General features: G+C 40.6%; 5 protein-coding genes across 6 annotated transcripts in view; 2 read left to right on the top strand and 3 right to left on the bottom strand.

Moving 5' to 3' along the window:
* cttnbp2 (cortactin binding protein 2) overlaps nucleotides 1-18614 on the bottom strand; it is a 41555-nt gene extending 22941 nt beyond the window's left edge. Inside the window, exons 1-2 of the mRNA XM_030785180.1 lie at nucleotides 18534-18614; nucleotides 12381-12488 (exon numbers count right to left, since the gene is read on the bottom strand). Of these exons, the coding sequence (XP_030641040.1) occupies nucleotides 12381-12488; nucleotides 18534-18614 (189 nt within the window). The remainder of the gene's footprint in view (nucleotides 1-12380; nucleotides 12489-18533) is intronic.
* Nucleotides 18615-33200: 14586 nt separating this feature from the next.
* frs2b (fibroblast growth factor receptor substrate 2b) lies at nucleotides 33201-39968 on the top strand. Its single transcript, XM_030783058.1, has 7 exons — nucleotides 33201-33233; nucleotides 34562-34629; nucleotides 34840-34931; nucleotides 36829-37015; nucleotides 37794-37952; nucleotides 38201-38370; nucleotides 38955-39968. The coding sequence occupies exons 3-7, from the start codon at nucleotides 34866-34868 to the stop codon at nucleotides 39966-39968; spliced, it is 1596 nt and encodes a 531-aa protein (XP_030638918.1). The 5' UTR covers nucleotides 33201-33233; nucleotides 34562-34629; nucleotides 34840-34865.
* Nucleotides 39969-41401: 1433 nt separating this feature from the next.
* Nucleotides 41402-56114, bottom strand: nup160 (nucleoporin 160). The gene is made up of 35 exons (XM_030777481.1): nucleotides 56024-56114; nucleotides 55109-55217; nucleotides 54748-54958; nucleotides 54259-54484; nucleotides 54052-54127; nucleotides 53411-53525; nucleotides 52662-52901; nucleotides 52083-52180; nucleotides 51435-51519; nucleotides 51223-51291; nucleotides 51027-51110; nucleotides 50735-50905; nucleotides 50444-50543; nucleotides 49965-50130; nucleotides 49602-49738; nucleotides 49125-49285; nucleotides 48840-48976; nucleotides 48647-48717; nucleotides 48374-48533; nucleotides 47794-47863; nucleotides 47518-47616; nucleotides 47217-47333; nucleotides 47023-47118; nucleotides 46766-46860; nucleotides 46104-46200; nucleotides 45150-45255; nucleotides 44739-44899; nucleotides 44479-44539; nucleotides 44262-44372; nucleotides 43679-43802; nucleotides 43466-43567; nucleotides 42649-42790; nucleotides 42435-42560; nucleotides 42192-42287; nucleotides 41402-41782 (listed from the first exon to the last, which is right to left on the bottom strand). Exons 1-35 carry the CDS (start codon nucleotides 56112-56114, stop codon nucleotides 41705-41707), a joined length of 4188 nt encoding a protein of 1395 aa, XP_030633341.1. The 3' UTR covers nucleotides 41402-41704.
* Nucleotides 56115-59732: 3618 nt separating this feature from the next.
* On the top strand, nucleotides 59733-139841 carry plekha7a (pleckstrin homology domain containing, family A member 7a). Its single transcript, XM_030772698.1, has 27 exons — nucleotides 59733-59860; nucleotides 59969-60045; nucleotides 60203-60260; nucleotides 102965-103048; nucleotides 110982-111093; nucleotides 113538-113642; nucleotides 114142-114214; nucleotides 115569-115669; nucleotides 121250-121425; nucleotides 124635-125129; nucleotides 125439-125943; nucleotides 126349-126432; nucleotides 127919-127972; nucleotides 129108-129176; nucleotides 130037-130117; nucleotides 130570-130719; nucleotides 131358-131459; nucleotides 131735-131843; nucleotides 132276-132451; nucleotides 133223-133411; nucleotides 133806-133893; nucleotides 134245-134321; nucleotides 134567-134785; nucleotides 137442-137654; nucleotides 137918-138051; nucleotides 138457-138599; nucleotides 138996-139841. The coding sequence occupies exons 1-27, from the start codon at nucleotides 59778-59780 to the stop codon at nucleotides 139019-139021; spliced, it is 3783 nt and encodes a 1260-aa protein (XP_030628558.1). The 5' UTR covers nucleotides 59733-59777; the 3' UTR covers nucleotides 139022-139841.
* Nucleotides 139842-140785: 944 nt separating this feature from the next.
* On the bottom strand, nucleotides 140786-143966 carry c1h11orf58 (chromosome 1 C11orf58 homolog). 2 transcript variants are annotated; one of them, XM_030784769.1, is made up of 5 exons: nucleotides 143882-143966; nucleotides 143366-143449; nucleotides 142576-142636; nucleotides 142017-142126; nucleotides 140786-141334 (listed from the first exon to the last, which is right to left on the bottom strand). In XM_030784769.1, the coding sequence occupies exons 1-5, from the start codon at nucleotides 143930-143932 to the stop codon at nucleotides 141131-141133; spliced, it is 510 nt and encodes a 169-aa protein (XP_030640629.1). In that variant the 5' UTR covers nucleotides 143933-143966; the 3' UTR covers nucleotides 140786-141130. The 2 variants fall into 2 exon arrangements, with proteins under 2 accessions (XP_030640629.1, XP_030640637.1); XM_030784777.1 differs by lacking the exon at nucleotides 143366-143449.
* Nucleotides 143967-144179: the final 213 nt, after the last annotated feature.

The following is a 144179-nucleotide window of genomic DNA, read 5'->3' as shown; positions in this document are numbered from 1 at the left end:
TTTGGTATTAATAGCTTTAACCTTTGCAGGCACGCGCTCGACGGGTAAGGGGGTTCAGGACACGCTGCCAAACAAAGTGGGAGAGACAGAGAGAGACACAGAAGAGATCAGGTGGAAAGAGGAGAGAGGAGGAAGAAATGGGGATCAAGTGGATAAGGGGAAGACAGAGAGAATAAGAGAAAGAAAGAAAGAAAGAAAGAAAGAAAATGACAATTGTGAAAGACATGACTGTACAGAGGAGACCTCAGAAGTGCATACTCTAGAGCTGAGCTGCTAATAACCTCTACGTATAATTAAAATTCCATTAATGCCAAACTTATGAATATTTGAAAACGGAATCCAGGGCAAAATGTCACTGTTATTGTCATGCATTAATAATGCCACAATTAGGCAACACCTGATTCCCTTAACAGCCATAAAGCACCGTTCAGTAAATTCTCTCACACAAATGGAGAATGTTATCTGGAAATGAAATGATAACATTCAACTCTGTTCTAACACAGCTGCAGGTGAGGACTTCCTACATACCTGACCTATTAACATATTCTGACATCAGTGCCTTTGTACTTTCAATATTTCTATTCATAGCATTTTGTTTTATTCCCCTGTAGATGAGATGCATAACAAAAACAATCCATTTAAGCCGAGATGCAATTCAGGCAGACATTGTGATGGAATAGAAGAGGACTGGATGGATGAAAGTTGATCAAAAGCCATCAGCAGTTATTTGGCTACTGCCGCTGTCTGTGCCTAGGTAGCATGACTGTGAGTGATTCAAGGAATGAGTAAGCTAATGTGTCTTTAGAAGCATAAATAAAGGAGAACAGCAAAAATGTTCAAAGATTTAGCCACAGCCCTGGGAGTCGACACTTGAGTTAAACTCCCAGAAACTGAACATTGGCTCCCCTTGAGATGCTTCATCGCACATATTAAGTGTGACCCAGATGGCCAAATCCTGATAAAAAGTCTCAAGCGATTAAAGGAGAGGAAGTAGAACCATATAAGGCAAAATCCCTGTAGAACTCTCCTGGTTCCATGCCAGTTTCATTGTCTGTGCTGTAAATATTGCAAATATAAAAATCAAAAAGTTCAATCGTCGCTGTGCTCAGCAATCATCAAAGTGTTTAAAATCTGCCTACTGCTTGACGAAGGCTCCCACTGTAATTCTGGGCAGTTTGTTATGTGATGTTTTTGTTTGCTTCGATTCTATCTCTTTCTGTGTGATATCACTGTTCTTTCCTTTATTTTATCTTCCACTGTGGCTGGGAGAAGTTCCAGAAACTTCAGATTCATCAAGGCCAATAGGATACAAGTGGGCTAGGACGATTTCCTCTAAATGTCAGGCCAACAGTGAGTTTGCCATGAGACTGTTGCAGCTGGAGGCACTGTGAGAGACAGCCTCACAGCCTTTATACGAAGCCCTCTGTGTCTTTGAAAGTCCCCAAAAATACACTGAGGGTACTTTGGACCCAGTCGACTGACTGGGGAAGGTTAACCCATGAGTGAGGCTTTTGTGTGTGAGGGTGTGTCCACGATCCTTCACAAGGAGCCTTTCAATTAGATGGACACAGTGCATTCTTTGTGGGCCAAGGACTTCCGCAGAGCCTCTCGTGTCTCTGCACTCAGATGCAAGGTCATTAAACGCATCAGATCAGGCTAATAAAAGGAAGGAGAAACTAGATCTGTTTAAATAGTATAAAGAAGCACTGGAATATCTTCTACATCACAGATGAAAACCACACAATGTTCAATACATTTAGGACTAAATGACAGAACCACTTCAATTAAACTCAGTATCTTTAATTTTTTAGTAATGACTACCCATCATCTACACTACTAAAGAAACCTATTACTGTGGTAAGTGCATTCTATCAATCCAATGATGGATTGCATCCCACTTACATTCAATATACTGTGCACTCGAGAGGTACAGTGGTAAATTTGAAGAGACTCTTACTTACGATAAGGAGGTGTGTTGGTTTTCGATATACATTCCCGATCACATGGCTGTAAGAGGGTATGACTGAGCATGGGGATATTATACTGGACAATGTGTGGCTGTAGGGAGAAACTGAATACGTCCAAGGGATATTACTGAAGGCTATGGAGAATACTAAGCAGATTCCCATCCAGCTTTCAAGTCTCAGCAACAGAATATTCAATGGAAAGCTTTCAACATTCAACACTACTCACTCGATCCCTCTCTCACTCATTAAATTAAAGGTATCTTTATATTCTCACAGGCTAAAAAAGTCGAAGGTAAACCTCAAGCAGAAGGTTTGAGACATGCTGAACATAAAAGAAAGGGGACATGAGGGTTTTCTGGTTTTCTGGTACACATATCTAGGGCAGGGGAAGCTTAAGCAAGTATTATGGCAAGGCTAGGCTGGAGGGGGAACAGAGGGTCCTGGATTGGCTCCTGGGCCCTGAGGGGGTATGGAGAGGAAGGCACACCATTCCCAGAGAAAATCCCTTTGCTCCACCCCCACCAGCAATGACAGCCCCACTGCCATCTGTCACTTATTCCTCCTCCATCACAACCAACACATCAAACATCTCAGAAGCACCTACTGAGTGCCATTGTTGATGACTGATGAGAGTGGCTGCAACAAACTAAAATTTAAAATAATATCACTTCTAGACAGGAGGACTACAAATGAAAAAAAAAAAACAAAACAAAAAAAACAAAACAAAAAAAACCTCTAAGCTTCTACAGTTACCAGAGACAGAACTGAAATGAATGAAATAATGAATGAAAACAATCTCTAACTCAGCAGTGTGAGGGACTGACTGTGATATCCACATATGGACTGTTACTGTATGTGAAATTTTGACCTGTATAGTGTCACACACAACCATACACCTTCTCACACACACACACACACACACACACACACACACACACACACACACACACACACACACACACACACACACACACATTCATGTTTGATGTTTCCAGGGGGAAGAGAAGTGAATCTGCCTCCTGACTGGCTACACGAACAGAGGGAGACTGTACTATCACTAACCGCTTATAGGTAATGACATAGTGTGTGTTCCACACTAAAAATCAATTAACACACATACACACAAACACACGCACACAAACACATGCAACCACACAACTACATGTTGTATCACGAGAGTCCAGCAGGCATCAGATAAAAATAGCTTTGGCTTTTCCTCAACTTTTCATTGGTAAGAAGGACACATCCCTGAAGTCATCCATAACGTATCCCAATGAGAGGATGTGCCCACACTCACAGCAGCTGCCTAAAGCGACAGAGTCAGCACCGTCATCCGCAGCAAGAGCCGCTTGTTTTGAGTGCTTACAACCCAAGATACGTCAGAGCAGATGCCATTATTCCAGGAACTATTTTATAAAAAGTCTACGTCAAATTTGAACGCGTTAGATAACATATTTTCATCTTAACAGAACATGGAAAAACATCGTAGACTGAACTAGCGCTGTATTGGCTAAGGAAGGGCAGTAAAAGAACGACACTGCTATCATTTATGAACATTGTCTGTTATGCGCTCCTTTCATGGGGATGGGGATTTGTTCTTCAGTAAACAAAATTTTGTACTGTGTAACACTGTAAATATGGTTACCAGTAGTCATTAGTTTATGACTGAAATCACCTGTCAAAGTTAGCTAGCTGGCTAACTTTGCTAGTTGTGGGCTCCATAACATTTCTATTAGCTCTTACAATATGTATTCAAATGTTAATTTGAACATCTAAACAGAAGTCATAAAACAATCTATCTACCAATATCTTTAAAAGTCCCACAGTCAGAAGGGCATGATATCTTATTACTAGTTCAAATAGTTCTTTCATTATGCACTGATCCCTTTAAGGCCAGTGCCTAACACACAACTCAAATAATCGATTATTCATTCATCAACCACTGCTGCTAATTAATGGACAACTAAAAATACACTTGTACACATCCCTACTTGTAACCACTCTGATAGGTTCAAATAAGACGTTACATAAGCACATGTCAACCGTGGAGCTACACATTAGAGAAGCACATCAAATCTTTTCTGTCTTTTTTTTTTTTTGTCTTTGCCAGCTAGGCAATGTAAGAGCAATGCTGCTTTGACATTAGAGCGATGATTCGAAAAGGGCCCCCGCAAGGAACTCTTATATAAACAGGTCATAGCGTCAGCTGACTAAGTCTCTCTTGAGTTTTCTCTTGTGAGCAACTACCGGAGCATAAGCAACATACCGCAGGACGAGTAAAAAGAAGAAAATAAAGAGATAAAAGGGTTTTTCTGAAAATAAAATCATCTCAAATCGATTTAAAAAGGTAACTTCTGTACTTCACTCAGAGAAAAGTGAGATAGGTATTGGAGTGGGATGTGAAAATAAAGTTAGCCGTTGCGTGCGATAATGACCTTCGTGTTTCGAAAGTGCCTGCTAGGCATATTTGTGTGTATCTTTATGGCTCCCCTTATATGTAAACAGATGAATACACACACACACACACACACACACACACACACACACTCTTGCTACATCCATGACATTATTTTACGTTGCGAAGCTGTTCATTTCAGAGGAGTTAACTTCAAAGGCATGAGAGGGAGAGAAAGAGAGAGGGAGAGAAAGTGAGAGAAAGAGACAGAGGCTTGGAAAATCAGACAACAAAGCACAGACAATGGCAACGACTTGCAAGACTTCTGCTTCAGAGACAGACTGGCATAAAACCTATTTGAACGGTGCTTGTAGAGAGAGCCGGTCCATTCCAAATCTAATCCACATATGCCCCAAGCATGAACATCACCTGTGACTACTGGGAGAGTATAAGGTACTTAAAACTCAATGGTTTTACAAGACAGCCCATATACTCTTCATTATTCAGCAAGCCAAGAATAGGAGGCTTTCTCATACTAACTGACTGGCAGGCAACTTGAAAAGGGATTCAGTGCCCCCCACCCCCTCCCCCCACCCCCACAGTCATAACTGCAGGCAATACTGACCTGCTAAAACTGGCTCGAGCTCTGTCTAATGATGCTAGTGGCCTATTTTAACAATGCTCTCAAATGAACTACATTCCAATGCCTAACTACACACAACAGAACAATCTATAAAATCCACTGGTCATGGGCTAGACATAGGAACTCAAAAACATATCCAAAAACTCACAAACGACATCATTCAGAAGGTACTTCAGACATATAATAGAAAACTCCAGTATAACCCCAAAGCAGAGACAAGGAACGGTGAAGTCATCCATGGTAGAACAAGAAATTAAAAGATCGTTTTTCTTTCCTCTATGCCATCACGTAAAGCTGGAGAAGACTCCATCCGCTGGTTCATCAGTAAACCTAAAATTAAGAGATGCTTCAAATTTGTATTAAACCACTAAATATTGTTTGGGTTACGTGAGGCGTCACTCTACTGGTAGAAGACATGTTGGCAAACATTTGATACACTTTCCCACCCTATACTTCTATATAAAAGCATATTCAGAGATTCTTCGAAAATGAAAGGAAAACCGCTCAGGAAATGACAAGAAGGACTAATGAAATCTAACCATTCCACAAAGGGGAGTGCTGGCAGTAGACTACAGTGATAAAATATATGACTGGAGTGTGCAGTGACCGGTATGCTCAGCCTCTCAATGACAAACAGCCTGGCCGCTGCAACACTGCAACACTGACATTTAATGAACTCCAGTCCAAACACAGCCACTTGCTTTCAATCTACTTTGGAGGAGAAGATGGAGGCTCCAGAGCTTGAGTTTCTCTTATGCCAGCCAAATGAAGGGGGGACATTTTCCTAAAACCACTGGCTCTGCTCAACAGCGTTTGGCCTTCCTTTATGTGTGCCGTTAACAGAGATTGTGTTTTCGGGTTGGTTATCGCAGTCATCTTCAGGAATGTAAGGTCAGTAGTCTTCTCTCCAGACTTAAACAGTTACCATTGCAGTAACACACTGTTCATATCCCGTCCGAGAGCTGTGTGTGTTTTCAGTTTCCTCTCAGAAATGCTGATACCATTATGTAGTTATTATGTATTACATAGGATTTTAAAGGAGGCAATCGCGTCTGCATGTTGCACTGTGAAACATCACGAGTCAGACATTTGTAAACACTTGACCAGTCACATAGCCCTCTAACTGTCACTCATTCACACAGTGCTGGGCTCTCATTGGACGATAGCATGGGATAAGTGACAGCGGACGGTTAGCTGTTCAGAAAGGGAAGGTGCTTGCACCCCAGTGGTGAATTTGCCCAGGCCTGTTGTCTCTTTAAGACCTGCCAGAAAAATTTCCTCCAAACCACTGAGCTAGAATTCCCCTCGCGTTAAGACAAATTCACAACGACACCCTGACTTGTCTCTAACTCTGCCCCTTCACCACAGACCACCCTGCCTACACAAACCGAGTCGCTCTGAGGTCAACATCTCCCTTCCCAACACCTCCTTTCTTATGACAGTGCCCTCTCTCTGTTCCAAAACATGCACCACAGAGTGAAAACCCACTTTACCAACCACAATCTGTATCCTAGACTCAAGTGAAACCGCTGATGACTGGGCAAACCCAGCATCCCTGTCTAGAAAGATTTCTGTATAATTAACATACAGACCAAGATGAATAATAATCATTTAAATAATGGGTGAATAACTTTGAGCAGATTTTCCCTGAATGAGACTTGCATGTTTGCAAATGCTCACAGGATTTGCAATTCTGAATGGTCCTTTTCTAAATCTTCATATCACCGGGAATCAAACTCACGGCAAAAGCAAAGTGAGGCTGTCATCCGGCTGTAGCCGGGTTTCACTGCAGATTTCACGGATAAATCACTCTTATTATTATTGCTCTCTTCTTTTTTTATGTGGCATTTAGGAGAGAAATAAAATATGTATGCGTGGGTCGCGTGGTATCTCAGCCCTTATGGCTGGGCTGTGGCGGACGGGAGCTCGTTAGTTTAGCTACATCCATCAGCGGAGGGGTAAGCTGTGAAATGTGAGGGCAATTAGGGTAATGTCAGCTTGGCAAGAGGACCAGGACTTTAGGTATCTGGCCTTCCTCTGCTTCATAACAGAAGCCTCTATACTGGTGAGGACTGGGAAGGAACGGGGCATGCCTTCTATAACAGGGAGCAGAACGGGCCTCAGTGGCCTGTTGTGAAAGCCAAGCAGCTGGGATAAAACTACCTCTGTGAGTTCACTCAACAACAAAGAGCCATCATGCAACGAATGGAGAGAGTAGACTGCTCTTTAAGGACGTTATCCCCAGAGACCATCCTTTTTTATCTCTTTAGTTTTTCAGAATTTCACACCAAGAGCACCAATTAGTCTGAGGGATAACATTATGGATTTCATTTTCAAGTCTTTGCTGACAGTTGAGTGCTGAGACATTTCATTCCCGAAAAAGATGTCCTCTTTTGTCCTCATCACACTGAAGAGGAGTTTGATCATTTCCTATGATACAAATCAAGAGACAGAGGCAGATTTCGATTTTCTGGGATGGAGAAACAGGGATGGCTCTGAGGAAGAGGAGGATGTAATCAAATCAGGTCATTCTCTCATAAAAACACAACCACAAGAAGAGCGAGTGGCACCATACGAATATTCTCATGGCACCATTTGGTTTCCACTGCCACAGCTTTGTGTAAGGCTGGAGAACTAAGAGATTTAAAGAGCGTTTCCACATCGTTAGCCTGGTGTCCTTCATACAGAGCTTAATCTAAGAGAAGCTGTCATGCCTGCCAGGGGCAAGGCTTCAGATGGATATGTGCCAGCTTTAACAGCACTTGAACAAGGCCCTCCCAACCTGACAACACACTCACATGGCCAACTGTCAACATAGGGACTTTCCCCTGTCCCTTCCCTTTTTAATAGAGCCTGTGTGAACTATATCTGTCTAGGTGGCGCGCGCACACACACACACGCGCGCGCACACACACACACACACACACACACACGTGTCCCTGGTGGGCTGGGTGTTTCTGTGTTCCAGCCCCAGGGTAGCTGTCTCTCTACTCAAGAAGATGCAGAGTCACTGATGTAGAACCATGGTGCTATACGCAGACCACAGTGGGAGAAGGGGGAGGGGTGGGATGAGATGGAATGAGAAGAGAGAAGGAGAAAGAGTTCACACTCAGATTTCCACATTAGCTCAGTTCCAAAATGCCCTGCTGTCAGATTGCCCATCAGCTCTCATCACAGCCTGGACTGATAACACACACACACACACTTCTCCCAGCCGTTCCACTTATCCCAGTACCTGTCGTTAACACAACCACAGAATACGATTTACAGTGTATGTATGGTGCGTCTTCATATGACTATAACATTATATATGTGTAACACACATATAGACCTTACTACGATACATGTGTATGTGTAAACATTCACAAGCCCTGACACATGCACTGTGAGAGGGCACAAATTCATAAGCAGCGTTGAGAAACGGGATATTCCTGTGTCTGTTTGCCTGGCTTATGGTTTGGCTCTGGGGATCCCCCCACCCCCCAGTACTGGGCTCACGTGGAATCTCTTGTGAACAGGTTTGTAACAAACAATGTTACAGAGCTTAATAAAGCACGCAACAAGTTTGTGCATCCTCCAAACCCGATGCTACATGAAGAGAGAGAGAGAGAATAACTACTACTGCTCTGACCTGCTCTCTATTTGCTTCAAATCCTCAGTCATTTCAAACAATTCTGATGTCATTGGGAAAAAATATCTTTTAAAAACATCTGGCAAGCGCCACAGGTGGACAGCAGCAGCACGAGAAAAGGTACAGCGTGTATTTGTAAGCGAACAGGTCCACAACATACTGCACGTCCAAGAGGAGAGAAAAACTCCTACTGTTACACACAGCTCAGCAATGAGGCCTGGAATTTCAAAGAACACAAGTGCCAGCATTGTACAAACTTCAGTTCCACACATCATGAGTAGATAACCGATGTCTGAAACTGACGCTTTTATTGATTATGTTGATACACACTCTTTAGTATCGGGAAACAGGAGTATGACTGAATGATTACTATTTGTTTGGGTGAAAGCCACACGTGTTCTCAGACAGCTCCTGAATATCGCCTTCCACTGTCCTCCATCAAAGGCAGTTGGGATATGTATATACAGCAAAGACAAGCACAAGATGACGAGCCAATGGCTGGTGAGCGAGAGTGCCCAGATTACTATAGTCCCTGAAATGCAAGCGAAGGTGTTCATTTGTGAAATTATAAGATTTTCTATATATATATATATATTATTGTTATGCCACTGTGAATACTGCACAGCTGATGCCTGAAAATGTGCATGCTGGCCAGACATTTAAGTCATCATAGTTCTGAAACCAAGCCTTGAGAGATTGCATAATTCCACATCTGAAGCGTTGGCCCTTCCATTCTTACAGTCACAAGCATTTACTGAGAGGCTTAAGCATGCCCTGCCATTCTTCCAAAAAACGAGTTGGTCACAGCTTGTACAGGTTTTTTTAAAAGCAATACCATGTACATCTGTTCCATTCCTGCATTCCTGGTCCCTCCCCGAATCCACGCAAACACACACACACAAATAAATATTAAATCCTGCCAGTTTCAATACGTACTGGGGAATTCCTGTTCACATCCCTCCCCTGAATGTTATAAACATGAAACAATTAGAATTCTTATTTGATTTGCCCGTGTCAATTCATAACACTCTCGGAAAGAAAAGGTGTTGCTGTGGTAACAGGGGAAGGAAGCTGGTTCTCTGACGGGACTGTAATACGACCAGCACCCCTAACGTACCTTCTGTTGCCAAGCAAAAAGCAGGATGGGATTGGCTCTCTTCCAAAAGATGGCTGTAAATGATTGGTAACCAAAACAAACTAGGAAAAATCTATCACAGGGAAAACTGTACTGGTAACTTGCATCCTTCAAAAAAAAAAAAAAAAAAAATCACAACTAAACTAGAAACAACATGAAACAATTCTCGGAAATTGAGAGAGATACTGAGACTTTTGAGTTTTAAAGTGACCTATTTTGCTAGAAAAGCACAACATGCTTTTTTAAAAAAAAAAAAAAATCCCATGACTGTACTGGAGTGGTCACCGCTCCTCCGCGCAGTCCAGCAGGGAGAAGACTCCGTGACCGAAGGGAAGCATGAAAGACTTGGAGGCCTGTGACTGAGCACCCATTTGGCTAATCTGCTTAATTTCCTCCATTCTCTCCAAAGAAAAACAACACGTTGGCTCAGTGCACTTTTCAAGCCACGCTAATTAATCGTGGCCACAAAAGCCTCTTAATAATGCAAACTGAAGGCAACATTAACCACAACAGTTCAACTCTGCCTTGATATTCGGGTTTTCTGAGTTTCGACAATTCAATACTGTATCAAAACGGTGGCTGCACGGGAGACTGCGGCATGCCACTCGTCCAGTGAGCGTGCTCTGAGCATGTGGTTTTACTCAGTTAGAGGTGTCTGTCCCTGTCTGCCCCATGATCAGGATTAACACCATGTTGCCCTAAGAACAAATGATATGTGTACAGGACAGCCACTGTGCCACTGTGATTATGGAGAGACGAGAGAGGGAGAGGGAGAGAGAGAGAGAGGGGAGGATATCCGTCAGTAGGAATCCAGCTGGGAAACCCTGGGAGCCAAGGAAAATGCATAAAAAATGTTTTGGAGAAAAGAGGGAAGAGGGGGAAGTGAAAGAGAGGGTGCAAGAGAATGTAACACAATGGTGGTCATCTTGCAAACATACTAGGAGAAAGAGAGAGAGAGAGAAAGAGGGAGAGAGAGAGAGGCAAAATGTTGCCATGCCAATAATGTGAAATATAGCACAACCAACTAGGAATCCACTACTAGCTAAAGAGCATAGCCTAAAGCCTGACAAGGGCCTGCATTTCCCACAGAAAGTACAACCAACCCACAGGGTACAAGAGATTTTCTGACTTTCAGTAGTCCAGCAGGAGCAGACCCTGTGACGCTGTGAACAAATGAATCAAACGTCCACTCACTATATACATGTGAAACAGGAAGCCTGGCACAGCACGCAACTTATCACACCAATCATTATTCCCAATGTCATTTGATCGTTTTTTGTTTTGTTTTATTTTTGGCTATGGGATTATTTTTGGCTACCGGTGAGTGATATGTCGCAGTTTACTGCTGATGATGGCAGCTTTATGCTTCACCTAAAGCAACTGGAAAATAAAAGTAATTTGCTCTGCTCGAGATGATCAAAATATAGCATCCCAACGCTAGGCAACCAGTGCACCATTTACACACTGCAGGACATGGAAAGATTTGTTACTGAAAATGGGTACCACCCTGTTTTCATTGATCTATCGTTCACTGCAATAGATGAAAAATGGCTGATGCAGTGTTGCTTCTAGAAAATTCTGCTGGATTTATTTTATTTTATTTAATATTATATTATTTTATCTTTTATCAGCAATGGTGAAAAGGTTTGGACAGGATAAGACGTGGTGGAAAGCGGTTTCAAAAACCGGGGGGGGGTTCTCAATGACTCAATGGCATCTGTTTCACATTAGTGTGTAAAGGACACTTTTAAAATTTCACTCTGTTTGGCTATTTTACACCCTGCAAAGACCTAGAATGGGAGTATACAGACAGCGTAGAGGCTGAGGCTTAAATCTGGGAGGTTCCAGCCATTTTGGCTCCCATCCAGTGTTTGTTTTTTTCCACTCTGAATTGCTCCTCTTTTTCTTCACTCAGCCCTTCATCTTCCTCTGCCTCTCCTTCGTTATTCTGCCCTGAGCTCACCTCCAGCTGGGCTCTCTGCCTTGCTACTTCATCACTGCCCTGTCATCCCTCTTCCTTCTTTATTTAAAGGAGGCCATATATTTTTAGGGGAAAAATAACACACGTTTAAGACTGTAATCAGGTCTCATAAGTGATTTGCCTTCTAGGTATTCCTTGAACATCTTCTTTCCCCTGTATTAAAATAACATCACCAAAAAAAACACCTCATTTAAAAATGAAGGGCACTTCAATTTATTACTCTCAAGACAAATCATCAAGCTAGCTATGACTTTATTAAAACAAGGCAGTTAGTCAGTTATCACGTTAACACACCAAAAAGTTGTCAGACAGCACTGAAGATTAAGTCAGAACCCATGAGGCTAATGGGAATTGACACAGGAATTGACACAGGCTCTAACTGACAGTCCAGTAAACAGTCAATAAACAGCATGTCATGTTAACAGGTGGAACAGACCAACTCTTTCAGAACAGTCAGTTTAGGACCGAGCTTAAGACCGACCACTCAGCAAGCACACACACAACTCAACACACGAGCCCAATCTTTGGACAACAAGGCTAGACGTGGCTTTAAGATGTTGTCCAGGAGAAGGTAGTTTGGTAGTTGTGTAGCAGTTAATGTAAGTGTAAATGTAGTTCACTGACTTACCCGAAGAGCTTCTATGACAAGGTCTCGAGCCTCCAGCTCTCCCTCCATGATGCTGAGCAGGGTGAGTAGCTCTGGCCTGCTCAGGTTATCCATATTCAGCTCACATTTCTGCAATACACGCAAAGGAGGAATGTCACGGATCAACAGATGGTAAACGACGGTGCATATTCCTCTCCATTCAAACAGCTCAATAGATTTTTTGGTATCAGAGTTGCAGTGTAGGTACAGTGATCACAGAGAACCATGTTACTGGGTTTCTATGGCAGCACTAGTCAAATGCATCAGAAAACCAACACCTAGACCAAGTTCTGACCTAATCCTTTGGTGATGTGGTACTTATATTTCACTGGCTGGTACCCTAATGAGTCGAAGTGGGCATTTAATTTCTCACCACTGTCATGAGCATTTGAGTTTGTTAAACATTTCGTCCACTGCTCTCTTGATTATAGTGAAATATTACTGCAGCCTACAAATTAAGTCTGTTGTTGAAATGATCACAAAGGGAAGAAGTGATCTTTCTTCGTAATAAAAGAAAAACTGTCTGCTGCTGATCACAATGTTCAAATGGTCTTTACACAGGCTAGAGATCTCCGAAGTCTGCAAATCAGAGCGACATTTTGCAACATGTCGAGAAAGGGCAAAAAAAAAGTGATGAACATTTTGGAAATAAAAGATCATCATTTGCATCATGTGACACAAACCAAACCCACCATGAGATGGCTCTAAGCCCAGATACACTGGATCAAAGCATACCTAGGGGCCACCATTACTTTCAATTACACTTAATGGGTTCATTAAACTCTCATTTCTTCTGAAATACTCAAACATCTGCAATTAAACTACACAAACAAACCACTGTCTCTTTTACTTTGATCAACCAGAAATCTTCTTTTGCTTTATTCAATACCCAAAGACCGAGCAAGTGTAACATATCTGTCTTAGAGAAGAGCAAGACAAGAGAGTCAACTCATGATTCTGTGTACAATGTTCAGTTTAAGCACAGCAGAGACATGCAGATGTGTTTCACCAAGTGTAAAGGAGTTTTCATCAGAATGTGTTTACATTAGTTAATGCACTTCACTCTAACAGAAATTCACCACTATTTCATAAAAGGGGCAGCATCATTTTAGAGCAGTACAATTAGAAATTTGTAAATAAGAATTAGAATGAGGGAATCATAAATTTGAAAAATATGAAATACTTTTTTGAGAAAAACAAATGAGATTTCAGACAAATTATCTACATAATCCCCAAAAATATAAACCCTAAAACAATTGACAGATATCTGACTGAGATTGCTTTGAATTCCACTGTCAGTCACAGAAATACTTACTGGACAAGAAATTTTTTCCTTTTTTTTTCTTAAAACATGACATTTTCAAAATTACAGACATAAAATCGTTCATCTTATAATGATGCAAGAAATCAATTCAAGTGGGCAACCATGAATGTGAAAATAACATACGTCTGTTTGGTTTCAGCTGAACCTTTTTTTTTTCATGCCTAAAGTGAAAAAACACTTTAAAGAAGGAGTTGTACTGCAATTGTTTCCCTTGCTGGTATGCAACACAGTATTGCTGCCTTTTGTTCAGTAAAGATTTTCCTCATCTCTAGTACATTTGGAATTTTTTGAAAAACACCAGTTTTCTCTTTTAGTGCACGGCAATCTCACTTGCATATCAGCCAGTCTTGGTGAGTCAGGGAGCCAAAGAAGGATAAGTACAGGCACTTTGATGTCATGGGTATCTTAGACAAAAAAAACCCCCAAAAAAACAGATAAGCAAGTCTGCATATGCCTACGGTATTCCATGATGAACGATAGTGATGATCTTTTTCCTTTCCCTCACCACTGTTCCTTTTCCCAAAACCAAGAGGTTCAAAAGTACAAGCACTGGGGAGATTGACATATTTGTTATCTTGTCATTTCACTTCAATGAGTCCCTCAGATGAGCGTTAGTGAAAAGATCAACTGGCTTCTCATGACAACTCTTCGCCTGTCTTCCAGTAGGTAGCAGTAACACCTGCCCAACTGGTTCTCAGTGTGCCCATGCATTTCATTCCCACACTGCCTTCCAGAGCTAGCAACCAGAAGCTCGTAAAAGAAAAAAAAAAGTTTTGTGTCGCCTGGTTCATTTATCGTTCTATCGAGTGTAGTCAAAATCCTTTCTCTAATGAGCACTGAGTGCACAGTCTCTTTAAATGGGACTCTAAAAAAGCCTTTCCCAGATAAAGTAGAGTCAGTATATGATATCTGGAGAGTTGGCCCTGCAGAAACATTTCAGGTCTCGTTTATCTGGTTTAGTTGCAATATATCATCTGAAATTGCCTTCCCTTATGCGTTTTTTTTTTTTTTAAGTCGCCATGACTTCATCAATGCTTTGCTTGCCATCTGACGAGACAAGGAATCACTGTCAAACATGGGCTGAATCTTGAGGAATCTGTCTTCAGTATTGTTCACGGCAACTGCCACATACACTGGGGGCTAAGCACAGATCCTGCACACCAGCATTACATCATCCACATTTGTGTTATCGTCAAGAGAGGAGAATGGGAACAAACTTGCCTGGAGTACCACGGTCAGGAAATAATGGATTTCCCTTGGATTTGTTTGAATCTGGTCTCCAAAGGCCTGGGTGAAGCAGAGGTCAGTTTGTTCGCTTACTTGCTCAATTATTTCATAAGTAAAATACCACCCATGTCGATGAGAACAGGAAAGACTCGCTTGTGGCACTAGAATTTGTGGATGTCAGTTCTTCTTCCAAATTCTGTTCTGTACTGGGGCCCCTCTGGGATCAGTAGCTTGAGCAGAGAGGTAATCTCTACCATGTCTAAAGGAGTACTACTACAAGCCAATTTTTGGCAGGTAGAGCAGTTTGGGGTATCAGCTGTTACTGAGGTACACAACATGTGGAAAACATTGCCCTGATCTGCTTGTCTATGGACAAGGCCAAAATCATCACCATCATCACCAGTTCAATTCTCAGATGCTGCAGGATTCTAAAGCTGCACTCTCATCTTGTCTCCACCAAAACAACCTCAAAAATCCAAAAATCCTAACCATACTATTATGGTTTTAAATATCCAAATCACAAAATTTAAGAAATGCTAAATATAGGCACAACACTGCTGTATGTGAAAACTGGAACAGTATACAGAAATTGGTGAATGTCACTGACAGTATTTGCCACATTCTATTATTTTGTGTTGCTCTGAGCAGACTAAAAACAGAGTAGAGCTGTTATCCTTTGGTTACTCAGATCCTGCCATGAACCGAATGTTCTCAGACAGTTTTCAACTTTCCCTCTCCATCAGACTAAGGAAACATCAAGTGTCCCAAAAAAGCTGCAGTAACTTGTGAAGAATTAAGCTAATAGCACGATAACAAGGAACTAAAAAACAAATAGTAAAGCAATTCTCTTCTTTGTACTCAAAATAAAAAGTTTCATCCCCTACTGAGATCTTCTCCACCTTGAGTATATTTTTATTAACATTTATTTTCAAAGACAGAAGGGACATTGGAGAACTGCATGAAGCACACTTGATTTTCTACCATTCTTCTCTTTCCAGACTTGGGATTCTGTTACCAGGGCTTCGAGTTAAGGTATGGGAATGGTAGCTTGTCTATCTGCATTCCACACTCTGTATGACAAAAGCAGGCCTTTATTTTAAGATGAAAAAGCCTCTAATCTGTACCCTTTTAGCAGTGGGAATGACTAAGTCCACAGTGAGATTTTCTCTAAATATCCCCCAACAAAAATCATTTCTTCTCCAAATATACGCTCAGTCACTATCTAAAATTCACACTTTTCGGTTTTAAGATCTGGCAGTCATAAGCTGCCTAACATAAATGCAAATGATTTAAACTTCACTAAGACAGCCATTTTCAACACAGCTAGAGCTACGAGCTCTAAAGCTAGCTAGCGCTACTCTTCCTATGAGCAGCTGCATTCTCCAAAATCATACAGAAATATGGACTAAATACAGGGTCCTGACTGAATCTATACATACAAAAAGAAACAAAAAATATTTGCTTACAGCTACTGACTATGGCGCCCATTTTCAAAAGAACCAGAAAATTAGCATGTGTCAGTTCAAAGCATTACAATGTAACCGTTTCATTACGAATTGGAACACATCTTGAGAAGCGGGTTTGGCACCTCTGTAGCAGAATCACAGTAGCTTTTAGAACATTAGGTTTTAATGAACTCCTGTGAATCAAGACTATTACACTCAGTGTTGCATAACTTGTACATTCTGTAGTCTCTCAAGAACACCCATTTTCACTCCTTCAATTACCCACTTTTAAGCTCCCTACAAGAATAAAATCACCAGATTTTATATTAATGCCATATTCTAATCACCACCATTAGATTTGAAATGCCGTATATATGTTTTTAAACATGCTGAAAGGGAGAGTTCTGATGTTTTATCTGAGAATTTTAACAGGGGTTAATCAAGAAATGATGACAATCAGACCATTTTACCATAGATTTCAGCGAATGAGCATTTGTGACAAGGGGGTAACATACCAAATACCAAAACAATGATCCTCTCTTAAACTAGAGGACCTTGTGCCTCTTGACTGTTCTTCTAAAGAGAGAGAAACTTGTCAATTGAGATTTAACAAAAGAAGGACTTGCCAAGGTCTGACAAAGGCACTAGTTACATGCTCGCAAGCATTCTGCACACCCTTGCGAGTCCTTGAGAGGAGGTGACCAGGGTAGACCGGTAAGACAGAGATATATGGCTGAACCAAAGCGGCCAATGGGGCTGCGATGCAGCCAGAGCACCTGTTCAACTCAACGCTAAATGTAAACTAGCCGTGAGCTGTTAGAGCTGCTCAGATTGGCTGGGTGACACGGTACTCTGAACTATGCCAGCTGAGTCACTGAAATTCAGACCAATTTAGAAACGTCTCCGGTGAACACGTTCCCTCGCCTCTCTCTCTTTTTCTGTCTTCTTTCTCCGAGCCGTTTCAGAGACTCACGATATTCTTACATCTTGACAGAGACAAATCCACCACAAAATTAAAAAAAAAAAAGGTTAGCCTCCGAAACCTCTGGAAAAGTAACTGACATGGTTGTATCAAGAACCTAAAACAGACAACCCAATACACAGCCAACATACTGTAAAGTATAGGTAAAGGACTGCAGAGAGGAACTGCCCATCATTGTAGGTCAATATAGCATAGCTTTCTGGTGAAAATGAAACCTTATCAGTTAGGCTAAGCAAGAGGAGAGTCATTGATTAGGTGGTTTGTCTGCACATGAAGGGGAGGCAGGAAGCGTCACACACAACCCCTTCGCAGAGAGGACTGGTTAATTTACTCAGAAGGGTTATGAGTATGGCACATATGTTGAAACTTGTGAGCAGCAGGTGTAAGAAATCCCAGCAAGATGTGGGTAAACAAGGGGAGAAGAATCCATTAAGAGGAACAAACAAGTACTTTCACTGAACCCTATGGCAGGTTCATTACATCTTTATTGCAGACACTTAAACTATACCTTCAATAACCAGACCCTGATCAGCAAGATTGTTTTAAATAAGGTGACTGAATGTCTGTTACCACTTATAAAAACAAATGGCGGTGGTAAACGTTGTTTTTTAATTTTTTTTTTTTTTAAGTGAAATGACATTTCCAATGCAACAAGCAAACCTCAAAGACTAGGGACGATAAAATACCCTACCATATTTGCCAAATTTTATACTAAGCTACAGTACACTGATACGGCCTAACAAATGATTTAAAAACGGCATACTACGACATAACAAATATATGCCGGAAAATAGAGAAAATGTAGAAACTGGTTTAGCACCTCCATAACAGAATCACAATAGCTATAAGCAAAGGACAGCTGCTTTGTGCTGAAAATCATTATGCTTGCCTGAAAATAATAACGAGTTCAAATGTTTTTATGTGTTCGGTACATTAGTCTCTGATGCATAACTTTGATTTACTGTGATTTACAGCAAGCGAAACCGTAAACCCAGATCACTGAGAGCATAAAATAACAACCGATTGGGATAGAGCTTGAAAAGATGACTGGCGACCGCGGCAAAAAATGACGCGCAGTGCCTTTATGCGTCCATTTGCTGTCGTAGCATACATAGTATAAACCAGATAGAAAATAATTCGTTTTAAAAATGTCTCACCGCTTCGACACTTCCATGAACTGCGGTTACCAGTGTTTGTATCGGAGGAGGCTGCTCCCCGCCCGTTCCCTCCGACGCCATCTTCCTACTGTAGCGGTCTGTAGAAGTGAGAGCACCACACAGAACATAAAACAACGCATTCGGCACTGTGTTAACTATTGCATTGCTGAATGTGAATCGTACAGGATTAGACTCTCAGTGTAGAATATCATATGGCCGAAAAATATAATTAAACGTTGATATTGTTGACCGCGCAGAATTTGGATCGTGGCTTGGTTAGTTAACACACTGAATGTAGGCGTAGACCTAAGCGAATTCCAGCTGCAAACCCCCGTGCGTTTCAAACCTGAAAGGAGGTGCACGCTTTCTGAAGAGTGACATGAACATTTGCCAGTGTATGTCGATCCTATTTCTGCCCTTGCGTCGCCACTTAACCTCTCTCTTGCCAGTATATTTAGACCTCTGCCTAAAATCAATGAAATATTATCTGCCGAAAAGAGGAAAATGTCTGACCATATCTAAGTAAGTTTAAATCATTATCTGTGACAGCAACGGCCACGTCAAATGGCCCTCATTGACGTTTAGCTCACTAGTGCCCTAATTATGAGTATGACAGTGACACACACGTATATGTCGTGGGTAAGCATTATATCGTATCGCCTATGTCAAGATGTGTGTTAAAGGTGATGAGCCGCTGTTCACACATCCTCAGTTACAGGTATAGACCACGCAATGCGTCCCCGCTGGTATGTCAGAAATGACAACTGACTATTCTACTCCCCGATACGTTGCAGGAATTTACCAGATTGTAACACTCCACGTTGAGATGCGCCTGTGGTTCTAATAAAGAGAATGGAGATTTCATCTCTAGCTCATTTGTAATTCTCTAAGCAAGTGTGTTGAAGAAGACGTTTCCGTTTAATGTTAGTAAAACGCTCGTTCCAGCCTCACGATTTTTAGGCGTATCTACCCGAGTCTTAGACATTTCAATGTCGTCAAGTAGATCAAAGTTATTGAATGTATAACAACCTTGACATTAAAAATAATAAACAGTACGATTAAGAGTACCTTTCCCACTACAAAGACCAGTTTTCCAGCTGAGAAAAGAAGTTAGCCACAAATGAACTGTGAACTGAGCAGTACTTTGAAAGGGATTAAAGTTGGTGACAAAATAAATTGCACAGCCTGGTTATGAATACTCCTCTAAGACCTATGCTGAATGTGAAAATAGCGTGGGATTTAGTTTACTAGGCAGCCAACCACTGTCAGAGCTACATGCAACTGCAATAATACTTGAATGACATCCAAAACAGCAATAGTACCTCATTTGAAATAGCACTCATATTATTTTGCACCCCGAACAGTGATATTTTTAGAAAACTGAAGGGAAAGCACTGCTCTCTCACTCTCCGGGTCCTGCGTGTGACAGAGAGAAAACTGTGGGGAACCACTGCTCTCTCACTTTCCTTGTCTTAATTGAGTCATTGCCAGATCCAGCTAATTGTGTTTGGAGTCATTTGCCAACCTCCGCCACAGCCAAAACTATTGAGAGGGCTCAATAGGAGACTGATGGTCCGGTGTGACACAAATTACATTATGTCTGCATGAATCTGTTTGCTCACGTCAAAGCTAATATAACACAAGCTGGACTTCATTTCAGCTGCAACCAGGTTTATGTAATACAGTACAGTGACAGGTCTCACAATTATTGGTTTATCAGTTAACCTTAGCTCACAAATTATTTTTATTTCATTCACTGTGCCTCTAGAACATACCTTTAGGAAACACAGTGAGAAAAACTATATTGATGTCTGTAATATTTCTGTTCCTTATTCCCAAAATTACTGGTTCTCATCATTACTGTGAATTAGTTCTGATACATGTTGCTAAATTGATCATTCAACTACATTTTTGCAGTAGCTTAGTGTTAGGTCAAATCAATTCCAATTTTGTAAACTATATTTTCAGTGGCTACTACTTTTTTTTCCTTTGCCAATGCCACTGCAGCTGTGACAAGATATGTTTTACTTTATCATGGTGTGTTCACCATTGTGATACGTCATATGCACAAAGATCTGAAGTGTCACATCTACCAGGGCAACTGATGTGGGTTTGACATCATGTTTCAATCCCTCTTAGAAAATTAGTTTTAAAGTGATCAGAACAAATTATATTTCTCTTAAGGGCGGCTTTAATGTAGCTGCTTTTCTTGTATTGTGACATGACTGGTAACTTGGTAAATTATCTGCTCAGAGTAGCCTCCCAGACCCTGGTTTTCCCTGGGTCAGGAGGGCTTCCTGTTAATCTGAATCAAAACTTTGTTCCCTTCCCATAAAAAAAAAAAAGGAAAACGACTGATGCTGCTGCATAGTAGAGATGATAGGCTGCAGTCACTAAGTCAGTGTGTGTGAGCAGAGCTGTGTGTGTCTGACAGTGATGAATGTGGTCCAGTCGCAGGCTTGCTGCTTCTCTACGTGTGCCTTTCCCCTCCGCCCCCTGTGGGACTTGGCTCATAGTGACTTGGCCATTGTTGGGTCATTTTGAACCACAATGACTCCCTGTTGGTGTCTGGCGGAAACATGCAAACGACCATCACTAGTGCCTCTGTGCTCCTTAGCTGAGCCTTCTCTCCATAGCCAGACAGTTTTGGGTAAAAACGGCTTTCAGATGCAGTGTCTTGGCAGCGGCATCAGATGAGGTAGCATAGACGTCCAAGATAGTGACTAGAGCCAGTGAGGAAGACCAATGAGTTTTTTGGCTAACTGGACGTGTGGTATCACATTGATGAATTGTAGAAACTCCCACCTTAACTTCCACCTTTCTGAATGGTGTCGTAACAACAACAAATCAGGGAAAAATTTCTTGCTAAGTTATCCTGACTCCTTTCTTTCTCCCTAATTTTTGAGCTCTCAATCTTTTATTTTTGTCTCTGTTTTCCTTCTACCTCTCTGTTGATCACCACAGTGCCATTATCACACTTCTGTGTCAGAATGTCATAGTTATGGGGAATGACTCAGAGGGGTTGGCTCTGCCTCACCATGGGAAATAACAACAGGTGTTTTGTAAAGGTCATTTTAAGTATTTTACATTTTATTAAATCCTAGTGGAGACTGGAGACTAAGTTGGGGGTTAAGATCAAATGAGTTTTTTAAAATAGAAGAAAAAATACATTCTGAGTATTCTTATTGATTTTTACAACTTTTATGAAAGGATTAATAAATCTGTTAACACAATATCTGATTTTATTACTCAGAAACTGTCAAGAGATGCAACCTTTCATTAAGGTATGATTAATGAATAATTAATCACAAAATAATTAACTATTCATTAATCATTTTTTCATGCATTTTCCATAAATTCAAGCAAGTGAATGTTAACCAGTAAAGTTGCGTCTAAAATATATAAGTGTTAATGAATTCCCTTTTAAGCTCTTCATTGATTGGACTTAATATTTTTTCACTTATATGTGTTTGCAAAGAATTTGTGCTAAGGTAGTAGGTAGGAATACATTATAAAAGAAGTCAGAGTTACGGATTTGTCCGCCTTCGCTTTCTTTTTCAATTTAGCTTTTATTTTTCCAGCAAGCATCACCTCTGCAGTGGTGGTCACCCAGGGGTCTTTTGGAAAGCAGTTTCTCTTAGATTGTTCTCTGACATTTCATGGTTCACAGCACAGATTATTTCATTTGAAATGTTCATTTCACATTAGAATTCAAGGTCTTTTCATACAAAGTGAGACACTATTAAAAAGTTTGAAAGTATGTCATATAGTCCTTTTTAAAACAAATGTTCTATGTTTGGCACAACATACTGCAATCTGCTTTTGTGCTGTCTCTCAGCCATATGGTTCGGGGATGAATCCAGAAGAGGACAACAAAAGGAGGGTATACAGTGTTTTAGTAAACAGCAGTTATACTGTAATTGCTCAGCCCACTTCATTGCTGATGGCAGTTGTGTTTCCTCCTAATTCTATTAACTTGTGCAAAGGACAAATGCAACATTTTTTTAAGAGAAAAGGCCATGAAATCTTTTCACGCACAGAGTTGTTATCACAGAGTTTTTTCCAAGAAAAACTTTAGAAGCACAAAGCCCTGGAGCATTCATGAACAGACTCTTCAGGAGGAATCTACAGACTTGACTGGCTCCATTTTTTGCATGTATGCATTAGTCAAATGTTGTCAGTGTACATGCAATGTTGACTTCACAGTTAGCCTTGAATACATAGTCATTTCTGTAAAGATCTGTGCGAGATAAACATCACAGGTAATGAGTTACTAATTTAAAAAGAATACACCATGTATGCATGTATGTCTTTTTTTTTTTTTTTTAAAAATGTTTTGTTTTGCTTTGTTTCTCCAAACGATGCGAGTCAATTTGATTGTTGTTCCTAAAGATTCCTAAAGGCAAAAGAATTGAACAGAAATTAAATTTGTTTGAAAGATCTACCTCTAAAAGTCCATCTTAATCATAACAAACTGCAGAGGGCTCTTCCTTGGCTTTGTGTCTCACTGGGATATAAAAGTGTGGAAACAGACGTGTAAAATCCGTCTGTCATCTTCTCTCTGATGTTGTGATGGATGGATGGCAAAGTGGCAAAGTGGAAAAACACAAGGGCAACAGCTGCAGGATTACAAATCTTGGCTGCATCTTGGGGTCAGCAAGTCTCTAAATTCTGTGAGTGGATGTCAAATGCCTGTCATGAGGCTGTTTGGAGATAATTATGATGCCATAAAAAGCCATTCACTGAAACAACAAACAAATGAAATAACCTGGAGTTTGCTAAAAGACTCATGGACTGGAACAAGGTGCTTCAGTCAGATGAGACAAAAGCAGAGTTCTCAGGCAATGATACTGCTGTCATATTTTGCAGCAAAAGGATATTTCTGCAGAAAAGGACCATAAACTTAATGTAAATTAAGATGCTTGATCTTTGATATGTGTTTGTTTCACTTGCACTGGTCCTGGGAAAATTGTTAATGCCATCACAAACTTTACCAAGAATCAATACATTTTAGCCAAAACTGTAATCCTTTTGTTTCCATAGTTACCATGGTATAAAAAAAAAAATCAATGAGATTATTCTATAGACAGGGATAGCAGTCTATTGGTATGATTGGTAAGATAAAGACCAGGTTGGATCTAGTTTAAGAAATGTTGGATTTCCTCATATCATCTGTTTCAAGGTCAGAAAGAACAAAGAAGAGCCGGAGTGAGCCTCGGTACAAATGGAAAATCAAATATAGTAAAATTATCCCAATGTGTTTCTGAAATGTTACTGCATTTATCCATTTATTCATTTACCTCTGGTGTCATAATACATCATTTTCTGTGCATGCAATTCTTGAAGGGAGTGATAATATACACAAGCATCGTTAGACACATATTTAGATTGTCATTTCTTTTTGATGAATGCTCGCATGAGAAGTGATCAGGTTTCACTGACTCAATTTTTCTGTGTAGCCCAAGGACTCTGAAGTTATGCTCTTTCTCTTTTTTCTTCCCTCTGTTTCAAATATGATCACAAGTGGAGTGTTATGAGAATGTCCAGTGAGTTTTCACCAAAAGAGAAACAATATGCCATATCACAGTCATCAGGAAGTAATTTTAGTCTTAAATTAATGAAATGATGCTGCAGCCCCACAATAGTCTACATGGTGTTCTGAAGATACATGGCTTGTTTAAAATGGTGAGCATACCAAAAATAATTGCAATGAAAAAATTAGTGCAATTTGGGACATGTTGGCTTGTTTTCAGTGATCTCAGGGTTTCTTAAATGTCACTCATATTCATCATACTATACACATATTCATGTGCAAGTCAAAACTGCAAGTGTATATAGCTACTAGAGGACTTATTATTTTCTAAACTGTTCTCAGACAGACAGAGAGTTCATATCCAGGGTAGGTACATCTTGCACACATACATATACACACGCAACTCAGCTGCTCATAGCACTCATTTGATTTCTCTCTTTCTCTCCCCCCTCTCTTTCTCTCTCTCTCTATCTATCTATCTCTGTCTCACTCTCTGTTCTTTGTCTCCTATATACAGTGTACTGCAGTCATTCTGAGGGTATGGAAAACATATGACTAACCACACAGGGTTGCTAGTTAGGGTCTGTACTGTACTGTATCTTGTACTGTTATATCATTTAACAGGGCAATTGACAGGACAAAGAGTTCATTCATCTGTTCTATTGTTTTACTGCATAATGTGTCTTATGTGTACTCCACTCAAAAAACCTCTGACTGTGAACAGTTGCTTTAAAAATCTTTGTGTTGCACTCTCTTTCTCTCTTTATATGTTATATTAAACTTTTAAATTCTTAAGTATATAAGTGTTATGCTTCATTGTCCAGGTTTAAGTAGGTTTTCCTAACATCTAGGTTTAAGAACAAGGGTGAAATCAATGCAAAAGGTAAAAGTGACTCAGAAAAAGATTGGAATAGAATTTGTACGGACTGTTTGGGCTTTTCCAGCATTAGCACAGACTTGCCCCATGGTTTCAGTTTTCTTTAAAATAGAGAGTCTCTGTGATTTTCTTGTGCCCAGACATTTAGAAAAGCTGAGAATTCTCTTGTTTAATAATGATAACTATTTCAGAAGGAACACTGCTGTTTCTAGAAGTCTAAATTTGTGCCTTTGGATCCATTTGTGTTTTTCTCAAGGAAAAGAGGAACTGCTCATCTGTGAGCAATAAAACTGAGTCTTCAGCATCTGACAGTGTATTAAATAGACAGAGGCAGTGAAAGGATGCAATCATGGGGGGAGTGTTTAGAAGACACTCTGTTCTTTCTGTTCTATCAGAAAACAAATCTAGCAGGAAACCAACCCAGTAGAAATCTTGATGAAAACTGTATCGCAATCTTTGTGCGTCGAGGTGAATGTTGGAAGATGTTGAATGCAGTGGAGAACTCAAGGGTCTTCCCTTCATCAAGTTTCCCTCAAACAATTTGAGAAGGGTCATGATGTCATCTTCAAACCCTCCTATTAGTTCTATAGGCAATCTGTTTGAGACCAGTCTATGCCCTCTGCAGTCATTTGTCATTGTAAGTTTACAAGTATATTTATCCATAGAGTCATTTACTTAAGTTAAATCTACTTAATTTAATTGTGGAAAGTTTCTCCACGAAAATAAATCATGTTCATTCAAAGTTAAGTAATTTTGTTGATCTAACAAAATTAAAACAGATTAAATGAATGTAATTTACTGTGGTAACTTCAATTTAAGCCAGCAGAAAACTTCTATTTTCAAAGATCACAGAATAAATGGACACACATTTGAAAAGTTTTCACACAGCAGAATGAGGTACATCACACACATAAGTGGCATAAGTACACAGTGGCAAAAGGCATAAGTAGCTCATTCAATAAACATATAAATATAAACCGAATGACAGATACTTTGTCATTTAAATGGAAAAAACACCTGAAAAACCACAACAAACCTGGCGTTATAGGCATGCACTAACAATTGAAAACCAAGTCTCAGCTGCACTAGCTGTAAGCTGCCTTACCGGAATGATCTCTTACCGTTTTTTTCCATCCAGTGTTTTTCGCACGGTTGCTGCACCTGCAATCTCTCAGTGGTAGGGCCCTCCTTGAGACTCAGATAAACATAATTTATTCTAGTACATTTTACATGACTGGTTTTAGTTGGTTGGTTGAACTACTGGCTTCTTTACGCTCTTTTGACTATAACATTTCAAAAAATTCATGGAAATTCATGAATTCAAGTTATTTCAACTTGATTTATTTGCTTTAAATATATAAACATCAGTTTTAATTTTTTTGAGTGTAGAGTGACTCAGTAAAACATACAACCCCACCAGGGTTTTGAATTTTGTCTTAGACGCTGCCATGAGTTATGAGATTAGTTCTTTTTTTTAAGTAAATACTTGAAAACAATGTATATTTTATGAATATGGTGAATACATTACAGTTTGCATATGTGGTATGTGGGGTACGGTTTTGCTCTTGGATGATCTTGAGTATGAGTACCTCTCAGGACTATAAAAAACTCATCAACCTGCGGAGCTGACAAGTGTACACTTACTCTGAAACATCTTCTCACATTACGAGCTATGCTTGGAGGAGAATGGAATCAGCTCAGTCCTTCATTTATGTCCTCATGCAACTGACTGGCCGTGACATGAAGCATAGGTACCTGGGTGTCAAACGCACTGACAGTTAGTAACAGTAACCGTGTCAAAAACATGTAAACATGCTTTAAGACAGTTTGCTTAGTGAGTGGATTTAATTGGTTAAATCAACAAAGTCACTTATTCAAAGTCTGTGTTGATATGTATTTAGGCTTAGGCTCATATATATGACACAAAACTCTTCACAGCTTCACAGTGTCTGAAGACAACTGCATTCTGGGGGCTACTGTATCTGGCTACAACCTATGCATGTACATTGTTGCAGACAGAGATCAGTTAACTAACCTGTGAGAGAACATGATAGAATTGTAGTCATAGGTAATGGGTTGATTTAGTACGCTGATCTTGTTTGCATTATGCTTTGTGTGCCACTGGATGCTTCTGTAACTGTCGACCATGAAGCATTATCAATGGAAGGCATAACTCAAAGTCTCTGCACAGAAGATTCTCCTTCAGCAATTACAATGAAGTCATAATGATCTCAGCTACTCACTCATCATTATTACCATCATAGTTCTTTAAGGATACAGCTAATGGGGAGATGGCAACATCTGCAGGCTCTCAATTACATCTGCACAAAAATAAATATATATTTTTAACAAACAAACCCATTGATCTAATAAAACCGGTCAAGCATAATAATGTGAAGTTCAAACTGATGTCTGAAAGACCATCAAAGGTATAAAACCGGAAGACACATCCACAGAAAAACCAAAAAATCACATTGTTACAGGAAGGAAGCGAAAGGAATGGAAAGGGAGATACAGAGGAAAATGAGAAGAATGAACAGAAGCAGTCAGAGAAAGAGATGAATTTTGTTGGATAATCTTATCCTATCACTGCTCATCTGTTTGTGGTTGAAGCTCAGAGTGTATCGAGTATGCTGTGGAAGGGCATACCCCAAATAGCTCACAACCATGATGTGGTCATTACGACCAGTATAGTAGTAGGACCTACAACAAACCACTGTGACGCCAAGGCATAGTCAATGAGTTCCCAGTTATGAGAGGTGATAAGGTCAAACAGTGGTTGAAATGTCAAACACTAGTCTAATATTTCAATGTTAAGTGCTGGTCTAATATTTTACCGTTTTCTTTAAGCTAAGCATACAAACCCTTGGATGCTACACTTTAATGATTTTCCTCTTAACACAGACATAAAATGTTTTTCATATTGGCGATATCAACATTTTGTTAAGTCAGATGATAATCCATATGTGAGTATGCTGTGTTTTGGCAGATATTAATTTTGATATGAGTAGCCACTAAGAGATTATGTAGATGTAGATGTATTCTGTTTACTTGGTTCTTGAGGACAAAACACGTACAGGTAGAGCTAAAATTCTGCTGCTAAGGCTTGGTGATGGACAGCTTGTAAGAGGCTAACAGACCAGAGATGGTCAACATTAAACAGAAAATGAATGAGGCTTGGCTTTTTTTCCCATATCCTGTCAGTACAGGACTGTAACGATACACAATCCAAACCTGCAATGTGATAATCATGCCAAGCGTAATCAACATTAAGAGAGTACTGACTGTATTGGAAGTCTATAAGAGACATGGAGACTTTACTCACAGAGGACTTTTCCCTCATGCAGGCACAGTGTGTGCTGGAGTCAGTGGTTCTGACTTAGGGGTCAGTGGCTCTGACTCATAGATGATGTCATCGGTGAGGTTAGGACACTACATTTATAAGATATCCTTATGACCACTACAACAATCACATTAAGACGTAAAGCCTAAAGGAAATATAGGGTTTTTATTTATCTTTCTTGAAAGAGTAGGGAAACATCATTCAGCTTTTGAAAATGAAGGCAATGAAAACAACACCCTTTGAAATGCTTCAGTTCTTCTGTGGGAGTTGAGCAATCAAACAGTGTTTTTTTTTAACTCACATAAGTTCAGCTCATTCATGAAAAAACAGTTGAAATGACTCTATTTGTATGACACACTAAATGACAAAATGACTGTTGTTTTGAACATTGTATACAAGACAGAGATGAGCAAAAGACAAAAATGATATTACCAGAACAACAAAGAAAGAGCATTGTATAACATTATTGTGTCAACAAGTTCAGATATTGTTTCCATGAGTGAGGCTCTTCTCTGTCTTGGTAAAGGTTACACACAGTAGCTTTGTATTACATAATAAAATGGAATCCACCTGTACGCAGTGCAGGTGTCTGCCATGAGTCATTAAATACACCTGTCTCTGGAATGGCATTGATTGGAACAGATCCCAACAAAATGTACATTAGCAGTCTCAAAGGAATCCTATCAAAGCAAATCTGTGATAGGTTTACTGCCTGAGGGGACTGAAGACTAAGCTTTCATCATGCAATTATTCTTTAAATATGTATGAATATTTATAAGTGAACTACTATAACACAAATATAAACTGGTGTAAGATTTACGGCTATTCTACAAATTTATGTAATATCTGTCATAGTATATTGTCATCCCTTGGCCTGTTTCACAGTGCTGGCCACCAGACTATATATCTGTCTGCTGGAGCTCCATGTGATAGTCTAACTTTGATTTTCGTGTGTCAGTGTGTACAGACAGTGTTGTGTCTCCTATGTATGTGTGTGTATGGAGATGACATTATTGTTATTCTGCTGTTAGTTGGACCTCAGAAGTTTTGAGGGAGAGGCAAGATCAGATTTAACTTATTTTCCGTTATTTAAATATTTAAGCATTATTTTCATGTAGTCTGTTTCTATGCACTTCGGGATTTCCCTTTGTTGATGGAAGTTTTTTTTTTTCCATTCAGCCTGTACCTGGTAAAATAAAACTGCAAATCTTTGCAGTCACTCCTGTCTCTGTGCCCTTCTCTTGGCTTATTCATTACATCCAGCCAAAAGCCTCATCCTTAAACTATTTGAAAATCTGTGACATAGATTGAAAACAACTGTTCAACAACAGTTTTCATTCATTTCATTTCAGTTTGATGAAGCTTAAGCAATTTTGGATTTGACATTTATTCCCCGTATAGCCAAATCTGAGTAACGTGTGGTCAGTTATGATGAATGACATAAATGAGGTATTGATTGCATGTTTCTAGCTTGAGCACACATCCCTTCACATCTCACTTCCTCTATGTGTTATCACAGCTGCAGCTCCACACTCCTTGCTGTGTGATAGGCATTCCTGGACCAAGAAATGGTCTTGTGTTGGCTTGTTTGCTGGGCTCAATATGAAATTATTTAAACTGATTCAGCACAAAAGCTGTCCCCACATCTAACCTTTCTGGTTTTCATTTACTCAAGAAGAATCTTCCAATATGTATCAAAGTAAAATAAATGAAAAAGTACCATCACTATTTTTGGCGTGAAAAAGATTTGACATGAGTTGAACTGAAGGTGAAAAGAAGTGAGCTTGTCTATGGATTTGTTAGGACCTCAGACAAAGACAAAGACAGTCAATTTCAGTCCAGGGAAGAGCAGAAGCACTAAAAGAAAGCTGGACAAATAAAGTAATTCCTTAAAAAAATTCAGTGATACCAAACCTGGCAAACATAGCATTCATAGGCTAACAGATCACATAGATGCTGTAAAACTTCAGATGCAGATTTTATTTTTTTTTCCAAACTACAGATTTTTAAAACACTGTAAAACACTGCTGATAATTCACACCAATTTAGGTCATTTTTGTACAAGGAAGTGGAAAAATATTCTCCTCTAGAATGCATTCATTCTTTCCTGTGTTAGGCAGTCGTTTACAGAAATCCTGTTGCTGCTTTTTTGGGAGAAAACAACAACAAAGTTCTGCAGCAGCTAGATTTAACAGATACATTATTTAAGACTATGTGGTTTCATTGTTCAGTCAATATTTTGGATCGAGTCATACAATTTTTCAAACCATTACTCAAAGTGCATGACTGAGCAAAGCTGACTCGCCCAACTATACATCAGCAAACACATTCACACAGCCAGCCCAACCAGCTATGCAGAATCTGTGGTAACACTTGTCTTACTTACGGCCAGCTACTGCCCAAGCACTTGACATTTCAAGACAAAGTGTCCCAAAGCATCCTAGCCAGACCACCTCTATGGAAATGTCCCATTCATGCTTCAGTACTGAGCTCCCTGGAAGATTAGGCCACAACGTTTACAAGCACATTTATGTGGCCTTTAAAACTGTAATTCATTTCCATCAGGCTTGTGCAACAGCTGGGCGTTTGTGTGTATGACATTTAAGCATCTTTGGTAACCTAAATATTTTCGCCCTCTTTTGTGACCCAGGTGACGTTAATAACACATCAAGAAGTTTCTGAAGTGAGTCTAACGAGCCATGTTATGAAGACAAAGTTGAAGCTATATCTGAACTGAAGAAAGAGGATTTCATCGAAGAGGATGGCTGTAGATGATCACAGTAAGGACTAGGGAACTTCCTTGGAATTGTCTGGTACTGAAAACAGTTCACCTCAAAGTGCTTTTCCAATGTAAACTCCTATTTCACCTCCCCATATGGCACATACCCACAGGTAGATTCAGTGCAGGCTGTAAGACGATATGCCTTAGAACACATATACTTTATGAGCACGTGCATTCTGCGTACTGGTCTTCTCTCCTGCAAAAAAGATTTTTACGAGACCATCGTACAATTTAAATACCTTTGGTGGAGCACTAATAAGAAGTATTACAGAAATATAAATAAACTCTGACATAAACATAACTTTTATCCCATAAACTATACTTTAACAACTCACACTTATCTAAGTGTTGTTTTATTTTCTGTAAGACAGGAAGCAAATTAATCTTATCCACTCATTTGTCAGTAAGATCCCAAAAAACATAAGGCATGATTGGACTTGAACTTAAATAACCTTAGCTGAAGTGCTTACCGTGGGGACTCAGCATGGCCCCTGATTTATGCTAGTTAACCTTATATCTGGAAATAAAACACAGTAACTCATTACTTTTGAGAATGTTATCAGCATGCAGAAATAGATTTAGACCCTTAAATCTCTGCATTTCCTCTTAAAGAGATAACAAAATAAAAAAAAAAAAAAAAGAAAAATCATTTTATCTGTTTGCACTACAGCCTTTGGACCTGAAATGAAACCAGCCCACGGGGAATTTCATTTTGCCTCTAGGTAAGAAAGTGATATGGAATGGTAAAATCTAAAATCTAATCTAAAATTTAAAATCTCATATTGTTTGAAATGACCAGAGTTTTTGTGTGTACATCTGTGCAGTGCATGAAACAACTATCTTTGCACCTTCCAAATCAAAAAGAGTGAGACACCTCCATTTGGCCATATTCCTTGCTTAGAAAAATTAGACAGTACAACAGATAAGTCCGTCAAAAAAATCAAGGGGGCACCTCTCTCTTTTGGGTGACCAAGACCTTGTAGTCAATAAAGTATGCTGAGGGAAATGCAAGCTTGGCTTGACCAATGAGCTCAGAGTATCTGTTAAGCCTTCACATCACTTCTACAAGATTCAGGACTGTGCTGGTCTTTGGGCACATGACTGTAAGTGGTATCTTTAGATTATGGGCACTGCAACCAACATCTCCACGTAGAGTGCTGTGATGGCACAAAGAGCAGATTTACCACAAGAGGGGGCAGTTGGCCTTAATAAAACGTCTATACTACAGATCCCCACATAAATTCACAGATCAAACTCTAAGTGTCAGACAATTCAAATGTAGTAGACAACACCAGTTGACAGTATAAATTATGAATCAATTAATTTTAAATACACTAACGTGAAATACATTTTAATACTTTATTTTGTTACATTACTTTTAACTGAAAAAAAAAATATTGTAAATGTGTCAGAGAGCATTCAGAACATTTTAGAACAATTCAGAACATTTAAAGTCCTCACACGTAAAAAGTATATATTGTGATGCATTTTGCAAATCTTCTGCTTGATGTGTCTTTCTTGATGTGCTGTATTCTTCCACTAATTTTGCAGATCGATTATTTACAAAAAATTGCAGATTGTTTCAAACTGTTTGCAACCTACCCTCTTCTTTGTCGTCCCTAAATGAGAACCTATCGTTGCACCCAGACGGCGCCTGCGTGGTCATTGATACATTCGAGATTTAGTTAGCAGTTGCTAACCAGCTAGTAGCTAATGCAAAGCCTTTAACAATAACGTAAAATAGTTGCAAAAATATGGTTTCTCTGCTCTTCGAGAAAGCCTACGTAGTGTTATGACCTAATGTCTTCAGTTGAGAGAGTTCTCCTGACGAAAAGTGCATTTTATCGAAACGCTCAATGTTAGCCGCCTCAAAAGAGCAGTGATTGTTTTGGCGCTTTGGCAACGCTAACAGAGACGCCGACGCTGGACAACATTTTCAGGAATAGCCAATGCTAGCTGGTGGTGGTATGGTCTCGTAGCCTAACTAACCTAAGCTAGCTCTTAGCTAAACGAGGTTAGCTTAAAAAAAGCTAACTGGTTCATCGCTTTAGCTGTTGCTAGCTACACCCAGCGCGGATGAGATTGAGAGGATAGCCACTCAAGCTTTGATCACTTAATGCAACTTTTGGGATAACTAAAGACACAATTTTCAAATATTGCCTTTGGTAAGTAACACTGAGTAATAGATACATTAATATTTCTTAATGTTAGTTGCTGTTCGCCTTAGGCTTTGGCTAAATTTGGTGATGGGTGATTTGTACTAGAATGCTAACTTAGGCTCATACCACAAAGTGAGCTAAGTAAGTTAGTTGAGATATTGAGGCATTCTTAGCGTTAGCTTGCGGTTGCACAAATTTTCCCCGTTATTGAGTTAAGGTATAGTCAGCAAGGCTACAAGGTACGATCTTGCTAACAAGCTGTCTTGTTAGCGTCACCAGTCATAGAATAGCATGTGAAGTTGTGAACCAACCATTATCTTAGCTGCTAACTGGTTGAACAAACATAAGTTTCAATGCGTTAGCAAAACTTTCATCTATTTTTGTCTAGGTTAGTGATACGTTAATTTAGCATATCAGTGTTTGCTCCACTTGCATCTGGTTCACTATGCTGGGTTTCATCAAAGTGGAGCTATTGCTTTGTAAATTTTGCTGAAGTATTGGTGGGAGTTTCCAAGAAATTCCTAATCTTGAACAGACACACATTTAGTGCGTTCTGCGAGGTCTGCGTTACATTGATTAAAAAGGTTTTCTGTTGTCTTTTTCAGTTTATCAACTGGTATTAACGTGTTTTTTCACCAAAACGTGTTCGTTTCAATATATCTGGTAAAGTTAGGATAATTTCTTGGCTGAGGGAGCATTTCCCACAGAAGTAATCCAACGTAGTCCAGAAGCCATTATGCAGCTAGTTAGCCACACTCCTCCCTCGATAGTGTGAATAACAAGTTACGTTTTGCTTTGTTTGACTCACTTTGCATTTCATTTTAGTAATGCTGCTGTATCGCTATTTCCATAGAGAGAGAGATTATTTTTTTAAATAAATAACAGTAAGATTTCAGTCTAAATGTCTAGCGTGAAATTTACTGAGTATGTCTCGTGTAATGAATAATCCCAAACATGTTGGTTGGTACTTAAATGCATATCACATAAATACTTTGAAGTGATTTATGATTTACTTGACATGGCCGCGTAGTCCGTTCTACACGCAATGGCAAAACCTGACCGTTAAATGATTGGTTATAGCCTAATCATGAATGCGGGAAGGAGGGGTGCGCTATGAAAACATTCGAGGAATTCTTCATATTCCTAGCTATTAAGGCGATTAAGATAAGTTATTTCGTTCTCATGGCATGCATGTTTAGATACCTAAAACAAATTGTGTTGAGAAAATATCTGAACAAAATTACTCAATTGACGATAACAGCGAAGTGCCAAGCTTTGAAAAAGAAGCGGCACCCCGATTCATTCCCTGTATTCACTCCCTGTCTCCCCAATAGTGCATATACAGAATGACTGCTGCTCTGGTGCTAGGGAATCAACCAGGAACCCTGATGGCTGGATCTTGGTAAGAATTCTGTACTTCTACTGACAAATGGTCATGAAAAATAACATTCATCACCCACTGAACTGTGAGAATGCATCTGATTTTAGCTGAATTTGTTGAAAGCTTCAAGTGAGTTCATACTTTTTTTTTGCAGTGCTAGGTTTCTAGATGTTGAGTATATGAGGTAAATATTTATTTTGTAATGACTGAAACCTGTGTTATCACTTTTAGGTACCACATGGTCGTCTGAAGAAGCCATGGGAAGCTGTTGTAGCTGTCAAGATAGAGAGTCCATCCCTGACAATCACCAGAATAAATTTAAGGTAGGCCCATCTCCTGACCTTCTTTCATGGACGTTTCTGTGTCATTAAATTTCAGACTAATTAGAAGTCATTTCTTTGGGTCTGTGCCAGCTTCAGCTGTAGAATATTGCTGTACACAGAGAGTTTCACCATTGAAATATTTACATTTTTTGATCATATTAGGAAATTTGGAAATTGATCATTATTGAATGCAATCAATAGATCAAGGGGACTTTATTTCACAAATGCCACTTGGAAAAATATGCTTCACAATTACTTATTCAATAAAAATCAGTAAACTCCTGTCTTAAGTGGCAGGTGAGCCCCCCCTGGCAGAAATAACTTCATCTAAATGTTTCTTGTATCTGTCTGTCAGCTCCTTATGTTTACTGGAAGGAATTTAGGCCCATTCTTCCATTTTTCAACTGCTTCAACTACAAGATGTCTGCAGGGCGTATTTTTCCCCATCTATACCTTGCTTCAAGTACCCTCACAGCATTTCTGCTGAATTTAGATTCCAGCTTTCACTCGGCCATTCCAAAACTCCCCAGTTTTTAATATTAGCAGTCTGCAAATTTGTAAAAGTGTTGTGGATAAGCTGCCTTTGGTAAGATTCATGTGAGGTTCAGCCTCAGCTTCTTGCTGAATTATCTCACATTTTGCTCAAGTGTTGCCTGGTACCATGTGGAATTTAGGGTTGATTCAACAAGAGGCCCTTAAGCAGCAAAGCAGCCCGAAACCATAATGGACCCCCCCCCCCCCTTTCAGTCTGTATGACACAGTCCTGTTTTGGCGCTTGCCAAACATGACATCTGGAATTGCAGCTAAATAGTTCCACCTTTGATTTGCTTTCCCAGAATCACATTGTTCTGGATGTCTTGTTCTATACCACAGTAATCTAGAGCAAACTTCACTCTTTTAGTTCTGCTCTTTCTTTAGAACGGAGGCCTCTCCCTTCTTGACCTCTCATGGAAACCATGTTTGTGCAGCCTCTCTCTTGACAGTTGACTCTTGCACATTGACATGGATTTCACAAAGAGATCTGCTTTGATGTCAAGCTGGCAATCCTCTTTGAGCATCATTTGGTCAATGCGTGGGATGTTGTGCCCTTGATAGATTGCCAGCTATCTGGAATTTCCTCCATTTGTAAATAACATGTCATACTGTGGAGTGATTGATTAGAAATTCTCGGATTGTTTTGTAAACCCCTCCCGTACACGTGGGTGTCAACAGTCTTTCTTTTGAGGGCCTTGGAGAGCTCTGTTGATTTTGGCGTAATGTCTTACCACACACTTGTGTGGATAAGGCCAGACCACACCAAGTTTCTGTTATGCAGTGCTGAGCCTGCCAAGAAACTCTCTCTCTCTGTGTCTCTCTCTCTCTGTGCTAATCTTTGGTATCTGTAGAGTTACACCTGATATTAATAGTAGTTGTTTTAGAAGGTGACACACCTGGGGATGGGGCTCATTTTCCCAACCAATGACATTGCATTTCTTTTGACTGTAATTCACTTAAGTGTTTTTGTTTTTTTTGTTTTTTTTAATACATCTTTGTGAAATTAGGTTACCTTAATCTGTTAGCAGCAGTCAAATGAATACTGTCTGTTCTTATGGCCAAATATGTTCAAACCGAGCTTGGACGGGGGAGCTGTAGATTATGAAATAGAATGGAGACTCGTGACCCCTCACAGGTAATGTCCTTAAACACAGTGGTCTCTGACCATGTGTTGAAGAGAAAAAGTTACCATGTCTGCTATGTAAAGTGTACTGAGTTGTTCAGGCTCTATTGAGCTGTTGGGCCATATGTAGTGACAGCAGCCCAGCCCTTGCGGTGTGGAGCCTACTGCTGAATAGTCTACCCTCTAATGACCCCTGTGACTGTGTTAAGAGAGGTGGTGATGTTGGCTGTTGTGTTTAAGGTGGTAAACGTGGATGATGATGGGAACGAGCTGGGAGCAGGCATCATGGAGCTGACTGAAGAGGAGCTGGTCCTTCGCACTCGCAAGTGTGAAGCTGTGAAGTGGCCTTACCTTTGTCTGCGTCGCTATGGCTACGACTCCAACCTTTTCTCCTTTGAGAGCGGCAGACGCTGTCAGACAGGACAAGGTACTACAACTCGTGGCTGTTCAGACACTCAGTGATGAGCAGGATCCTCATTACGCTAAAATGTTCTTATCACTGGCTTTACTGCCTTGTGCTTTCTGCTGGACACACAGAAGTGATTAGTTGTAATTATTTTCTAGGTTTGTACTTACCAGTATACACATCACTTTACCATGACACCTTTGTCGGATTGTGAGAATCCTTGATTATTGGTGGCCTTAGTTTCAACTGAACTCATTTGAAAAGACATCACATAATTCAAACTGAATCATTTCTCCTCACAAAGCCCAATGGAAATGAACATATATCGTATAAAAATACTCCCTACTTTTGCTGCCTTACATATTTACGTACACTTCCTTTCAGCATCTGAAGGTTTGATGTTATTGTCCGGTTTTTAATTTAAGATTGTTAACTTCAAACCCATGCTTTCATAAGGATGGGCCGACAGGGCTCGAGTGCTATCTCCGGTAAGTAAGTGAGGCTTGCTGTGTTCCCCAACACATAGATACAGTACTGCAGCCCTTACAGTATTAGCATCTGCAAATGCTGTTGTCTGTGTCTGTGTGGATCCGAATGGTGCTGCAGTACTACAGTTTGACGTCGTGTAGGACTTCTCTTTTGTGCGCGTCTTTATTATGGATGGACCGTTTGTGTTGAGACCTTGTTATTGTTCTAGGGTGACTTTCAGCCCTTGTTGTGGTTAGTGTGTTCCTGTAGCCGTTAAAGTGTGTTAAGCAGCTCAGTGAACGACCTGGCTGATTGGTTATTTGCACCGCAGGTATCTTTGCCTTCAAGTGCGCACGGGCAGAGGAGATCTTCAACATGCTGCAGGACATCATGCACAACAACAGCATCAGTGTGGTGGAGGAGCCCGTGTTTGAGCCTAACCCGAGCCAGAATGAACCAGAGCCTTCTGTCACGCCTCGCACTCCTACCAGTAAGACCACATCCTCTTCTTTTCTCCTTTAGGATCGCTTTCACTTCCAGTATCACTTTCAGGACCAACTTGTGTTAGGTTAAATGGTATATGATATTCAGATTGGGGCCTATTTATGCAGACAGACAACAGTTATTAATCTGATCATGAAGGTTTCATTGTGTTGACTGAACAAGACATACACTGGGACAGGATATGGCACTGTTTTAACTGTCATTATTCCCACCCCCTCCCCTCTCTTTCTTTAGCTCCAGGCAGTACTCTCCCTGCATTACCCAATGGTAGCCTGAGGTATCCATCATTGGGTGATGCTTCATCCCATCCTTCTAGTAGGCACCCCTCTGTTGGCAGCACCCGACTGCCCTCTGTTGGGGAGGAGTCTACGCACCCACTCCTGGTTGGTGATGAGACTTTACGGGTAAGTGTGCCCTTTGCTGTGTTGTTATTCTACAGCATGAGTAAATGTCTGACAGTGGGGTGAGATTCATTGAGATGATGGACAGTGACCTTTCTTATATGGAACATGCAAATGTAATGGGTTTGCTGTTGTCAGTGGAAGAGACAATGCAAATGCAGCAAAAAAGGAGGTGGTTACGCTCTTCTTCTGTATGCTTTTTTTGTTATTGTTGCAATGGTAGACACAGAGATACAAAACGCTGAAATAATTTGAGCTTTTGCCAGAGAAGTGCCAGAGTGAGAGCCTTGTTTTGCTCAGGGAGTGCAGTTGGTAGAGGCAAAGTGTTCTTACTGACACATCTCTCCCCCCTTCCTCGCAGACAGTTTTATGACTTCGTTTTTAAGACCCTCGAGTTTTTTTGTCCTTTCCATTATATTTCTTTGCAGTCAAGAGAAGTGGAGAATGTTCGTGTTTTCCCGTTAGAAAATAACTTTTTGAGGGGGGGGGTAACACATGTGTTTTCATTGTTCACATGTGTTTAGTCCATATTTGATCCTTCACTGTCCTCTCTCTCTCTCTCTCTCTCTCTCTCTCTCTCTCTCTAGGGCCATACTTATGTGAATACCACGGGTTTGCTAGACGACCAGCCCAGCCCCAGCAGTGTGGAGCCTACCGCTGAGCCGCGTCTCCCTGAGGGGGAGGAGAAGGCTTTGCAGGAACCCCCAGAGCCTGGACCTCGGGTGCAGCTGGAGCCCCAGTGCGTGCGCTTCGTGCTGGGCCCCACCCCCGTACAGAGGCAGCTCATGGCCAAGGAGAGGCAGCGCTTGCAGGAGGCCAGCGGAACGGGACAATCAAGCACCGCATGCGAGGGGGCGACCGGCGCGGCCCAGAGCCATAACGGCAGCTCGGCCGCTCCGCCCAAACCCGGTAACACAGACTCTTCGTCCTCGTCTGATGAGAGCAGCAGACCGGAGGAGGCTCCCGCCAGAGAGCCGGCTGCCCAGGAGAACTTCAACGGCATGCTGCCGCCTTCTCGCCGCCGGACACGCCCACCTCCCCTCAGCGCGGATGCCAACGTCAACAACTCGGCCCAGAGGAGGACGGCCCTGCTCGATTACGAGAACCTCCCAGCCCTGCCGCCCCTCAAAGAGGACCCCAAGGCGGGTTCGGAGGATGACGAGGACTTGGAGCTGAAGACGCCGTCTCTCAACGGCTACCACAACCACCGGCAGTACAGCCCCGACCCCACACACTACTATATCAACACGGAGAATGTAACCGCCCCTCTTAGCGCCAACAAGCTGGACTCGGCCCGCTGGCGGGACCGCTCGGCCCCCACGGTGTTCAACTTCGACTTCCGCCGGCCTGGCCCCGACACCCAGTCCAGGCAGCTAAACTATATCGAAGTGGAGACGGAACGGGGCTCGGATTCCAGCAACCCGCACACCCCCAAGACCCCGACCTCGCCCCTGCCGCAGACGCCCACTCGCAGGACCGAGCTGTACGCCGTCATCGACGTGGAACGCACGGCGGCCATGTCCATTCTGCAGAAAGCACTGCCGCGGTACGACGGTACCTCCAGGAAGACACGCCACAACAGCGTGGACTTACCAATGTGAGAGCCCCCTTCCTCCTCCTCCTCATGGTACAGGTTTAAAACCTTTAGAGAAAAAAAAAAGACTCTTCACAACAGAGGGGTGCGCTTTGTTTGTTTGTTTTTTTTGTTTTTTTTTTAAACGATTGCAAAACTTTATCAGAGGACCTTAAAACTCCTCACTCGGTTGAGTGAGAGTCACTCTTGCCCTGTGCTTACCTGTGAAAAGGTTTCAGGAACACAGAGGTGCTCACCGTGTACCATTATTTTATTCCTATGGTAATATAATACTACTTTTCTTACACTCATTTTCCAGTGCCTGTGTATTTTGGTTTTATTATGTTAATAACAAGGTTGGACTACATTCCTTGTCCATTTCATATGGTACAAATCAGTATTACTGATCAAAACATTCATGTTTTTTTTTCCTTATTGAAATGACACTTCAAGTTGTAATATCAGTATGTACGAATGACACGGTACACTACAGTTGCAATTTTCTGACTGCATACAGTAGATTTCACTACTTGGCACAATAAATGTCTATTTTGTTTGATTCATATTTGTCTAAGGGGCATAACTTCACCGTTTAGTTTTTCATTCTCAGAACAGCCTAACTGGGTGAGTTTTGATGCACGACAAATGAGTATCATGTGACAATACAGCTTGAAAAGTTTACTTTGTCAGCCACTGATCCTGACTTTGGAGGGATAGGGGCTTTATGGATAACATGAACACAGTGGTGCAATACTCTGCAGCTCTAGATGGTTTGTTGAGATTGACTCGGTAAGAATGTAATTTCTAAATTTGCCTGTGAAAATCTGATTTTTTTGTGGAGGGTGGGACAGTATGCCTTTTTTCCCTTCTGTTGGGAAAGATTTTAAAGCAGATTGTAAAAAATAATCCTACAAGCACAAAGTAGCACAAGTGTCTTACTCCAGAGAGGACTCTTAGGTTCATTTATAATTAAAGATTACCAAGTCATGTACCAAAAAACAAGGACCTGCAAGCTCCATATGTAACACAGCTGTAGGCAAAAGTTTATACAATGACACAAATGGATTTCACGAACGTTGGTTGTTGTGCACAGAATACTACCTCCTAAATATGCCTGTCACACATTTGATTTCAGGCTCTGTTTACTTGGTGGTTAGCTATTTGAACAGGCCTTTTCACAGTAAGCTCTCACATAAAACACTGCACAAACACAGATTCTTTTCCAACTCATTGTCTGGATTTGATTTCTCGTCAAGAAGCCTGTTGCCGCTTGTCTGAATGTGATTTTTGTGGTCACTGACAAGATGATTCTCACAACTGACTCACCGTTTTACAGAAATCAAAACACCTTTATTGCATTCCAAATTACAACAAACCTGATTGTTTGGTTTTACTGGCAGAATACGAAAAACCCACAAAGATATGAAATATCACAATTTTGCTCTATATAAAAATACATAACCCCCACTTAAGTGGAAAATAGCCAAGTCATTCATATCGACAAACAACAAACTGTACAATCGAGTGCTTAATGATTCAAAATTTAAGACGTTAAAGAATCCTTCTCTCCTGCACTCCTGATCCCTGGTCAGTTTTCCAACATGGAGGTGATACATCCTGAGGCATGTGACTGACTTCCAGCCAACTTCATACAAACGTGTCTGTTGGGCCAAGCCAAACTTTTTCCGCTTTCCTTTTTGCCCAGGGGTGAGGGAGCTGGTTAGGAGCACCATGTTGAGAGGCAGTTGTGTGGGAGAGGTGGAGTCAGCGGGCCAGGAGACCAGTGCTCTGTGCCACCACTCTGTGGTAGTCTTCCAGCTTAGTCTTCAGCTTCTCGTACAACTGAGGCAAAGGAAATGAAGGCCATGTGTCATGAAAACAAATACTAAATCAGCTAACCATGAGAGGCACCGTTTTTTACAATCATTTATGAAATTATACAAATACAGCCACGCACTGATTAATGATAAAACCCCTGAAACAGGCAAACCGTTTATGACAATGTAGACCAATAAGAAAATGTATTTAATAAAAGGGTTTTTGAAGTTGGGAGTGGATTTGTCAGCTGGAAAGCTAAAAGGAAAAGGACAGGACCGACAGAACAGTCTCATCGGGTTGCACTCCTACTGCAACCTGATTCAGGTTATTTGTTTAAATGAGAAGCTTGCTATGTGCAACACCCCCGATCCAAAAGACTTCTTAGACTATTTAAGATGACTGTGAAAAGGGATATGCGAGATCATTCACTCACCTTGGTACTGGACTGGCTTTCTCCGAGACTAATCAAGAGCTGGTCGATAGAGGTATACGGCAGCCATACAAGGGGAGCTGTAGCTGACAGCGGCCTCTGTGGCACACACACACACACACAGAATCATGAGGAATATGTTAAGGTCCTACCAAAACAGTGCTACTATTGAGCATTTCTGTTTTTCCACTTTTTTGAAAATTCACAGGTGATCCTGACACAGTCAGGTCATGTAAAATAACGTGCCTCTATGCCAAAGTTCTGGAGTCCCTTTCCGAGAAGTGCATCCACCAATTCCAGCACTAACTCTGCTGCAGCTTCCAACTGGTCGTAGTTCAGGTACAGGCGAAGTAGAGCAGCAGCATCAACCATCTGAGGAAGTAAATTTCAGGTTATTAGCCATGTGAATGGAGAGAAACAAATACTGCCCCATGTGGAGCTGAAGCAGAGCATGTCTGACCTTGTAGGCGTTAACCAGCCAATCGGGTAACGGCACTCCGTGTGACAGCAGCTTGTTGATGACACAACGATGGTGCTGAGCATTCTGGGAAGGATATTTCTCCAGGTATAAAGCTAAGAGTCGCCATGCCTCGTCTGTTGCGCTGCAGGAGGGAAGACGGGATGTCATTTATGGTCAATGATTCAGAATTAAAGGAGGTCAAGTTATTATAGCGCCATCACAAGGCAGAATGGCCTAAAAAGTTTGACTGTCTCCCTCTAGTGGTTAAAATGTGGTTGTCCACTTTGATGATATTTCTTCTTCAAACATTAACTATTCTAAGCAATTGGAACATGCTGTGACAGACATATTTTTCTTTTCATACATTAAACACAGCATGGGCCAGAGAGCTAACTTGATAAACAGCGTGTGTCGAGATTTCAAAATCCAATTGTTTCTGTATGCCAAAGTTGTAGGGCTGACTTAAGCATCGACTTAATGAATGCGAGAGCTCTACAGATTACTCATACATGCCTCTTTAAAGTCTGGACATTTCAACAGTTTCTTTCTCTCTCGCTATTTTTTTTTTTTTACCCCAAAGCTTTGCCCCCCCCCCCCCACATTCCTCCCTATTTGGATCATCTTTTTGTAACCAGTAAGAGGGGTTTTTGCGGCGAGACCAGAGGAAGAACAACAGTAAACACTGAAAAAATGATGAGACACAAGGGAATCTTTGGTGTTAGCCCCCACAAACAAGCAGCCTGTCTCTGTGCTTCTGAAGACTGCTACAGTCCTGTGGTTTTCCATCAAAAACGGAAAATGGAGAGACGTTACAAACCTTGACTCTTTCGTTGTAATAATATGCGACAACTGATTGGCTGCCAACCAATTCCAGGCCTCATTTTGACATTGCTCTCCTCCGTACTGGAGTTTGATGCACCTGAGGAGCAAATATTCCATACGCACATGCTTCTTGTAAATCCGTTCAACATTTGATGCCATAAATACATTTTTCAATTACACAAATGATGTCTGACTGCTTGTTACATACTTGAAAGTGAGTCCTTCAAAGACAGGCGTCAGAGGGAGTTTGAAGGTTTGACAGAGCGATACAGCTGTGTCAAATAGACCTGCCTGAACCAGCAAAGCCACCATTTCCACAGCAGATGCATTCCCTACAAGTCAGAGACACTCGATTACTGACAATCAACTTATCCAACAACAGAACGTTCACATTTTATTCAAACATCCAGTATTCTTTGAATGTTTTTAAACATTATTCAAAGATAAAATATTTCACGTTTCAAATCATCTGCATCTGTTTGTATCAGTCCTTGTCCTGGATTTTTCTTTTTGTATTTCTCACCAAAAATGTCATTTTCAATCTCAGTAAAAATTGCACAAAGAACTAAATTGATTTACCATGGCGTAAACAGTTGTTGCTATGTCTACAGTGGATTCCAAAACAATTTTTTTCTTTTTTATTTAAAAAACAGAGACTCATCAGGGGGGCTTTCTGCTGGATGTGTGGGGTTTGTCAGCTGTTGATACTGAACTTGTTTTTCTTTTTTAGACTAAATGAAACAGTTAGCAGGCGGGAGGCGTAACTGTCAGAACTAAATGTGTGAGGGTACCTGCGATGGCCGCAGAGGGGGGGTCTTCCTGCGCCAGGGTGAGACGACTGCGTGACAGGATGTATTCCTTCTCCAGGTCCTTCAGCTCCAAGATCTCAATCTGTCTGCCACCTACTGAAAAGACATTACACACGTCTAAATCAAACTCCTGTGTTTAACTCAAACTTAACATCAACTAACCAGACTCCTTTCAAACTGACATCTGTGAAAGGATTACCTGGCCCAGCGGCAAACTCTCCGTCGTAATTTCTCTTTGGTGATGCGCCTGGCCTCTCGTACTGACGGACAGAAACAGTTTTCCCTTCATCATTTATTCAGTATATACTGATGGATCAAAGTGGCTGTGAAGAGCTCAGTCAAGATGCTAAGATAATCAAAGCACATCATATACTTATACCTCTGTGTGACTACAGATACAAACAACTTCATCACAGGACGTGTTTTATTTCTGAAGCGTGTTTGGAGCGAGAGGCTTACGGCTGCTCCAGAGGAGGGCTGGACGATCCAGGCGTACTCGGGCCGAATGAGACGCAGACAGTTGAGGGCGGCCAAGTAACAGTTGACCTGTTTCTGAAGACCCCTCAGAGTCCGGACCTCTCGTCCCAGCCGCATACCATACTCAAACATCACTGTGCCGGCTGGAACACACACACACACACACACACACACACACACACACACAGTTTTCAGGATGTGGCAACCACTAGATCTAAAAAGTCAGAGACTTTTCAGAGAATTGTCAACCATATTATGGGTGTCTAAAGTTGTATTTGTACAGAATTTAAGGGAGAATACGGTTAGTAATCTACTACATTCCAACCACTAAAACCAATTCCCCATTCCCTCCAAATGTTTAAGTCACTGGAGCCCCCTCCCCCAGAGCCCTACCTTTCCTGTAGTTGTGGCGGTTGATGTGGAAGGCATACAGTAACTCATAATAATTATGAGTCATAAGATCAACTGCTCTGGCACGAGACTCAATGATACTGACAACCTGTGAGCAGATAAAGAGTCAGTCTGTGACATCACATCATGAGAGAGACAGACAGACAGACAGGCAGGCAGGCACTGCTGTCTGTAGTTTTAAATAAGGACCCTTAGAACCAGTAGTATGGCAAGACTGATATGTATGGGTCATATCTATATCTATGTACACAGTCAGTCAGCCAGACAGAGATAAGTGCACTAAAAGCTAGGCTGATAAAGGTAGGTGGCTGTATAGATAATATAGGCTTCGCATGCATATACCTGAAGCGTAAGTACATTATGCAACAACCATAATACTTCAAAACTGTTGAATCCAAATCACTTCGCGTCTTTGAAGATAACATTCTCACTGATCCAGGGTCCAACTTGCCTATTCAGTTCTACTGAACGTAATTAGACACAAGCACTTCGGCGGCATTTGAGAACATATTAAAATATGTTAAGTACGAGCTGCTTCTAGTCATTATTAAAAATGAGTGGGCCTGTCTGTGTCAAAGCTATCATCCTGAATTCTTTTAATCAGCCTGCTACTCTACAACCAAGAGAAGGTTTAAACATACCGCTGTCTCGACAGACTGGCCAAAGACAGTGTTATTGAAATGGATATTTTTGGGGGGGGTTTCAGTTTTATTTAAGCTCAAACTTTCTCTTTTTGAACACTCAAGCCCACAGCATAAAAACGCCTCAGAGATGTGTTAACGAACCTCAAGACACACAAAGACTGATTCTTGTCTCCGTGATGGATTTTAACAAGCAGTGGAATCATTATTTATGTCAAACTGTGTATGAGCACAGAAGCCGCTGTAAATGCCCTGGTAATGAGTGGTCTTATTATCAGTGTGTGAAAGCACTCACCTCGTCGTGCAGGTTGATGTAAGGGAAGTGGACCAGGTCCTGAAGTTGAGAGCGCTCACACAGAACCACCACCAACTGCCGCAGACAGTCCAGCCGCCTGTATGGTTTACACAACCACAGATTAGCTCTACAATCACTACTATGATCACAGCATCCTGTTTAAAACAGACCTGAGGGACCTTCATGTGTCTCCATTAACAGCTCACCAAACAACAAACTCATTCACATCATTCAAAGTAAAGCTGTTGTCACGTGATAAATGTAAAATAAAATAGGTGCAGAAGTGGCGCTTCAACTGCCAGTCAAAATTCAGCATTGTGTGGGAAAGTCTGCATATCTCAAAATGCAATTGTATACATTCATGCTGTGTTTTAATCCTGAAAGCAGTTTGTGCTCTCACATTTGCTCTGAAACATGCTGCCCCAAAATCTCAAAACCAATAACCGAGCTTTTTTAACACATGGACTATGACCTCAACACCACATTAGCAAGGCAGGTCAAAATGGTTCCTAATGAACACTAAATTGGTAAGCTGACTTAATGTAGCGTTAAGGGCATGCTTGGCAGTGAGCACTGCTAAAATATAAACAGCTTTAAAAAGTCTTAAAATTGATATTAGCATTCAAAAGTTAGATTTTTAAAAAAAAAATCAGGATCAGTACCTGCTAGTATCTGGGTTCTGGATCAGAGCCTCATAAGCCTGGTTGTTATGTCCCAGGTCCAGATGATGTTTGAATATGCGAGTCCACAGTGCTGCCTGCAACACACACAGGAGCCCGTATTAACTCCATTCCATTAAATACTTATTCAATGTTTTATGTCTCCATCCACGGAGAAAAAAAATACAGTCTGTAAAAGAAAAATGGAAAATATCTGGATTCATTACGAATTTAGTGCAAAGACGAAATATTCGATTTACCCGACTCCTGTCATCGTTGACGGCCTCTGCTATTGCCAGCGTGGCTAAACGGATGACCAACTCCGCCAGACCCACGTCCTCTAACAACCTCAATACCTAATACATAAACAAACAAACATACGGTCACAACAGACCTGGAGTCAGTGATGGCAAACCCAATCTGCTGAGGGCTGTAGCCTTGCTGTGTGGCAGACCTTGTTATAATACTGCAGACGAGGGCTGGCCGCTGACTCTTCCTCAGAACTCGTTAATCTCATGAGAAACTCTTCTTTCTCCACCTCGGTGGCCGCCTCCTGGAAACACTGCAATGCCTACCGAAGAAAAAACAAACAAAAAAAACCCCATCTTATTAACAAGGTTAAGTGTTTGCATAACTGTAGCTATAGAGCTTTGTAACTAAACAATAACAAGACAACTAGCTTAATGCCATTATAATTACTGAAGTGGCTGAAAATTAAGGGTGCTTGCTATACAGTCAGGCATAAGGGTCCTTACCTTTTGTCCCTCGCCGCTGGCCAGATAGCACTGGCCCAGCATAAAGCGACAGGACCCCACATTGACCTGACACCAGGGTCCAATCAACCGAACATACTCCTGAACAGACGGACACAGAACACAGTCAAGGTCTGGCCCAAAGCATCATTACAAATCTTAACAGGTCTTAACAGTGATGTTCATGTAATAAACACTTTAAAGGCAAACAACAGAGCTGAAAAACAAAATGTTTCGTAAGAAAACAGCAATAATAAAAAAATATTTTTTTCTTCTCACTTGTAGTTGTGCGTATTGGCAAGTTCCCATCAAGCACTCAGGAAAGAGGAAGCCTGGATTACTGGGCCAGCTGTATGTGACAGTTACGTAAAGTTCCATAACACTCCCATAATCAGAATTCAAAACAGAAACCGATTCTCTGTGACACTGCACTCTGAAGAAGTAACAGTGCTATAGTCAGAAATCAAATGAAGAGAGGTAACGCCATCATCAGAACTCAAAACATTAACACAGCCTGCAAGCTGCCTACAACATCAGAGCTCCAACAATTTTTCAAATCTAACAAGAGTTCAAGTATATTGAAAATTCTTTTTTTTTTTTTTTACTTTTGCGCTGAGAACTGAGCAATTGCTTTTCACAGAGAGTAGTTAAGAAGCAAAAGCAAAGACGTTGCTATGCACAGTCTGATGCTTCAACTCACAGACAGTTACATGTTTCACTCTGCACTTAGTGGAAAGGTGCCTTAAGGTATGCGTTGGCAAGAATCACCCACCAGCATATCATCCAAAACACATACAGCTCTGTCAGTGAATGTAGAGGGAAGATAGAGACCAGTGTATGGGGTGAATGAAGAGGATACAGGAGCTGGGAGAGCACAGTGACCACACTGGAGATCATGTGAGGCCAGTGGAGAGGCGCCTGGCTGGCCTGGGCGTCCTGCTGGGCATACAGCTGAGACACGATGACTTTACGAGCGACGTTCAGATAGAACAGCTCCACCACCGTCTGAGGATTCAACACTGCCAAAACAGACAGGGGGCTCACATGGGTGAATCATTAAAGCATGGTCTGAAACGCTTAAAAAGCAACTGCAAAGGAAAACTTGCGTAAGCCACTGGGACCCAAGTCGAACCTGATTTGCTGGGTATCAGGGCTGGAGAATCTGACAGCTCCAGGACAGAGAGGTGCTGTAAATTGGCATCTCTGAGGAAGAGGGAAAAAAAAGAGGGAGTAAGGGGTTTCATTTGCAGATGGAATCTCATTATTTCGGCTTTAGAGAAGGCGATGTAAGTGATGCTGAGCAGGGTGTGAGCCTGTGGACTTACAGTGTATCCAGAGATATGGAGGAGGAGAGGGTCTGGCTGACTTGTTTCAGTAAATAGTAAGAATACAGCAGATGGGAGCAGCGAGGGATCAGGTCCTGCTGCAGCTGTAGCAGCTGAGCACCACCTCCCAGAAACACCTGGGGCAGCAAACACAAGCACACACAGTCAGAGAGACAGAGACACACACACACACACACACGCTCAGTTGTGCAGCTTTCCCATGTAATCAAGGCAGAATTAGAGCTAAAGCAGGATGTGTGTGTGTGTGTGTGTGTACACACTCACGTTGTCTCCGAGGCGGAGGTAAAGCTGCTGAACGATGAGTAGGTCTCGGCAGATTAACGCTCTGGTCATGGCCAGCTGGCACACGGCCTGGCACACCACACTCACTGCCGTGTTACTGCCGTACAGCTGGGACAGACTAATCCGCACGTTCAGAGGCTGACCTGAGAACAGCAGCACAAACCAGTGAAGAACCAGTGAGTCAGCATGCATTAATGAGGAGAGGCTGCTTAATATTTACAGCTTGACACTACACAAAGCTCACCCTGAAGAACATATCCAAAAACCTTCATTTCCATAGGCTGAACAAAGAGTTCTACACCTGAGCTACATCTCTCTTTGACCTTCAGGGCCAGAGTCAAGGGTCATGTTTAATACGGACTGAACTGTTGGCTCTTATTAGCACACGGTTCTTAAACAACTTCTGTCCTTGTGAAGCATGAAGACATCCAGTTTTAAGACGGAGCATGTGAGGTTCACCTCCAGTGAAGGCGGTGGCGTCAGCCCCGGACTCAGCATCGGTCTCCAGGTCCATGTCTCTCAGGAGGACCGTCATGGCTGCGATGGGGTTACGGATGTCCTGAAGTTTGTTTTGGATGTCCTCCATGACGTTATCGCTGCCGCAACGACAAACACCCATAAATTTAATATACAGACCGCACAAATGTTCAGAGAGCAGCTTGAAAGGCCTATAAATGGAACAGTAGCTTAAAACACATAATCCTTCACTGAGCCTTAGGAAACCACATCCAAGACTCATTTGCTAATAGGCAGTCTAAACATGGCCGAATGGGAACAAGAGAAGTGTGGTGTCAGAGCAAATGGTAGGTAAGTGATACTGACTTGTCATTGGCCAACAGGTTGTCCAGAACTTGTTCAGCGGCCCTCTCAGGGGAGAGTAAATGCTCCAGGGCCTTCTCCATTTCATAGGCCATGTCTCCAGGCACGGACTCACTCACCAGCCGCAGACACTGCACCAGCTGCAGCACGTCCCGCCCCACCTCCGGGTCTGAGAGAGAGACAGACAGACAGACAGACAGAGAGAGACAGACAGACAGAGAGTCAGAGACAGAGACAGAGAGAGAGGGGGGGGTTTATATTTTTAAAGCGAACTGTGAGAGCATTCTTGCCCCTCCGTTGCTAATTTATGCCCACATCACAAAGATAAACTGTTTCGAACTGACCCATCCTTTGTTACTCTAATCTGTGATGTCAGAATGCTGTATGTAACTATCGCTAATACACGGCACATCTCTCAAAAGACATTGCTGACTTGGTTTTTCGTTACTTTTTCCTTCTTCCTCAAAGAAAGAAAAACTCACCTTCAGCGATAGGCGTTTCCTCCTCTGAGAAGAGATACTCGTCTGAGGACAGGTAAAGATGGTCCACAGCAAAGCACGGCAACAGGAAAGACACAAAGCCCTGGGGGAGGAGAGAAAAATTTATACAAGCAGCCAGGAGACAGGACAGAAAGCTTTGGGGTGAGTTTTATTTACAGGTCTCCGTTAACCTATCCATGTTACTCAGAATGAACCAAGAAAAAAATTCAAGACATGCTCTGCTTGATAATTTGATATTCCCTCTTCCACCTCAAATGGGAAGAGATGCGTTACCTTCTTAAGCACGCAGACCATGGATGTGGCCTGGTTGACAAGCAGACCCACTGGGGTAGAGAGGGCCTCCTGATACTGCAGACAACAGGCGTAGAACTTCGACCAGAACTCCACCTGTAGCTGCCGGTACTCCTCCTGTGAGAACTCATACTCCGTAACGCTGCTTTGCAGCTGGCAGGGGGAAAAAAGGCAAACAAAAAAAGATTGATGAGTAAGAGAGACCGGTAGGGTGTAGGTGAAAAAAAAAGGACAGGAAAGAGTGAAGAGAAGCACAGGTGAGTGATTTTCTCACCTCATTTTCCACAGTCAGAGTCACCTCCTTCTTCAGTGTTTCCCAGGGCAGGTCCAGGTACCTCTCTGTGCCTCTTCTGTAAATCTGTTTAATAATTATCAGACTCTGAGGTTAAACAGACAACTGTACAATGCACCAAACAATACTTAATAAAAGCTGACTGATGTTATTACTTATTGATCAGTTTGTCTCTTACCTGCAAAGCTTTCACGATAGCCGAGGCGGTGAACCGCAGAGGAGAGAAGAGAACGCTCAGGTAAGTTTCCTGACAAAGAGAAGATGAACAGGTGTGGGTCACTGTGTAGGCCCAGCACTGTTTGCAGTTAGGTAAACCACTGGTGAATGAAAAGTATTCAGAGCTGTCCTTAAGATCTACATTTCCCACACATGAACAGTTGACAGTCTTACTCTTGGGTCTTGTTCTGCACTGATGTGAACCTCCTCTTCTGGCGGAGGCTGGACAAAGACTTGGTTCCACATTCCAGCTGTACTACTGCAACAGAGCAGAATCACACACCACAATACAAGCTTCATTTCTATTTTCATTTCTTCCATTTAATTATTTATTTTAAAAGACAGAGTGCGTTTTCACTGCATCCTTGAAAAAGGATCCCAAATTTGAGGGTGTGACACAGTAAGGTGCCCTCTGGGTTGACATGACCTTTATCAGAGTTTGATTACTGATCAAGGTCAGATCATACAGTGTCATTTTTCTTTGGTCTGATGAAAAACTGTGACCTGTCTGGCAGTAACATCCTTGCATTTTAGCATTCACTTAAATTACAGAGAAACTGGGTTATAAAAAAAAGGCGGAAAATTCCCTAAAAAGGAGCATGAGATTACAAAAGACCGCTTTACTGCTAGTCTTATAGCTTGTGCTTGTGGGATGGGTCTATCCCCAGTTTTTCTGAGATATTGATACTGTCTCTATCCAATAACAATATCCATACTGTCTACCAAAAGATGTGTGCTATGAAATGAAATATATAACTCCTCAGAAGATTAACTGGGTTATAGTGGGTGTGAATGGAGCAAAAAGACTAGATCAACACTTACTGCTCAAAGTTGATGTACTTCACCACTGTTTGGTTGTCATCATCCAACCAAAGGCCCCAAATATCCGTGGAGGTCAATGCAAAATCCACCAATGTCTCCTGACCAAAACACAAACATATTTATAATGAGATTCAGAGTTGAATTATTTGGTCAAAGTCTGAAAAAACAGACACTTACCAACAACCCCAACTGTGGATTTCTGCTAAATGGACAATGGGTGTAATCCTACAGATCCCATGTCACATCTCACACACATCTCCACTTCTGTTGTTTTCTTAAAAACTGTGTCCTGCAACTTTGCCTGATATGCTTTACAGCTTGTACTGTTCTTATCTCACATAGTATTGCAAAATAATATGGACCAGAGATGTAATGGAAGTTTTGACATTATGTCCTTTGAGTCAGCATATAAATCGACATACCATTTTATGCTTTTCTTAATTACATACAATGCCTTAAGTACAGACACAGACAACCACATTTCTCACCAATATAAACATGCCTTTTTTTTTTAAAATTTGGGTCCAGTTTTGAGCTTTAGACTAGATCACTCACACCCTCATTCTCTCGCTCTCTCACCTGTGTAGCGAAGAGCGTGGAGATGTGATCCAGGCTGTAGCGGTTATTGTCCGTGGCCACCAGCTGGAGCACACAGAACTGGCTGCGCTTAGGCACGCTGAGGTAGACGGCCAGGCACAGGCCTGTGGTGGAGGAGAAGGACAGACGCAGCTTGTGACTCTGCCCTAGGATGTTCCTCACCTCTCCACGGCCGACCGGCAAGTACTCCAGCATATCTGCCACCAGCAGACATAACTGGTCCTGAAAGAACAAGAGACAGAGGGCGAGAAAAACAGAGGTTAGAAGTTCAAGTTTTGTAAGGTACTAGCCCTCTTACGATGCTCTTTTAAAAGCGTTATGGATAACAGACTACGGACAGGGATTTTATCATATAGTGAATGCGTGACTATTATGTCTCAAGTTTTGCACGTAAAATTTTCTACAAGGGAAAAAAAAAAACCAACAACAACAAAAAAAACATACACAACTGTGTTTGTCGTGAATGTCCCCTATTTTAGCGGCAGGGTTGTAAAATAAACCAACAAAGGCACAACTGCCCATCAAGAGTTTTACATAATGTTCAGTCTAAGCATGTTATTATGGGAGGAGTGTGGACTGTAAAAATATGTACATTACAAAGTATTGATCTATTTGGTCATAAAATGTTTTTGGAAAGAGACACTTCTTGGATACTGACAGAAGAACCAGGATGCAGTGGTGTACTCAACAGGGGAACACAGAAATTTGCCCGTTTTGGGCCCTGCACTGACCTTGTGGGACCACACACGCAGTTTATGATCTTGGCACAGGGTGAAGATAAAGGTATCGTCCTCCATCTTTGCAACTGCTAGACTGACAGCCAGATCAGATGGGCTCTGGTCCCTCCTGTGGGAGAGCAATGAAGGATTTTTTTTTAAGGGTTTCTCTCCAGTTATCACCAAACTAAGTGCTGTGTTAGACATAACAAATTTTGCTCAATTTGTCTTGTATGAATCAGTAAACTACATTCTTACATTCACTCAGAATTATAGTATTTATTCATTGTAAGGCATTTAGCCACATGAGGCGGACATTTAAACAAAGAAAAAATCTCTGAAGCACAAAGTCAAACACAGGGCAGTTGAAACAAAACTGTTCTTAAAGAGGACTTGCAGTGTCTAGGTGCATTCTCGATCCAGAAACACTGACATTACTTTCAGTTCATCAGTAAGTAAAATATTTGGTCGGAAAGCCCTTAAAGTATTAAAATCATAGTAAGGCATTTGACATATTTTTAGGCAAAAATCAGTCATATCTTATACTTTACAACTGACACCACCAACCACGAACACCCTTAAAGCTTTACCACTGTTCATGTTGACTTACTTGAGAGTCAAATTAACAGATAGTCAAAGTAATGTTATGTGTTTACCTGATAGCAGTGGGCATCCAGCCTGTCAATCGCTGGATCACTGAGCTTTGTCTCAGCTCCTGAACAGAGACGGTGCCTACAGAGTACAAGCACAGCACACAATCTAAAGACAAAGTGGCAGGACTTCCCTTATTCTTCAAACAGTTTGTAGGCTACAGAGCAGAATGTCTGGATGGTAATGATGGGCACTGAGTGTGGGAGATGTACCTTGTGAATCGTGAGGAGGGAAAGTGACGACGAGAATGCTTCCTGAGGGTGAAGCCAGGGCAAAGTGGGCCTCTCCCTGGTGTCCCAGCCACGTGGCTGAGGTGACGGGGCTGCCTGACTGTGTGCCCTGGAGACTGGATAACACGAAGCTGTGAGATGGATCCTGTAGGCTAAGTTTCCCCAGATCTGTGAAGATGGACTGCATCTGTAGCTCTGTGACCAATTCCTGAAGAAAATGATCAGAAAACGAAACAAAACAAACAAAAAAAATCACACCACTTTATATAACGCTTTCTTGCAGGGTCCTGGTATGCTGTTTTTCAATTTTTGGACATTTGATTTTTATTTAGACAGAAGAACTTACTTAATACAACATACTACATTGAAAGAATCGAACACTGCTTCTAATATGTCAAACAAGACACGTGCAAACAAAAAACAGACATGAGACGGGCCAGATCTACGTCTGAAAGTAGAAGAGTGACTTACACTGCGGTACATGCGGGTAGGGTGAGGCAGTACCATTCGATGGACTGACTGATTGGTCACAAAGAGTATGATGACATTGTTAAGGGTTTCGTGAATGTGCACTCCTCCAGGAAGCAGGGGACAGTGTGGGATCTTCAGACGAATGGCATTGTTCAGCAAATTAGTGTCCAGTGACTGTTCAACCAGCTGGAGTGTGTCCCCTGAAGTGGACCTAAAAAGACATAACACTCTTGTATGTCATTTCCAGCTATAAACATGACAAAATATATGTTCGGCTGTACGTCACAAGTAATGGAAGTGACGTCAGACCATAGTCTACTTTTGACAGTGCTACTAAATAAGAGCAAAAGTTATCACATACCAGTGAATAAATCTATTGCTTGTAACAGACAGTAGTTTTCCACTTTCTTCATAGTAAAAGCCTCCGGCAGAGTCTGGGTATTTGACACCTCCAGGAAGAGCATTCAAACCTATGGGGGGGGGGAAATCAAGCACCCATGATTGAGTAGAAGCTATGGTACCTAACTAGTTCTGCTGTATGCAGAAAAGACTACACAATATATTTCAGTAAAATTTAGGGACTCGTCCTACACTGACCTAAAGATCATTAACTAAATTCTTAGGGAACGGCATAGTTCGGTATTTACTGAGGGATTGAATTTACGTTTAGATCAGGATAATGTCAACGTCGCATGAAATTTATTTGATACAGTCCGCAATTAACTCGGTGTGTCATTTTCGCTACAAAGTTGGTATTTCAGCTAATCCTGAAATTGAATTCACTGAGCTACAGCATGACCGGCACTCTGAGTGGAATAATTCCACAGAATTGATACTGGCATAATAAAATCAAAATTGAAAAACGCGCGTTTCGTCAGTTAACAGCAAGATGCTCCCTTGGCTTAAACTGAAGAGTAGTATAACTTTATAAACATGCACTGCTAGCTAGTGACATGAGGAACAACCTATTCGCTAACTGTGGACTTTAATCAGTTGGTTCCATATCAACTGTTTTTCAACACTTGGTAGTAAGGCATAAAATGCCTTATCTTTAATATAAATTAACACCTTAGATGTCGGAAAGAGCCAGAAAGGTGAAGGCTGATTGACTAAAAGCAACGGTCTAACAGGCATGCCGTGGCTTCCAAACAGCTAACCTATATATGCCCGCATGTCACGACTTTGATACGCAGCTTTCTCGGTCACAGAAAGTAATAAACACAATAGTTATATCAGACGCATTGGCATAATAATAATACAAAAGTAGAAAGTTTACCTAGGTTTACTGGGATTTCTCGAAATCGTGAAACAGTTTCCCTCTCAAACCCACAAATTTCTATGAAACTCCTTTCCAAAACCGCCGCCATCTTCCCCGCACGGAATTGTGGGATTGACATGAGAAAACGGGCGCGTTTGATATGACTTCCGAAGTCTGCTTCCGAAAAGCGTCATACGTGAGTAGAGTTGGGGGTCAGGAGCGGTGAAAGCAAAAGCGAATCCTAGAAACGATATTACCAACTATGAGCTTACTGCAGCCGCTTGTAGATCTGTGAAACGCCTTGTTTTACTGACTCCGCGAATGCCTGGTGCTTAGTCAAAAAAAGAGTTGCAATACGTGACAATAAGTCTGTAGGGTTACCAAATGGCATGGAAAGCGTCAGTGGCGGACTCAGGCTGTATGAAGGGCAGAGGCTCCACTAGTGGGCAAAAAGATATGATGCATCATAGCGCACCCGTAGGAAACGTCAGGTTTAGACCATGGTAAGGGCACCATGTAGGGCATCACGTTTTCTCCACTAGTAGGGCACTCATTAAGACATGTTAGCGAATTTTCTTGTTCTAGAGGGCACACCATTATGATTTATTGCGTGAAGGAGCACCCTTAAGGGCACTCAATCTTTTTTCATCCATGTGAGGGGCAGGCAGTAGGGCCCTTCCTCTCGTTTTCTCACTTTAGCGATGCTTTTTCACCCTCCCCCCCTCCGCCAGTGCAAAGCTTATAGTGACGGGTAAAAAAAAGAAAGAAAAGATGGTCGATTTTGCATTGATGCGGATTTTGGGCTTTCCTTGTCAACCCACTGACGATAAACATACCGTTTTTATTTGTTTATTCGTTTTCTAATCGATTTATTTTAATCAAACCACTGTTACTATCATTTGGTTTTATGAATACAATGATATCTTGTATGAAGTGAATTTTAAACAAATAACTTTTTACTCGAAACTTTTAAAGCATTTTTGACAACAACAACAGCAATAATAATGATAAACATTTCCAGGTGAACTCTTTAAATGTATAACAATTTCAGAATACAAAAAAGAAAAATAATAAAATGGTTAGCAAAACAAAACAAATTGAACATTGCTCACAGTGAGTTGTCCACACTTTTTTCTGAAATATGCCTACTCTTTGTGGGAGATGGGGAGTTAAGGATATATGAGGGTCTCTTAAAAAAATAATAATTGACTATTTCAAGTGTCACATTCAGCTAGTTCAGAAGTAGACTAAAAGTTTGTTAACACATTAAAGCAGTAGAAGATACTGTGCGAGACAAATGACATGATGCGGTTGCGCCCTCTATTGGATCCATGAAAAACAATACCATGACTAATACAGACCAAGGGGTATTCAAGGATAACGAATAGCGAATGACATCAAATTATGAAAAAATGTTTGGTATTACATGCATAAATTATCAGAGTATAATAGTCCTATGAAGACTGTGTCTTACTGGACATCTAAAACAACTACTCATTGAAACTTTAAAAAAGACAGCCCCCACATGAATAAATAATTATCACCCCCTAAAGATTCCTGATTTAAAAAAGAAAAGAAAATAGAAAATCAGCCATAATAAAACTGCACTGAAAGTTTGGTTCAGGTTTTTTTGTAGTTGTTGTTATTTGTCTAAGTCTTGCAGAACTGTGCTTTTGTCCTGCGTGATTTCCTGTATTGGGGTGTGGCAGTGGCTCTATACACCTGTAAAATAAATTTGTAATAAATCACGTTAGGGTAAGGCAAAGAGCTCCCACACAAAGACACAAATGGTAGCTGATATTCACATATCATGCAATGTGTATAAAAAGCAATTAAAACTAAATATATCACTCACGACCAGGGCAGTAATCAAGATGGTTTAAACAGCTGAAACTTGCCTAGAAGTCACCTGGTATATTTACTCGCTGGCAACACCATGGGGGACATGGAGTCCATCTTCAGTTTTTTTTTTGTGGTTCATTCCTTAGATCCTGGTTTGACTCTGCGTGATACGTTCATATTTATTGGGAGGCAAACTTTCCCAGTTCCTTGCAGTCCTCTGTAAAGGACTCTGGTTAGTTGAGCAGCATGGGCCAATGCAGGTACCTTCAGAGCTTGAGAATGAGCAAGCTCTGCCCTGCATTTGGTACACGGAAAAGAAAAGAATTTCGGAATGATCTCTTGAAATTCAGCCACATTTCACATTGATTTTCAAGGTCTCGCCCACTCTTTCTTGCTATCTAGGCCCTGTGTTTTGCTACTTTACCCAGTATGACAGGTCCCTCACACGGGAGCTCAGACTGTTCAGTCATAAAGAATAACCAAACATTCAGGGTTGCTTAGGAAGCCTTTTGCTATCACAGCTTCTGTTGTTCTAACTGCTGTTGCTAGTGCTGTGCTTGTGACAGCTGCCACTGTTTTATCTTTTGCTACTGCTTCTGCTGATGGGACCAGCAGAGACAGTTAGAAGGAGCACAGTCACTGGAGAGGAGGAGAGCAACTGTTAGGCTGAGGTTCAAGGATGAAATTCTCCTAAACCCAGGCCTTTATCTAGAAATGAAGAAAGTCCTTCCTCATAGTAAGCCTTTGAGCACTTTGAAGGAGCCTTGGTCACAGAAACAACTGAGAGTATGCCTCACATTCCCTCAACCATTTATATAAGGTTTTGAGAGATTTTTTAATATTTTGTTGACATTTTCATCATGTCAGGCGTTCAATATAGTTTCAAAGACTCTTATTTGGATTAGTATGTTTTTTCACTGTTCATGTCAGTCTCCCCATGACGAATGAGACTGAAAATGAAGTTGAAATTACATTTAGAGGCATAAAGAGCAGACTTTGTTGTATGTCATCTAAACCAAAGCTAACCTTATAGAATTTGCTTGTATACTAGTGCAATTGTTCTGTATAATGTACTACATATTTTAGAAACAACAATGCGAAGGAATGTCAAGCTTACAATGCTAAAAAATGCCTGAAACATAATCTGTCAGTCTCTAGACCTGTCCAGAAATGAACATATTGTATTACACTAACTCAGCAGTTCTGGTCTGAAGGGGTTATGATTTCCTTGGAGTGATACCATAGACATGCTGGGCTCATTCATACACACCTTGTGTTTTTTTCTGTAACCATCACCATTATAACAAGTCCTACGCACTAAATGTGGGAGACATAAATATGCATTTGATGTCTCCAACTTGGTGCCTACTTGGTGCCTAAAAAAAGTCAACCTATATTTCACTATCAGGCACCATATAATTGTATGGACTAAGCCACTGTGAAAATAGTATTTGTCCAAATAACAGGGAGAAAAATGGTAAGCCTATATGTCAGGAAGAATGAGGTCATAAAATTGCAAGTATTGTACAATCTGTCATTCAGGAGGCTTGTTTCAGCTTGTGCCCTAAGGACGTTCTGTGCGTTGTCGGGTATCTACACACCTTTAAACCCTCTCCACATATTGCGCTCACTGTGTCAGACTTGCTCCAGCCTTTGGATTTAATGCAAAACGAAGGTAAGAGCGATCATTCAGACTGGTATTTTCGCGCCTAAAGACATACGTATGAACTTTGACCAAATAGTGGTTCTTCATTTCATTACTTTTGTGACGCTCATTCATTTTCTGTCGGCAGAGAAGGAACCTGTAAGGCGCACCTCAGAGTAAGCCCTCCCCTTTATTTGCCTTCACGCGCTAGCGGTGATCCTTATGGCTGTATTCCCAAGAGGATAGGGAGAAACAATGAGGTTGCAAGGACCGTAGACCAGGATCATGGCGGACCCGCTCGAACAGGACCGCTTACCTGAACACTGGTCCTTTGGAGTATGCCAAGATGGCAGAGTGTTCTTCATCGAGTAAGTGTTTGGTGTTCTTAATGTTCTATAGGGAAACTGTCTGTCTTATTAAGGTGGTGGGAGACTTCGGGGCTTCGAAATAGCTAACAGGTGGTTTGTTTATATCAGCGATGAAACGCGCACTACTACTTGGCTTCACCCACGGACTTTTGAACCTGTCAATTCTGGACACATGATACGGTCAGGTATGTGTTATTCAGTCTTCTGTACACCGCCCTCTCATAAAATTATGGAGTACAGAAAACATGATATAACATATCACTTTGTCTTTGTGTATTTTGTGCGAGGTAAAACGAAACGATGAAAGTTTTGAATGCGTGTCTTTTTGCTCCTCCTCTGTAGATTTGCCGAGAGGATGGGAAGAAGGCTTTACCAACGAAGGGGCAAATTACTTTATAGAGTAAGTTTATAGTCTTCACTAAGATTCTGCCTGTGTTTTCATGTAAAATTAATCATAAGCTAGCCTGCCAGAGCGACACACGTTACCTTTAGAATAAAAGGCTGGTCAATTACAGCCATGCCTGTTGCAGGATTTCAGAGAACAGAGGGTGTTGGTTTAATGTTTTAAGGAATATATTATCCTGTTTATCGCATGCGTAAGTCGTAAAGTGTTTTAAACATTGACCACGTAATGTTTTCTTGTCACCCCCTGGAGTTCAAAGTCTACACTTCCTGCCAGTACACACACCCACTTTATTTGTCTTAATTTGGTCGCTCAGTCAACATGGTTACGAATTCCACTGCAAAAGACCCGGTCGTACGGTTTTTACGTACGGGCTTTGTGGTCCTCTTGAATTTCAACAACTGAAAATGTATTAAAATGTATTTATTTACATACTGTACTGCAGTATTTTTGGCGTTTTCCCCATAATGGTCGTTGTTGTTGTTGGTGGTGATACATTTCTTAATGTTTTTACGGATGATACGAAGATTACTAGTCGCAACGATACGGGATGCGCGGGCATCTGTGTGGTTGGCACAGTTTTGTTGTTGTTTACTGCTGGGAGCTGTAGTGCTGGACACATTGGCTATATTTCTGATACGCTGCTGTTGTTGAAAACTTTTTCTGTATGATATGAAAATTTTTAGAGATTTCCAACTTGTTTCCATATTAGATTTAATCAATGCTATAGGTTGTACCCCTGGAAATTGAAATGACGTTTAATGAAGGCTTATTACATATGAACGACTAAGCGAGAGTTCGGGTTTTGTCTCATTTGACATTAAATATCCGGTAGCCTACACGAAATGAACAAAAACAACACATTGTGTAACTTATTTGTAGATATATATTATCACATTGTACTGCATGACCCACAGGAACAATTCAGTCGTATGTGCCTTGTATATGTCATGACATGTCGTGAGCCATGTACCAATTTGAAACTGTCATGCAGTTAGAGTGCCCTACTGTTGTTGTCATAGAAATACTTTGCTAATAGAGACACTCACATTTAGGTGACTGTCACAACATGTTGACAGAACACTCCAAGAAGAAAGTACTATATATTGCCTGGATCACACATAAATCGTCAAGTCAAAATTATCTGACCAATTTGGTGCTCAGTGCTGCCCATCAATATATTTAATGTAAAACATGCAAAGTATCCAAATATTTAGTGAACATGAACAGTGAACAGTGATCAGTCATTCGGTGAGAGTAACATAATGCTAATACAATGCTGGACTGGTGTATTCTGATCAGTAGAAACATTGCTACAATATAGCTGTAATAAACAAAGAGTGAAGTGGTGGGACATCTCCAGGGTATTTGAAGGAAGCTCACTGCCTGTAGCTTACAGTGAATTGATGATGGGCCTAGGCTTCTCTCTGAGGAGATATGGAGAGCAGTTGGCTTAGATCAGCTCTTAGATTAATGGGGAAACCTGAAGGATAAACCCTGCAGGATTGTCCGTCTGGCGCTTCCCAGGGAATCTTAACTTGTGTGATGTGGATTTGTGGGAGAGATCATTGTCAGAGCAGCAGATGGCAAGTGATTTGGTAAAGATAAATGCAAAGCCTTCTCTGTCAGAAAGCACGATTTTGATATGATTATGATACAGTGTCTATAAAACAAATGTACTGGTACATTGCTTTGAATGTTTTTCTTATTTTTTTTTTTTGTAAACATCAATGTTTCATTAACGTTAGATTATACCGTAGCCACTAATCTATGCCTTATGTTGCGTACTTTAACCATCGAAGTTAAAAAATAATTTACGTAATATTTCTATGTTGTGTTTTTGTCAGATCTAGAAATATGTAAATGGATTTATTTCATCCTTTCCTTAGGTTTCTACTGCAGTTAATGTGCTTGCTATAAGATTATAAGGTGAGCATTTTGTGTGTGTTTGTCCATATAGATGTAAGTCAGTCAGACGACGTTAGTGCCTGAGGCAAGACTAACTCTTGAAATGTGCTTTGTTTGGGGACCTGTCAAATTTGTCATTAAGGCTCAAATGGCCTGGCTACCATTCAGGAAAGAAGTCACAGTACTTGTGAAAATTGTACTGCAACATAGGCACCTTCTAGTCTTGGTGGCAGTTCCAATGACTTAGATTTGACCAAATTATTTGGTCAGTTTCTCAGAATGAAAATTGAGTTTTTAATAAACAGATGCATTGTAGGGGATTGTTGTCTTTGTCATCTTGCACTTATCACTTCGACCATGACCACTGTCACTGTCACATATACCCAACCAACATTTAAACACTGTCAAAAACTGAAGGATATAGATCTCAACACTCAGGTCATGATGGTACCATAACCCAGTGATGTGGTGTGTGACTGTAAAACATTTTTCATTTTACTTTAAATCAGGGGAGAGAATGAAAAAGTTCTAAACGCTGATTGTTTTATCATCGAACACCATTGCTTAGGAGTGGCCAAAAGAGGATGAGGATCAAAATGAGCGCACTTATACGTGCAGCATGTGTTTCATGCCCAATGCAAATTCACGCTCATTTCTGGACAAATCTAAATTTGTGCAGCATGTTGTTCCATCTTAGACTGTGTTACAGCCACTATTGGGAAGATTACTTTTGAAATGTAATAGGTAATAGATTACTAGCTCCCCTGTTAAAATGTAATAAGTAATGTAACTATTTTAGTTACTTCATCAAAGTAATGCAACCGATTATGTTTGATTACTTTTTGATTTCTTTGCTAACAAATGTTTTAAACTGGGCAATAAAGCTGAAAAATGCTAAAACCATAAATGTAGATCAGTGTCAATGTTTTAAAATTTAAAGAGAAACATTTTCTGTTTTGTTTTCTTTAGAGAGGGCATGACAACTACGTGGTGTCATATTTGACAGAAACTTGACAGTAAATTTGCTGGTCGTTTCAAAAATTTGTGTGGTCGGCTGGTCACAGGCATGTCAGACTCTGCTTAGAGCAACGCACATTGATTTGATTGGCAGACAAGAGGCGTTGCAAATTCAAACAAGAGAACCAATCAAAAACAACACTCAAAATTTGAGTGCATAGTGCCAAATGAATGGAGCCTTTCTAGCCTTGATGGTGTTGCACTCAAATTTGTCCCAACAGCTTTGCTGACCCTGTGTCCGGAAATATGCCAAAAGAAGACATTCCTGCACGGCGAAAAGATGCAAAGCAGCAGAATGAATGTTATAGGCTACATATAAGATTTTTACCCCTTTGCAATCACCAACATTTTGATTAGTAATTGTAATTTAATTACATATTTTTTTCCCAGTACCTGTAACGGATTACAAGTACATTTATTTTGTAACTGGTCTCAATAGGGCTGTCTCCTATAGTGTGTAATTTCTGTTAATCAGATACGTTGGATTCAAATGAAAATACCACAAGGGTGAAATAATTCTGTGCTAAACTGTGATTACCTGAATAAGGTTTACATGACTAATGGAGTCAAGTCCGTAGAATTACAAAGGCAGAAGCATGTACGTCTGATTCAAATGATGTAAATAACGGCCAAACAATGAGAATAACAAATAAAGTTGACAAACAAAGTTATGTGCTTCCCCAAGAATATGTACACCTTAACAAACAGAGTTAGAAGACTACTGGATACGGGGCATAGTACTCTATTGTTTCAGGACCCATGCTTTATCCTTGCTCCTGTAAAACCGGCAGGGAAATTATAGTTTCTGTTGGCTGCTGACTGATTATCATGTAATTGATGGCCTCATTATTGGCTCATTGGAGAGACTGAGTGACTGGGGTGGTTGATAACAGAATGAGTTTAATTGTAGTCCACCAGCACCCAGTGGTTTTAATAGCCAGCAATAGTTTTATGTCACTCTCACTGCAAAGTCACCACACCCAACCTGGTGGTAGTGGGTTGTTTGCATACCATGAAACTAAACTCAAGGGCGGACCTGCTACTCTGGGCTTCTCTTTAAGGCTCTCTAAATGGAGTCTCTTCACTGAAACATGTGGAAGTTTTACAACGTGGGTTATTTATTTATTTATTTATTTTTAACAAGCTTTACAAGATTCCCTCTGCGCTGACCTAACACATGTATAGATCTCCAAAACAAGACAGATGTGTAAGGCCTGTAAAACAATAGACCTTCTCTGCTGGAGTCCTGGTGTGTTGTAATTGTATGGAGTATAGTTTGGTTCATGAGAAGCCATAGCAGTTGGGGAAATGGCATCTTTACTGCAGACAGTTTCAGACATTGAGGATGATAAGTTGTTCAGTGTAATGAAAATGTGCCAAAAGTAACACCGACAGACCTTTCTCATGCCAAGTTTTCCCAATGTCAAAAATGTCTGTATGTATATCATGAAACAGGTGTGTAGCCTATTATGTCTGTCGTATTTGATTTTTTCCTGGTGGAGCAGTGATAGAGTGAGTTGAATTAAGTGAGTTCAATTCTTGTGAGATGTTTTGTTAAATTGCTTGAGAATAATCCACATCAAGACATGTCAGGGCATATTTATCACTTCATTTATCGTCTTCAAGGTGAATGGCTTAACTGATCAGAATATGTTTTTATGTTACGTTATCTGTCCCTGTTATTAACTGTGTTATTGTAAAGAATATACACTGGGAATGGATAAAGGAACACTGATTAAAAAAATACATACAAAGCATCAGGAGTTCCTTACACTTTTATGAATTCTTTGGAACAGGTCATGTTTACCATCTTCCTCTTTATCACACTGGTGCAGTGTTCAGTAGAAAAGGCATTCTTTATTATTAAAAGCTCCTGGGTGAGAATCAAAAGAGTGAATCAAAAGACTGAATAACCTATAGAGTAAACTCTTTATCTGTGGAATCTTTCATCACCATGGCACCAGCTCTTGTCTCTGATGGTAACACTTGTGTTGACTTTGCTCTTAAATGGCTTGACTGGTCTTCACTTTCTTTCTCTCGCCGAATACGAGACTGAAGAACCTACAGCATGCCTGAATCACGATAACGAAAGTGTTTGCAGAAAGTTCTGGAATGCTGGCCTATTGTCTCACATCTCCTCTTACTTCAAGCTCAGCAAACAGCCTTGTCTTTGTGTTTGTTTGTTTGCTGCTCCATTAGTGAAGATGAATTGTTTGTAAATGTCATACAGGACTACAGCCCTCCACATTTTTTCCCACATGCTATCCATGGAAATGTAGTTTTAGCATTTTGATTACATGTTTAAACTAACAGAGTTTCTTTGTCTACATCCAAATGCTTTTCTTGCATTTTGTTATATTCACTGATTTTGTCTGTTACTCTCTGCATCTGGATTCAGTCCCACGTATGAAAAAGAAGTAAGCTTTGACTTTGGCATTGGGTAAATGATTAACTGGTACAGGAGATAAAACAAAATAATTTCTTCAGTTGTCAGGAGAATGCTTAAATGTGTATGAGAATTCTCAGAAGTAAACGAATGACATTCACAAATAGAAATCTTGCATTCAGAGTGGTTTATGAGTGGTTTTGAGCACGACTAGGTCATGAATGTGTATGCACAGGACACAGTTGTATGGAGAGCACCACAAGTATTTGGTTAGTCCAATCATAAGTGAATCAAGACAAATGTCAAATGTAAGAATGCATAAAGGCTTTGATTGGCTTGTTTGTCTGTAAAACACTTTCCTGCTCCTGCTGTTGCTGCTGCTTTTTGTGGCACTCTCTCGATGGACTGGACTAGTATACTGCAGTTGCACTCAGCAAACAACATTGTTTGTATTTGCTCAACACAACAATGTGTGTGCACTCAAGGTCTGTTCAACAATGTGCAGAGTCATAGTAAAAGGAGTGAAAACTGTACTGATCCTGTAAACCTTCTTAAGAATAGACTAAAATTTCCCACAGTCTTAAAATTAAAATGATGTAAGGTGTTTTAGCAGCTGAGCACGCTCTCAGAGACAGTGCTGCTTGTCTTTGTCACCCCAGAGGAAAAATGTTGGCACAATTAGAGTTGACTCTCTTCCTCAGGTTATTACTCCACCACTGGCAGGGACAGGAGAGGGCACCAAATGCTCAAACGGCTCTGTTTTCGGAGGTTACAACCTTCAGCACAACCTGTGGGACCGTATCTCGACCAGCTCACTGACTGCATCCTCACCATTAAAGTCTTGTTATCTGAGGTGCTCTTGAATGATGGTAACAGCAGGATTTTGGATGGGTTGTTAATGCCATTTTCAGTGCACCAGTGAGTTTCACACCATTCAGAGAAGATGGTTGCCTTTGTGCTATGAACTGCAAAGTTACCTCCTGTTTTTTTGTTCACCTGATGAGCTCAGCTGTGGTTATATATCACTGTGTCCAAGGTCTGAGCGGATTCCTTCCTTTAGCATCACCGACCTACTAGGAACAAGGATGTGCCCTTGAAGAATGGTTTATTTACTGATTTGCATTGGCTTGTAGAACTTAAACTGTGAGCTTAAACTGTGAGATCAAATAGTATTATTAGTTGTCATGCCACGAGATTCGGAAACCATGAGAAGTTTAGACCTTTTGAGTTCCAAAGATTTTATCGACTTACAGTCTTGAGTCAAAATTCGCCGAAATTGTTTTATTTTAACACCTACATGTTCTTCTCCATGATTCATTGAAACATTCAAGAAAATATCAGAAGTTTGACTTAATAAGCATTCACACTTAAAACACTGTTGTAATCCTAAAGTGGTTGAAAGGTAATCACTTTCAAAATCACACACCAAGTTAATTGAGCTTAAGTGATGTTTAGTCATAGTGACTCACACGGTCTTGTCCTGGATACACTCTCAAGCAGTTACTGTAGGTTCCATGCTGTAGACTAAAGAATTCTTAAACAAAAATTATACAAGAGCTTCTGAACAACTTCTAGGGCCAAATGAACATTTATGTAAAAACTGGGAGAGAAGGTGAAGAAAACAGGAAAAAAGGATCTGATAGATGCAAAGTATGAGACAAGTGCAGATATGGTAAAACTGTCCTGATAATGTGCAAAGTATGTGGAACTACCAAGAAAACCAGCAAATCAGAGAGGACCTTCCAACCAGATGACCAAACAGGATAGAGACTGATCAGCAAATTACCAAGATAACCCTTATAATTACTAAAATAAGTCTTTTTTTTCACAAAATGGCAGTGACTGATCAGAATATGCATGTTACCGTGATATCCCTAGCAACCCATAGCTGTGGCCTGGACGGTAATGTAACAACAAGGAAGCCACTGTTGGGAAGCTCCCACCTGACATCATGCTTTAGGTATGCAAAACTCTGCCCAGGTGATTCTGTCAGTAAAGGCCAGCACTGTCAGACTGACCGGTATACCTACTGAATATTAACTCAGAGGTTTAGACGCTTGGACAGTTGCAGCGTTTCAGATTTTGATTGGCAATGTCTAATTCTTAAATGAGAGATGAATCGGGAAAATGAGGAATGGCGTGAAAATGACTGGAAAATAAAGAATTAGTGGTGATGCACTAGAGTTTGATATTTTATCCTCAGACAAAACAAAATGTGAGAGATGGATAAGTTGGTGTGGACTTTCTATAGATGCTTTACAGGCTCATGATGAAATGTCAATGTTTTCCCTCTTGTGTGTTGAGAAGCATGGCATGTAAAGATTAAATTATTGAACTGCAGTGTGTGTCGTTTCAACAGAGAGTACACAGAGAGAGTACTTAAATATTTACACAACTCTGTCTGAATTGTGATCTTAAGAGTGTGTTTGTGTCAGTAGCTTGACAGAGCTGCAATTAGTTGGCATAATGCTCTTATGCTGTTCATATTCTTATGCAAAATTGCTGTCTGTTTTTTGTGTTCACTAACGTGTTTTTTTTTTTTTTACATATGACTAATGCACTAACTGTACAGGACACTGAATGGAAAATAAAACGCAAATGTAATGCACGTTAACATTTTAATGGAATGAGATGACAAAAGTGCGTGCCCAACTTTGGTGAACCAAGTTGGTGTGCGTCAGGAGGTAACAATGCAAAATCAGGAAATGGAGTCTTTAGAGAGATGTTACGTAACACATACCACAGGATATTCCTCATGTGTGGTTTATCGTTTATTTATAGGATGGAATTGTAAATAAATAATAAACCACAGTAACAAAACAATTGATTGTTGTGCTTGTTCTTCATTCATGCACATGTTACGGCAACACTGTGGTGTATTATGTTAATTTTGTTTGCCTGATGGTGTTACAGACAGTCTAGGTCTGTCTCTTTATATGGGAACTATGAGGAAACGGCTTGGTGGAGTGAGGGTATAAATATGGATTATTTTGGAAGAGTGTCCTGGGTTGTCTTGATGGGAGTGTTTCTGTTCTCTCCTATACCATTGTGTAATATTCCTATACAGCCTCTCTCTCTCTGTCTCTATTTGATGTTTCCCTACAGACTTCTTGGGAGAAACATTTCCTTAGAGCACTGTTGGCTGCTTAATGTCCCTCTCAGTGGAGTGTTCTCAATTGTGTCTCCTTGCCTGGAGTTGAAAGAGAGTGGCTTTTTCCTTATTTTATTTGCTTAGCACACATTTAATGATGAAATATATGTTGCATAAATTGAAAATCTCATTCTGATGTCTCTGTACATTACATAGTTCATTTCTTCCCTGTTTCCTGTTATCTCTGTCAGAAGAAAAGGCAGCTGAGTGATTTTAAGGAAATCCCCACTGGCTCTGATAGATTGACTGACCACTAATAACTTTCTTTTCTGGAGGAGCAGTGAGAGTGCTCGCCGTGCCTGGCATCTTTCACTGTGTATCTGATCTCCAGGGTTATTCCTGCTTCTCTCTGTGGATCGGAGTCAGAGCACAATGTTAAATGAAACTGTGTGTGGAAGAGCAAACACAGACACGTGCACACACTCTCTCTCTCTCTCACACACACACAGACACACACAGAGAACCTTAATTCCACTGCATTATGACACTGAATCTGTTTGCATCATACATGGTTGCATTAGTGTACTCAGAATGATTAACCACACTGTACAAACTGTGTCAATAGACACATAAACATGCGCAGTGTTGTGATGTGGATGTAATGTGATTTCACAGATGGTAGTCATCAATTATTAGTATAGCCATAGTTTTTTTGGTGTGACAGAGTTTGGTATTGGTCTTGGCCGAGTCTTGCAGTGGTGGGGGCTTGGTCACCTTTGTCTTTGTCTGTACGTACCTTGTGCTGGTCTCATGAAGGGATCTGGAAGAATTAGGATTTCATCTAGGTCTCAGATGCTCTGGACTTTACATATCCAAATAGAGGACAGAAGTTACTGAATATTAACCTTTTTATATTAGCAAAATGTCCCGCTGTCCTCCCTGAGATGATGAAAAAGGAGTTGAATGTTTTCACATATTACAGACCTCTAGCTGTAAGAACTGGTTCTCTGTTATCAGTCCCAGCCATTTCATGTATGTCCCACGTCTTGCATGTTTCCATGCAAATCCTTGAACATTCCAGCGCGTTCCATCATGAGATGTCTTGATGGATAGCGTGGGTCTCGGGTAGTGCTGTGGGTCTTTGTCGTGCGGAGCGCTGGCCAGAGGTGGAAGGACAAAGGATGGATTGAGAAGCAGATGAGGCTGGACTGCACAGAGGGACATGAGCGTAGGCATGCCGCCAATGTCTCCTCCGCTGGCCACTCTTAACCCCCCGACTGGCCTCGCTGCAAACATTAGCATTTCCCTCTTTGGGGAGTGTCAGAGGATCATGTGTCCGGTCCTGGTACCATGCGACGGGCAGACTGAGATAGACACGGTGAAAGAGAGGAACAAAGGAAGAGTGGTCAGCTGTGTTCAGCAGATTTAGAAACAGTGTCTCTTTTAGAATGGGGAATTGCTTTGCTCATGCCTTTGAAGGGGACTCGGGTCAGGAGATTGTGCCAGTCAGATGCAAGCTCGCCTGGCCGAGAAATAATAGACCCATCCTCTGGGTAGACAGGTATGTACCTATACCACTAAAGTGACCTAAACTTCCATGCTCATGTGGCATGACGGATGTGTATGTATATATATATATATGTATTTATACATACTTCCCTGTATGAGAACTCCGGATGTTATGAGTATCGATCCGTTGCAGGGGCTGTGCTGAAAATGAATCCTTGCAGCTTGTGTAATCATGCTGTTCTGGAAGGGTGTCATATACAGCGGGCTGTATGTCATCTCCACACAGAAGAAATGTTGAAACATTTCGCTGAGGGCTCTTTTGAAGGCCTCGAGGAGAGAAAACAGTGCATTCAATCCTAGTGACAGGGAGCAGATGATGTCTGTATGGTCACTGTCACGGCTGTGTTTAGTCAAGCCATAAAGAAAGTAAATCAGTCCCCACACAGCAGCCAGACGACAGGCTAAATGGCTAAGCACAAGCTGTGGTTCTCCATTTATCAAAGCAGTATTATTGCTCTCTTGCTAACAAAGACCATCGTAACAAGACAACAAAGTGGAGAGATGGCAGGGCCCACTGATATTTCAAAGCTGCGACGATAATAAAAGGAATGAAACATTGTTTCAGCTGTGTTATTGGGTAAATTTGTGTGAAATTACAGCAGATAACAGTTAGCACACCTCAGCTTTAATCCAATGATTTTAATGAAGTGTAAAGGACAGTCAAAGTCTGCTCTGAAGGGAGTGATACAGAATTACTTACATATTCATAAAATGGCTGTCTCATAAAAGGCTTTTTCAAGTGTTTCAGAGGTTTCAGAAAGAAATTATTTTAATAGTTGTTATTAAACAGTATCAGTAATACATTTTGGGGGTATTTTTTGCATTCCTTTGTGTCTTCTCACCTTCCTCTACAGTATTTCACAGCTTTTATGCAGAGGAATAAATGCCACATGCCAGTGCAGCTACATGTGATGGCGCTGATGTAGGCAAACTACACTGTTAAACCAGGAGACTTTCCTGGGGTTGCTACAGTGAAAGACACTCTAATGCAATAATGTGAGATCATTAAACTGTGATCTGAGACCAGTTATTATGGAGGGCTTGGAAGTGTCCAAGGACAAAGAAACAGTAGGTAAAGAACAGTTTTGCACACAAAGGGCCAGATTTGATAAGAGCACCAGTGAGAGACATTAATTGCTTTAGCAGAAGATTAAAAGACTCTTTTAAGTCGTTCTCTACTACTTGGTGGTGTTCTAAGGATGAGAGAAAATGATATGATAGACAACCCATTTAAATGACATCTTTGTGTGTGGTACTTTGCTGTCGGTGATGATTATTATCACTATCATTTTTTCATTGCCATTTGAAAAAGGCAGAGTGGTAAACATTCTAACATTCTCTCAGCTCTTAGTATGCATTTTCTTCCTGCTGTAGAAGTTACGTGGTGCACAGTCGTTTTTACCTGCCTCCCTGCTCGTTAAATAGTATAAGCAGTTACCAGTCTGATTTGAACCTTAATCTTAGTGAATTACTCTAGACACAGAAAATCAACCTACCTGTCCATTATTTTTAGTTTGCATGTCAATCTGAGAACTTGCACAAAAGTCCAAAAACCTTACCAGTGGCTGATTTAACACTAGCAAATGTTTGTCCACCACCTGTTTTGATCAGCATTCTTGTTTTTTTTTTCTGTGTGCACATACTAAATTGCCAGTGCCCCTCTATTGAATTGGGCATAGAGTAAGTAATAAGTAGTAGGATCTATTATCCAATAAACCACAGGCTGATATTTAATGTAAAATATGCTGTGGATGAGAGCCCTCAGGCCAAGCAATACAACTCATCTTTTCCATTATTCCCTATGGTCGCTGCAGTGAACTTTATTGTCTTTTATCAACTCACTGTCATCCATCAACAGCACCAGTCAGTTCATGTCAACAGTCAGGGATGTTTGTCACCAGCAGCAGTCCATATTGATTATGTTTTTTAATGCTGTGAAAAAAAAATACTGCTGGGAAATTTTAATTCTGAGTTGTGTTGGGGAATTTTAATGCTTACATGTTGTGCAAGGAACTTTTAATAGTATGGGTTTTGCTGGGAGGTTTTAATGTCAGGTTATGTGTCTGTGCATGTCACTATTGTATTAAAGTTGAGGGGATGCAGCTCTAGAGACCCTCACAGTGAATGCTTGCATAGTGTTCTCTGTAACACTTCTAAGTGCTGCTCCCACTTTTAGACTGAATTTAGTTTTTACCACAGCACATTAAATTTAAAGTACCATTTATGATTCAGGCATTCAGTTCATGTTGATTGTGCAGTGGGGCCTGTTGGAACATGACAAGGCACACTGTCTGAGAGAGCACTCGGGAGCCAGTGGACATGTTTTATACTATCCTATAGCATTTACATATCAGCCTGTTATGATAATTCTATATGGGTTTCTTCAGGTTTCTTCTATAATTTATTATGTTGTATTATGATCCTCTTCAAACTGAAGGTAAAACATTATTCGGTGTATATTGTGATTTTGTTTTCGCTTTAGCGTTAACCGTTTTTGGTGTTATTGCTCAACTGTAGTTTACTAATCAATGTGATATTATCATTGCGACTTTGCAAAGCCTAGGTGTGTTTTTAGATTGCTTTTCATACTTATGAGAGAATGAAGTGTGTTGTTGGGTGTTGTACCTGTCCCAATTTGAAATGTGGTTGAATATCTGCCCAAAGCTAATGTTATGAAATCTTTCATGAGAATTTTGTTCTCTTTGTTCCTTTTGCTCCATCTTCCTTTCAAATCCAATGAGGCAAAGTCAGGCGTGAACAAAAGAAATTTGCTGTGAAAACAAGAATAAGCATTAGGGCAGTTTGTCTGGTATTTCACAGGTGAGGTATTTTAGGGCAGTTCTTTGCATCATGAAAGGCAGATAAGTCAGGGATTGAGCCTTTACATAAAGAACAGTCATTTTCCTCTGTAAATCTTAATGATAGGAAAAGCCTGCTTTTCTTGCGTGGCATTTAGGCATTGCTGTGTGTGTGACATTAAGTCACTGGTTTGCTAGTCCTGTGCATAAGTGATTCAATGTATGACCAGTATGTAGGTGGATGTGAAATGTGGATGGTTCTAGAGCAGAGCATAACATGTTTTCAGACTACATCCACGACAAGTGTTTTTTTTATCATATACACTACCAGTCAGAAGTTTGGACATACCCAGTTAAATGTATGTTTTTCATCATCTTAAAGGCATTTTGATTGAAAGACTTATGCTTAAATACTTGAGATTTGGTTTAAAGGCAAATGTAAAGATTGCACTTGAAATCTATGTATGAAATTCTTTCTAAATCAAAACGTTAAATTTAAGAAATACTGTTTTTTTTTATAATCCCCAACACACAAGCAGTTTTCATTTAGAACTTCACTGAAATTTAGAGTTAGAAATGTTTAACCACAATCATAATATTATAATATCAGTACATAATATCAAGTACTATGTGTACCTCTTCAAGAGTTCATTTTTGGCATTTCTTTCCTTGTTCATGTGTTTTAGCCAATTGTGTTTTGACAAGGTAGGGTAGGTACTAATAGCCCTGTTTGGTAGAAGACCCTTATTTCTGGTTGTAGTAGCCATAATATGGCAGCTCAACATATCAAAGAGAAATGACAGTCCATAAATACTTTAAGAGGTGACGGTCAGTCAATCTAGAAAATTTCAAGAACTACACTTGAGAGCTTCTTCAAGTGTAGTCGCAAAATGAAGAAATAGCTCACACGAGGACCACCTCAGGAAAGGCAGACCAAGAGTTACCTCTGCTGCAGAGTCATCAGTCTCAGAAATTGCCAGTTAACTGCACTTCAGATTACAACCCAAATAAATGCTTCACAGAGTTCAAGCAGCAAACACATCTTAATATCAGCTGTTTAAAAGAGACTTTGTGAATCGTGGTAGAATTGCTCAAAAGAAACCACGACAAAAGGACACAAATAAGAAGAAGAGACTTGCATGGACCAAGACACACAGGCACTGGACAACAGACCAGTGGAAACCTGTCCTTTGGCCCGACGAGTTCAATTTTGAGATTTGTGGTTCCAACTCCTATATCTCCGTGAGATGCAGAGAAGGTGAATGGATGATGTTTGCATGTGTGGTGCCCACGCTGAAGCATGAGAGAGGAGGTGTGATGGTTCTGGGGTGTTGGTGGTGACACTTTCAGCGATTTATTTAGAACTGAAGACACACTTAGCCAGCATGGCTATCACAACACTGCAGTCACACGCCATCCCATCTGGTTCACACTCAGTTATGCCATCATTTGTTTTTCAATAGGACAATGACAGAGGCCATATTTGTTATTGCATAGTATTTGATGTTTCCACTTATTATTCTAAAATGTGTAAAATAGTGAAAATAAAGAGAAACTCATCTATGAGAAGGTGTGTTAAAACTGTTGAATGATGCTTTATGTATGGTAGACTCTGAATACAGTGATGAGGTATTGTACTACAGGAACACATATAAAGCCTACAGCTGAAATACTGTATACTCGGCTATCAAAACAATAAGCTACTCATAGCTCATAGAAATGTTCCCATTAGGACACATAATTATCAGTAGGTCCTGTGATAACCATCTCCACAGGTTTTAGACACCACTGTTGGTTATTATTGTGGTTTGTGACAGACTAATTTACCTTCACTGTGCTCTCTAACACCTTTTTAGTATCTTCACTCAATACACGTAAGAGCAATAAAGCTTTAACTGCGAATATCAGTAAGATAAAGGTTATATGTAATACTACAGGGATGTGTCTAAAAAATGACCTCACATGTTAAAACATTGAGCTGAAAATGAAACTTCCTTTGTGTATCAGTATAAGAAAGACAAGAGCTGCCTCAAGTCTATGTCATTCACAGTATTTGCACCTGTCTCACACAGGGACATACTTGCACTTCTGCAGTTTGTCATCTACTTGTTTCCTGCCCTTGTGACTCCTTGTGTCCTGTTGGTTATTGGTTGCCTAGCAATGACACAATGTCAGATATTAAGTGTCTCTTATGCTCTCACCAAGATCCGGTCAATATGTTAAAAACATCTGGGATGTGTTCATGGGTTATTACTGTATTACCCCTTGAGTCACTCTTATAACTGAAGCAGAGCACCTGTAATGCGCTTAATACTGTACATAAGTTTCACAGATAGCAGTACAACACAGTTGTCAGATGTTACCTGGTCGTGTGTAGTAGTAAGAGAGTGAGTCTGTGGGGTTACATCGCATGACCTGGACGGAGAAACAGCCTTACACTGATTTACAGATGCCATTAAAACCATCATTAACTCCTCTATGGCCCCACATACAAGTAGAAGTGAATGGCTGTCTAAAGAGGAGTCTAAGAACTTGCTTATATGATTATCTTTCCATCTAGGCAATGTTAGTAAACTCTCTGGTGACTGATTATTTAATTTGTAGGTGATGTTTTGCATGCAAGTCCAAATGTAGTGGTAGTAAACATAGTAGTAGTAGTAGTAGTAGAACAAAAATTAAACACAGGCAATACATATTATTACTAGGCAGAACAAAAATACTCTTTGGTGTGCCACAGCTGTGAAACACAGCTGTTTTTCAGCATGTGACATTGAGTGTGTGGTTCTATTTTTAATACATCATTGGCCAAAAGTGTAATTGATATTGCTTATTTTGTAGCAGCTCTGTCAGACTTTCAGAGCTTCAGTCTCATACCATAGGTTAAAGCTGACCACATTCCAGTCCTTTCACTACATATGAATTTCTTCATTCTGAGAACGGTAATTCCTGTCTTATCTGTGGCCCTAAACCTTTTGATACCAATTTAAACTCTTTCAAAGGATGGTTTGCTGTGTAAAGGGTGGAGAGGGTTAAATTGACGGTTGGTTAGACATTAGACTTCCATGTAACAGAGCCTGCCCACTGTAGAACATTCACTTTACCTCTGTCCCAGTTCCAAAAAAGAGGATGGTCATGGAGGGAAGCACTAAAGTGGGTTTTTAAGACATGGATTTGCATTTGTTACGTTCTCTATGAACACAGTTGAATTTTATGAACCAATTTGGGCTTGTTGCCAAATATAATGCACCTGTAGGTTAAACATACATTCTAAGACAACTGTCTTTGCTTGTTAAGTTACATTCATTTTAACTGAATGTGATTTGGTTTGCTTGGGAGTTCAGTTTAAGCTAGGGGTCGCTATGTTTCAGTTTTTTCCCCGCTGTAGGACAGGTGTGAATTGTTTTGCTTGTACAAATGTGAACCAGAAATTTTTTTACGCGGCAAAGTGTGAACCACACCTACACCCTCATCGGTTGGCAGTTAGCGGAGGTCCCGGTCGGGGGTATTTTTCCGCATGTGATATAGGCTCGCGGGCAGGAGGCCCGGGGTGTTAGGAGTGTGGCTGGATTTGAATAGTGCATAGGACTGACTGTGATCAGTCAGAAAGAGGCACACATGCCCAGAGCTCAGAGAACACATGCTGGATCAGCAGAGTCCCATTAGACAGGCAGACGGCCACTCTCACTCTCTATTATTGTCTGGGGTTGGACTGCACCAGTTGGGGCTTTTCTCTGTCACCAATCTGCATTGTTTGTCATTTCCATGGCCAAGAGCTTTAAACAGCGACTCTTAACGCAGGTATGAGGATAATGCTCTGTGACTGAGAAACTCATTGGTGCTGTGAAACTTTGTTGGTGCTATTCTACTTTATTTAGACATGTTTAGAACGCTGCCATGAGTCTCTTACACTTTGCTTGTTGCCAGCAAATGTGGGGTGGCAGACTTTTTGTGATTCATTTTGTGATTACAGTGTTAAAATGGACTCATTTCTGTTTCTTGCTTTTTCAAGCTCCTATTATACTATAACCTTGTGTTAAGCTGATATTTGTCCTAATTAAAAATGGTATATGGTATGCTATGTCTATGGTGTGTGTAATCAGTCATTAGTGAATAAACAGAATTTTAGCTAAGCGGTATTTAAAAAAGTAATTGCAGAAGAACAAAGCACTATGAACTGTGGCCATATTTTAAACTGACGTATGTATAACAAATTTGACTTGCGGTGGCCTCAATCTGATGACCTGATTGATCAATGTATTTTACTTCGGTAAACTTGCTCAGAGCAGCTGAGGTGATTTCTCACAGAAGGCTGTCTGTATGATGTAGTCATGGTTTGCAAGCCTGGACGGGAATGTTGGTCTGGGCTGGAACAGTATGAGATCATGCAGGAGAGAAGGATGTTTTGGCTTCGGAGACTATTGGGAGTAATGAGGGTAATTGTATGGACTAATAATGCAGTACTGGACCATATACAAAGACTGTAATTAACTGACAGCTCTTAAATGAAGGTATTCTGTTTGACTTTCACATTCGTGGTCTTTAATACTGTTGGAGGAGATTTCCTGTGTTGACTAGATACATTCCAGTGCATTTACTGTTTGACAGATATGTGAACTTGGGGGAAGGATGTTCGGTATAAGAGTTCTCTCCAATATACTCCAAATATTTACATAAAGGTCAGTGTGGAGTGTGATGCAAGGGCATGTGTCAATATTAAAGCTCCTCTTGGGCTGGAAAATTAACAGTGCGGTTGTTTGTTTTCAAACTTAATAACATACACTGACAGATGAAAAATGCTTCCTCCCCCTGTTTTGCCCGCCCGTCTGTCCTCTGTTTTAGCCAGTGTTGAGTGTTGAGAGCTATGAGACGTGTTTGGTCAGTGAGTAATGATGCTGTAAGATTGTACTTTTCTCTTCATAATAATGCTTTGAAGTCCTCATTAAGGGTATGCCGACAGCCTGTCTTTAACTTAATTGCAGCTTAATGAAGAACAGTTTTTAAATATGGCCTTCATCAACAAAATGTTTTAACATGCCTCTCTGCAAGGAGCAAGAAATGACATGTAAATCATTACTATTGACAAAGATGGCAAACTCCTCTCTATGGAGTCGCATGTTAAAAGCCATTGCTTATTGTTATAGCCCTGTTCATCTGAAGCTTAATTATAACGTTAATATTTGAATATTTCTCTTTTGTTTTTAATTTAGCACTGCATAAAGTCAAAAGTGATCAAGTAATTGTCTGGGTCGCTGCTTGCTCTGGTGCCATGCTTGGGTCATGATGAAAGTCCTTTTCTACCTTGACTTAAAGGAGGTTTCATGAAAAGCTGTAATAACGCGTGAATGCAGAGGGAATGTAGAGATAATTGCTTTGAGCAGCTGCCATGTTCAGGGCTTTATGTGGTCAGCAGTGGTCATGTTATAGAAACTGATCTCATACATTGCTCATGAGGAAAATGCAGGCTTATTTCTCCAACATCAATTAAATAAATTCAGACTCTGAGCCCCTCAAAGACAAGCTAAGAGGGCTCTCAGTGGGTAGGCAATGAATATTTAAAGCGTTCAATTTCAGTGTGACTTTTCATTGGTTTGGTTTGAGTTAGCGTGACATGGAAAATTTGAGCATGAGCAGGAGTTTCTAATGCAGTGAGTAATTGCAGTCCTCGATTGTATTGCGACTCTTTTTTTGGAAGTGGGAAAATTTCTTGGTGACTAATGAGATTCATTATATTCCATATGACAGACGTCAAAGAATTCTTTTCAATGTGAACAGCCAGCCAAATTGGCAAGTCCCCTTTATTGCCTTGGGTGCAGTTATAAGCAAGAGAATAATCAAGCCTCTAAATCATCCTGTCTGTAGTTATTACAGTGATGATATCTATGGGGAGAACTGACAGTAGGTAGGAAATCAGTAACTTTGATGTACTGAGGCTACAATTACAATCAGAGTTACACTGAGTGTTATGGTACTCTAGGAATTTCATCCTTCACAAACAATGTCTGACGAAGATTTAAATAAATAATAAGAAAGTAGAATGGACAGTTCGTTCTTTGTCATTAAATCTTGGTGATTCCACCAGTTGGGATTGTGTCTGTGTATCTCACATCTCTACTTTTGGTTCATCTTGTGAAGGAACCTCTATAGGAGGCAGTCCCTGCTGGTTTGAGATAGAGCAAAGCAAAACCTACTGGGAGAATTGTCTGTGATAGCTTTGAGAACACCTCGACTGTATGTTACTTTTTACTTTTCCCCCTGTGATGAGCAGTTCTGTCTGTAGGTGGGGTTAAGCTAAAGTCTGTTTGTACAACTTTGGGGTCTCCTACTTTTGGCTCGAAATCTGTTTATGTAATTTGGTGTCAGTCTTTTGAGTTCATTTATGGAATTTTTACCATTAAAAGTTTATCTTCTTTGCAGTGGTACATGAATCACAAAATATATTTGAGGACGATATGTGATCGATTTCAAGGGGGAAAGTTACATTTGAAATCATCTGATATCTTTTTTCCTCACTCTCTCTTTGCATTTTACATGATATCTCCAGTTATTTACATGATATTTCACTATCCAGATATCTGTGTAAAATGCTGTATATATTAATATCAAAGTCTTTTGAGACTTTTTTTTTTGGTAAAGTTCAGGTAGAGTCAGAGACAACACATGAACAGGAGGGGGGAGAGGAAGCTTGGAGTACACTGCTTTAGTAGTCTAGTTTAGCTTATCCTCTGCTAAAGAGAGGTATTAATAGTGAGAGACTCTGTCTTTGGAGGCACAATCCAAGTAAATCTGGTTCATGTGGTCTCATGAGGCATGATGTCATTAGGATACACACACACACACACACACACACACACACACACACACAGCTGTTAAAATTAGTCGTCCCGTTTTCTTATACCATTTCAGTGCATTACAGTGCATTAACAATAACAATGAATAAATAAAAAGGGGATATATACGTGTGTGTGTGTGTGTGTGTGTGTGTGTGTGTGTGTGTATGTATGTATGTATATATAAAGTGCTTGTGTTTTTTACAGGGCATGCCTGAAATATTGGTAAAAATGTCACCTTGACAGTGGATGTGTGTGTGTGCGTGTGCGTGTGTGTCTGTGTGTGTGCGTGCACATGCATAGCTGTCTGAGGTTCACTGTTGGTGCTGCTGCTGTTTGGTGGAGATAAGCTGGGGGAAATGTGTGATTATCCACCTCTGCCCTTTCTTATTCTCTGTCACCGAAGTCATCAGTCATGATCAAAGATAGAGAAGCCCAAGCCCAAACAAGTGGAACCCCTGTGTATGTGTATATTGGTACACACCGCTCTGTGTTGTGTTTTTATGCTTGTGTGTCATAGTTTGACATTTATGTGTACACGTTTGTCTGTGTGTGTTCATTAGCGTAGGCGTGCCCCCTTGGTTGCACAAGTGTGTGCGAATGTGTGCAAATCCATATGTATGTCCCTTTTTCATCTCTGTTGTGTTACATTAGTCATGGCCAGCTGAGTTGAGGGAGGGCTTCTACACATCTGTCTGAATGAGTAACAGGATGATCTGCTCTCTTCAGACAGCGATGTAATTGGCTTGTCTGTACTGAAGTGTCTGGACATAAGCCCGGTCAGGCCTGCACGTACCGTTACTTGGCTCCAGGTAGATGGTGTAGATGACTTGATTATGGGCTGTCAAAGCTGTTTTCCGGACATGGAGATAGTGGGTGACCCTCCCTGTCAGTACTGACTTTCTGGACAAATGAGTGAGTACAACTTGTCTTGTCTTTTCTGTGTGAGCCTGTTTATTGTCTTGGTTGAAGACACATGGGAGGGCCAGCTGTAAGGTAAGTGCAGGGTGGGGGGCTGAAATCTAAACACGATTACTGGCTTTTTACTTTGTAGTGTATCAGCTCCACAGACAGACAGAGGTGAGGCTGCACAGCGACAGCTTTTATCACTTATGAAACTCCAACCTTTTATGAGACTTTCCATTCACTCATGAGACTAAAACCCCAATATTCCTTCTTGCACCTCTCTTGTACTCTTTCACTGTGAGCCTGCCATGAGCTGTTGTATTGGGCAATGTCAAGGAAGGTCAGGCAATTGCAGACAGCAGCAAGACGTGTTTACACCGTCTGAGAAAAAATCGTCTGTAGTGGTGGAAAATTTAATTGAAATAACCTCATCACAGACACAGCTCACAACGAGACGCTTGCCTAAATTTATCCGAAAAATGGTTTCATTTGTAAATACTTCATGTGGTTGAACATTCTGATGAATATTCGTCTTGAAGACGGAACAGTACCATAACAAGTGATGAATTTTGATCATAAATATTTGGAGTTTCTTCAAAGAAACACATTTTTCTTATTCAAATATTTGAATTTTTGGTCTAAATTTGCTGACATTTATAAAATGCCTATAGCATGATTGCAGTATAAGATCATCATTGGGCATAGTAGTCCCTCATTGTGCTGCTAATTTGGGCAGAGATGTGTGTTTTGGCGAGAGAGTCTATGATGGTACTGTCACAAGACAGGTGTTACATCTGTGCTGCATTGAACTGCCTGTTCAGACGGATCTCCTGCTGCAGCATTTTAGTTATACAGTGGAGAAAGTCTTTCTGTTGGTTATGTTATTCTGTTGTTGTAAAAAGTTATTATTACTCAAATGTTGGTGTTAAAATTTCAAAACTTGTCATACTGTGGGTCCAACAAAACATACAAAATCATTTGTGTGTAACTGTGAAAATATGATTTGAATTAGATTAGCAACATGTTTGCATAAAAACAGCAAACATATGTCAGTTGCCATTATACACCCTAATATTTGTGTGATGTACCATTCATTGACAGTTAGACCCACATTAGTAAAAGAGAAATGTGGTATTGAATGCCATAGGCAGGGTTAAATGTGGCCATGGGCTAAATGTGAGTATGACTGGGACTGAATTGAAAACTGAGTTAAATTATAACTCAGTGTAGAGTATGAATTATAATTCAGTGTAGTGTTATATGAGACAAACATACCTACCATTCCCATGGCAATGATTACATTTTGAATATTTGATATGCATTTGTCAAAATTGATTCTCTGGTGTGTGAGGAAAGTCTCATCTCGTGAGTTATGACTGACCAAAACACTGCCTTTCTCATTTATCAATTTTTAAGGAAGTCAGTTTGTATTTTCAGCCTGTGTTTTTATTAAATGTGATCAATATATTTGTTAATTAACATGAATCAAAATGAGAACTAAGATTATGTGAGGATCACACAGGGAAGGATGTAGATCAAACATGGTCACCTATTAAATAAACTTAAAGTTGACAGTGGAATTAACTATCAACATGAATAAATGTATTTCTGCTTCTAGTGGAGGGTCTCTTGACTGATGTCATAGCTCTTGGCTACATTCCCATTGAGTCCACACCACTGGCTGCAATTTCAAGCAGGCCCCTGGCCTCTCATTTATTTGTGGTTTTCTTTCTGTTTCTTATTCTGCAGACAGAACATAGCCTAAAGGGGCTGTATGGCATTTTTTGTTGTGTTGAACACAGTGTTAAAACGAACATCCTCAGTAGTGCTAGAACATATACCGGCCTCCCACCCGCTACAAGCTATCATGACGTTGAAAATCTGTCACTCATAAAGTGAGAAAAATAACAGTTTGGAGTCTTTGACATATAAACCTAGTAAAGTAACTGAAGAAGACTTTCAGTCAAGCAGTTCACTAATGTAAGGAAGACAAAAAACAGTTTTCAAACTGGAGAGCTTTATACAGGAGGGATGGACAACGTTAGTGTGTGTATGTAAATGTAAACACATAAATGTAGTTTCTGTAGTGTGCAAGAAAATATCATTGTCTTTGTTACCTCACTTTACTTTATATCCTGCTGTATGGCTGATCTGCATTACTGTAGATTGTAGAGGTTCCACAAACACTTGTGGAAAGACAGTGTCTAAAAGTAAGTTTGGTAACTTTCTGCTTATTCTGCTGGTTACTCTATGTGCTTTACTTCTTCTTCAGTCTCTACTCTCTATGCTAGGTACCTGTGCTAGCTGAGGGATGGCTCTGCGGACTCAAAACCCGTAACTTTCACATAGCTTTACCTGTCAGTCTGAGGAAAATTTGCTATTCTAAGGAAGCACTACACCATGTTTTCCTCTGTGTGAAAGTGTCTTTATTGTCTACTGTAGCGCAGTTCTGTTTATATGTGTTTAGTAATGAAAGATTAGACATATGGTCTTGATATCAAATTAAACAGCATGGTACCGGGACTTTGGAAGATCGACTAAATACTTGTGGTTGAGTGAGTGGTGGCTCTGTGGTTGAACAGGATTGATATGCATATATTGTGACTGTAGTTGCACAAACAATGTGTTAAGTGCTGATGGAGCTTAATCCAGTGATGTGTTGGGAGAAATCACTATTTTACTACAGATACGTTTTTAATAGTGCAACTAAATGGTCCTAGTTAAGTGGAAGACAAAGTGTTTCTCAATGACACAGTCACATTATGTTAAAAATAATACGACACTAAAGCAACAGTAAGATATTATAACAGTGTGTATAACATGACTACTAGTGGACACATTCCAGTCATGAAGGTAATGATCAGTTAATCAACATGATCATATTTTAATAGTCCTCTTTTTTTAAGCTTGTCTTTTCTGTATTGTTGTCATGTCATATTATGAAGTTCTGCATCATCCTCACTAACCTTAACTATAGATTTGCTCAAATACCTTGTCTCTGCTGTAATGTTGTGACTCACTGAAACTCTTCCTTTGGATCACCTGCAGCCTCTGTGGTCAATACCTGATAAACGCCATCACCAGATGGCTCTTAGATCACACTACTGCCTCTAGTTCGGCTTTAAAGGTCCATGTGGTTCTCTCTCTCTCTCTCTCTCTCTCCTCTATCACTTTCTGTTTGGTGCGCCTTTGCTCATTAGTACTCGCTCTCCCTCAGCGCCACACACATCCTCTCCAGTGAAAGAGAGAAAACAGGAAAGAGCAGTTCTGCTCAGCTCCCTCTCTCTCTCTCTCTCTCTCTCTCTCTCTCTACCGCTCCCCTCCTTCTTTTCACCCTCCCACTCGTTCTCTGTTCATGTGCGATCAGTCATATGTTAGAAGCAGGACACTGCTGTGAGACTGAGCCTGGCTAGGAAACAGAGAAAACTGGAGATTACTGAGACTGAACACTGTTCTGAACAGAGACTGGGGATGGCTCGCTGAGAGAAGCTGCATTGTCGTCTGCTGTTTGTGGCACACGCAGGAGCTCCGAAACGCTCGTTCCACGCTGCTGAAGGAGAGACTCTCTGGGCTTCTCGTTGAGCTGGGATAACAGCCGGCGTTCACCACATCATCAGTTCCATCGCTTTCACACTCTTCCCCTCCTTCTCTCTATCTCGCCATCTCTGCATCTCTCTCTCTCTCTCTCTCTCTCTCTCTCTGAGTGAAAACAGAGTACAGCTTAGGAGATTTGAAAGATGTAGCTTTCGTTCAGTGATGTCTGTGTGACAGCAGTACTACTTCAGTGAACATTATAACTGTTTTATGGACTAACCAGAAGTCATGTGGAATCAGCAATACAACTCTTCAGGCTATTTACCTCATCCTGGACACCCTTTCTACCACGCACCATGCAGGTGGGTGCCTTGTCTACTTGAGCAAAGCTCCTCAAACATCTGCCAACTGAGATTGTTATTAACCTACTCAGAGGGCTCTTTGTGGAGTGAGTTTCAAATGAAACAATCAGATGCAGGCTGTGTTTGCTGAGTGGTGATTGGGAAATGGTGTCAGAGCTTCCTGCACTTCTATAGATTATGAATATTACCTTTAATGGAGGGTGATACTGTCTCTGATAGGTTCAATTAGGATTTTTCTGATTGTGGAGAGAATCAGATTTGAGTTGTTTCAGGTAAAATCTTTACATGGAACTGTATCTCCATGTAAATGTGATTTAATGGCAAATTTGAAAGTCAAATTACAACTGAATATCTTCTGAGATGATGATGTTTAAGACAGACTTGACTTTTGTACAAAACCCTATTGGAAAGTTATATTTATGATTGTCCCCTGTTGAACCTCCTTAGCTGAATAACCTGCTGTGTTGAATGCCTGACAGGTTCTGGTTTTACAGGCTCATTCTTGTACTCTAATTAGTTATCATGTGCCAAGAATCTGTCGTGGTTCTCATTGCGTGCTATGCCGTTTTCTGGTATTACGTAAACAGTGTTTACAATGCTTTGTGTCTGCATGTCTGCTGTTAGAGTGAGGTCATTTGGGATGTAATGTGTTTGTTTTTTGGGGTGGAGTTCAGGTGTGAAAAACGGTTGTAGCTTTCTTCTTCTGAGTGCACCTGAATGACTCCTTATATGCCTAGGCTTACACACAGTCTCATGTCTCTCTCTCTCTTTCTTTCTTCCTTTCTCCTGTCTTTCTCTCTACCCCTAACACAGTAGGACTGGGACCAACTCTTCCATAGATCATATATTGGCCATGGGAGCAAAAAAAGTAAAGGTCTACAGTTGTTAGAAAAAAAAGTTTTATAACAGTAACTTAATAACAGTTCCTTACTGAGTAAGTTTCTTCCATTGCTCCCTGGTTGGCCGCTCTGTAACTAACTACTGGAAGGTATTTAAGTGATATTTCAACCAGTGAGTACTTTTATGAACAGATAATTGACGGATTGGTTCCCAGATATAGGTTATAGTATATTGATGGAGTGTGAAACTTGGTGTTGCCTGTGGAATCTGAGTTGATCTTTACTGTTAATATATTTATGACCTTTCGCACCCACAAATCAAAACTGTTAGGGCAGCAGAACCAAATGTATTAATCACCCCAGCAACCATCCACAACTATTGGCAGTGCCCAGATCTAAGACACATATGCATATATGCATGCAAGAACATACACATACAAGCACACACACACACACACACACACACACACACACACACACACACAGAGTAATACTAATGCATACATGCAAACACATGTGCATACATTCATACTTGGTATTTATTCACCACTCACTGATTGTCCAGCTTAAATCTTAACTACAGTATGCACTTGACAATGAACAGTCTCTTGCGGACTGTAGTTATGGCAAATAAGTGTTAGTTTGCTCTCACTCTTATTGCAGTGTGCATATTAATTGTGTATTACCAGCATTCCAACACCAGCTGCCAATTTTTTGTCCCACATATTTGCGCAGTGTACATCTGGCAAGCATCTCATGCCTTCTGTAGAAAACCAAAGCCACGTATCTTCATAAAGCTACTCATAAACAGGGTTGAGCCAGTGGTCGAGAAAAAAACCCCAATGTCACATCACTCTTTCACAGACTCCTATGACCCGTTCATTATTATGGTGTTTTTTTATCATTTACATTCGTCATATTGTACTTAACTATAAACCACTACATACTACTGTGAAGCTGTATTAGTTGAGCTCAAGGGAGAGTCTGCTCTGGTTTTCCTACAGTATGTTCAGTAGGTTTCCTACATCGTGAACAGTATCTTCATGGTTGCGATGATGCAGCTCTGATGCCAGACATCCCAGCGCGCACTGCAAATGACCCCATGACCCTTAGGACAAATGATTGATCTTGTGTTTGATGTTTCAGTTTACCAAACAACTCATGACATCTACAATCCCACCCTGTCGCCACGTTCTTTTTTTTTGTAGCTAATAATTCAAAAGAAGATCTTTCCACATGGCCTAGTTTCAAATCTCCAGATGACGATGTGGTTCTTGATGTGTTTCATAATCGCTGAGCAATGGCGTATGAAGAAAATATTTGACTACACACATCGTATAAGAAGAGGCTGCCACCTTTCAGTGCCTTGGGCTTAAGTCTGTTAGTAAAGTAAAGCCAAATGTTTTAACCACTCACGTTGTTTGGACAGAACTGAGTGCTTTTAAATGACATTGTGGCCCTGTTATGTGAGGGATTTTGCTGTTATTTACATAGGCCATATATTTAGTTTAATCTTGACTTATTTAGTATGCCTGGCATTTTTTGTAGTTACAGTTTCTCGTTTCGTGTGGAATATTCATTATATGTTCCATGTAGGCGTTGAAAAGTGCCATTAGAGTTACCTTATTACATAAGCGTTGTGTCACTGGAAGTAGATTGGCTTTCACAAATTTATCAGTTTGTTACAAACATCACAGTTATCACTCAGTGGAAATAATGCCCCCCTTTTTGCATAACACTTTGGCCATCAGCTGCAGTGTTTGTCTCAGTCATTGTATTCGTCCCTATCTCACTGTCTGCTTTGCAAAGCTCTGCCTTCAGCATCACATGTGAGTAATTGAGGATATTCATCAAGTAACCCAACCCATTCTTACATTATTCACCAACCGTGAAACGACATAGACATCTCACCATTTTTCCATTTCAGTCACATAGAACTGGCTTAGTCTATATCCTATTGCAAATTAATATGAGGTTATTACATGCTCCATAGACAGATGTGTTTGGAGCGCTTTCTAAAATAAAGTTCAAGTAAGAGTTAAAAAAATTAACTTTCATAACTGCTGATATGCTGACTGAGCCCAAATTTTATACATATACTCCTTTCAGCAAATATACGTGCAATTATCAATCACAGATTTAACAGAGGAGCTTATGATGTACCTGTAATAACTGAATGATATATATGAGGTTGATAGATAGATAGATGGATAGATAGATAGACAGATAGATAGATAGATAGATAGATAGATAGATAGATAGTATGAATCTCTAATGAGATCTGGGAGTGAAAGTGATGTTAAAGTGACGTGACATGAACTGTCAAAAAATCCAGTCTAGCTTCATTTCTCACAGAACCAGATATTTAAAGATAGTCATTGTCTTGTCTTCTGAATGACAGTTGGTATCTTGCTGGCAGAGTCTCTGAATGTATTTGTGACTAACAACGCTTAGTTCATTTTACATACTTTACTTCTTAGTTCCATCCTGCAGTTCTCATAGCAACTGGTATATGACATTTAGCACACACAGGGTTATGTTGGAGAGAATATGTCACTTTAAGTTGTGTATGTATTTGTGAGCAGTGACATGAGGCGGACTTGGTTAATCATGAGAATAATGTCTAAATAAAAAGGTGGCGAATAGCCAGTGATGTAGACAGTAGATATATATGGGCACCTGCTTTTTGATTCGGGACATTAATCATCTCCCTTGATGTGTACAACACCCTTATACGTTTTTTTTATCAGTGCACATTCAGAACCTCATTGTGCTCTCTCTCTCTCTCTCTCTCTCTCTCTCTCTCTCTAAATGACTGTACCTGAGTACATACTAAAGGAAAGGACTCTTCTGTTGTAGAGTATTTTATGAGGGTGAAAAGGGAGGTTTGCTATACGTTAAAGTACACGCTGATTAATATAATCAAGTGATGACATGGAAACTGTGAGCTCTTTAGTAGATAACAATGCACATTCCTAATATTTTGTCTTTATTACATGTGAACGTCATTCAGTTGGCCATGATAAGAGGCCATGACTCTGCTAAAGTGTGAGAGGACTAGAGACAACACTGTCCGAGACCTTGTTCGTTGGAATTGGTAACTTTAAGTTTAATTTGCAGTCGGACATGCTGGGCTGGACTTATCCGTGGCAGTGAGAAGATTGACAAGGGGTCAGAGATCAGGGGGATGATCCGGATGAGGATGTGGTGATTTGTGTCTGAGTGAGCAGAAGAGCTGTAGTCACTTTTCCAGCTCCATGTTGTTATATTTCTGTATGCTGCTTACTCCATCTGGGGCTGCATTATCTTTTCAAAAGATATCAGCAATATTTTATTAGCATCTTCTGTTGGAGCTTATTCACTGTGGACCTCTAATGCTGGCCAGCTGTTTTCAAAGCTGTATGGGGCAAAATGAAGGGAGGTAGGACTGGACGAATATCTTCATTTGTGCGGTTACCTCATAGGTCACCCTCGTTTCAGATACACAGCAGAAATCTCTTCCCTTCATATTGTCTAGTTCTCTCACGTCTGCTTCCTCTCCCTGGACATCTGTTTGGCATTTGAATGTCACTGTCATATTCTGGTCCTGGGTAGCATCGTAGACCCTGTTTGTTTGGGGTGTGTGTGTGTGTGTGTGTGTGTGTGTGTGTGTGAGTGTCGGGTAAAGCGGTTGCTGTGTTAAGCGGTGCCAACATGAGTGTGGTCCCCATTATTTATTCATGCTGGCCCTTATGAAGGCCTCTCATGGCTGCTGGGTACGGGGATGAAGCTCACATTACAAACGCGGCAGATCCACCATAATCTTGAACGGATTTGTATGCAATCAAAGAATCCACAATCAAGTCTTTGAGTCAGAGCTAATAGCGTGTCAGTCCCTTTTCTACGCAGTTTAAAGGCCCAGACAGGACTGACTACAATGGACACGGATTGGTTGTGGGAGCTAGGGATTGAACATTATCTGTTCAGAGAAAACAGCAGCGGTGAAGAGAAGGAGGCGTGTGTCTGCATTTTGTGTACCGCATGGGAATTTGCAGATGTATGTACAGCATAGACTAGACCACAGTGGAAATGAGGTGCACTACTAGTAAATGAGAGGACAAAACAAATTAACAAACAAATGACAACGACAACACAAAAATGGTGGTAAATTACATTAGGATTTTTTAAAGGTGTTAGGTGTTAGGTTTTAGGTTCACAGACTGTTTTATTTGTATTGGCCATAAATCCCCACGCTGTCCATCTTCTTATGTCAAGAACATTTGAAACTGTTCTTACCGTCTTGTGATTTATACATCGGTGGGCACAATCACAAGTTATTATTATATTCCAGAAACCTCAAAGAAAACTCTCATTTTGTTTTCATAATTTGGTGGTACAGTGATTGATATTTCCATAGAGACACTTACCATGCCCACAGATGGGTTTGTTTGTATATCAGTGGATATATTTGTGTGGGGGTATCATGCTTTGGCCTTTTCTGAAGGTTGTGGGTCATGTTAAAGCAGATATGGGTGCGAAATGGCACACAAAACGTGATAAAGGGCATAAAAGGTACATGATGGTTCTCTTATCAGTAAAGACAAAGCTGGTAAATACAGGTAAGGAGAGGTTGCAGACTCACAAAACAGACAGAATAAGCCTCTACATCTTCAGCCAGTATAACCTTGTAAGATGCACAGTTTAACCGCAAAGTCAAAGTGAGCCTGAATTTTTTTTGTGTTGCAGTCACCCCTGGAGGGTTTGCTCTGCTGTAACTATTGGCAGTATGCTGCACTGCTGGCTGGGACCCTACTGTGTGCCAGTAATCACCATGGAGGGCGTATTGGTTAATTATTACCGTGACTGATTAGTTAATCAATAAAGATGAATTTTAATTATAATGGTCTTCAGAGATATGGAGCACCAGTGATTATAACTGATAGGCAGATAAATGCACAAACACAGCTCCCAAAAAATGCAAAATAGAGGAATTCTGTGACTTGTATCAGTCTGGCAAGTACAAACTCACCGACTTATTATAAGGCAGGCTTATAATGAAAATGATGTCAGAAATGATAAGACAGTAAGACATAACAGTCCTAATTGACTTCTAATTGCTTTTGTCTTAACATGTTCTCCTAATACATTTTAATGCAGTATTGACCTTTGAAGTGGATCAGTAAGAATTAGACTAGTATTTAGAACTGGGAATAAGCTTTGATATGACTCTATGTTGTATGATGGCATCTCCTTTTCCCCACCTCCATATCATAAGCACTCCTGGCTTGGGGAGAGCTATGTGGAGACCCATGGCCCTCTTGTTATAATAGTAACCAATGTAAATGAAAGCAAGGAATCAGGGAAAAAGACCCCTCATCACAGCACTCAGGCTGAGTCTGAATAGATAGTGAATAGCAGTGGGTGAAAATGTAAATGGACTGAATTCAGATGTCTTGGTGGGTGGCATGAATTCCAGAGTTCAAACATTTGAGAATAATGGAACTTTGTTTCGCCTTATTCCATTGTTGTGTCCTTGTTGAGAATAACAGAAAATTACAGCTTGTCACTGATTATTCCATCTCTTATATTTTCCGTAAACTCTTGTTGTTGGGATGCATTCTGCAGGAGGGTTTCAGGCTTCCTACATTGTTCAAAAAAATGTGGTCCCTTTGATGTGACTTGATGTGGTTCTGTTATGTCCTAGTTGTAGACATACATGTGAAGGAGGTGTGGCAGAGGCACTGTTGTCACATGGCAGTGAGGAACTAATGAGTGAGCCTGACTCGACCCAGAGCACTGGAATGGGTACCCAGGTCCCAGTGTGCCCAGTTACTGTCGGTCATACTGTTCTGAGGCCAGAAAATCGTAACTGAAATGTGTATGTAGTGATTGTTATCGGGCTCATCGTGCAGTTGGCTATTTGGCTCTGAACATTGCTCTCGTTGGCAATTGGAGCAGACAGTTTTGATTACTGTCCTCTTTCTGTTTGAGAAGCCATATCTCTGTGTTTGGGAATCAGTGCTGAAGACTCACAGACATGCCTGATCCAGGTGTCACAATTATGGTCGTGTACGTGACAGAGATGTATGGTTTGAGTGTCAGAGAGCCATGTACAGGATCGACTTAAATGGTAAAATGTGGGGATTGTCCTTCAGATCAACCCTGTGACTGTGATGAGAAAGCCATACAAATGAGTCATAACCTGTCAGCGTCTCCAAAGCCCACTGTGCTGCGTGTATTCACATATGCATCACTTACATTATTCACACAGACACACACACACACACACACACACAAAAATATTCTATCTTGAGCATTATTGAGGCAGCCTAACCTGGTTCATCACTTGAGCTCCTGTTGCACAGTGACTCATAGATGCAGCAGATTGAATGAGGGAGGGGAGGTGGGATGGGGGGGAATAGACAATACATTTGGCAGAGCAAAGACGTCAGCTGGGAAAGGCTCAAATCAAAGGCTTTGTTTTACCGACCTCTCTGCCTCTCCGTGCTTCCTAGCTGGTGTGATTTTCTGTATTCTTAATGATCCTGAGCTACAGCATCAGCTGTGTGTAAAATGCAAGAGCCTCCCTCTTGATTTTATGTCACAATTATAGGAGTAAACATAAGGCCGGAATTTCAAGTAATGTGGAAAACAAAACAAAACAAACAGAAAGAAATATTAGCTTGTATCATAGTTCAAAATATTAAGATACCAAAGGTTATGTCACTGCATGTGGAAAATGGCTTTTGTGTAGCCATTCTGATACTTAACATTATTAAACAGAAGAATTACTTTGTTCTTGATGTGGAATATGCATCTGCTTTGGAGAGAAGCTGTTAAACTTGCAGAAATAAAGTTTCTTAGAAAATAGCTCATAGAACATGACTATCAATGAGCATGACATACCATAAATTCTTTGACAAATTGGTCAGAGCAGATAAGACTTTGAGCAATAGCATAAGTGGACGCTGACACAGCCATCAGATCATTAGCCACCAATCACAAATTTCTCCAGTGGCTGTAGACTATTTATAGAATCAGTCCATCACAAAATCCCTCAGGCTTGCCTGCATCGCACTGGATTCATTTGGTACTGTTCAGTTCCATTAGCATAAGAGACCCAGTATGAGAGTGGACTGGGTTCTGGTGATGGCCTCTGGCCAAAGCTGTAATGACACTGAGTGGTGCCATTAGTGTTTGAACCAGGGTCTGGACGATACCAAACATTTTGGGCCTGATACCAAGATCGATTTGGGTTCTCTTAGTCTCCTGATATATTGAGTGAAATTTTGGGGAAAAAAGTTGAGGAAACAAGAAATTAAAAGTTTTTATTTGTATAAGATGCTAAACAAGAACACAAACTTGAATTATTTAAATTGTTAAAAAAATATATCATTTTAATATTTTGATATTTTATTTTAATATTATTTTATTTTAAAATATCTTAATATGTATTGTTTTGTTTATTTTATTTGAAAGTTGTTTTTTTAACATTTTAAACAATTTTGAAGATATTTACCTGAAAATAAAACTGACTTCAACAGATAATATCATTTCTTCTTCAGTGTTTAGATGCTGTATGTATAACTTTTAAATATTGCCTGATAATGTTGATTACGCCATTATGAAACATCTCAGTGTGTGACATATCTCAACCACATGTCCATTCTCCATCTACTCCGTCACATCTCCACCCTGACACCATCCAAGTGATCCATTTACCATGTTTCCCTGTTGCTACTTGAATTGCTTATGAGGTTTTTTTCCCCAAATGTTTCTTTCAAAGCTTTCTAATAACAAGAGAGTGGAGTAACTGGCCAAGTTGTTTTGGAGTCAGCCTTGCGCATTTGTAAGATATTAATTATGGACATTGCTCTTGATCTCCTTGGCCTGAGACTGCAGACTACAGCTGCACAAAAGACTTGCCAATACTTGGCAAGTGGTCACTTTATCAGTATCAGATTAGTAATGACCTCAGTTCAGTTGTAGGTCCTGGACTACTGTGACATTTTGGTCTGCCTCTCGTGAGAAATGGTCAGATGGTTTTACTACATATATATACTGAAAATAAAAACTATAGCAGGAACTTTTTCAGATCCTAATAAAGTTTAATATATCATATTATTGATTAGATAGTCAACAAACACCACGGTGATGTGGTGAAATTGCTTTTTGGTTCTCTGAGGGCATTCATACCTATCTGTCCCGAAATGACTCAGTTGTCTCTAACCTGAGCTTTCAAGTATCGGGCCGTATTGAAGTGCTGAACTCAGCTGAATGCTGTGAGGAGATGATACACAGGGTGAGAGATACAAAAGAATTTGGAACACAGTGAATTTTGAATTTCTGCTAAACTACGGTGCAGCCTGTGACTGGTCAAAGGAAATGGTGCTCACTTACTCAGTAGACATTTTGCTTGATTTGTAAATCATGTGTAAAATGTGAACTCTGATCTTATGCCAAAGGCATTAATGAACAAGTTCCTTTAAGGTGAGTACATGATGTATGGGTGTGGATTCACTAAACAGACCTGAAGGATTAGCAAAAAGGTACAGCACTCTTATAGCGCCGCCAGCTACAACCAGTCGGGCCTCTCCCTGCCATGATTGGTTGTGTTCTTCAATTTACACTGTTTGGCATTTCAATTTCATTCCACAATGAAGACAGAGCATCTCTCATGCTTGTGAGAATGGGTTCCTGCCCTCTCTTGGCTCCACAATTAAATGGGAGAGCTATTTACTCCAAGGCTGAGATGGGAGGGAAAAGATGGAGGGAAATTTTCTTTGACACGTTATGAAATAAGAAGAGAAAACAAGAAAATTTGTTCAAATCAAGTTTGAAGTACTATGAAATATCAAAGATATGCTTGTTTTTAGTTTGTCGCTTTTCTTTTACGATGTTTTTTAGATATCATCCATTTATTATGTGTTCCTCCCTAAAGTTAATTGTGAAAGATTTTAAATAGCAAAGAACACTGACAGATGGTGACAGAGCTTTAATGTCCGTGCTGTATTTTCTACTCCTGGCTTTGTGGATGGCTTGCTTCAGTAGTAATGTTTCTCTCCATGGAGAGTGGCACTGCTGGAGGTGAAGCTGACTGACAAAGGAAGTCTTTACTGTCTTGGCCTTGAAGATGATTGTCTGTTCTTTCACTCATCCTTTAGTCATTACTTTATCTTCACTAATTAAAAAAGTTTACTCTCTTTTAAAGAGTGAGCTTCTTTGTTGAGCTTTTGTGCTGGGCGTCAGTATGATCATCAGTCAGAGTTGTGCAACTACATGTGTGAAAGTGCCATCAGTAAAACAGTCCAAAGTATGAGAACATTTAAAAAGCAGTCATGTGTTCAGTGTTTAAAACGTAGCTGGCATACCAACCTGTCAAAACCATGTTTTGTTTGAGTCATTTGAGTCAAGCCATTTTGATATGCACAGCATTATGATCTACCTTCTTCTGTTAAAAACCATGTCTCGACTGCAGGGCCTGATTTTGTTGTTGTAGATCCATTAATCAAGACTCCATTAATCAAAATTATTCTTGGCTTCATACTTAACTGCTCTCTGTGGGTTGAACTCTAGTCACAGCACTATTTCTTTACTGTGCACTCAAATCCTGTTGCATCATGTGGATCATATGACTTTATATCTGTTGTTAAATAAGATCAAATCTTCCCTAAATCAGAAACTTGGATCAGAGTCATTTAGCATTAGTGTGAATTTGTTTCATCGTTCCCATTATTTATTTAATGAAGTTGACTTTGGCTTCTTTTCTGCCTCAAACACCCACTGTTTATCCTACTGGGGCTCAGGTAGTCCAGCTGTGTTTGTGAGCTGTGAGTAACCTATGACAAAAAGCTGTTCATCTCTGAGCTCCTCTCCCAGTCTGTCAATAAGAGTTTCCACTGGCATTTCCACCACAAACATGGTCTGAGGTAACTCTGTGTCAGAGGGTCTCTCTGGGTTTCCTGTGTTATTTATCCACCTTGATTTACAAGATTTGCCCTCTGTCCTTCCACTATCCTGCATTCTTCCCCAGCCTGTTTTCTCTTCCCACCCTCCCACGGTCCCAATCGATCCGTGAAAAAAGTGACACACAGAAGGTCTTGGCATGCTGCAAAGGCTCCTAATGCTAATGAAGAATTGCATCAAATTGTGCTTCATAAGTATTGATAAATTTGATTGAATTGAAGTAAATTATGTTCTAGTGTGATGTGTGCCTTCCTCTCTATAGTGAGTTATGATAAAAAGCTGAAAAGATCAGGGATGCTGATTGACTATTAGAAGCCAAATGTTTGTTGTTCATTAGTCATAATCTGTTTGTAGGTGATGGTTAGGGGATTAACAGGGATGACACACTGTTTACATATTTGTTTCCATCAATAATGTTGGAACAATTCCTCTCATTTTTTGTGTGAATTGCAGTAACCTCTACGCCTTTACAAATTCCACTATAAAAATAACTTTAGCAGTTTTGATCCAGGCCAATTCAGCTTGCTGACAAAAATAAATGTGCAATTTTAAAGCAACACTGTGATGAAAAAGTATGAAATTGCATTTTGGGAGAAATGGTCACCTTACCACCAATGCCTCACATACTTAGTATCACCTTGATGTAAACGAACATAAAATGAACGCATACTGCTATTCCACCACAGCTGTTTCACAAACAGCCCTCTCCAATGTTTGGATAAATATTACACATCTATACAGACTTCTGTTCACATTTTTAAAAGCACAGCAATTTACTAGCATGTCAGCATTCATTTTCAAACAGATTTCTAATGGATATGTTCTCTCCTTCTTTCCTCATATTGACATATGTCATGTCCCTGACTGGATTAGTCATTATACCATTTCATCAGCTCCAGCCTTTTATCTTAAAATTGTCCCTCATTCTCGGCTGAGTTATTTTCGGAGGTTTAGCGCTCAGTTGCACTGTATCTCAGGACAATCCAAAATAGCACGCAGAAATCATCTCCATCCTCTCGACTGAGTGAAGTCATTGGCGTGAGAACCCACGGCCGTGACGACTGAAGTGGCTTTTCCATGTCGTTTCGAGGGCTTGGCTCCATCAGATTGGCAGCTCTTCTGAGGCGGGTTGTGTGATAAGGGTATGATAATGCAGATGGGGCAGGCTTGGCTCTCCTGTCCCTCACTGCTCACACTGTCACTGATAATACTGCGTAACGGAGACGGACTGTTTATAGAGGGGTTCTGAGAGCCTCCGTCTGGCCCGCGAACAGTAAGGTCCGTATTACTTAGGAGACATGCACAGACAGAGAGGGCTCAGTGCCATTCAGGGGAGCAGACTTTGCCACCGGGGATATGGAACAGAAAAGCAGGTAGTCATGTTATACAGCACAGTATGATGGCTCACAGCACAGCTTCATAGACTCCCATTACACCCTCAGTGTCAGTGTCAGCGTCAATATGGTAGGAATGCATTGCCTTCAAAATACATTACTTTCAATGTCTTTTGTAATAATTGTCGCCATGGAGACAGAGATCACACAGATCAAAAGATCTTAATGCCTGTTTAAAGGCAGAAAAAACTGTGTGTATCACAGCAAGGCAGTGCTTGAACCAAGCCACATCACATGTATGTGTGCATATGACGTCAAATGTCTGTCTTTGTGTATATAACTGTAGAGGTGTGATGTTATATGTATGTGTATGCATATGTCACAATCTGTGAGCAAAGACTGCGTCACAAATCATGTCATGCTGATTGGAAAGCATGGTGTCTTTCTCCATAATGCACCTGCACCGCAGTATCCTTGGGAATGAATGGTAGTCGGGATGGATAACTTTATTCATACTGCTGTGCCGCTCTCGTTGGTTTATTACTGCCTTTGATTGTGCTCCAAAAATTGAATCTGAACTGATAAATATGATCATAAGCAGTAGCCTATTTAAATGTGTTAGGTGGACAGCTTGAATCCTTTTCTCTTCCAGCGCTCCTGAAAAAGTCTCCCTCGTCTACTCTACATGCACCATGTGCAGTTCAGTTGAGCGAATATAGTCTGGCTGTGCTTGAGTCAGCTTAAGAATTAATGAAGCGAAATGTGACTCACAATCTCACAGTAACCCCAGCTCTTCTCATGAAGGTGTCTGCAAATGCAAATATTTTCATTACTCCTCTTATGACGGATTTAATTAGCAATCTGTTCACTGGAACAGTCTCCTCACAGTGATGGAGTGATGGTGAACAGAGCAGGGAAACAGCCAGAGTAAACAGTACCTGCTGGTTTCAGCGATGAGTCCTGACCGAATCGCTCGACCCCTGTCATTTACATGAAGTCATAGCATCGGCTTGTTATAGTTTCTTATTGTGTTATCCTTTTTCTTAAAATAGAGAAGTAATCTAGCACCGGTCACTAGCTCAAGGCAAAGAAAATCTAGGCTGTAAAAAAATAGAAATGTATCAGCTCAAATGTATCACGCAGGTACCTGTGCATCATCAAAGTATCCTAAAAATTTGTCAAGTTAAAAACGAATCTAACCAAGCAGCTGACAGATGCAAAATTAATTAATTCATAAAATAAGCCCTCCCAAGTTTTAATGTTCCTTTCAAGTGCCTGGAGAAAGAGAACAGCAGACTTCACCAACGAATCGCTCACACTGAAGTCCTGGTAATGTTAACATGTCACTAATATTAGCCTGGGGACCATAAACACCATACTTTTCCTCTTGTTGTAAACTCATGTTTGCCAGATTGGTAAAGGTCTTTAAAGGCTGTACATCATCTTTATGGTCTCCATTTGGACACATTCTGTTTTTTACAGAAGCATTTCACTTGTGGTAGAGAATCCACAGATGCTCTCCAATTCAATTGGTCAGCTCGAGGCAAAGCCCAGCATGTTCATTGTGATCACTGTTCTATTTGTGTGAACTTGCTACCAAGCCATTAGAGATAAAGTCGAGTTAGAATCGTCCATTGAAAACAGCTTTGCTATCTCCCAATATTATATTCCTTACAAATATGTTTTACAATGACACATTTGCTCTGACTGAGGGTGATGAAATATCAAAAGGCATGCAATTTTATGTTCGTATGTCAAAGTACAACAAACGACTGTGGCATCAGAAAGCTGTGTGATGATAAATAAGAGCAGGAATAAACAGCCACTGGTTTTGTGGACAACCTGAATGGCATTTTGATGCAGAGATAAACTTTAAAAGAGATTGTGAGGTAGACCTGGACTGAAAATGGCACAGCAGAAATGAGAGCCTTTCAGGCACATTTTCACTGTCTTGACAAGGTCCACTGGTTGCAATGATTTCCCAGTCAAGCAAAGTGAAGTACAACTTTTTCCTCATCATTTTCAAGTGTTTTTGTGCAATAAAGTTGATGAATATATACATTTTGAGAGTTGTATTCACTGTATATGAGTGTCATGAACATAAAGAACACTCCAGAAAATTGCAGGGGAAAAGCTGGCAGTAATGGCATGGTAGTAAGCAAAGGGGCGTAGAATTCAGTGGATTGTGGGTTTTAGCTTGAGGCGCGACGACTCCCTAAGCAAAGCACTTAACCTCAAGGTTGGTCAAGTGACAACATACCAGCAATATGACATTATTTTACTCTGGTTGGTGTAGATTATATAAACACCACAGAAGTGTTAAAAATGACATTGCTTGAGTTATTTTAACGATGGCAAATATGGTGTGTTGTGCTGAATGAAAAGATGGAAGGACACTGGGGTATAAAAGCAAGAAGACAACAAAGGAGACAGCCTCGGGAATAGATTCGTAAAAATGAAACAAAAAATGAGAGAGAACAAACACTCTTTTGAATTTTGTCCTCCTTAGTCAGTGCAAGCATGGTTGTTGTTTGAGTATCTGCACAAGAGGGCAGATTTTTTTTTCTGTTTTGAAGACTGCCGTGGACAGCTCTCTCAATGGAATCTACGGCTGCTCCCTTCTGGGAACCCAAGTGGCATTGCAGCATTGCTCATGGGACAAAATATCCTACTCCCATGTCTACCCCCTGTCTGGTGACATCAGATACCACTACGGCACTGGCATTTCAACTGCCCCACTGCTGAAGGCAATGACAAGTAACCCAACACAACCAGAACAGAGAGAGTGAGAGAGAAGGAGAGAGAGAGTAGGAGAGTGAGTACTTGACCATGAGACGTCAGATAAACAGAGGACTGACTGGTTTCTCTAACCCCTTACTGGTGGAGGAGGGTTTTCCGGCTGGATGTGTGGGTGAGCTTCCTGGTGGACAATAGCCAAGCACGGTCATGTTTACTCTGAGAAAGAGGAATGAGTCAGTGAGACATTATAGGACTGGTTTCAGTTTCAGTGGGTTTTTGCGTGTTTGTTCATTGTAATGTATTCCTCAAATACACCTGGAGGCAGATTTTACTGAGATCATTTCAAGTTGCAACAGATCAGCTCACTTGTCATTCAGAAATCCATGGTGAGAAGTACTGTGTGCTTCACGTTTGATTTTGTACTGTTCTCTTCTGTGGTTTGCTATAAACTGTCTCTAATAAGGATAGGTTACAACTGAAGTTTCTGGTGTGCATGGGGAGATACACACCAATGGTTGAGGTTATTGTACTGAATTACTGTGAAGAGGCTATAGTTAACTGCAATGTATCTGTGTAGAAAAAATTTGCTGTTCCAGTCTATCACTCTGGTGGTCTCACAGCAGGTTTTTAAGAGGGTTTTCCCATAAAATATATCTATTTTGAGCTCTGCAAAGTTTCTTCATTGTGTGTGAACTGAGAGTCAGTAGATGGAAGATTCTTAAATATGACATCAGAAAAAGCATATTGCTGTTTTTGTCTGAATTGACTGAGGATAGCAACAGGAATGCCCCTCATATTTTTTACGATCATAAACAACTTGGTAATCACATAGCATTCAAACAGGTTTAATGCAATGCAAGTGTATGGAGACAAAGGCAGACTGTATGTTTTGTCAGGCTCAGCTGGTATCAGGGGGCTTGTTGTAACTGTCAAAAACTGAAATATGGTCTCTGAACTTCCACCCCTCTTACTCAGACGTAGTGCTGTGAATGGAGATGACCTTGTAGAGCAGGAACATGACAGCCTAAAGGTTTCTCCTACACTGCTTTTAAATGCACAACTCCACTGGAAATCTTTAAATAGAAGTGACCTTCGACTTCCACACACTCGCTTGCCAAGTAGATGTTTTTAGACAATCTGTTTTGGAGTGCTGTTGAAAGACACCAGCTGCTCTGCATTTTGATAATATTGAGACTAATATTTATTCCACTTATAGTTTGGCTGAAAGCTGTCCATTGGAGGTCAGGATTTGTTTTTGAAATTTTGTTTTTTTTTTAAATAGCCATTCATAATCAAATGTCCTGCTGTCAGAAGTTAATATTAACCTCAGCCAAGGAAAACTTCCTGGCTTTAACCTTTTTTTTTTTTTCCAGAGCGACTTGGCAAAATCAGCAGTGCCACGTTTAGGAAATACTTCAGAAAGTATAGAATTAACTATTGAACCATTGCACTATGATCACTAAGGACATGTAAAAGATTTTTTTAAATGCATTACTCTGAATAATGGCTATAAATCCTCAAGGAGAAGAAACAGATTGGTTTATATTTTACTCATTTTAGCTCATGTTCAGTGGGCACCCAAGTCATGTTACACATGGCCACGTTTATGCAAATTACATTCTCCGTTATTTTGTGGTGGAGGACCAAAGTCTTGCTCTTTGCACTCTTGGATGAGTGCACTCTTCAGCCAATCAAAAACTGCAGTGGCGTGTTGATATGGAAACCAGCTGGACTTTTGTGCCCTCCAGGACTGGATTTTGGTACTCCTTGTCTAGAGAGTCAATGCGTTAATCTTAAAATTGGCTCAGTGCTGACACCAGGTTCTCAGTACAGTTGCTTGATGGGACATCATAGTAATGAGCGTCTCTCTGTTGCATCAGGTTTCGCTGGCGTTACTGGTGGGAGTGATTGTGTTCTTGTTTAAAGGTATCTGTTTTAAGCATGGGCAAAATGGCCAAATAAGCAATACCTTGATGTTTTCACTCATTCTGGTGACAAGAATATTTATGATATATTTATATAATGGATGGACGAACAGGGTTTATGGTTTGAAAGCTCACAGGGTCTGTCATGTGTCTTTTCTGATTTTCACAGCAGAGCAAGCAACAGAGCTGATATACATCAGTAATTCAAATTCTTTATTGTACATATGTTACATATAAACAAACAAAATGAATGACCATGGAAAAAAACCCAAACAAGTACAAATATGTGAACAATGAAATTATGTTTGAGTTTATATAGCAAATGCAAACATCTTGCTTATGTTGGTTGAAAACTCTCTGCCTTTATCAAGTAACAGCTCATTTGTTTCTTTTTAGCAAGTATTTCCTGAGGCTTAGAGCGATAGTAACTGTTTGAGAGAGATCTGACAGCTGCGTCTTCAACTTGCATAATCCTCCAATTTTCTCACCTTAAGGCATCATTTTAGTTATGGTGGTTTACATGCTGTCCCCATGGTTACAGGACTGCTCTGATACGCCTTAAGCTCTTGAATTTGACTTGCCAAAGTAGAATGTTGTACACAGAGTTATAAATTCCATTCAGCATTATGTTTCTCTCATTTAAAAAGCCAAACAATGAAGTAATGAACTCTAAAAGATGATAAAGTGATAAGTCTTTTTTCTTTCATTTTAAGGATCTTTCCTGTCTTGATGCTAAATGCTTCTTTGGACAGATGCTCTAACGTTTTGTGGTGTACCAAAATGCTCCAGTTGTCAAGTATAATTTGCCTGGCAATGCCGTCAAACATTGTTGACATTACAACCTACGCCGTGCAAGAAACTTTCCCCTGTGATTTAAGTCACTTATTTAGCAACCATTGTCTACTGTCAGACTAAATCAGCTCAAACACAGATGTATACACAGGGAAATGTTAAAAGTATGATATGTTTCGTTGAGGGTATGAACATGAAGAGACATGAAGAGAATGCTTTTAAGAAGCACATTCACTTTCTGTTACCATTGGAACAAAGAAATTGCATCACTTTCATATTAAGTTTACAAAAGAATGTGGTGAGACAGGTGTCATTGTTGTCATATTTGTTCAACTTGCACACTGATCACAGAGAGTTAGCACAGAATGTTATTTCATTTTTAACAAGATGGAACGTTCTAGAATTTGCATCATTTACTTGAGATACTGGAGAGAATGGGGCAATGCTACTTTACTGATGTTTGCCATGTCCCGTTGCATGCCCTTGCTGGTGATGTAAATCCAGTTTAACATTGGAGTAAAAATATGGAATGACTGACTTAGGTTAATAAAGTTGTTGTTTTGTGTCTGAAGTCCTTTGAGACAGTTCTTCGCATCCTGCATGTGCTTGAGAAAGTCCTGGGCACTGGGCAAACCTGCTTCTTAACTGATACATGTTTATATATATGTGTGTGTGTTGGAATAATGTCCATGTTTATGTGGCTCAACTCTGTTTTTCTCTGGTCCACAGCCATAACCAGAGGACTACCACATTCCGGCATCCCGTGACTGGACAGATATCCTCCGACAACTTTGATTTCATTCTCCAGGAAGAGTGAGTGTCTTTCCAAATTTCAGCATTGTGTTTCTTTTCTCACCTCTGTTTTATTTGATTGATTAAATGTATGTGAAGGTACGGCAAGTGTTGTTTATAAAATAAACCAGTCACAACATCATTGTACAGTCTTGGTCTCAGTGGAGCAGAGCATGTGGATTGACTAGGAGAATTCATTCACTTTCAGGGAGCCCAGAATGATCTCAGGGCTGGGTCAGCATCAAATCTCTGAATGCTTAAAAATATCCATTATTGTAAATGCGTAACGTGGCTCTTAATGATGTACAATGGTCAGATCGGACAGTTCTGATGCAAGAATACACTCAGCATCGTGCATGTTGCAATGCAGAGATGAATATGCTATCTGATAAATGTTTGATGAACTTCTTAGCCGTGTCTCAAATGGCATTCTACATACTTGTTCTTGAAGTATGTAATATACAATAAACTGTATAAACTTATTATTATTATTATTATTATTAACTGTTTATTAGGATAGCCTATGTTTAAGTATGCAATTGTTTAGTATGCTTTTTTTTCGGTCATATACACCTCAAATTCCATGTTGAATCTAGAAATTCACTCGCAGCATCAAGTTCATACTGCACGTTTTCTTTAATGGCTAAAATTAGTTTTTTGGTTGCTGCTGGCACATGCACTTTCATGTTTGTTTATTGGAAAAAGTACATAGAAAAGAAATTCAGATGCTCAAATGATACATCTGAGGGTGACACTGATTATTGGAGAGGTCCAAGTCATGTCGCAGCACTGTGTTAAGTCAGATATTGAAGAGCTGATGTAGCATTTTGAGAGGGATGCCATGGGGCAGTGTTAGGCTATAAGCCTGGGGTCATCCAGCAGTGCCGTGTTAGAATCTAGTGTCATGAAATAATATTGTTTATTAACTTTGACTTCATGGCAGGTTGTTAATGATTATAATGCTGTGACAAATCATTTCATTATTACTGGGATGTAATGTAACAGTCTTGTGATAGGAGTATGATATTATGGATCAGTTGTGGATTTGATAATAAGGTACAGCTGTATAGATTTAATACTGTGATGTCATTGAGAGGTGCTGCATTTTGATTATGATGTCATGGAGCACTGTATGATGTAAGGCATTGCTAAGTGATGCTATGTTATGCCATCGTAAGAGGTGATGATATTTGACAGCAGAATTGTATGATTATGATATCATCAGTGTTGGGCAAGCAACTTGGAAAGTGTAGTGAGCTAAGCTACCAGTTACTCTACATTAAATCAAGCTGCACTACACTGAAGCCACCCCCAGAGAAATGTAGCAAGCTGAGCTACACCAACATGGCAAAAGTGGTTTACTACATCAGAAACTACTTTTTTTGTTTATTTTTTAAAATTGAACCAGCTTCATGTCATGTCAGTGCTATCTCAGTGATTAATCTAATTGTCAGTCAAACAGATATGCAGTGAAAAACTGTTCAGTTCAGTGCTTTAATAAACGGTAACCCATGATCGTTACTCTCACTGCTCCAAAACCAGTTTGGCAACAAAAACAAACAAACAAACAAACAAAAAAACATGTCCCCCACATAATAACAAAATGGGTCAGTTCCTCTCTGTCCTTAACTTTACAGGTTCCCTCTGCCATCTTTCTATCAAGTAAACCCAAGCTTGTGTGTTTGTATTCCCTTACTCCCCTGTTGTTGGCATCAGCCCAAGGATTGGTACGTGTGTCACCGTCATATGGAAGTGCTTCTGTGGCTACGCATATACAGAGCCCATCTCCAATTTAGAAATTCTCTGCCATATATGTCCGTGTATGGCGGTGGCATCACATACTGATCCTTAGTTTTATTTCAGACCGCAGCAGAAGGACCTGCTGTGCTTGAGCTGCAGAAATGCTTGGGAAAATGTAGCTTGTGTCTACGGTACTGCACTACTTGATCAGTAAAGAGCTTCACTGCTGAAAAGCTATTTTATTTCAGAAAACAGCGAAGTAACCACCGCGCTACTGAGAAATGTCGTTAAACTAGTTTCGCAGCTACTTCTAGCGACGCTACTGTCCAACACTGGATATGACTGATGCCCTGAGTGGTGATATGTTATATTTATGACATATTTATGATACAGTAGGCAGTATTCATACCTTTAATGTCATAAAGTAATAGAGGGATTAATCATAAGGCATTAAAGTGTTATGATGTCAGAGATCAGATTTGTATGGTCACAGACAGTGATTTCTCATGGTTTCTCTATTGGTCAGTATTCAAAGTGTAAAACAATTTTTGGTTTGCCTGAGTGATCGTTCCTTTCTTGATAACCTGAAGCTCTGGTTAGTGTTTCTCATACCATCTGGCTTTCACATCTACAGAGCTGAAATACAACTGGAAGGTGATGTCTCTGCCCTCAATTCCCATCCTCCCCTGTGACTTGCCCCCTAATTATGGAGGCAGAGCACATCACATGAGAAGACAGACAACTGAAAAGTGACCTTGGTTCACCTTGTTGTGTTTGTCGGCTCTGTAAACAAATTCACACTTTCTTGCTCTTTTTTCCCCTCGCCTTTTCTTACCTAAACAATCACTGACTTATCCTGTCAAGAGCCAAGAAATGTTTAATGTTTTGTTTTAATGCTGCAAATACATGGCGGAGGGATTTAAAGGACTTGTGCTCTCTCTCTCTTAGCTCTTTTACATTTTGCCTGCTTCGATTGGTTGAATGATTGATTGATTGATTTATTGATTGAAAATGTTTTTTCTGGAGGCTCCTGTGTTAAATTTGACTCACATTTCAAGTATGGCTTTGACCAATCACCCCTCGCAACCCCCTACACCACCCCAAAAGGAAAGACAGGTGTAATTGCTGTTAGTTACGTACATGCCAACAAAAAAACAATTTTAACAGTTTCTTGTTGTTTCTTCATTCCTAAATGATGAAACTCCAGATATAAGTTTCCAGAACTTTCCGTGAAAATAACACCTGCCGGCTTCCCCTAACTCCACTCCAACAGCAGCAGCAGCTTTGGTTAAAGTTGAACTGACAGAGAACAGGCCACTCTGTGTGTTGGCTGAGAACAGGAGGTCACATTCCCTTGCCATGCTATGATGGATATCTCTCATTAACAGATATGTGGGTAGACAGTGATATGCTAGGCAGAGGATGAAGTATGTGCCACAGGTTCTCAGCATGCACCTACAGTTGGCACCTCACTGGAAAGTGCTTCAGCCCTCATGCGTGTGCAAATTGTCCCACAGTCATCCACAGTGAGTGATATAATGATGTTGTCAATCACACAGTCAGGGATTAGAAACTTTGACTGATGAACATTCCTTAGTGTTTGTTTTGTGATACTTTATTGCACTGCGAGTTAATACTGTAAAGTTTGATTAGACTGTACTACTCTTTGGTAGGAGACTGTACGTGAACTCCTGGGGGAGTTAACCTACTCTATCAAAGACATTAAGATTGTGCAAATCATTGTGGATATTGTGTTTGACAGTGGAGTGTTATCTCTGAGTCTTGTCTCTTGGCCAGACATCCTGCGATGTATTTAAATAAAGGATCATTTTGAGCACCGTGCAGAATGCTTAACCACTTAGTGAGGGAGGCATGATCTCTCAGCATTGGTCGCACAGCTGAAACTCCATCTCCGAATGCCGGCACTGAGTGCTGTCTGAGGACCTGGGTGATTGCAGGTCTAATGGGGCTGATACAGGCATAAGTGTCTGGATTTCGTAGCTGCATGGACCCTTGGCCTCATAGAGGGCTGATAATGTGTTTTCATGACTTCTTTCAGTCAAGCCCTTCATGCACTGTCTGTTTAGCTTTTTGTTTCTTTAATGCTCTCGTTCTTCTCCATTCATTTTATGTTCCCCACTTTTAATGGGACATTAAGGATGAATAGAAAATCTGTCTTTTTTGGAGCTTCAAAACACTCCCTCTCTGAACTTCCCAGCCTCTACATAGGTGTTGAAATCTCTCAACTTAAATTTTAATTCCAGTTCAGGGGATTCTCCCTTTTGGGAACCTTTACCTTAATAAAGACGTTTAATAAACACCTTTTCATGTCTGAATGTTTTAGTTACTGAAGAAAACTCTACCAATGAATAACCACAATCATTCTCAGTTTTTGGTGAATATCAGGTTTTATCAAAGTTGCTTGCTGTGGCTTGGTTGGTTAGGTGCTCACCTCACAGTTTCAGGAGTTTGAGCCTGGCTGAGCCACGGTTGACGTCAGCAAGGGCATGCGGTCAAGTACAGTGCTACACTGCCACATCCAAAGTCCCTGTAAAGGGCACCGCCTTAGCCCGTATACAAAAAAGGGGAGTCCCTGGTGTAAAACAGGAACAACCAAGTTGCTTATCTACATTAGATTTCCCTGGTTTAAAACTTTTCCCTCTTTGAAGCTCCATGTTTTTCACTCTGATTTAGTAGTTTGTTGTTGTCCAACACCCACGCAGAATTGGTTTATGGGTCTAAGAGATTAGTCACATTTAATCATTTTTTCTGTAGTTTTAGTCATGGTTTTTAAACAATGACGAAACACAGCAAAGTCTCTTACAAAAAAGTATCAAAGCAATGGGCTGGAAAGTCTTCATGACGTGTTGTTAATGTGTAGGCTAAAGGCTGTAAGAATGATGGGGATCAATAATCATTACATAATAGTACCCAGCACTGAAAGGAAAAAAGTCCAAATCAAAGAGGCTTAATTAAATCATTTTAGTCTGCAGGAAGCTCTGAAGCATCCTTAGTCATCAAGCAATGTTTTCTGAAACATCTGAATTAAATTAGTTGATATTTACCAATTTTCCCTATAAAAGCACCATAGAAGACTTTGAAATGTATCTTATTTCACAACAAAGAGCCACAAATGTAAGTAATCATGTCCTAACAAAGTTAGCAAATTTTGCATGACAGGCCAACAGAAATGAGAACCAATACGGCAATACCCTAATTACCACTGCATGGAGTATGATCACAGTCTTTATGCCATTCTCTGACAGAACGTAATGACAGCAGTCAGACCACGCAGAACTTGCACAATTTCTGTGCGATGAGTACTAGACAGTTTATGAAAAATCTCACCCACTCGAAAGTTGTCTTCTATTGTAATTACGTGAATTGGAGAGAAAATTATATGATCAGTTACTGATCCCTGAGCACAGCTGAACTCATTAAGAGTTGACTGTGGATTAATCGACAAGGCTTATTTGCTTGCAGTGGGCACTTTATTGTTTCTCATGGATACAGTATTCTTGACAAAAAAAAAAGAAGAAGAAGAAGAAGAAGAAGAAGAAGAAGAAAAAAAACCCTGATGTAAATAATAGAAGATAAAGATAAAACATGGCTGCTCCCCATGGAATAGATGCTCAGCGTGGATTGTATTTTAGACAGTTTTCACTGCTTTTTCAACTCATACTACAGAGTTGCTGTCTTAACGATGGAGCTCCCTTAGAGATCCCTGAGTAACAGTTTTGGCAATTACATTTAATGAGAGCTCTTTTAAGCTCTGCGTTTCTGATTTGAAAGGGTTTGAACGTGCTCTTATCTTTCAAACACTTCAAATAGGGCCCAGCTGGGGAATTTCATAGGCCCACATTACCCCTGCCTTTCAGCCTCGCTCAAAAAATGCATTACAGACAACACAGAAGGTTACATGACCACGTGCAGTGGGATTTGTTGGTGATGCAGTGGGACCAGAAGATGAATGAAAAGTGAAATCAAATTTGAGGGAAAAGTGTGGTGTTTTTGTCGGCGCTCTGATATTGTTTTTCTCACTGTAGGGACTCAAACACCAGAGCTCTCTTGTTTTTCCAGCAGGATTTTTTGTCATGTCTGGAGACTGAAATTGAGCTCTTGACCTGAAAAAAAGATTGAAGAATGTGAAGAACGATTTAAAATAAATAGCCTGCTTTTTCATGCCTCATCTTCACGCTTTACCTGTATTGTCTCTCAAGCAAAGTATAGGTGACAGTTATGCAAAGTCTGGCTTAAAAGAGGCGTGTAGACCAGGTGAACTCAGAATTTACATACACATTTCTTTGCATCCACGCTCTGAATTAACGATGTACAAATTAGACACAAGCCCGTAAGCCTGAGCACTTGTAAATGTGTGAGTGTCAGCGGCTGTGGGTGGAGGTTGTGTTATCCGTCTGCTCTGTCTATAAAGAATGCATTATAGATGCATGTTATCAGTACATCGGGGGATGTAATGAACATAATGAAAAGGTTAGAAAAGAAGAATTAACAGGGACGCTAGGTTCTGTGGTGCAGCCCAAAGTGACTCACAGAGTGCTGTAATAAATGATATGAACATTGCATTTGTGTGACAGTGTTAATTAAAAAGATTTGTCTAGAGTCTGGTTAGTGACGCAGCTGGGATGGAACAACGCTCAGCTGCTCTTTCTTCTCTCATGCCCGTTTTCTGCTCCTTCTCAAAGTCTCTCCGCATTCTCCAGGCAGTATCAGCATGGGACGCCAGGATAGCTACTGTCATATGAATCATCTGTATCATAATACACAGGAGTATTATTTTTAGAATGAAAGCCAAAACTCTGTCTCCTTAAAGTGTATGAGGTGAATCTCGATGCAGTCTGGACTTGTCACTTTGAACTGGTTTGCACTTAATGTATTATTGTTTTAGCCACATGTGCGTGTTCAATCCATCTAACCTTGATTCACTTCGTGTCTTATTTGTACCTCAGTGTGTGTAGACATTGTAGAATATTGTTTGTGTACTTTAGTGTGTGCTGTGAACTGTTTGCTTACTAATGTTTTGCTCTCCTTGTCAAAATATGCCAGTCAGACTGAAACCTGTTCTTTGTTCTGAGAATCCATATGGGTGTTTTCCCTGTTTTCTACCTGGTCTCTGTTTTCTCCCTTTTCTACTTTCATCAAATGGACTGAATAGCTGATATGTTAGAAATGTTGAAATATCACATCTTATGTTTTCACCTCAATATTTCAGTTAATAAAGTCGCTCTCAACTCTCGTTTAACGTAGCTTTTTGATTGCAAACTTTTGGTTCATGGTAAAATGGTAAAATAATTGAGCTACGTGCACAAACTCTTAAAATGAGTTCTATCCTCAAAGAATCTGCAGGCAGTGTGATGTTGAGATTGAGTGACTGAACATCAGAAGGCTGTACAGAATGCACTTTTAAGATCAGCAACCATTCCTGCCCTGTCTATCTTACCTCAGCCACTGCTACACACAGTAAAATGATTCTCCATTGTTCCATTTCTCTGATGTTCCCTGAGGGTAGGACAGATAAGGTGACAGCCTAGAATACTTTAGGTTTTGTTCATGTCAGCCCCAAAACCTGAAAAGTAACTTTCTTTTACTTGCTTTGAGAACATCCTTGTTCTTTCTCATGCTTTTACTCACTCTAGCTTGTCTGGTAATGAAATGATTTAACTGCTTTGAAGCTTGCAGTCCTTTCTCTTTCATACACACTACATGCCTCTCGTAGTTTAGCGTGTATGCATTATTTTTGGCGTAATTTCTTGGGGAACAGGTGTGTTTCACCTTTTAGCCAAGGATGTGGGTAAAAGAGTACAGTCAGAGAGCACACAATACTGGCTCTCCTATGTTTGCACATGTGCGTCACTTTCAGCATAATTTCTCATGAAATAACCATGTTTAATCCTTTAGATGGAAAACAGAGGGATGTGCATTGTCAGTCATACTCAACGAGCCACCCCCACACCCTATGCTCTTACACACACACACACACACACACACACACACACACACACACAAACACCTGTTCACCTTCTGCTCACATATGTTCTTGGCCACTCGTGAGAAGCAGCCCCTCTCAGCTCCCGTAGCCACATCATCTCCACAGAAGTCCTCTTCACCTAGACAGTCAGTTAGTTGTGTAGCACAGGGCAGGAGCCTTACGTGGATGGCAACTCCATTCACAATGTGCTGTGATCTCCATCCGCAGGCCCAGCGTACACATGTCCAAGGCACAGACGGATCCCCGACCCTCCAGCACAGTCAGCGAGGCATCCACCGTGGTCACCTCCTCCACTGTGGATACTGCTCCAGGCTTTAAGGTCAGTTACCTCTCTAGTTGCATTACCAGTGTCTGTTCCCTTCTGTCTGTGTATGTCTACCATTGCCTCTGTTCATCTAGCAGCATCATTTCAATCTATGCAGCACATCTATAAATGGTTAACTGATCCATTAGGGTTATGGGCATTTTCCAGAAAGCGTGAATAGCTGTGTGAAAATTGGGGTACTCAGGTCGCCACTGTAGACTGTGCTAATTCAGCACGAAAGGAGAGATTGATGAATGGCTTGGGTTGTGAGAGGTGGGCAAACACTCACACATGTGCAGAAGTTTCATTATCGCTCAAGTGTGTGGTTACACTGTATTGCTTTCTGACAGGCAGTTTAATTAAACCTAACTTTGAGCTTGATAAACTAAGACAGATGAGATCCATGGACCAAAGAATCTGTTAAAAACCCATACCTAGTCCTTACTTGATTGTTACAGATTGTTTTTTGCAAGGCAAGGGTCTCCTTGTGGATATATGTGATCTCCCGTGTGTGGAGAACTGGTGGAAGGAAGTTCTTTGTTTCACTGAAACACTTTGTTCTCTCAGAGGTGTATCTAAACCCTCCTGGAGGAATTGGACTGAGCTTAATCTTATACTTCAACCCTTTCCTTGAGTGATTTACTGCCTGTCTGACCGTCTCCTTTCAGAGAGAGCCAAACACCCCCCTCCTCCTCCCTAAACTCGATCTCTTCATTTTACACTTTAGGCCTCAGACCCCAGGCCAAGTAACTGAACCTGAATAACGTGATGCTAAGATGACATCATCATTCAAACAAATCACCCCTCATGTTAGCACTTCCCAGTCCATCATATCAGCAGCGTCTATCTGAGTGGCGTTGTTTGTTGAAGACCAACCTAGATGATTGGACATGTATCTATCTCTTCAGTTCATCTGTTACAGTGTGAAAGCCAGCTTTTCGACAGCACCGATTATACCCGCTGCAAAGCTGTGTTAGATCCTCTTCATATGTTTGACTTTGAAACTTAAAAGGATATTACAAAGAAATGAGCACAATTTTTTTTTCAGTTGTCAGTCATGTCCCCGTTGTTTGTCATCTTGCGTCCACGCATGAAAAATAACCTGAATTTACTGGCTCCAGTGAGTGGAATAAGATATGTGTAGAAAACAAGAAAAAAGGTGTATTCCACAAATAAGAAGTGAGCAAGTCTCTTCTGATTGAGCCTCCTAAAGTGTAATCCTGTATGCTTGGTTAGTCAGAGTTATGGTAATTAGCATATTTTTACACTTGGATCTGGAGTTGTCTCTTGATGGTGAAGACAAAATGAAGCAAAACAAACAAACAAACCAACAAACAAACAAAAAAAAACAACAGCAGCAAAAACAAAATACAACGATTTAAATGAGACGTTGTTGAGCCACGGCCTGAAACATCTTTCTGGAAGGAGTCAAGTTTACACAAAGGAGTTGTCTCTGGATATCTACGACATGGAGATAAAGCAGATTGTGAATTAGTATCTTTCTGTTGATGCCAGTGCTAGTTTGTGGTTTTCACTCTTGTCCCTTAGCACATGCCAATTTAGGCATTAGAGACTCCTGTTTTCCTCTGCATCACTCATGACCAGAGGGAATTCTGTTTGCTTGGATCTATGTTTGGTGTCCAAAAACAGGAGTCCCTAATTAGCTGAGAGTATAGAGGATGGAAGAGTTTGAGTTAAGGGCACTTAGTGCAGTGAGTGAGCAGCTTGGCCCAAACCAACCAACCAACCAAAGACACACTTGTGTTTGGGACTGTCACTACTGTGCACAGCAAATTCAACAGCTTTGAAATAGCTCAGAGAACAAATACTTTCTCAGCATTAATACCAGCCAAGACTGGCCAGAATGAATGCAGTTGTAAAACTGCAATAAAACAGCATCCGCTGGTAAATAATAATACCACTGGTTGTGAATGGGTGTAAAACAGCTCTGGGACAAACTGAAGGAGGATTTCTCACTGGGAAATAGTGCTCCCAAATGAGCAGTGCGACAGGGAGCTCTATAGGCAGAACTATACAGGGCTCTGCAGTCAGTGCACTGGCTTGCTGACTGGCATGTATAGCCTGGAATGTGTTGGCTACGTGTAAATCTCATGCAGTTGACAGGCATCAAGAGCACATTGGATGATGTAAGTGGATTAATTCACATGTGCTGCAATGTTGACTTTGCAGGCACTGTATGGGCTTGATGTTGCAATGTTTTCCTTGCCAGTGTTATGTAATACCACAACTATGTTTACCACAATCATTACTAGTGTCACTACTACCACTAATAATAATGTGTATGCCTTGTACTGTAATAATTACACAATTACTCTTTTTCTTCTTCTTCTTCTTCCTATTATTGTTATAATTATAACTAGCAGTAGTAGTGTTGGTAGTAGTGCAGTAGTACTACAGATGGAATGTGAAGAGTGCATGTGTTTGTGTATATCTTAAAGGGATCCAGAAACAGCAGAAAGGTGCACAGTTTTGGCAAGAGAGACCAGGCCATAAAGAGGAACCCCAATGTGCCGGTGGTGGTACGTGGATGGCTCTACAAACAGGTGAGCGACACGCATCGGGCTAAACGAAATGACACTGCACAGTGTTGTCGTTCATCAGTCAACAAATCAATACATCCTTAACGGTTTCCCACGTAACATGGTGCGGGTCAGTAATCAAACATTCAAGCAGACACAGCACATGTGGCTGTGATCCATACTCTTCCTTTTCCAGACAAAGGATTATATTCTATGGATTGTCAGACAGACAGACAAAGACTTATGTCTACAAAACTTTCTGGTAACTGAACACCATTTAAACACAAGATTCATGGTTGTTTGCTCACAGTCTGGACACTGTAACTTGTGAGGGAAGTGTGTGAGTACTGGCACGGATAAGCATTGGCAAGTAAAATTACAGTCTTCTGTGAAGTGCACTTTCTTTTGCCTTTGCAGCCCACTCATAGACAACTGTTTTAACTGAAACATGTTTCACTTGCTTTCTGTTACATCAACAGAGTGCACTTGAACAACCTGTACGCATTTGACTTTGTGTTTGTAGGACAGCACAGGGATGCGGCTCTGGAAGAGAAAGTGGTTTGTGTTGGCTGATTACTGCCTCTTCTACTATAAAGGTTAGTTGATTTAAAATAGTCATGAGCACAGATACTCCTGTTCACAATTTCATACTTAAGTATTTCCATACATGCTCAAAGCAGACTAGCAACACAGCCAGAGGCTGTGTTAATATGCACAAAATAATGTGATTGTCAATCATCAGATAAAGACCATGGTCTAACTAATGCATTAAGCAAGACAATAGTCTTAAAATAATGTGAGTACATTATTTTATGTTGGTGTCACGTTGATGTGTATATGTTTATATTTTAATGAGGTTATGCTGTCTGTAATTATGAGATTTGTCACAGTAATGCATTGAAATATGGTATTTGAATGATTTCTTTCACAGTGCTGTGTCTACTGCATTAAAATAGCATTACTGGTGTGTATGTAAATGTGCTCATTGTATTGTGCAAATATTACAGCTTCTGTTATTGTTTCTGGATGTACTAAAGGTTTGCAAGCAGATGTTCTATAGTAAATCTGAGTGTGAACACAAAATATTTATCATCTTAAATTAGGTCCAGTGGGAGAGGCGTAGCTCTTATTCATATTGTCTGTTGTATCTACTGATCCAGATGTCACAAAAGGGGCAGTTGGCAATGGCAGCTGGATGTGTGACATAAGTGCCTTCCAAGATGTTTCTTTGCAGTTTTTCCTCTATAAAGACACAGGCAGCAGACAGCCCAGTTGTGATTTAGACAGACCCAGTGTGTGAGCTGCTAAACCGACATAACAACAACCAACAATGTTGCTCTTGTCTATTCTCTTTCTGCGACTCTCTCTCTCCTCCCCAGTTTCTTTGTCGCTTTGTGGTAGTGTGTGTGTGTCTGTGTGTGTCTGTGTGTGTCTGTGTGTGTGTGATCTTTAACTCTCCCCGTCTGATAATAGCATGAAATCCATCCTTTTCCCAGCTGGACTTGCCTGCTATGCTTGGGCCATCCAAAAAAGAAAAACGACACAAGCCTATTCCATATGGAGAATGTCTCCTTCAGAGATCCTTGACTTATTTTTAACCTATTACTCTTTAATCCAGCCAACCTTATCACTTATCACCCCCTCGCAATCTGGGCTGGACCCGCATAGACACCCATCCCCACTCACATTTATACACATGTGTAGGATCACACTCACATGGGCTTGTGTGCTAGAAGTGGTCAGTGAGACGGATCTAAATTTAAAGGTGTGAATTAATGATGATATTAGCAGGCTGTTGAGAGAGAGAGAGAGAGAGACAGGCAAGTTAGAGGAGAGCACTGGTATGCCAGGGAGTGACCAGGGAGAGAACGAGAACAAGAGAGGGAACAGAAAAAAAAGTGTTGGCATGAAAGAGTGTAAGGCCTGAAATGTAGTGCTCTGTGCCCATAGACAGCAGAGAGGAGTCCGTCCTGGGCAGCATTCCACTGCCCAGCTACATCATCTCCCCCGTGGAGCCTGAGGACCACATCAGCCGAAAATATGCCTTTAAGGTAGGACTGTGAACTCTGTCTTCCCAATGTATATGTGTCCTATAGCACCACAGGCAAAAATACAGTAACCAGCACACTCTCTTAGAGGAATACCCCTTAAAACACAAATTAATGAAGCTGTTTATTTGCAAATACTGTGGCAGTGAAGGTCAAAACAAAGCCAGAAATCTATTATTTTCCTTAATGAGTTCAGCCATATGTAACATGGCTCATAGCAATATAGTTATTGATGCATGTGCTTTTTGCTTTCTTTTCTTTTTATTGCCTTTACTTTGAAAGTGTGGCTATTAATGTAGATAGAGTTACACATAGTTACAACATATACATGTAACAATACTGAAGATTTCATGCGTATTTGTGATGGTAAACAGTTCTTAATTACGACATTTATTGGATAAAAGGTATACAAATATTGATCTGTTATGGAAGACATACAGGAAAGTAAACGTATGATAGATTCTGCAATAAAACCTAACACCAGTCAGTCTATGACAGCGTTGATCACAATGCTTATGGAAAGGCTTCACTACACACAAGAACATTTTTTGAGGATTACATAATCAATCTCATCTTCACAGTCTGCTCCTCCCTGTGTACATTCCTCACCTCAGAGCCTGTTCTGTTATTGTAGTATATCAGGCTGTCCTTGAACTGTTGTGTTAAGTGATATGTCTAACGTTGATTGGTCCTGCCCTGATTCTCTTCGTTGGGTCTCTTTACTTTGAGTCCTTGCTTTCATGATCACAGAGCCATAAACACCATGATTAAGATACCTCAGAGCCTTCAGATGAGGTTTTCCTGGTCTTTGCTTTGATTTCATTAATCCTTTAATCCCTGTAGTAATAAAGAAGAGGGGGAGTTATGCAAGAATTAGGACCTTGTCATTCATTTCAAATATGAATTTGACCCTAAATTCATATCACCTTATATTTATTAAATATTGATTCCATTATAGTCCAGTGTCAATTTTGCTTTATTCACGTTTTACATTAGGTATGGACTTTGCCTTCACATTTGGGATGAAATTGTCATGTTACTTGGGTTAGCCTTGTTTAGACTGGCAGGAGAGTCTTGGTTATCTACCATAATCCCTTATCAAAGAGGTATCTTACTATGTGCACCCTGCCATCCCAACAAAAGCTCGCACCAAAGAGGATTGATTGTGTTTCTTGTTCTTTAGACTGTGATATCACTATAGAGAAAGGCAAGAGAGGAATGGTGGTTATGCCCTGAAAGGAAGAAAATGCTGGAAAAGTCTAAAATATTGACAGTCAAGTCAGAGAAGCAACTTATTTTATTGAGAAACAGCATGTCTGTTTTGATACGAATATAAAGTGTAAATCACAAAACTGATAGATTAACCGATATTCTAGACCAGACTGTTTATTTGTTTTGCTGTTTGTATATTGTCCTTTTGTCAGTAAAGAAAATGTGCAACCAAATCAATTAATACACACGCTGTTCAAAGCTAATTGGTCTGGCTGCAGGACAGTCAAGACCATATCTTGTCCTCTATTGGCTGAATCGTCTCCTCTTTTTGTCTCTGTTGATGGACTGCTTTCTGCTGATCCCATTGGTGGTCATGAGACTGACATAGTCCACAGAAGCTCTGAAACACAAAAGCTCCGTCAACTACAACTAGGTATAATTTTCAGTTACCAACAGTATGACTTGGTCTTAATGCGCTCTAAACAAGCTGTACTGTAGCAAATGTATACAAAGCTGATTGTATACATTTTTATGTGTGGTTTTTGCTTTGCAGTGTGCAATTTCTTCTCAACTATTTTCTACTGTCTTTTAACTCTTAAGTGACTTAGTTTGTGTCTCTCAAGTTGACTTGTGCTATTGTGGGGGTTTTCTTCTTCTCTGAATTGGCTTTGCTGTGGTTTGCTTTGCCATAAAGGTATAAATGCCAATATGTTTGCACTGTGTCCAGTCAGACATGTTTGACATACCTAGCAAAAATATTTGAATGATCCTTTTTATTCCCCCAGTACTCCCCCTCTTACTAGTTCTCTGCAATGAGACTGTGTGTGTGTATGTGTATGTGTGTGTGTGTGTGTGTGTGTGTGTATGTGACTGAATGTGGATAAAAATGATTCCTGTCTCTAATGCCTGCATCTGTGAACTGCACAGAATTACCTATGCACTTGTGATGACCTACAGTTGACACTGATTTTTTTTTCCCTTCCTCTAAAAGAAACACTGTAACTGGTGCATACATGCGGGTGTGTATGTGGGTGTGTGGGTAGATGTGTGTGTGTGTGTGTGTGTGTCAGAGAGAGAGAGAGAGAGGGAGAGAGGGAGATGTGATGAGGGACAGAACTGAGGACAGTTCTAGGACACAATTTCTTTTGTAAGAAAACATGCTGTTAATCTCTTTCTTCCTCAACTATAAAAACACCTCTAGCGACCAATTTTCACACCCTGTGGAGAATCACAGAGACGTGATGCTGGGCAGTATCAACTGAAAGCTCAACAAAAGGCCTGGCTAAGCTGGTAGTACCTCAAAATAGCCCAGCACACTTACTGAGAGACACTGAACAGAGAGGAAAAGAGCCAGATATTGTTGGCCTGCCCTCTCTCTCTCTCTCTCTCTCTCTCTCTCTCTCTCTCTCTCTCTCTCTGAGTGTGTGCGCGCGTGTCTGTTTGTTTGTTTGTGTTTTGTGCAAGAGCAATGTGGTGACAGCTGTACCCGTCCCGTCCAGTTTGTGTGTGTGTGTGTGTGTGTGTTCGTGATTTGAGCAGGACCAGTATGGGGACAGCTGTACCCATCTCCTAAGGTTTATGACTGCATAGCCTTTTAGAAAGCCTGTCTTGATTTGTATGTCAGATTATTCTAGGTGCGCACCAGTACCTACAACACCTACATTATGCTGGGCACCTGTTTTTGTATTTGGTGGAATTTATTTACAGAATTTATGTGTGGACACTAGCCTTAAGGTACTGGCTGGATGGTCTGTGTGCTGTATAAAGCTGAATTCAGCCGTAATGGCTTTTGATTACACATCTGGTTAACAGCAGTGGTTTGGTCTCCTGCATATCCAGGCTAGATTAACCTATCTCTTGCCTCAGATGTGGAGCCCCCAACAGGTTTGCCTCCTGTACCAGGTTTCAGCCCTGACCTTTCTGACTACAGCCACTGGCTAAGAGGCTTACTGCCCACCTCCACTCCCACAGGGTCAGCGTGTGTGTGTGCGTGTACTGTTAGTCATCACAAGATAGCTTTGTGTGAGCATATGAAAGTGAAGGTTCTGGAGTATACGTTTTTCTGTGTAGTGTTTTTGTAGTGCCTGAGTATGTATGAGTCAGGGTAAACGTCCATTGTTGGATGTGTTATGCAATGAGACAAAAAAATTTTTGTCATTGGTTACCATGGGCCATGACCTACAGACTTAAATTATGTTGAACTTTGACCCTGTCACAGGCACTGCTGAGCTGATGCCTGTTTAGTGCTGTGGTCAGCGCTCAAGACAACACAAGAATAGGCAACAAAGTGCTGAGACAACAAAAAAGGTAGAAAAGGAGTTGCTTGTTACTTGGATTTAATTTGATTTTTTGGTAGGCAAGTATGTTCAGAGGGGTAACAATGTCTCAGCACTCATGACAGATCAGCGACCACCTCAGCAACCAGTCATGCCATCTTTCATCAACCAGATGTTTATAATAACACACAATGTTAGAGGGGAGTTCAAAATACAAACAACCATCACTCAGATGTCTCCTAATTTTAATCTCATCAGCTGATTTGACAAATACCTTGCCGTCTTTATTCAAATGGATGAGGGCTTCTCTTTCAGCTTTCACAAGAGATCCCTTCCTTTCCAACAAGCTTGTAGAAGAGGTTGCCTCTCTGTCTCTTGAAGCACGCTAAGCTGCTGAAAACAGGACCTTGAAACAAGTGTAACTCTAATTTAGGGATTTCAGTCAAATCTGGATGCTAGAAGCACCTTATATGGCTTTCTCATCACTACCCACTGGTTATTAAGCATGAGAGTCCAGGATTTTTAGATATGAAAATTCTTGGAATGTGCCTACCCGACAGTGGCGTGAGCCCTCAATATAAAATGCAGTTTTGGAAGGACCTTGAACCAAGGCACCCTGTGATCTGATGCCTCTACTGAGGAGATCACAGTGCACAAGATGCCATGAGTGCAACAGTTTGGCCTCCAAACAGCCACCTCCTTGGCATGTGTACAGGGGAAACCCTGGCTCTTGGGGTGTCTGTGAGATTTTCTATTCGCTAAATAAGCCCGGCTGCTGCTCTGAGCCAGCTCAGCACTGTATTGTGAAGTCATGTGCATGTCATATATGCGGGATAGTCATGCTTCCTTTGTGGGGGATGACACATGACAGAACAGCTCCTGAATAAGCAGGAGTGAAAAGAAAACCAGGTGTCTTTGAGAAAGTGATCATTTTTAAGGTACTTTACTGTATGTGTGGCATGGTCCTGTCGTCTTACTTACTATCTTCATTAACCAAGCAGGAATTGCTGTGTTGCTTTTTTTGATATAAGTGTAGCCAGCTGCTGGTGCCTTGCTCTATTGTCCAATAGCAGTATGCTGCCCTGTGAATCTGTTTTGGCCCATTGCTTTTTTTCCCTTGCTGTGGGTGGGAAAGTCATGCTATGACTGTTTCCTCAGACTTGTGCTACTGCTGTGCTCTCCTGTCAAATTTGTGCTGGTCAAGGGTTAGTGCACTAGCTGTTTCTTTCTCCGAGCAGCTATTTAATGAGCTCTTTGTGAAATACACACGGGGGTTACTGCTCTAACCATGTTTTATCCATATTGGGGAAACCTGTCAACACTAACTGTGTTACATGGAAAGATGACATCCTGAGGTGACCCCATCTGAGGAGACACCTACTGATGATATATATACATGAATCTTTTTAGTTGTGCAATTCTGACTACCCATCATGCATTGCAGCAAATAAGCTTACTCTAAATTTGCCGATTGTGGTTAAAGCTCTAACCTCAGGCTGTCTTTATTGCAGTACCAGCTGGTGCAACTGTTTGTTGTCTAATACAGAACCTGAACTTTGATGAAACAAGACCTTGGTCTCAGTTATTCTTTTTCTTTTGTTTATGTTATTTATTGAAATTGTTGTTTATGGCCCAGCTATTACAGTTGGTTAGTGGCAAATTTTGTTCTACTCCTTTGACTAACAACCCTCATTACCCTGTCACAGCCACTATTTCCACAATTCTCCTGACTCCATATACAGACATGCATAATGTTAGTGAGGTCTGTCTCATATGTCCTTGTTTACTGTTCTAAGCCAATAAACTAAAATCTGTTTAACATTACAGTACATCACTGTGAAAGGCTGCTCACAATATTGACTCTCATTTGCATTTGGATGTGGCCCATGACATTCAGTGCTATATATTAACTTTAAATAAACTTTTAATCTGAGCAATAAATATCTAAAGGGCAGAATTCCGCAATACTTCAAAAATGAATGGATATATGTAGTGATTTTAGCTGACAGCTGTTTGAGGTACATTTTTTCTAGTTTTGTCAAGCATCTTTTTTGTATTCCTATTTGTTAACTGAGCTAATTGTGTTCTTTTGCAGGCCTGTCACACGGGGATGCGCTCGTACATTTACAAACAGAGCTCTCTGATTGCCTCACAGGCAGAACACAGTGGTATGAGGACCTACTTCTTCAGCGCCGACACACAGGAGGACATGAACAATTGGATTCAGGCCATGAACCAGGCTGCACTCATGCAGAACCATGAGGTCAAGAGGTCAGTACACCCTATGTCCTTTCCTCTTGTCCCTCTTGTGGAGAAAGACGTATAGATTTTTCGCCTGTTGGAGGCATATAAGTTCTGCATTGGTTCCGTAGAGCAAGTTAATTCAGTGAATGTTTGTGCAGGTTTTTTTGATGGACTTGCATAAGTTCATAAGTTCACACATGCATAAGTTCATAAGTACTTTTTTCGTGCTAAGATAAGTCTTTGTTTACATGCAAATGGGCATTCCTGTTTTGGTTCGTCTGCAGTTCTTGGCCTGACTGGAGATGTGATGTTTCTGAATATTATTATTATTATTGGTGTTGTTGTTTTTGTTGTTATCATTATTATTATTACTATTATTATTTATCTAGATGCCAGTGTGGTTAATTGACAGGCACTGCACATCTCGCTCTGTCACAACTGCTACTGAGCAGATAGTCATGTGACAGGGCCCTCTCTTTCCCTTTTGCTTCTTTATGGCATCTGTCTGTTGATAGATTCACGTCTTAGTGGCAGCTGTTGTATTTTACCCACTTCTTTTAGGACGAAGTAATTATGCAGAAAGATTTCCTCTGGTTCCTCGGTCATTTCTCATTAAATTTAATTTCACAATTTATTCCTAGTATGATTTTTTTCTGTTCAGAAAAAGTGTCTCTGCAATATCTACCCATTTTGTCCTCAGTCTAATAATAGCTCAATGAGTTAATTCTCTACATCATGAAAATATTTCACTCTTCTGCATTTGCCTTTTTCAATACACTCAGTTTTTGGGCGAAAAAAATTGAAGAAACTTGAAACCTCTCCACATCTCTCCCTCTCCACGTAAAAAGCTCTGTGGATTAGTTTTAATATTGTTTGGTCTCAAAGAGCAGAGGAGTTGTATAATTTATATTGTGCAGTCTTTTTTGTTAATCTTTATCAGGGGTTGCAGATGTTGCAGGGGAATATATATGCAATGATAATAACCTTCTGTATCAGTTAGGGAAGATAAAACGATTCTATTCATGGCAGAGAAGTATATTAAACCATATAAATATCGTTGCTAAGCAAAAGGGGGAAAATTATTTTCTCATTACCATGACACAATTCAAATAATTCATACATAAACAGCTTTCTTGTAAATAAATGAGTGAATAACTGAGTAAAAGTATAAATGAGCAAATTTAAAAAATGATGACCAGCCCAAAGGATGTTGATATGAAAAAAAATAGAATTGTTTCTTTGTTCTATGGTGTTGTTCTGTAACTCATACACAGGGCAGGTTTTTCTGGAATTTACGGATCACTTTGGGTCTCACTTTCTTTGTTTGTGGGAAATTATCAAGAAACAGTGATGCAGTGTCTTCTGTTTTTGAGCCTGTTCACACCTGTCCTCAAAATGCTCCACCTTCAATGATTGAGATCCAGTGCTTGATGAGTCTTTGGCTGTCAAATCCTTTATTTAGTTGCCTGTGTTGCGTAAGGATATTGGAGACTTTTTGAAAGACAGTGTTGTGCTTCATCTGCCATTTTTCCCCTTTTCTGTTCTGTAGCAAATCTTTTGGATGGGGGTTGAGGTAAGGATGTCAGTTTACTCGTAGTATGTGTATCCAAAACCATGGTCATCTAGTCTGTACCTCATCTTTTTTTTTCTTTTTGGTAGATAGACCATAGTAATACATGAAATTGTCTGCTCTGTTGATATCAAAGCTATGCTCTCTTGATGCTGAACTATTAGATAGTAATTGTAATTTTGGTGCAGTCCATGCACAACACAGTCATCTAGAATTTAAAATACCAAAGTAATCCTGACATTTTTTACCGTCCTGACATTTTAATAAACATACTTTCATACAACTTTTTTTTCTCTATCAAGTACAGAGTATAAGCACACCATATTGTCTTTGAGAAGTTTGTCTTTGACCAAACACATGAAAGCGAGCTTACATCCTTTTCATGGTAAACCATGTGTTGCTAAGGAATGAGGATTTTTGTTGGATAACAGCATTTGCAAGCACTTTGCAGATGCACAAAAATGAGACAGATTTGCTGATAGAAGGAATAGAAAAACAACATGCTTTTTTCAAAGCAATCAGTAATTAATCATTAATGCATAATTAGGCAACTTTATATTAAAATATGTTATATTGATTGAGACAAAGAGAGTATATATTTTAAAAAGACTGTGGAAACATTGTAGATAGGAGAGTATTCGAAATCAGAACAGGACACAAAAATACTATGTAAAATAAACAATACCAGATTTTCGGTTATTGTCGTCCATTCTCAGTGCACCCTCTACTTACATGGGTTATGGCATCTTTGGAAACCACATTGGGATGTGTCACAGATCATAATTCCATAAGCAGTCTCTCCATCTTCAGCAGAGTGATAACCTTTTGTCTGCATTTCAATGACTCCCTCCATTTGTTAACTGATTCCAGTAAAGTCTTTTTTCTAGAAACCTTAAGGCTTAATGTGGAGTTGGAGACTTGGTGACATCATTTACCTGGCAATCGTATCACTTCTAGTGCTTGTAAACTTCTCTAATGGTGAAAAACCGTATGTTTAGCTATTTCTGTACTCATTGGTTGATTTGGGTCGGTCAACAAGTCAAACAGATGAAAGGACTGCAGTTCCTTAAGACTGGGATAAACTTAATGAGAAAATGATTGCTTATAAACGCATCCTTGAGCACAAATGCTTGAATAAATTTTTCCTTCTCATAAAAAATAACAAAATTACTATCCAGCTAGTGCCTTCTTTTGTCTGCTAATTTGAGTTTGGGTCTTGACTATTTATAGTCATAGAATATCTGGCTGATATTATGTGTGAGATCCTCACTCCTTAGGCCCGTATTAAACTGAAATCATAGAAAAGTTTGATGTATGAAGCATCAGACACACCTTTATGGTGTCTCCCTCTCCCCCAACAAGCCTCATGGTTGACTCATTTACATAATGTTTCTAATTGACAACTGAACTTGAGTGAGGAAAGGATTAAGCTGTGTTCAGATCAGTGTACTCTCTGGTCAGTGGAATGAATGAGTATACATGACTGTCAAGTACAAAGAATGTTGAAAATTGCAGCATTTTTAAGGAGCTATGCCAATCATGTTTGTTAAGAGATGTAGCAAATGCTTACACATGGCTGATGTTAATATCCCTTGTTGATATGATCAGTGTTTAACGGCAATTTAATTCAGCAAAGTATTGATGTCTTTGTTTCACTGCTCTACAGCACCTCAGAGGATCTAGAGAGATCAGAAACATCCAACTCATTGGACAAGCCCGAGAGACAGGCAGTCCCTCAGACCAATCACGTCGATGGCTTTGCTGCATCGGAGCTGGAGGAGCTCCATCCTGATCCAGCCTTTCTGGAGAAACATGAAGTCCTTGTTCCAGAGGAGGAGATCCAGATCCAGGAAGACTCTCTGTCACATAGGGAAGTTCAAGAGATACGGGGCAAATCTCCAGCTCTCAAGACAGAGGAGGTGGAGGTTGCCCTCCAACCCGGATCAGCACCAAATTCTCGGAACCACTCACAAGCTCCATCACGTGCAGGTTCAACACTGCCACCCATGCTGAGAAATGGGTCGGTATCTGAGCATGACAAGGTTTTGGAGAATTCAAGGGGACCTACACCACAGTATGACTCCCAGATCCAGACACAGAGGAAGAATACTCTGGAACAGGTTGAACACTGGGTCACGGTACAGAGAGCAGAACAAAGAAAGTAAGTTTGAAAGATGCACACATACACAGATATTTTATGCATACAGAATTCATTGCTTACACAAATATGATCAGTAAGACTATTAAATTGAAGGTCATTAGATCATTTATTGTCCCCTAATCCAAATCTATTTTTCACATTTTTCTCCCACACTTGCACTGTGTTGTAGACTTTTGGTAAACAGCTTCCTCTATGGGATATAGAGTATCATACAAACAGCTGAGACAGACGCCTGCTTATAGATAATGAGTCCGCAGCTTTAGTCTTCAAGGGCCAGTATTCTGCTCCTACCTTTTCTCTCTTTGACAGTACACTCCAGCGCCGAACCCCTCCGCTGCACTCAAAGTTAAGCGCAGTAGATCCTTACCAGTCCCAGCCAAAGACTCTTCGACAGAGTCTTCCTGTCTCGTGGAATCAGCTACCAAGTGACTACAAGTACGCCCAAGACCGCATTAGCCACTACCAGATGACACATGGACCCCTTGCCAAGGATGCCACCGTGTGGCGACTCTACGAGTGGCAGCAGCGACAACGCTATCGCCATGGCAGCCCTACTGCACCTATATACACCCCAGCTCCAAACTACGCAACCGCCATCTCTGCTTCCAGGACCAAGCCACTCCAGCCCCGCTCAATCTCAGTCCCGCCCACCCCAGAGGACATCCCTCCGCCTGGACCCCCTGGTGGCAGGGTACTGTCACCCCTGCGCAGGCCACACACACCTGCCGACAGGGTAACAGTGCGGCCACAGGAGGAGAGATCCACCACTGAGGTGTCGTTTTCTGGTTCTCCCCAACGAACGTTGTCGCGTAAGGTAAAGTTTCACACTGTTTGTTCTCATTTGCTTGTCTGGCTAAACCATTCATATCTGAGTCAAGTAAGATTTATTCAAATATGAGCATGTTGGGATTCATTCTCAGACTCTAGACATTTGACAGTCGTCCCATCATCAGCAATGTCGTAACTGCAGTTGTTATTGTATTAGCACTGAGGCAGGAGTTAAAGCTTCAAAAAGTGAGGAATTTCAGTGTCAGTTTTGGTTAGCTGTTTCTTGCACAAGTACATACTTAGAATCAAATACTATGGAATAACGTGCACACTTAATGTACAACTCAACAGTTTGGAGAGTAAACATGTAATAAATTAATTGTACTACCTCTGTTTCTACTTTGAACTGTAATTTTTCAACAATTCTATTCATGTGGATGATTTTCTCTAGTCCGCCACAATAGAGAGGCGGTCAATGCCTCCATCAGGTTACATGACGCATACGGTCAGTGCGCCAAGTCTTCATGGGAAAACGGTAAGGCTCTTTACATAAAGACACTTGGCATCATTTCACTGTCATTCTTACTTCAGTGAAACTTATTGAGAGGAACTTCATGATTTTCTGCTCATCAACTTTCTAACTGCCATTGTTGGTTAAAGGCAAAGTACACCAAAGGTTAGACCATTAGTAGCTTTCTCTTGTCTTGGAACTGTCACTTTGCAGCAGCAGAAGTGGTGCTTTTACCAATATAAATAACCTTCTGTTCCCCCAACTCCACCCCACCCCATGCCCCTACCCCCGATTGGCCCAACATCCTCAGCCAGAGGAGCTCACCCTGCTCCTCATTCAGCTCAGGAGGCACCAGGCCATGATGGCAGGTGTACGCAGCCACACCTTAGCCCACCTACAGCAGTGCTCCACCCGGGCAAAGGTCAGGGCTCAGCCTGGAACATCAGGCTCCTGGTCTCTGATTGGCTGCAGTAAATGTGCCATTAGCCTTGCTGGCCAATGGGCCCTGTGTGTGGTTTGTACCTACATGGCTGTGTTATTCATTGTTGTATGTAGGCATGACAGCTCTGTATTTTAACCTTTATTTTGCAGCGCTATATGTTGGCATTGAGCCATGCCATCATTCTGGTCCTTTGCTCATTTTTGCATATGATTTTGAGTTGAAAGTCTGGCTTGGTTTGCATAAAAGATGCCCAAGGCTGTTACTTCTGAGCTCTGAGCTTAAAAAAGAAGATGTCAGGCTTCTGGCTGAATGAAAGTAGAGCAATATGGAAACCACACTCAAAAGTCTTTATCTTGTGATGCAATGGCAGTGACACTATTGATGTATAATTAATACTTTGGCCAATCGTAACAGGTTTTTGCAATATTATGGCTCTAGCAAGCTAAGCTAAAGGTATCATGTGACCCTTGAAAGTGATTCGATGGAACATGTTGGTTGTGCATAAAGTAGTTGTAACAGCAAATTAAGTTCCCCTGTGTTATCACTTATGTTCATTTCATGTGCAAACGCAGGCATTAAATACTTGCAGAGATAGTGGCTGTTACAAGAAGAATTAAAAGCTTGTTGCTGGTCTGCTTCTAGAACATCATGCATGGCAGATTTCCAATGCTGTTGGCAAAACAATGCAAATAAGATTCAAATGTGCTAAAGAAGTGGGCCTGTGTAATGGCTAACTCATTAATGCGGAAAAGGGCTCTAACAAAACCATGCTCTGATGCAGATGGAGCTAAAACTGACATGATATTTATTTTAGGTAATCCAATGATCTGCCCTGTCCCAAGACTCTCAAAATATTTCCTTTCCTTGTGTCTTTTTTCTTTTCTTTACAAATCTGAAAGGACTGGAGTGAAAAAACAGTTTGATAAATTTGCGCTGGACCTTAAACAGCAAAGGGAAGGAGCAAACTGAGAGAATTTGGGCAGGAGCAATCAGACTCCACTCTGCATGTAGGGCTTTGATGACACAAATCTTATTCATACCTAATATTTGTCCACTTCTTACCTGTAGGTTGATGACACCTACGTGCAGCTGAAGAAGAATCTGGAATATCTTGATCTAAAGGTGGGACCATGTGAAGCCAAGCCGCTTTTAACTCCTACTTTTCTTTTTTGCTTCTCTTCAGTGTCCCTACTGTAATTCCACTGTCCGCAGCCTCTTCCTGCTTGAGTGTTCTGGACTAACACACTAACACTGTGGAGATATCACAACTTAACAAAACAAAGATACACATAAGAATTATGTTATCCATTTAAGAACTGAAAATCTGTGTAAAATCTGGGCAGTCCATTTTAGACATTTCTGAGATTTATTTATTTATTTTTTTATCATCCTCAGAGTTCCAGAACTTGTCTGGATAAGGGACACTCTTGTTTTTACCCAGAACTTTCTATCTCCGTTTGTCACAGATGAAAAGTTTAGAGCCGTTGATCCTCATGGTGCACAGTGTTTTGCAAACCTGCACTACTACTTCGGGGGGTTTAAGGCCCCTCTGGAACGTAAGCACTGCCGGCATCTAGGGTGTCAGTCATCCCATTGCTTAACAGTGTGAGATGTTGAATGTGTCCATAGTTTGTGTTAGCTTTGGCCTGCCAACCCCTTTCCTGCCCTTGCCCCATGTGATGCTATGGTTATGTGTGATTGGTCGATTGGTTGATTGGCAGTTCTGAATGGACAACGCAGTGCATGCATAGAAGCAAGGACCGCGGGCCTTGTCGCCGGCTGATTTGTGTAAAGTAGAGTATGTGCACCATTACTAGGGCATCTGTGGAAAAGAAAGATGGTTTTCTCTGCTTCTTTTGATATACGAGTCCAGGAACAGTTCAGATGTTATTCAAGGTCTAGTAAGGCCATTGAGCATTGTTAGACATATCTTTCTATATGTTTCTTTTTTATAGGGTCACAGCGTACGTGTGTGTTCTATACTGTTCGTATGTCAGCATGATCATCTGAGGGCTTGATCTTGCTCAAGTAACTAACAAAAGAGAGTCACTAAAGCCTCAAACTGTTCCACATCTGCAAAGCTCTTTGTTGATGAATGCATTCTTAAAGTTCATTGTGATATATTTATTTCTGTTCTGTGTTGTTTCTTTTTTTCAAAAGTCATCCTTTGTTGTGAAGCTTTGACAGATAATTAAGTAATTTATTAGATATTGTACAGTGCCTGGTATTGAGTATCTGCGTGTGAATGGTCTTTCAGGTGGCTGGAAATGAAACGCTGATAGGAAGAACAGCGAAACCTGTTAAGGTGGCAGAGAGTGATGTGGATGTGAGTATGGAAACATGGTCTATCTTCTGTGCAGCATTCAGTTTCTCCTAACAAGATAATCTCTCAGAAGGATGGTCCTCTAATTGTACAGGTGCAGGTTCGGGAGAGTAATAGACATTACTTTTAAGAGATGCTCAAATCCACTGAGCATAGTTTCACAAGCACGTTTCTGTTCATTTTGGTGTAAGAGACAGGATTTCTTTGAGAACAGATTAGCTGAAATGTCTTGAGGGAGATAGAGCAAAAAGTAGGAATATTTTGGGAGCAGTTCTCTTTCATCTCACTTGAAAGAGAAAAAAAAAAAGGTTGCACAGGCAATTAAAAGGCTGTCAGCTGGTGTCACGCTCCCTCTGGCTGCTCAGTGGCAGTCACAAATGGTCACTCTGGGTTGTAGGTGTTCAGGCAGGAACAAGTGGAGTTAAGTGATTGGCTGTGTTGTCCAAGTGTTTAATAATGATGCTACTCAGCACATAGTGTGACCAACACTGATGGTCCTTTATGAGGGTGTGTGTGGGGGAGGGGGGGGGGGGCTGAGGCATGATTTCTGTTTATAATTAGCTTTATTATCTCCCTGTAAATGAACATTCATAGGAATTTTGGGAACAGCACGATCTTTTAGATTAGCGCATTTGATTAGAGCAATTTGCTTAATTAATGTAAATGGGAGAATTTGACATGGCATAACATTAATTAGGGAAGTGAGTCAGACTTGCACAGTGTAACAGGAGAGTGCAGAATGGTTGTTGCTATGAAATAATCTACAGAGTGAAAAAAGTCTTATCTAACAGATTTGCTATTTGTGGAAAGAAAGGTGATGCTTTATAAGCAGGGCCAGTGTTACTCTGTGCCTCCCTCTGCAGGTCACACTGAGTCGACTCTGTGAACAAGACAAAGTCCTTCAGGAACTGGGGAACAGGATCAGGTCCCTAAAGGAGGATAAGGTACCTGTAATTTTCTGTACTGCTTCGATGGGTAGAATTGTTAATCAAATATAAAACTGTCATGAATTTTGATTAAAGAAAAAAATAAATATATAAAATGACCCAAGCATGAACTGAATTTGAGCTCATTTTCTTAACGGACTGATCTAACCTTGAGTTGAACCTCAGTCATACATTAGCTTTCTGACATTGTTCTTATCCCTGACCAGAGACAAATTTGTCTTTCCACATGAATTCCTAAAGATGATCTATGGCACATCTTTTGCACTGAAATTTGAACCATGATCAAAGTTATCTTGGGTACATTTGTCTACAGGGACGGTCTATCCAATCTTCAGAGTCCTTAGTGTTTGAACATTACATACCATATCATACTAGCAAAGCGTAAAATCAGAGCTGCTCATATCAGCTGTGAGGTTTGTCTGGTCTAACTGTTATTTCTGTGTTGTCAGGATAAGCTGGAGTCAGTGTTAGATGTGTCCCACCAGCAGCTGGAGCAGTACCAAGACCAGCCAGCCCATGCTGAGAAGATTACCTACCAGCAGAAGCTGCTGCGGGAGGACCTGGTGCATATCCGCGCCGACATATCCAGAGCATCCTCGGTGAGACTTGTCACAAATACCAGTTACCTGTTCACTGCTTGGTAGATAATGTTTGTTCGGGGCAAAAAATTATTTTGATTTGTTAAATCTGGCCCTTACAATAAATCTGTATACTGTGTGGTAAGAACTTGAAGTATAAAAACAATTTCCTATGTAAATTGTACCTCGGTCTAATGTTTCAATTATGGTCATAGAGTAAAAAAGGCTAAAAAAAGCAAGAGAATTGTTTTTCTCAGTTGCCCTGGTCATATCAATGTAGGACCTTTGGACCATTTAATAGGGGTCGGTCAGATTGTCTCGACTTCTGCATTGTTATTGCACACTGAAGATGGGTTTGTGCTGTCTCTGTCTATGCTGGAGTACTTAGTTTCCAGCATTCATGAATATTACTGCCAATGCACTCAGTGCCATTGGATTGGTTCACAAATCTCAAGGAAACGAATGGCCTACAAATAGGCTCCATGCACAGACTCATTCAATGTCAATCAATTTAAAACAGTTTGCAGAGAGTACAGTCTCTTGTGTTCTGTGTGCTCTTAAAGCAGCCAGCCGTGACTGAAGATTTGTTTGTGTTTGTGTGTGTGTGTGTGTGTGGGTGTGTGTGTGGGTGTGTGTGTGTGGGTGGGTGCTGTTTGCAGGAGATGGAGAGGGCATGGGAAGAGTACAGCAGGCTGGAACAGGCAGTAGAACAGCTGAGACAGGCCCTGCAAGTCCAGATGGATCAGTGCCCAGTCCCTCAGGTCAGTCTCTCCTTTGTGGTTCATCAGGCATGGCTTAATCGAGCTTAGATCTCCCTTAATCACTCAGTGTTTAGACATAAATTACATATTAATACACACACACACACACACACACACACACACGCTCCTCCCTCTCTCTCTTTCAATGTCATTCCATACTTCCTTCTAAAAGAGGGACCCAGCGAACTGAACATACGTACTGCAATCCAGCCGTGTTTTGCCTACGTGACATAACATATTTTCTTTGTGTTATGCATGAATGCATGCGTGTGCAGGAGAAAAACCAGCTGAAGAGAGAGCTCTGGAGGATAGAGGATGTAATAGCAGGACTAAGCTCCAATAAAGCCAACTATAAAGTCACTGTAGACTCCATGCAAAACCCAGGTGAGGAAGGGATGCATCAGTGTCTGCTATTGTTACATATGCTTGAACAGGGAGAAAAGAAATAGAGGAGCCCACGCAGACTTTTCTCTGACATTTGATACATTTTAAGCATTTTCAACAAAGTGCCAGACCTGAAGTGTTTTCAAATAAAAGAACTGGCTGAATTAATTTTTCACTCATTTAAATTCATGATTGCACATGTTTCAGGTAATGGTATTACATAAAGGTGGGACTGATTTGATTATGCTGCTAGCTTTATCTCCCAACTAATCCACAAAATATAAAATGTACCGTTTGCTGTTTCCCTAATGTGTATCTGAAACCCAAGTGCTTGCTTAATAAATGCACACAGCTAAAAGACATTTAATTATATTTGCACCATTTTTTTGTGTGTGTATGTGTGTGTGTCTGGGTTTGTGTATGTGTGGTCAGAGAGAAAACTTGTGCCTTCCCTGTCTTCAGTGCCTTCTCGGAGTGCTACACCTGTGGGTGGGGACATCCATCCTGCTCAGCGCAGCCTCAACTCTAGCCCCGTGCCACCATCTAATGACTACTCCACCACCTCCTCCCATCAGCCCCTGCTGCACCCATACCCTGTGCCAAGTTGGGTCTGTATCACTGTATCTTATCACCGTGTCTGTGTCACTGTTACCATTTAACTACTATTTCTAGTTACCATTTAATTCATTGGTTACTATTTTAACTTGTTTTTACTGTGTTGGATTGTAGCACCATGTGACTACTTGTGAAAATAGTCATAAATATCCAGATATGGTCTCATTTTAGATTAGTGGCTGTGACAGATGAAATATTTAGGAGGCACAACATTAAAATTACTCATGGTGCAGCATAGAAAGGAAGTTCAGAGAAGTTTTGTTTTCACCGTTTTGAAAAGCACTAAACTTTGGAACTTCACACCTCAAGTATATGTGAAATAGAAGAGGTGCCTCCAAAGTCCCTCTTTTTAAGTGATTTAATAGCCTAATTATATGCTTATTACTAACTTAATGATACAAGAAATAAAAGTTTTTAAGACCTATTTTTAATGATTGAATTTGTTCCTTAATCCTTGTGCTGAGCTATTAAACCGTGGGGTTAAAGAGTTCATGTGGATCTCAGCGGATATATGTATGCATATCCACAGCCTGCTGTTTATTACCTTGTAAAACATATTCTGATGTTTTAATTGGTCAGTTGCACTAAGCTTTGTGTGAGCTTTATTGTGAGCAGACAGGGATATCAACCACAATGCATGTTTGTGCATAAATTACATGTTAATACGTTTGGCTCTACAGCATAGAAAGCTTTCATAAATCTCAGGCTATCGCTTGTCTAAAATGCTGAGTTCCTGATTTGCATGGTATGTTGTGAACATACAGGCTGAAGATGCAGCCCCGCCCAGGCCTCCTCTGCCCCTACATTATATGATTGAGGATCAACCCCCTGCTGTGCCTCCTCTCCCTAAAGAGGCCACAGTCATCAGACATACATCTGTACGTGGGCTCAAACGCCAGTCTGACGAGAGGAAACGGGATCGAGAGAGCAACTACATCAACGGAGACTTCAGGGTCAGAGAGCTGACGTAGTGTTTTACACACACATACACGCACAAACGCGTGTGTGCGCGCGCACACACACACACACACACACACACACACCTCAATTTCTTATTATTTCCATTCACGTGTTGTACTGCTGAGTGTGGATTTAATAACTTCATCAGATCACACTGAGTCACCATTCACTAAATTAGCCATGTAATCACATTCTATTTTTTAGTCTAGTTCATAATCTAAAAGAAAGAAAGAAAGAAAGGCATAAAAAATAATGTATCACACAGCATAAAATTATGCAATGATGCAGTTCAATACATTTATACAGAATCTCATATTTTCTCAGAAGTGCCTTATCTGTCCAACATTAGCATCAGTGAAACTTAACCGATAGTTTTTGGGCTTCCAGGCCGAAATGCGGTCCTATCGGAGTGAACCAGAGTTGCCTGGAAGTGCTCGTGGCTCAGAGATTGGCTACCAGACCCTCCCAAACAGAGGTACAGTCCAGATCCACTAACGATCCTCCACTTCAACCCAAACACACTCTGGGCTTCAGGTCTGACAGATGACCAGTGAGCATTGATCAACCCTTGATTTTAATATTAGTAATATTAGTATAGGAGTGCATGTCTTTCCAGTTGAATAACTGCAACATCACAGGAGAGAGAATCAGATAAGTGTTGGTTCCCTAGTGCTGATAATCACTAACATGTTGTAGTCTATACCTCAAATATGTGCATAGGTAATGTACTGTTTAATGGTTATAACACAGAGCTTATTCTGTAATATAGTCTGTGAAGTTCGATTCGTGTGAGATGAAACTGTTACATGTTTTTATGGTGACTCAGATCTGTCCAGCTCGTCAGCCAGGTTAAGGCAGTCCTACACCACGTTACGGAGAGCAGATTCAGGCTTTGACATGAGGGTGAGCTCTCACACTCGTGGTTTTGATTTTTTTTTCCTTCCCCTTTTTTCCTCAGCCTAAAAATATTATATTTTCTTAAAACAAGAATCCTCTGGATTCTCAGTCCAAGTCCTGATGGCCACTACATTCAACAATATCACCACAAGACATATAAAGCCAAATATCTTTTTCTGACTCCTTCCCATCTTTCTCTCTCTCTCTCTCTCTCTCTCTCTCTCTCTCTCTCTCTCTCTCTCTCTGTCTAGGAGAGACCAAAGAGTGCCTTAGAGAGACTTTGCCCACCTGAGCTTCAGCTGCCTCAGACGTCTCACAGGGGGAGGATGAGCGCGGAGGAGCAGTTAGAGAGAATGAAAAGGCACCAGAGGGCGTTAGTGCGAGAGCGAAAGCGTAACCTGAGCCAGGGCGAACGCTCCACTCGCTCCTCCTCCTCCTCCTCGCGCCCCGTCTTGACTGACTTGGGACCAGTATGTTACCCCTCCTTCCCCTGCTGACTTAGGGACCTTCGCTATGCGCCCTCAGGGCCAGAGCTACTGCAAATCTAACCTGCTAATCCTGTCCTGCTCCTTTACCCCGGCCTTACCAATGGCAGTGGCTGAGCTAGGCATAGATATGTGCTTGTGGTCTCACTAGGCCAAGCTGCCAGCCACAGGGATGGGCTGTGCAGAGGAGTGCTGAAATGCACAGAGATAAAAAAAAAAAGAGATGAGAGCAGTGATGGCACTATCCTATATTGGATCCCCTGTAAGCTTTTGTGCACAGACTTGTGAATGTATTCCAATGTGAAGGAAGAGGGAAACCCTTAAAGCTTCTGTCTGCCTTGCTTATTTTCTCCCACAGCAAATTCAAAAGCTCATTTTTTTTAAAAAAAAATAAAATGTAATTTCACATAGATTTTTTTTCCATTTACACTTTTATTTATAAAATCATTCAGAACTATTTTCTGACTATGTTTGTAGATTTATATTTTGTATAAATTTAATATGAGAGAGGAAATGTTTACTGTACTGTGTGGTTTTAATCTCAATTCAATAATGTGAGTGATTTGCTCGTAACAAAGATTGTGTGTTAGATCATTTTTAAAGAAACCTCATTCTCTCTCTCTCTCTCTCTCTCTCTCTCTCTCTCTCTCTTTTTTTTTCTCATGCTGACCAAACCAGCAAAAGTGCCTGTTCACTTTTAATCATTCACAATGACTGCTCTTTAAGGCATCACAATAATCATAGCTCAACGCGCTGCTTGCTGCTGCTGCTGCTGCTAATGTCATTACTTGAGTGTCTGTATACTGCAAGCAATACCAAGGAACCGTCACTTGAATGAAGTATTTTCTCAGAAAGTTTTTCCTTCTCTAGGCAACAAATCTAGAAATAGAAATAGATAGATTGGTCTGTTTTTATATTTGTGGTCTAGAGAATCACTGGAATACATGGAAGGGGGATGTTGGCACACAGCTGAGCAATTAAATTCACACGCACAGATATATGTTCAAACCTCAGGATGGCTTACTGTTGGAAGACTCATAACTAAAACCATTCATGACTGTTATTGTCCTTAGTATTCATTCTACGGCTGTAAGTAAGGTTAGTCTGAGTTATTTTACCTAGAGGACATTGATGAACTTCCTGGATGATTAAAGATTGCTATAATGATCTTGCAGCCCCCAGTGCATAGCTTACATAGGAGTGGTTGATGATACTCTATTGGGGTCAAAGGAGAATTTGGTGATAGATTGGAAGCTTAGTCAAATGACTTGTCTGTTCTGGTCCTGGAGAAGAGCCTACTCCCCCAACATTGTTGTATTGCCCTATGGGAAATTCTGACTGAGATTGTTTCAAGTTCGATAATGAGATTTACATATGGCTTGCTCTCACTGCCACGGATAAGGACATTTCTTGAGTGCTGCTGTTGAAATTACACATCTAATAGCTAACTTAGTCCCCGGGGTATCATCACCAAGATGTTAGTTGACACCAAAGTTGATCATACCAAAATTTCTGCAGTTCTTTCTTTGTTGTTAAGACCTGTCTGATAGCCCAGTTAACCAACATACATCAGTAACTTTGTTTCTCACAGCCTTCTGTTGTGTGTGAATAACCCAATGGCAGTGTGATTACTTCGTACACTATTACAGTGCTTAACTGCTCGTGGATGTTTTCTGTTCAAATTTTTCCTTCACCACGTCAATAATTTTCACCATATTTGTTGGTAATTTAGTAGCGGACTGGTTGTGATACTGTGTTACTTCATGATTTTAGGTCAGAAAATTCTGTGTTGTGAATAGCCCTATTACAACAAGTGGATCACAGTAATACTCACTTTGGAGCCCTCACAAACAGTAGTGTGTCAGAGCACCTGGTATTCCAGCTCGTAAAATTTCTAATGTAGAGGTTTGCACTAAAAAATATCTAAAATAAAATAAACAAAAGATTTTTGAATAAAATTATATGATGATTGTGTATTTCATTACTGGCATTGTATGGCTGAGTGATTTCTGAAGCATGTGGATGAATGCCGTTCTTCACTGGGAAACTGCATGCTGGTGTGTGGAGGGTCACTTAAAACACAACTAATTAACACAGTACATGTACATGACATGTTTTACATCAGTTCTTTTAGAGGAGAGCACTGTTTAAAAAAAATTCAGGGAAGATTTTAGGTCATTACAAGTGCATGGGAAATTTTGCACATCCACACACGTACACATGTGTGCGCGCACACACACACACACACACACACACACACACACACACACACACACACACACACACACACACATCTGACTGTAATGACTGTCTGAAGCCACATCTGATCTGTTTGAGCTTTAATTCATAGAATGTACTCAACCAGGCTAAATCACAGGGTAACTCTTCCATATATGCTATCTGGTCTGCTTGCCTGTAAGATGCTTTCTCCTTAAAAGCAGCTACTAGTAAAACAAAAAAGCCCTATGTGCCTATTCAATTACAAGAGAAAAATCATCTTCTTCACTCTCACTCTGCAGACATCTTTTAACTTTTTTAGGCTGCAGCTGTTAGGCCTTGATATATACAAAACAAAATGACATTTACTGTATTACAAAGTTTGTGTGATTTACCTGCTCTTTGTCATCTTTCTGCACCATAGTCAAGCCTGGAGCAGGACATTGATTTGCAGATGACGGGCCGTATGGTGCAAGGGGAGGAGCGGCAAGGAGCTGAGGGGCGGGATCAAGAGGAGCAGGCCCCACCCTGTGAAACACAGAGAAGTACATCTGATGATTGGCTCACAGTTGTGGCCAAACCCATGAAAGTGCAGGACTTGGAGCCTATAGACTTTGATTTGGATCTCAGCAGGGAGGTATGAGACCATGGGCTAAATCTGATGTTTTGATCACTGAACATCTCCACATTTGTTGTTTTTTGTGATTGTCCCATGCAGTACATGCATGTAACTTGTTTTATACTGAATGAAACAATAACCTTTCCTAAAACCAAGTGGTTGGTGTGTTGAAGTCCTGAAGTCCATCCTCCATCTGAAGTATTTCCTCAGTTTCACTGACTGCTTTGATAGAGTCTCTTCTTCCAAGACAGACCTTTCTAAACTTCTGTTCTCTTCTCCAGTTGTCGATACCAAAGAAGGTGGCAATTCCAAAACGTTACATTGATTTGGAACCTGAGGAACCTCTCAGCAAAGAGGAAATGGAGACCCGTTCTCGTAATGTGGAGAAGATCAAAAGCCTGCTGGCCAAGTCCAGGTACTGGTATTTAAATGTTTCCTCCTCAAACTACATAACAAATTAGTGATTCATTTCTCATTAACAAGGCACCACAACTATAGCTACATTCCAAGCAATAATCAGACAGCTGTTATTAGGGGTTATATGTGCAAAAGCACACCCACTGAAATCACAGGTATTAACAAAGATAAAACTACACCTACTGAAATCACAGGTATTAAAAAAGATAAAAGGAAAGTTGTCAGAAAATCCATGATATAATTTATAGTGTTTTTGACCATAACTGAGATGTTTTGAGTGACAAACATACTAACCCAAGACATAAATCAGGAGTTTCATGTTGGCCAAGTCATATATTTTTGATGAACGTGTACAGTTGTGTGTTGAGGCCATGTTAATGCGTGCCCTTGCCCATGTTTCCAGTGGCCAGGCTGTGCCGCTGCCCAGAGACCCAGAGCAGCTGGACTTCTCAGACTTGGATGGTGCATTGAAGCACAATGAGAGAATCATGAGCATGCCCAGTGCCTTGGCGCCTGAAGCATCCCGGAAGAGTAAGGAGGTAGCAGGTGAGTGTTTTCATTTTTAGGATGTTGTGGATGCAAGACATCACTATGTCTTGAGCTTTAGGGCTTCATATTTGGTGAATTAAAACACACTCATCTGGGCAAAAGGTACCAAAAATTACTTTAAAATACTGATAGCTGTCTATATTTAATAATATCTGACTCATAGCTGATGTTTTTTTATATATACTTTCTTGAAAAATCTGATCTTATTTAATCAGCATTGAAGTTGAGTATGAAAGTGCACTTAAACTGCAGTTAGCGAGAGATTCACACTCACCCTGCATTATACACAATTTCTGCCATCTCATTAGTTGTTTTTCTCATCACTTGTTGTTCATAACTCAGTGAAATAACTCCCCATGTCTTCTTACTTTATCGTATCTCCTTAATGTACAGAGAGCCAGAGCTGGGCAGGATGGTGAAATTATATATTTTCACCACAGTTCATTTTCGGTAGGATGACTCAATGTCTTGGTGTTGTGGGTGTTAATCTTGTGCCTGTCTGATGCTCCAGGAGTGCTTTACTTCACTTTTCTCTTGCTTTAAGTCACATCATGGTTGCCCCATAGGTACTTGAGACTGGGCCAGAACTGTGGATACGAGCCCTGTCGACTGAAAGATCCACAAACTAGTTTAAAATATATACGTATATATTTCCAGTTCAACAAACCTCATAGCGTATGCCTGCATTATACTGTGAAAGACTCAGCAGATTGTTGACTTAACTTAGTCTTCAATTAACAGCGGGGGGACTTTAAAGAAGGTGGCTTTAACATTGCTTATTTCCTCCTTTCTTTTCCTGATTTGTAAAAATTAAGGGGTATAGATGGAGTTGGTGATGGGTTATGTATAATGCCTACCAGTCTTTCCACTATTTCATTGCCTCTGGAAATTGTTAGAACGTGGCTAATCTTTTATGCCTGCGTCTTCCCATACTGTTTTTCACATTAAGATATCATAGTGTTTTGGGGGAAGCTTCTTAATAAAGGGGTATTTTTTATTGTCATCAGAATGTTGTATCCATTCCTTTTCTTCTTTTTTGTATTTGTTCAGCTGTGGTATATTCTGTGACTGATTTGTATGTTTTGTGCCTTACAGCCAAAGCCATGTCTGAAGACTGAATTATGCCTTGTCCTGGACATGAGGAAATTATAAAGTATTTTGACAGGATAAATATTTATAGATTTTTCAGTCTCAGCAAACACTTCAGAACTGATTTATAACTTAAACAAGACTTACACTGCAGAGAAATCTTTATTAATGTTTGCATTTGAGACAGCTATGTCTTGGTAATAATATATAAATATTTTTATAAAACAAAAAGCATGGATTTTTTTGTGTGTTTGTGTCACTTAAAATAGCTAGTGATTTTCTGTTTGCATAATGAATCATAATAATGCAGTTTTTGTTGTGTTTTCTTTGAAATCACAAACATGAATCGTCAAATATTTCTCATATTACCTTTTTAAATTATATTCCACATCAAATACACAAATCACTGTTTTCTGTTTCCCATTGTTGGTACATTGTCAGTATCTCTTAAAATAACAGTCACCGTCTAATGACCCTAAACATTAAGAAGTCAAAAGCTTATACGAATATTTGTGTGGGTTTTTTTTGGTTATGTCTGTAAATATCTTCATATGCAGAAATGTTTATCATTCTTACTTGTCATAACACTGTTCTTTAATAAAATGACTGTCACAACAAAAATGCTTGTAATTTCTTACATAATCCCAGATTTTCCCATCAAGAAATTCATGTATTGTTATGACAGCTTTATAAATGATAGTAGCCACAGTAACTAGTTCTGTAATGCTTTTTTAAGTAGCTGCCAGCATTCGTGCCTGGCCACATACAGCTCTTGGACTTGAATGGTTTTCCCTGGTGCCATCAAAAGTAAGGGTCTGGCAGGGTACCTTGAGTTTTTAATCTCTTATTCTCGTCGAAAGGTTATTTGCGACCACTGTCTGTAAATATTGAAGGTGTCCTGTTCAAGCAAGTGCGTGTGTGTGTGTGTGTGTGTGTGTGTGGGGGGGTTCATTATTCACCATCTGATTATGCCCAAAACAATCACACTGGAAGTACAACACCATCTTCATTTATTGAGCTACTAATATTGACCATAAGATTAAAAAAATGAATAAAAATGTGATGATATCTAAATTTATTGGTAATCAACAGGTTGGGAATACGCACTGGTTACACACAAAGGTTTTTAAAGAAAACATTAAATTAATTTAGGTTGTTTCCTCATTGGATAATGACTGACAAGGCTTTTAGATTATTTAGAAAATGACCTTGTACAAAAGAGAAAAAGGACATACTTCTCACAACTAAGGCCTTGCAGACCTGAATAGTTTAGCACAGGCAAAATTATGATCACATTTGAGGGGAACAGACATTTTGTAAAAGAACAAAAACAAGCATTTTTTTCCCAGCAAAGTACAGTTGACTCTCTGGAACATGTATCAAGCTAAACGGATATAAAAATCCACAGTTAAACATAAAAAGGTACTTTCCTCTCCTTACTAAGATGACTTGACAAAAGCCATTTTATAAGTATTTTTCTTGTCCTCCTTCGGGTCGGTCTGCTCTTTTTTCTCGAGCTCGGCTTTTGGGGAATCACTTTTGTCTTGTGATTCCTTTAGTTCATCAGAGGGTTTCTCTGGAGTTTGTAAACTGGATGGTTGATCAGATTCACTGCTCCTCTGGCTCTCTGTGCTTGGCTCGGGCTGTGAGGACGACAGGGAAGAGCCGAGTGTTAACACAGACTTTTAAAACTCAGAAAACCAGAAAAACCATGTGACCATCCTGAGTGCAGACCGCAGAGCTGGGTCCCCTGTGTGATAAACTAAAGCAATTTACTGTGGCTCTAATTCACTACCAGTTTGATCTGTATCCATCCATATCTCTTCCATTGGTGATAATCCTCATGTCAGCCATCTTGTGATGCAGACAGCTAAGAAACTGTATTTTTTTTCTGCTGTGCTTCTCCATCTGTGCCGTCAACATGTAGGCAAGGATGTCATTCGTAAAGACGCTGCAATGGTTCATCAGTGAATAGGCTAACTTAACAATAGCTTTCAGTACCACTAGCCGGATATCATAAGCCTGAATTATTAGCCCATGGTGTAATTTTCTTCAATGAAAATCTAAACAAACCATTTTTTATTATCCTACTGTGATTCAAAATTCTGGCCTGTAAAGTTTGGGTCTGTGAGAATTTTAAGGCACTAAATGTGAGTACAAACAAATGAAAGGTCAAAAAAGAGACACAGCTTCTTCAGTGTTGAATTTGGGCTTCGGTATCACATCGTCGCCAGAACAGTTTTCTCTTACCCAGTCATTTTTATCTTAAAAGGGCTACACACACTTTTAGTGTTTCTTACCCATCTTGGTCAGGCCCTCACTCACCTCAGTAAAACCAAGGCCGCAGTGTCTTCTGTTCCTGCCTGACAACTTCCCATCCATACCCTGTTGGAACTGGTGCTCCAGTTCAGAGTTTATCTTCTTATCCTCATCTCCTGTGGAAAACACACAGCATAATTCACTTCACATACGCAGGTGTTTTTTAAACTTGACATCCACAAGTAAAATGACGAGAATGAAATGCTGAAGAGTTTGCTGGACTGGGAATGGAAAATGCTGACACAAAGGTGTCACCGAACCAGTACTGCTAAGAGAGAGAAAACATTCACATATTCAAACATAAATGAATATGTATGAGTTATGTGCATATTCATACATACATAAATAAGTCGATGTCTCCAAGTGCAGAGACGAGTCTGTCAACCTTTTCAGTGGGAAATGGTCGACATGCAGTTTGATTAAACTTTTCATACACGTGAACTGCTAAAGCTGACATCATCCTTTCATGTTACAACTTTTGTCATATACTTCAAGTGATGATCCACCTTTATAAGCTTGGGTAGATACTCTAAGCAAAACAGAGTAAAAATTACATCATACGAACCACTGCGATGGTAAGATGTTGATTTGTGATCTCCAATGACAAGGCGCCCAGTGTGTTCTTTCTATCAATAAATATAGAAAATACTCTGTCAACACATTCACGTCCCAAATTCATGAATATTACTGCATGTCTGTGATAGGGAACATTCAAAGGAACACATGATGAATGAGCTAAAGAAGAGGGTTCCACCGGCACCTGGATTAAACTGGCAACAAATAATACGTGTATGTATTGTAATGGAATAAGGTGAACGCCGCAGCACTGAACGTTATACTGTACGTCACACAGATTTTGTTTTAAATTCAGAACCAAACGTACTAAGTGACTTTCTTAAGCACTCCTGTCACAAGTTGGATGAGTGCAGCTGCATAGCATCGCCAAGCGACGTAACGAGCTTTGAAGTGACCGCTATTCGCGCGACGACACCAGCAGCTACACAGGATCCCGACCATCAGGGACCACCAACCAGCGGTGAGAGAGAGAGAGAGAGAGAGAGAGAGAGAGAGAGAGAGAGAGAGAGAGAGAGAGAGAGAGAGAGAGGATGCTTGGGTCACTCAACCGCTGAAGGGAACACAGCCCATGGTGTTCCCTGAACCATTCTAAACCCCCAGCAGGTCCAGAATAGCTGTGATTCAAACTCTACATCCCACACGTAAGACGCACCTCTGCACTGAGAGACGGTGACTTACAAAGCACATATTCTAGTTTAAGTATAATCACCGCAGCTGCAGTTGTCTTTGGGCAGTTCGTGTCCCTGGCTGGTACAACTATGAGTTAAGTTAAAACCTACCTTCCCTGCTCCCATTAGCCTCAAAAACTTCTGTTTCCGCTCATCTGTCCCCAAATCTGCAGATTCCCACTGGGTGGATCCTAGCTGTGCATGGAAGGAGACGATGACAGTTTGCATTAAATCTGACCACACTACAGTTGCCTTAACTCCTAATAAATATCCACGGCTCAGATTGGAGCTAGCTGGTGAACTAAACAAGCTCAGATTACACTTAGCCCAGTTGCTACTAACAGATGGCATCGGTGCAGCTGGAGAACTGAGCTAAGCTAAGATCCCAGAACAATGTTTAGCGTCACAACGCTGAATACAGCAGTTTAAAACCAAATCAGATGTAAAATTGGTTCTGATGGTTCACAACGTTCCGCAGTTTGGCTTTGGTGTAGCTAGCTGTACAACACCTAGCTGGGAAGCTAACTAGCAGTCAGTTGTTTTCACAAAGTGCATGGTCGCGCTCTGCTGTATTATCATGGCTAACACATCACTATCTCTTGCCATACTGTCGTCATATAAACATACTTCATCGGGGGATGCAGGACGTTTCGTTCCTTGTCGCTCTTCTGAAGTCATTTTACACCGCAGTTCACTCTGTAGACATCGCAACGTTCTCACCGCTATCTAGGCGCAAGCACTTTATGAAGAGATATTCTATGTTTACAGTAGCACTGTGGGTAATGTAGTTTTTGCGTGAGAGAGTTTTTATGCGAGAGATCAGACACCCTCTACTGGTTTTTCAGACACGAATTCAACGTGGATGATTCTGAAAAGGAGCACGTCACTCAACAAGGTCTGAGAAATGTTCGAAATATTTAGAGCC

Source organism: Chanos chanos, chromosome 1 (assembly GCF_902362185.1).
Source record: "Chanos chanos chromosome 1, fChaCha1.1, whole genome shotgun sequence".
In the NCBI taxonomy this organism is placed as follows: domain Eukaryota; kingdom Metazoa; phylum Chordata; class Actinopteri; order Gonorynchiformes; family Chanidae; genus Chanos; species Chanos chanos.
Note: the sequence above shows the minus strand (reverse complement) of the source record. Positions and strands in the feature narration are given on the sequence as shown.

Bases quoted from the DNA above. Each gene is read 5' to 3' on its own strand.
- frs2b (XM_030783058.1), top strand. From the start codon at position 34,866: ATGGGAAGCTGTTGTAGCTGTCAAGATAGAGAGTCCATCCCTGACAAT. The intron at 37,016-37,793 runs GTACTACAACTC...TTTGCACCGCAG, and splicing joins ACGCTGTCAGACAGGACAAG to GTATCTTTGCCTTCAAGTGC. The intron at 37,953-38,200 runs GTAAGACCACAT...CTCTTTCTTTAG, and splicing joins CACGCCTCGCACTCCTACCA to CTCCAGGCAGTACTCTCCCT.
- nup160 (XM_030777481.1), bottom strand. From the start codon at position 56,114: ATGGCGGCGGTTTTGGAAAGGAGTTTCATAGAAATTTGTGGGTTTGAG. The intron at 52,902-53,410 runs GTCAGTGCAGGG...TTGTTCTTTCAG, and splicing joins TGCGTGTGTGGTCCCACAAG to GACCAGTTATGTCTGCTGGT. The intron at 42,791-43,465 runs GTTTGTAACGTC...TCCCTCCTGCAG, and splicing joins ATTACAACGAAAGAGTCAAG to CGCAACAGACGAGGCATGGC.
- plekha7a (XM_030772698.1), top strand. From the start codon at position 59,778: ATGGCGGACCCGCTCGAACAGGACCGCTTACCTGAACACTGGTCCTTT. The intron at 130,720-131,357 runs GTGAGACTTGTC...TGCTGTTTGCAG, and splicing joins ACATATCCAGAGCATCCTCG to GAGATGGAGAGGGCATGGGA. The intron at 131,844-132,275 runs GTGAGGAAGGGA...ATGTGTGGTCAG, and splicing joins AGACTCCATGCAAAACCCAG to AGAGAAAACTTGTGCCTTCC.
- c1h11orf58 (XM_030784769.1), bottom strand. From the start codon at position 143,932: ATGACTTCAGAAGAGCGACAAGGAACGAAACGTCCTGCATCCCCCGAT. The intron at 143,450-143,881 runs GTATGTTTATAT...TTCCATGCACAG, and splicing joins GTCCTGCATCCCCCGATGAA to CTAGGATCCACCCAGTGGGA. The intron at 141,335-142,016 runs GTGAGTGAGGGC...TCGTCCTCACAG, and splicing joins GCGGCCTTGGTTTTACTGAG to CCCGAGCCAAGCACAGAGAG.